The sequence below is a fragment of the Cyrtonyx montezumae genome, unplaced genomic scaffold (genome assembly GCF_038088225.1).
Source record: "Cyrtonyx montezumae isolate F1298 unplaced genomic scaffold, pur_monq_1.0 scaffold_13, whole genome shotgun sequence".
Taxonomy (NCBI): Eukaryota; Metazoa; Chordata; class Aves; order Galliformes; family Odontophoridae; genus Cyrtonyx; species Cyrtonyx montezumae.
Genome location: NW_027071859.1, coordinates 733727 through 876322, shown reverse-complemented (window position 1 = coordinate 876322; position 142596 = coordinate 733727). Strand labels below are relative to the sequence as shown.

The following is a 142596-nucleotide window of genomic DNA, read 5'->3' as shown; positions in this document are numbered from 1 at the left end:
GTTGAGTGTAGAAAGGAATGTGTTGGCTGAGGCCAAGTTTGATACAGCTCACAGTTACAGAGTGACTTCCTTTAATAGATGGTATGCACAGGCATTACCTGGTCCATAAGCAGAGGGGGCCCCTGGTGGGAGCCAGAACTCTTTAGGATTTTTTTTGGCTGATTATTTGCATCTTAGAAAGATACAGCACGTTGTGTGGTTTTACTCACATCCACTGAAAGCAGATGATATTTTCTAACAGGTTTTGATTGATGCAATGGAAAAATTATAATGTTTTCTTACCTACAGTGGGCAAATCTCTCAAGGAGGAATGGCAGAACCATTAAAAAAAATGTTTTTCATGTTCAAGTGGATGGAAAATCAGAGCCTGGAATTTGTGAGAATTGGGGGAGAAAGGAGAGATTGAGAATTATGTCATTTAACATTCTGTGCACATTCTTGTCTCAGCAAGTGAAAAAATCTGCTATTTAATTCCATTAACATATGCAGCTATTGCTTCCCTCTGAAGTGGCCAAGAAAGCATGGAAAAAGCCCACTGGCTGCTAATTCTGTGCTTCTAATTGATCGTGTCTGCTGAAATCAAGGTCCAGAGGAGCTTTTGCCAGGGTTGTTGACAGAAAATGGAGAAGACAGTATTCATACGGATATATGTAAATTTTGTTGAAATCCATTCTTTGAATCAGAACAGAATCAGAATCACACAAGTATAGAATCAATCCTGAGTTGGAAGGGACCCACACAGATTATTAAGCCCAGCCCCAGGCTGCACACAGGACCACCCAAAATACAAACAGTGTGCCGAGAGCATTATCTAAATGCTCCTTAAACTCCAGCGGCCTCAGCTCCATAACCACTGCTCTGGGGAGCAGTATCTTTCCCTGTATGTTTTCCTGTTTCATGTGGCTCTAACAGAGAACTGCTGCTCGTCTGGGCCAACAGTATCAGAACTCCCAAATTGTGAAATTGCAAGTTATTCAATCAGAGCTCTTCATCATAAAACCCAGAAGGACCTGGTGTCTGGGATGCTTAAATGCAAGATGGAGACCCACTCCTCCAGCACCCAGTGTGTGCTCACTCTGCTTTGCTAGAGCAAAACACCTCCCTCTCGTAGGATTCAAGCTTATGTCTCATGCATTTTTGGAAAGGACTTGATAAGGAATTTCCTATTGCCAGTGGAAATACAGATCTTGGGTTCCTCTCAGCAAAACTGAAAGGGATGGAGCTGGATGATAGAAGCATCGTCTCTCTGGGTGGTCAGTGGAGGGAGAAGCACAGAATAACCCAACACCATACCAAAAACAACCACCATATAAACCCCCCTGGGATAGCTATGCTGCTTTCAGAATCCTGACAGACACGTCTGAAAATGGGGAGGTTACATCTGCAAATAACACCGTGTTAAGCACTGATGGAAAGAACACAGTTCTGTGCTTTGTGAATGCACAGGCTGCTGCTTTCCGTCCCTGATGGTTTGGTTGGATCTACGGAGAGCAATGAAATGCATTGATGCAGACTTGGCGAATGCAGCTTCAGCATTTTATTTCACAACTGATCCCCAGAGAGAGAAGATACATGCACACTTATTGCAGTTAGTTGACAGATCTTTAATTAGAAAATTACTCCTTTATTTATTATAAAATATCACAAGCTTTTAAACCTTGGTAGGTTATAGAGAGATTTTTTTTAGTATGAAGCTAATATAAAAGTTAAAATAAATTAACAGCATTCATCAGAGTATCTTCCTCCCCCTGCTGTCTTACCCATTATATAAAAAGCCTGTAGACATCAACCTTTGTTTAAAAATCACAGATGAATATTGCAACCTTTATGAACTGTAGGGATGAAGGGTTTGCAGGGCTCCCTTCACGTGGGACACCGAGCTGAGTGTTCCCACAGATCTGTGCTGCACAGCATGCACCTACGTGCCAGGGGATGTGAGAAAAAACAGTAATGAAATCTCACACGAAAAAATGATTATACAGTATCTACATTAGCTTATGTTCCTTGTTAAAGTTAGGGACAGTTTATCATTTGTATCTAGCTCATTGGATGGAGTCTGAACTCTGGGGCTTCATATCTGTTTTGCATAGTGCATTTAACACCAGATATTTTTTTTTGCTTGCATGATGAGTGCCTAAGAGAACGAAATTAAATAAATAAATACACAGACATTTATACAATGTCACAGTTTATTTAAAGCATTTTGGAGCTGAGATGTGAAAAGAGGTCTGGGTGGGTTACTTGGCAAACTGCACCACGGTTTGTTACTGCACCAAGTAAGTATTGCACTGTCTAACATGGATGCTGTTTACCTGCTGGCTTTCAGGCTCTGTCTGTACACTTCTCTGTGGTTCTGCCCTCTCCCCATGCTACCAGTGCCCTCGCAGTGTTACTTCTGGGCTTTAGTGGAAGCGCTGTAGGCAATGACCCCTAGTTGCCACCCCAAGGTCAGGATCAACCCTGGATGCAGCAGTGATGCAGCACTTGCTGTAAGACACTTCACTGCTGATCCCTCTGTGTGTATCCATACCACTCCTGAGGAGCAGCTGCCAACACACTCAGGTTTCCCTCTGGGGAGGATTGTTCCACAGCCACTGGATGCTCATAAAGCACTCTTCCCATCGCTGGGCTTCAGGCAGGTCCCTCATGTGCCTGTAGTTCTCTCATGCTCTCTCGGCTGAAGCTCTTGCAGATATTTGGCCGTACCCACTGTTCTTTCTGTTGGCTCTTGTCCTCGGAGGAGATCTACTGCACAGAAATCCCTGCAGAGTCCCAGGGGATGTGCTCACCTCACCTCACCTCTGCAGCCCAGAGTTGACATCCTGTGCCCAAGCTCCCTTCCCTTCTCAGTGGCAGAAAGGTGCTTTAGGGACACTGTTCCTCTCTCCTTGATTTTCTTTTTCTTCCTTCCTTCCTTCCTTCCTTCCTCCTTCCTTCCTTCCTTCCTTCCTTCCTTCCTTCCTTCCTTCCTTCCTTCCTTCCTTCCTTCCTTTCCTTCCTTCCTTCCTTCCTCTTCTTCTTCTCCTTCCTTTCCTTCCTTCCTTCCTTCCTTCCTTCCTTCCTTCCTTCCTTCCTTCCTTCCTTCCTTCCTTCCTTCCTTCCTTCCTTCCTTCCTTCCTCTCCTTCTCTTCCTTCCTTCATTCCTTCCTTCCCTTCTTCCTTCCCCTTCCTTCCTTCCTTCCTTCCTTCTTCCCTTCCTTCCTTCCTTCCTTCCTTCCTTCCTTCCTTCCTTCCTTCCTTCCTTCCTTCCTTCCCTTCCTTCCTTCCTTCCTTCCTTCCTTCCTTCCTTCCTTCCTTCCTTCCTTCCTTCCTTCCTTCCTTCCTTCCTTCCTTCCTTCTTCCTTCCTTCCTTCCTTCCTTCCTTCCTTCCTTCCTTCCTTCCTTCCTTCCTTCCTTCCTTCCTTCCTTCCTTCCTTCCTTCCTCCTTCCTTCCTTCCTCTTCCTTCCTTCCTTCCTTCCTTCTTCCTTCCTTCCTTCCTTCCTTCCTTCCTTCCTTCCTTCCTTCCTTCTTCCTTCCTTCCTTCCTTCCTTCCTTCCTTCCTTCCTTCCTTCCTTCTTCTTCCTTCTTCCTTCCTTCCTTCCTTCCTTGCCTTCTTCCTTCCTTCCTTCCTTCCTTCCTTCCTTCCTTCCTTCCTTCCTTCTTCTTCCTTCCGTTCCTTCTCTTCCTTCCTTCCTTCCTTCCTTCCTTCCTTCCTTCCTCTTACCTTCCTTCTTCCTTCCTTTCCTTCCTTCCTTCCTTCCTTCCTTCCTTTCCTTCTTCCTCCTTCCTTCCTTCCTTCTTCCTTCCTTCCTTCCTTCCTTCCTTCCTTCCTTCCTCCTTCCTTCCTTCTTCCTTCCTTCCTTCCTTCCTTCCTTCCTTCCTTCCTTCCTTCCTTCCTTCCTTCCTTCCTTCCTTCCTTCCTTCCTTCCTTCCTTCCTTCCTTCCTTCCTTCCTTCCTTCCTTCCTTCCGCTCTTTCGCTCTTTCTCTCTTCTCTCTTTCTCTCTTCTCTCTTTCCTCTTTCTCTCTTTCTCTTTCTCTCTTTCTCTCTTTTCTCTCTCTCTTTCTCTTTTAATCTTAATTATGATACAGTAGATTGTGTCCAGAAGTTTGTGCCTGTTTCTCTCCCTTGTCTGAGAGGAGAGCCTAGGAAGGTGGGTTGATGCATAGTCTTCCTAATTTTGGGCAGAGGAATCTGATGCTGCCACGTAGGAGTCTTGGTTTGTGTTCCTGCTCTTGTTTTCAAAGTCTTAAAAGCAGTTGCCTGTTACTTGTCAGCTCTGATCAAGGTCAGACAGCATCTAACTGCAGAAGCCAGAGGGGCTGTTTGGCTCAAGCGTACAGAAAAACCTGACTTTAACTCTTCTTCTTCAGGAAACTGTCACCTTGAAATTGTATGCGAATTCCTAATTGTGTGAATTGCTGAAGAAGGAATTTGGAACTGGATATGACATTCCATCATGAAAATAGGACTTTTTAATTATTTTTTTTTGCTAATTTATCATAATCAAAAGAGCCTACTTTGTGCATGCAGGGGATTGGGCTAAACATATGGAGGCATTTCAGGCTCTGCCATCTACTTCAAAATGCTGAATGTTTCATGACTAAAAGCACCATGAGCTCAAAAGAGAAAAGAGGAAGACAAGTCTTTCATATCGAAATATTTGATGTTAACGAGACTGAAGTTTGGGTTCAAAACAATAAATCGAAGAGTTTTGAGTGGAGAATGTAACCACGTGTAATAAATGCAACATAGCCTCCCTTCATATTTCGTAATTCAAAAGATCAAGGTAAATTCAAATGGAAATAGATCAGGAAGTGTTTTCCCATTGGTCCTGAAAATACCATCAGTACCTGAAGGGATACAGGGAAAGCACAGACCCCGTGTCAGCAGACATGAGACTGAAGGAGGTGAAATTTTGCAGGGGATGCTGCTAGCGTTTGTCCATCCATCTCCCTCACGTAACAGTGAGTGGGCAGTGACACTGCAGCCCAGTGATTCCAGTGGGAAGCAGAGCTGCCCACCTCTGTGCCCTGAGGCACAACTTGGTGCAGGAGCACGCTCCAGTCCAGGGGAGCTCTCCTCGGGGAGCGTGACCTGATAGTAAAGCTGGCAGTCTGCACCAGAAAGGACTGAGGTCTGGAAAGCTTCCAGGGAACTGCTTCACTCTGTGCAGGACTCAGGCAGGGGGTGTCTGCAGGGTGTGGTGATGCTCGTGGCACTGAGCGTGCACAAACTCACCGGCGGCATTCAGCATCTCCACGGCACACCACCCTTGTGAGACTGTGTGCTACGTCATCTTCCTAAGGCTGTGGACATTTCAGTGCTCATGGGTAATTAATGAATAATGCTGGAGCAGGCAGAAGGCTTTGGGCTCCTCCTGTACATCATGAACTGCATTTGGTTTGGTTGGCACACGAGATGTCACACCTTACGGTGTATGTTCCGAGAGAGCAGAGCCCTTTGCTGACTCACTCTGCCAGAGCCCATCCTCATGGAGCATGAGCTAAACTCTGGGTCACGAGCTGGTAGGAGCTATCATTTAATGGCAAACAGCTGTTTAAATATACATGGATATAAATAAATGAATCATTTATTTACTCTTTGCAATAAAACATGAGGCTGCTCATCCATTATTTATCCCCGCGGTGGAAAATCAAGAATAGGGATGCAGCATTTCGCTGAGGCTTTTCTTGCTTGTGCTGAGCATCTCTGCTCTGAAATAGAATCCCCAGTGTCCTTCCTCCCTTAAATCTTGATCCTGAGCAATCAGCAGAACTGCTGCACAGATGGGGAACACATGGTGCTCCTGGCCTGCGCTCTCTGGCAGAGCTGAAATGGGCTCCCGCTCCCATACCGATGCGATCGCTCACTGCTCTTTTTCCCCCTCTCTCTTTCTTTCTGTTCCTGTTTTTCTGCTGAGGATAATTCCACTTTTCCACTTGTCAATAGAGAAAACTTAAGAAGGTAAGGTTGAGATATTGGGGCTGAATTGATAATATTTGTTCTCTTCAGTTTCTTTTTTTCTTTTTCTTTTTGCCAAAATAATTTCAAAGCAAATCCGTTAACTTAAAATTTGTAGAGTTATCACATAGAACAGTGTGGAGATTTCATATCTCTCGTTATTTCCTTTGCCTCACTCCACGCGTCCTTTCCCATCTGCCTTCCTGGGGCTGTAGCTTCTGCAGTGCAGTCTTCCACTGCTGAATGCATCGAGGCAGAGGAACCCAACTGGCTCCGCTGCACTCCTGGTGGTGACCCTGGTTCAGCACCAAATGCTCTGCAGTCTTCTGAAAAAGTTTTGTACCAATATTTGCTTTTTCTCTGACAAATCAGCACGAGTGACTGAACTTTGCCATTACTGTTCTTGTTTACCTTAAGTCCTGAAAAGATGGATTTAGAAATACTTAACGTTGGTGGTTTTCAGTCTAGGGATGGAGTACTTCAAATATTTCAATCTCGAAATACTTTTTTGATTTGTTGAACAGAAAATGTTTCAGTTTGTGCCCTTGGGATGCTAGACTGTTCCCATGACATAGCACAGTGCATTTTAGACACTACATTTTGAGCCAGCTGGCAGGCTCAGGGCTGGGCTCATCTTCCCAGTCACTGCCCTGAGATCCCACATTCCTGACCCCCTTCTCAGGGAGCATTATGGGCACACCTTATTGGCACCCCGTGAGTGGTTCTCTATGGCAGAGAACTAAACCAAAGCTGCTGTATTGAGAACAGCCTTGTCTCAGGCTTGGACAGACTATCAGTACTTTTCTCACTGCTCTCCAAAAGCATTAATGCAGAAACAGTGAGTGACATGCAAACAGAGAGATGTTCCCAATGAGAAGCACGTGAAAATCTTTCAGAGAGACATAATGTCTCAGAGGACAAAATCATTCAGTGTACCCTCATGGCACAACTCCTTATAACTCCTTCAAGGTGCAGCTCATGAGATTAACACACTGCAAATATCCTCTTACTCACCTGCTGTCTGCCCTCCTATTCTATTGCTATCTACTATATTTCTCTCCACCTCCTCAACACACCCCTCACTGTTATCTGGCATTTCACATGTTATCTCTTTGGCTACATCAAAGCATTGCATTTCCAGGGCTGTCAATCCACCATTTTCATAACTACTCTCAGTTCACATAAAAGAACTTAGGAAGAAGTTTCCAATATGCTCAGACCCAAAGCCTCAGATCTGGCTCTTCGAACACTCTAGAAATTTTGCCTTCTTATGTTTTGACTGGTTTTGAAGAAATTGATGTTATATGGACATCACCACCACTGGAGCAATACAGCATGGTATGTTTCCTCTCTGCCATTCCTAACAGCTCTGTGGATGCATTTATATTGTGGCCAGATTTCTCAGATCCCTGCGGATTGCATGGTCCTCTTATTTCTCTAAGGTGACAGTTACAGCACTGGTTGTGCCAGAGGTGCTTGTAGAATACATTCTTAACAGTGGCTGTTGATTTGGTGCTCTCATCTGCCTGCTTACCCTAATTAAAATGTAGGTTTCTGTTCTGCTTGTCACCGAATCTTAGATGGATTAGGTTGGAGGGGATCTTTAAGATCACCTAGTTCCAACCTCCTGTCATTTTCTTTTCTTTGATTAAACTGCATTGACTTCAAAGTTGTGTTGGAAAATGTTATCTGTTGCTTTGTCAGCTAAAAGGATCACAAGGACTTTATAGTCTTTGTTCTGCTCTTATTTATGTAGTTCTCTGATTTGGTCACCAAACGTTCGTATCTAGGTGTTCCAAAGCATGAGAAGTCACAAGCACTATTGTATGAGGGCATAGCCTGGCATCTAATCCTGAAATCCAGTGTCTGAAATCAAATCCCTGCATTCAGATGATCTCCACTGAGGAATGACCTAAATGGCAGTCTGGCTGTGATTTGTTTACCTGATAAACAACTGTGTAACGTTAAAGTGAAAGCCAAAGACTGCACCTGCATGTTGAGTGCAGTAATCAGAGAGGTCTCGGAAACCTGGGATGTGTCGGGGCAGTGGGGGCACCTGCAGAACCATGGGAGGAAAGCAGCGTGCTACCTGAACACTGGACAGTGCTGGCTTGAAGGGATGCTCTGCTTTGGCTCACCCAGGAAGGGGTTGTCTTGAATTCAGCTCCTCATCTGTGCGTGCCCCTTGCCCATGCTCCACTTATTTGCATTCCTGAAGTTATTTCATTTTGAACACTTTAACAGTGATATCGTCAGGATTAATTTTTTACTGGGAGTTGTCTTCCAGGGAATGATAAGGTTTGGGTGGCTGCCCACACAAGGGGGACAGTGTGGGCAGGGCTGTCCACCTCAGGATGACATTGGTGTGACTGTCTGGATCTGGGAGCGGGATAGAGACATCAAAGTTGAGACATCAAATGAATTCTGCCAGAACTCAAAGAAGCCTCTTCTGGTTGCTTCACCCGCACCAACAATGAAAACTACCTCACATCATTAAAAATGAATGCAGTTTTAAGGAGTCATTTTTAACTGTCTTTGCATCCCCTTCCTTTCTACCACCCGCTCTTCAAAAACGATGAAACATGCTTGCTCCATTTCAGTTTCATTTCTAAGCAAGTCCACGTTTTTTTTTGAGATCTCCTATTAACGCTGGGATGGGCAGGACACTGGCACACATCTGAGGATTTTAAGGCCTTTGATTAGATCTCCCTTACAGGGTACAAAAACACGAGCTCTGAAAAACTGACCCCCAAAGGCTGGGGAACTCTGGTAACGAGGCGCTCTCAAAGGCGTGCACCGGCGGGCTGGGCACAGGCTGCAGGGAGATAAAAGTACATGGCTGTGGGACTCTTTGCAGCTCCTAAGCAGAGAGCCTCAGTGGGAACTGGGCATCATCTTTAGTCATCTCTTCAAAAACTCGCTTTATTTCCTCAGTTCTGTAGGTGCTGGCCACCTTGGATCATTAGCGGCGGTTGCTTTTGCTTTTTTCACTATTTCAGTGGGTTTTCTGTTACACTGGGTTTTCTGTTCTAGTTCAGCTATTTTCAGCAAGTCAACAGAGGAGTCCCATTTCCAGGAACCAGCTGCCAAGGGGCTGCACGTTTGATTTTCTGAGCAGGAGATCCTTCCCACTTCTGGGGCCTTAAGAGGGCTGTTCCTCTGGAGATTCCTCAGCAGAACTAGAAATAGCAACGGGACTAATTAAGAACACGAGTGCGAAGTCATCCTGAGCAGATGAGCTATTTATAGCAGGACAGCCAGGATGACACGGAAAAACGGATCTGCTTACATGTATTTGCTGTAAAATGTCCCAGTGGGGTTCGAAAAAAAGAAGGGCTGCTTCTGTTTGCCTATCAGAGAGGGAGTCCAAGGTTTGAAAAATGAGGAAATAATAACATTCGGATGTATACAGAAGCTTCACGCTGCCAAGCTGCCTGTTGTTACCAATTATATTCTCTACGGCTTTTCTGTTGTGTCACAAAAAGTGATGAAGTCATTCTCATTGGTATTCCGTTCACATATGCACTGACTCGGGGAAGGGTTTTGATGTTACAGCACATTATCACAGAAGTAGATACCTTTTCATTTAGAAAGAGTTCTGTCGTCTCTGTGGCTGAATGTGAACGGGAAATGTGTGCCATTGTAATGGCTTTTAATGATCACAGTTATAAGTTCTGACTCACAGTGATAACCAAAGCACTGCTGATAGAAAATTTTTAATGAAAGACTAATTATTTTGCCTGATGGCTTATGTGTAGTATATCCACGAAGCAACTCTGAACTGATTGCCTGTAAATATCAAATCTTGAATTCAGCTTCATTCAGAGCTCTCAGAGGCTTCTTTCCAGTGACCTCAAAGCCAAGGGCAGTGCTGTGGCTGAGCCTACGCATCACTAGCCATGCCATGCTCTGTGGGAGATGTACTGGTGTTCCATCTTTCTTACCCTCGACTCATTTTATAACTGATCCCATAGGATAAGCCTTGGGGGAAAAGGAAAGAAAAAGGAAGCTGAGGCACTAAGATGGAAAATTGCATCTCACCTACTGTACTGGGGAGCACGAGCAACCTGTGCTCCTCCACCCAGCCCAAGCCTGGGATGCTATCAGAAGGAGGAATGTCCATGTGGGAAGGGGCATCCTCACTGTTTTGGAGTGTTGAAGTTCACTTCCCTGTACAGTATGGAAGGGCAGATAGGAGGAAGATACTGGGAGAGCAGAGATTTAAAAATAAGCAAGAGGAAGGCTGGAGTGGAAGCACAGTGGCTGTGGTCTGAACCCAAAAGAAGCACAGTGGGAAGAGCAGCTTCCTCCTCCCTTCCTCCCGCTGCTCAGGCAGACAATGCCTTTGCTTTCCTCACGCATGAGAGAGGGGGACACTGGAGGAGTACCTGATTATTTATTAATTCCTCCTGCCAGCAGGAATGAAGACAACCTCTAAAATGTGGATACTTGCCAGGAAGAAGAAGAAAAAAAAATGTTGAAGCTCTAAAAATAGATCATCTACTCTCAATTTCTATTAATCTTCTAATTCGCTGGTCACGGGCATTACGTCTGTAGAAAGGGAGTGAGATTTCCCCTTCCTTATGCATTGCAGTTACTAAAGCTCTGCAGACTGGGAACTCCTTCAAAGACATTCTCCTTAAGGACATACTCCTAGAAGATGGTTTGGGCTGCTACCTGACAGCCATCTGGGGACACATAATGTGGAGACATCTTTGAAACAAAATGCTGCATAAAATTTCTCCTGAAAACGCTGAAGCCTGGAGAAGTGTTCTAGAATGGGAGGTTTGTTTCAGAGCAGTAGCACATTACATAGAGCAGTGCTAAGAAATCAGAAGCTTAGCAGCACTTTTCAGGGACTTGTCCAAATCTACCTCTGCTAACCTCTGCTGAGACCACTCCTTTTCACATATGAATATTTTTTATCATGGCTTTGGACTGACACAAGAAAGAACTTGCTTCCCACAATCTGGTAGCATGGAAAAACTGAGCAAGCCAGGTAAAATTTGGGCAGGTCCACACACACAGACAGGGGATTCAATTTTGCCAGCTATTGAGAGCAGTCTGTACAGTACAGCAGAACAGAGGCAGAGGCATCCAAGCGATAACTCCCCAGTATGCAGATGGAAGAAATAGCAGGCTGAGGAATATAGTCGATCATAAGCCATAAGCTTCAAATTTACAGCAGTACTTTCTCAATCATTACTTCTGACATGATTTCCTGGGCAAGAAATACCCTTAGATATTAATTTTCAAGACTACCTGAAAATCAGGAGAGCCAGGCTGCAGCATCACGTGAGCTGAAGAGAGGGCACTTCAGTAAATTCTGTTTTGCTCTGAGTTATTTCCTCATTTTTATCATCTACACCCACAAAGCTTTACTCTTTCAGCGAGAAGCCCAAAAGAAACAGCAGGATGTTTATGATATGCTTTGCTATGTTTCATTTCTAGCTTTGTAGTTTTTTCCCTCAACCAAGAACAAAGCAAATCCCATTTGCAACCGGTCTTTATTACTGCCTTAGCAGGAATTAAGTATCCAGCTACTTGCAGTTCAATAAACTCCTCAAATCCTGCGTGAACAAAATGAACAAAGCCCATAAGCACATGACACAGACACCAGTGAGATGTGAGCCTGTGTCTGAAAGATATGAGCAAAACGGGGAACACTGGTGCTTGTAAAACCACACTGGGTTAAAGACACCGGTGTCAGCCGTAGAAAATCTGTGCAGAGGTACTGGATCAGCTCTGTAAATTGAATGGTTGTAGTGGCTGGTGTTACTCCTATGGTAACTTGGCCTGATTCCTGAGCAGGAGTGGTTAAGCTCCAGCACAGCTCCATGTGGATGCATCATGGCATCGTGATCCCAAATCTGCTTTGTCTTCTCCTGGCTGTGGCACTGCTCAGTGCAGAAATACTTTTTCCCCACTAGACTGTGAGTTTTTGAATTCAGTAAACATTTGGTCTGCATGCTGTAGGACAAGTCTATCTCAGCTGTGCTTCTGTGAGTAGTCAGTGATGGTTCTTCTGCTTTATGCACCAATTTGGCTACTTCCAGCTTTTGCAAAGCAGCTGGATTGATAAACAGCAAAGAGGGTTTCTCAGGACCTTGGCATTAAGATCTTCTAGTCTGGAGCTTTGAGGGCTCCTTAGGGCTCCTTAGGGCTCCAGAAAGTCCCTGAGAGGCACTATGGGAGTTACTGCAGAGCCCGGGGACCCTGCTCCACAGCCCGCTGGTAAGCGGCTCCGGCTGCCCTGCAGTGAGACCGAGCTCCTCTGAGTGCTCCTCCTGCTGAAGGCCACTGAAGGCACTCCACACAGCATTGTGGTGAAGCTCTTAAAGTGCCGTGGGATTAGAAATGGAGGATCAATACCACGAAGAACACGCAGCCTTGGATCATTCCTTCCCGCCCCTTGGTACCCTGCTACCCACTTCTCTCAGATCACACAAAGTCCAGGGAACGAAAGTTAATGAGTTGTACCATGGTTCTTGAACTCAGCATTTTTGAGTTCATCTGCCAGGAATCAGCTGGATTTCTTATCTCCTCAGCCGAAGAATAGAAGACTGCTGTGATTCGGAGTGCATTTCTTTGAAGAGGGCATGGTAGAAACCTACTATGAGCTCAACTTGCATAGTGGATAACAGCCAGCATAGAAATGACCTTCTTGTCTATCACTCACAGCTAAGAAGTGTTATGGGACTCCAATTTAATGTGACAAAATATCATCACAAACATGAAACTCTAAAGCCATCACTCAATGATTATAATTGGCCCATGGCAAGCTTCTCTGAATACCAAAGCAACTATAAAAGGTGAAAATTCTCTTAATTAGCAAAGATGCAGAAAACGTACCCGTCTGACTCACAGTTTAAAGTCTCCAATTAACCTGGCCCAGATTGAGATGATTAGGGGAGCTCAGATTGTGCAGAAGAAATAAAAATAGTGTGGCATTAAGCCTTGTGTTTTTCCATCCCTGCTCCTGCTCTTCAGAGTTGCGTTCTGGCACATCTCCTGTGAACACAACATCTCCTGACCTGCTGTAGGAAATCAAACCCAAATCCTGATGATACCCTGGAAATATTTTCAAATATTGGGAATAATTTGTATAACAAATTTCTACCTGGATACCATGCAGTCCCGTTCAAGCTGTCCAGTTCTGTCATGCTGAAGTCTAGACCAAAAGGACTGGTAAAACTGCTAACCTGACTAACAAGAGCAGGAAACTACCACTTTTAATATGGTGGCAGTTTGTCAAAGGATCTCACACTGTTCCTCTGATTATTGCATGATCACAGTTGAAAAACTGCTTCACGTGGACTGATCATACATGTGAGAAATGTGGTGAGCTCATCTCATGGCTTGGGCAAGAGAAGACTACAGCAACTCCTTGACATCCAGATTGTGTGAGCACTGCCCTGTCCTGCTGGCACTGTACAGAACCCAAGTGCTGCAGTATATGGGAACCAGAGATTAAACTGGTTTGAACAGCAGTAACACAGATAAAAGGGATGACAGAGAGTTTGGGCACCTCCCCAGCTTCTCAGAGTTGTTTGTTTTGCAGCTCTAGAACTAACATGAGTCTGCATGAGATGCAGTTATGTCCCTGCCACACATCTTAGGAAAGAGCACTGTGTAGTTGCATTTGTTTAAAAGGTTGATTGAGAAACAGTCAAAAACAGAACTGCAGCATTCCCAAGCAAAATCACAGGGTTGCAGAAACATAGCTTATATTGGAGGGGACCTTAAAGATCATGCAGCCCCAATCCTATGCCACGGCTGGGTGCCCTCAGCTCAGTTCTGCCCAGAGCCCATCCATGGCCCTGAGTGCCTCCAGGGATGGGGCACCACAGGTCTGGGCAGCAGTGCCAGGGCTTCACTGCCCTCTCAATAAAAGATTTCTTCCTTACATCTAACATATATCTCTTCTCTGTTCATTTTAAATAATCCCTCTTGACCTATCAATATCAGACTATAAAAAGTCACTCCCTCTCCTGCATTTGAGCTCCTTCAAGTGCTGGAAGGCTGCAGTGAGGTCTCCCCGCAGCCTCCCCTTCTCCAAGCCGAACAGCCCCATCTCCCTCAGCCATTCCCCACAGAGGGGTGCTCCAGCCCCCTGAGCATCCTCCTGGCCCTCCTCTGGCCCCAATCCCACAGCCCCACAGACCACTTACTGCTCAGCCTTCAGTGACCTTCTACAAACAGTGCATCCTGCAGAGAAGAGGTCAGATCTGCTGCTGAAAGGCAGAAAGATGGCATTCATGTTCATAAACTTTGATTTACACTCAAAATTTCCCAGAACAGATCTGGGTTGGAGGGAGAGAAGACTTCCATGGCCAGAGATCTAGAAGTTAAATCTGTCTGCAAAAATTATATCAAACTTGTTTCTAATTTCAGTTTTCAGAACCATTGTTTTCCATGTCACAGCTGCAATGACACTTGTGTGCAGCCCCAAGCCCTTGGGGGATCTCGGTACTGGTAAGGCATATGCTGTTCTTGTTGGAGCTCAGCACTCTAAGGACTCTCTGGTCGCAAAGAGTCTCTGTTTCAGAAACCTTCCCTACGCTTTTCTGTGTCCTTTGCCATAAAGAAAAGAGGAGCTTTTCTGGCCTCCTTTTCCTTAGTCAAACTTTGAAGTTTCTGAATTAGGCAACCCTTAGAAAACAGTGGGGAAAAGATAAGGTTAATTCTGTGAGCTACCTTTGTCAATTTGGGTCAAATTGGCAGCTCTCTGCTGCATTCCACCTGGCTTTTGTGAACACGCAGTCCCAAGAGAGGCTGCGTAAATAGCCCTGGTACCATAAAGGAAGATTATCTCTATTTGTTTCACCTTCAAAGATGTCTAATAAAATAAGAATGGCGAAATGGAGAACACTGTGTAGCTTCGATCAAAACACTTAAATAAAAGCAGAAAATGGAAGAATAAGACTGGCTTCTTGCAATTCAGCTGAAGGACTCAGTGTTATATTTCTAGCATGTGTTTCTTTCACTCACTGTTATGAAGAGTTCTGCAGCGTTTGATGGCACCAAGACCCGAAAGTTAGCACTTCCCCTCAAGAAATGAGAACTTGCAGCTTTTCTTTCAGCACGGTGAGTGACAGCACAGCAGCCAGCAGAGGCAGTTCTCCTGCAGTGTCACCCTTCACTGCCTCCTGCGACCACTGGAAGAGTCACCTGGGGAAGCATTCATTGAATGGGAAAGAAATGCCCATGGCAGAAGAGGTGAAAATAGTTATCTTTAAGATCCCTTCTACCCCAGGCTGTTTGTAGCCATTCTGTGTACCCACAGAAAGCAGCCTGACAAGGAGGGACAGGGCTATGTGTTGGGCCACATATCCACTCAACTGCTATTGTCCATTATTATCAAGAACAAGAGAAGTGATAGCACAGAGGCAGGGGCAGATGGACAGCACTGAGCACCACAGGGTCAAGTTCCCTCTGCTCCCCAGGGCTGATAAGGCTAAAACTGAGAAGGCAGTGCCCCAACATTGCCTATAATGATAGAGAGGCTGAATACTACTAGGGTTGTGGAAGGGAGAAGAGAAAGCTCAGAGAGAACTTAGTGATGTTGGTATGAGCAGCTGGGAAAGGAGGAACTGGGTCATGTCCTGTGGAGGCAATTACCTAGTCAGCTCTGGGAAACATCCAGCATGGCTTCAGGGCAGCTGTAAATAGTTTATCTGCCATGGAGTGTGAGGGCCCATATGCCAGCTCAAGGCTGCCAGTCCCATCACCCACTCATCCCAGTCTTAAGATGCCCAGCGTTCCTTCTGAGGTTTCAATTCCTGGTTGTTCCCATGCCCCAATCTCCACATTTACTCTCATAAAAAACTGCCCTGTGCACTTACTTTAAGACTAAATGTGAGGAAAGAATTTTCTTAACAAATTAGTCCTGTGATATGCATTAATACTGAGTATCTTCCCATTAAAGAAAGGGAAAATTCTAATATTAAAGAGGAATATATTTTATTGAAGAATTCAGTCTTTCAAAGACATAAATATTTGGTATAGAGTATCAAGCTCAGTATAAGTCTGTTATACAAATATGCTCATGGTATAATCTTGAAAAATATTAACAGTTTTCAGCAACAAGGGAGCTTTATGAGGGAGGAAAAAAACAATATTGACTCATGGTGTTTATTCGTAGCATAGTAAAGTTGCCCACACCTGAGAAATTTCAGTAATTAAACACCTAATGCCAAATTCATACAAGGAAAGGTTAAGCAAATTCTACAACTTAAATGGAGATAGAGAAGCTGATCGTCGTGGGCTTAAATAAAGAACAAACATTACATTTAATGAGTGTAAATGGACATAAATAACGTTTGGAAGAAATGCCCTTCATCTGATCCTGCAGCTCTTGCCTGATTCAGCCCATGTGGCATCCCTCACCCTGCTGACGTGCCGTGGTCTATCCTCCCACCTCCCGTCCCAGAGCCCCCGGGGTAGGGGGCAGAAGCCCTTCCCCAGGCAGAGCCAACACTCAAACTGATCATCACCCATCACCTGAGAAGGGTTTGTCAGCATCTTCACTGCAGTTACTATGAGCACAGGGAGGAACCTGGCACCATAACAGATGTGTTTCGCACAGATACCCACCGCTCACGCTGGGCTGCTCACCAGGAGCTGCTGCTGGGCTCCCACGTGGCCTCCCACTAAAGGAGCTCTGCAGTACCCACTTCTGGCCCTAACAGCCAGGAGGGGAGGATATGCTGTCTGTTCTGGGTGTGTCTGAGCTAGGACGGATGTAATCCACTATTGCCCTTGCTGTGTGGATGGACCCTTCCCCAACAGGTTGGCTGCAGACATCGCAGGGAAATACTTATTTCCTGAAGAGATGCTGTTTGTCATTAGTCATACATTTATGGTGCCTATATCACTACTGAGCTTGATATTTTAGGGCACAGTTTTTTAAAAGCTTTTTGTTTCTTTAGTTACACTGAACCATCTGACCAACGTGGAAGAAATACCCATTTAAGATGTTCTCAACTTAAGAGAAGAAGATCTGCTTATCTTTGTCCTCAGCCTGTAAAAGGATTGTGTGAATATCTTTATAGATCCTGATGGACTTCACTGAAGCCACAGGGATCATTCCTGATGTTTCTGGCTTGGCAGTTGCATCTGCTTTTGCAAGAATGGGGACGTGGTCTCTCTTCCTGGTATACACAGGTGTCCCTCACCCTATGCAGCCCAGAGACATGTACGGTATTACTTTCCACTTCTGTTCCATTTGTGTCACCATTCACATTTAGTTGAATTAAAAAGGAACAGATGATGGCACGACAAGTTTTACACCGAGCACAAGGCCAGTTTTCCATTTTACTGGCAAAGCTGGCTTCAATCATCAAGCAGTTCCTCTCTGATCTGTAATGGAGGCTCATCCAGCAGTTCTCCAGAATATCACTTGAAAGAAATAATGAATGACATTAAATGGAAGTTTCATTTTTTTTCTTTTAAAAATGAGCTTAAACATCATAAAACACCGTATTCTCATTCTGAGTCAAATATCTTCTTGTTATTTTTCCAAGGAAAGTGCTCAGCGAGGCTTTGTTCTTGGCTGTCTTTTATGACTGTAACAAATCACTAAAATGTCCCTGAGATGTCTCACATCAGGGAAATTGAAACCCTGAAAAATATATGTTCTTGGCATAGTCTTCCTATACATTGTGAAACTGCTGCTGTAATTGTAGGATTTAGTATGTTATGGAAAAAAAAGCCTTTTCTTTTAAGGCCTTTTTCCCACTCAGCTCGTATTTAAATTGAAGCAGAGATAAGTGCATCCTTATTGAGCTCAGTACTTAAACACATGCTTAACTCTAAAGATGACCCAGTGCATGAGACTTAAGAATTTGATTAAACGATGTTGTTTATCTGAGTGCTATGCCAGAGGAAGATCTCCAGAAGTGAAACACCAATACTGTATAGACTGCGTCCTGGCCTAAAGCCATAGCTTTGCTACTACACCAAGCGTTGTCAGGGGGTGCCTTCAGGCCCTGGAGGAGGTTGGCATGGCCTGTCAACATCAGTGCTGCTGAACTGCCTTATGATCTGAAAAATGGAAAACTGCAAACAAACAGCCCAGTGGGAGCAGGCTGTGGGACGTGGCAGCACCCAGAGCATACCTGGGAACTGCTGGGGAGAGGAGACAGCTTTCCAGGTCAGACTTCCCTGGAGACTGTACGGGCTGGAAGATGAATTCCTGTGTGATGCCATAGCCTGGAATCACCTGTAAAGGCAGCTGCCTCAGTCAAGGGATTGAACCTTAACTTCTGGGCTTCATTTCTTTCCTCACACCCAGGACCGAGGAATGGTTTTGCAGGTGTGGCTTTCTGAGGAACCAGAAGAGAGCCAGCTCTCGGTCAGACCCAGGTGCTATCACTGCTGGGGCCTGCACAGCTAGATGATCCCTCTCTGAACTTATCCAAAAGGAGCAGGCACCTTTGTCAATCTTTGCTTTTCAACCTCACGATGGGAAGTTATCTGGTTGCAGAATCAATTTTGAAAACATCGCTTTTATTTTCACAGAGAGAAAACAAAATCACAAGTCCCACAAATCCCACAGGTTTGATATCTGTGCATATACATCTCTGAATAGGAACGTGCCGACCTCTCTGCTGCCTGAAGCAGCAGCTCCTGTGGGACAGAGCTGAAAGCAGCAGGGTGTCCTCCAGAGAAAGGCTGCTTCCAGCAGACAGGACCCTGTGAAGGTGTGGATTTGTCTTCAGTACAGTAAGTGTGCAAAGTGCAGTGCTTATGGAGGAAAGGAAATAAGAACAAAGATGCATCATGCCAGAAATGCAATAGAAGCATATAAAAGTTTTATATATTTGGACCAAGATTTCTCTACTCGTGAAGACTTCTACTCTTCATACACTTGATGTTCCTATTCAAACTGTCACATAAAGAAATTATACCCATGACTGAATTTAAATTATTTCATGACCTGTTCTCGAGTGTCTCAGTGGCACACAGATGTTGCTCTTTGTCCCTCCTGGAGGAATGAGAAGCAGACCTCCAGCAGCAGGCTGCCACGCTGTCCTCTCCTGGAGTAGATCCTCCTCCAGCAGAAGCTGTGCTAATGCCTTAGGGATTTCAGAGCATAAACGGGGCAGAAGCGGATGTGTGCTTAGGAGAAGTGTGCAGGTAGAGCTGGAGTGCTGCTGTTGCAGGTAATGGTGACACCGTTATCAATCTGTGTTAGAAGCACTGCCTGCAGCACCCAGGAGCCTTAACTGAAGTTAAGCAGTGTACTGTTGAAGTACCATTAATTTATTTTCTAGTTATGGCTGCATCAGCATTTCCACTAGAAAGACTTGCTTCCAGAGGCTTGTATAATTCAGCCTGGAAAATGCACTCTGAACAGAAACTTGGCACAAAATGTTCCTAGCCGGGGCAGTATTTTCTTTTTCAGGGCACGAACAAATATCCATTTAATTGTGTTTCTGAGACAGAACCAAAGAAAAGCCAGGCCTTTTAAGATAAAGCAGTGCTGAGAAAAGAAATGCCTACAGTAAAAAGTATACAAAGAATAGAAGTTTATGAGATAAAAAGTACAGAAAAAAGAAAAATTAAGCTTAATTATTTTCTGAGCTTTCTTACAGACAATTTTCTGTCTGATGAATGTTTTGAGCTACTTGGGTACTGTTATCAATTAGCTAGCTCTGTACCAGACTCTGTGCTTTGAGGCATCCAAGCATCCTCCAGTTATTTCAACAGGGTTGAGCGGTCAGAGTTTTTGAAAAACATTAAAAAGAAAAACTTTGAAAAGGTTAAGAGTGTACACAGATGATTAAAGTACAAAATAAGTTAAGCTGCAAAGGGAAGATAGCCTGAGGGAGTGGGAGGGAGAAACTTCACTTTCTCTAATGAGGAATGGGAAGAAAATGAAAATGATGTGAGTGTGTTGGTATGGCTGAGAAGAGGCAGAGAAAGTAAGGAAAGCTGGAGTTCAAAACTGCTTCACACTTCCTTGTTTTCACCAGGATTTGACTGTGGGTCTGGGCATGGAGATCAGATCCCTGTGTTTAGTCTGAATACTCACAGCCCACACCAACCCGTGGTTACGCAGTGACATTTCACGCTGTCATAGATAGGATGAGCATCTAAGTTTTGCAACGGGTCCTTTGTTTTTAAGCAGTGAAGGACATAGAAAGAAGAAAGCCTTGTGGACTAGGAGGAAAACCTTAACAAAATCTGACTTCTACCTGACTAATGTGTCAGAAGAAGTTGCACATCGCCAGTGCCGGGCAGTTGGGATGATGTGTGGGGCTATGTCGTGAGAAATGGGGATCTCTCAGAGAAATGGGGATCTCTCAGAGAATACCACTGAAACTCTGAATTTCCTTCCCACAGGCGTGTGAAACCCAGGGCAGGATCCCTTCCTTGCTCCAAGTGGAAAATAGGTTATGGAAAGACAAATGCTTGTGGGAATACAAGAAAGTATATTTATATTCAGAGCAGAAGCTGTGGAGCAAGATAAACAACATGAGAAAGGAAGGATGAGAGCCAAGGACACTCCAGAAAAGGAAAACAAATTCAAGTAAGTTGCATGTTGGCCGCATGATGATGATCCTGATTGGAGGAAGAACACGTGGCTTGGATCCACTCATGACCCTGACTGGATAAGCACCTGCATGCATGGTTAAGGAGTGTTTGTGGAATGTTTTGTTGATGCGTAAAGGCGAGTGGGCAAGTGAAAAGGGAAAACTTGTGGATGTGTATAAGGGATGTTAGAACCTGAAAAAAAACATCTGGATCGTCCATATCTGAGTCTGTGCCTCAGGTGTTGCACATGCTGTGGTGGGCAATTTTCACTTGCTTGGCCTGTTATGTTGTTTTATTCAAAACTATGGTGCAAAGAAGCATTCTGGGTGATGGATGAGCTTCTTTCCATGTTCAGACTCCATTCCTGTTCAAAAGCTTTCTTGCTTAAGACAGTATGATCCAAGAATCCAGATACTGGCAACTGCTTAATTACTGCATCCTCCACATAACACGCTCCATTTAGTTTCCACTTCACTTTAATCCAGAAATTTCCCTCATAGCAACATACTTCTAAGATAGCCCTGACATCATTCTGTATTTGAAGCCTTGGTGGAGGACACGCTGCCCGTTCATGAAGTATCCCTTCTCTCTAACAGTAATATATCTCTTGTTCACTAACTCCTTAATTTTGCTTCCTCTTAGTGTCTCCTAGGACATCAAATGAGAGCTTGAGGTACTCAAAAGCCTAGTGTTGCAATGAAAAAGAACTTATTAAGTTTATAATTACAAAAAAATTAATCAAGGGGACTTAGCACGGTGCTTCTGTAAAGACAATAAGCCAAGCTCTTGTCATAGTGAAATATGGAATAACTCAATTGAAATAAATCTTAATTAAGCTAGAGTCACTACTCAGTGTGACTTAATTAAGAGCAGAACAGTGAGAGGCTTTTGGGGAAAAAAGAAGGAATACTGATCATACTATTATTTTAGTTCATATTTCTTCCTTCCTCTATTCTTCCCATCTTGCTGCAGTAAGACTCAAATCTAAAGTTGCTTAAGTTAGCTCAGAAAGATGCAAACGTGGCAAGTTAGATCCATCCTGCTTAGGAATCTTTTGAAATTAAAAGCTGAGGATGATAGTCTAGAAGACAATCTCTTTAAAGTACTCATGCAAAGTGCCATGCATTTATACCTATCTTGATCATAAAAATACGTTGCTTTGTTAGGCAATAAGTTGATGAAAGTTCAAGTACTGGAGTACAGAGGAGAAGCCCTAATTCTAGCAAAAAAGACAGAGGAATACTAAAACTACTGGTATGGAAAAGTGTAATGGAAAAAATTACAGAGGACACCTCCGCTTCAGCTTCCTGAATGCAGCATGCAACTATGGCTGTACAATATAGGCAGATATATCCAACAAGCATATCACAAATGAAGAGGTCCATTTGTTGTGGTTTCATTTCTTACTGGATAGAAAGCATGCGAAGCCAAATATACTGTGGCAATACGTCTGTAGATTTCAACAGTTATCTCAACAATGAATTCAGACAGTATCAAGGGAATGAAATCAAACCAAGCAGGAAAATGCACGCAGGGTCCTTACCAGCTTAGGTAGGTTATGTCTAAAAGCAGACATTAATGGAATATATGCAATATCCCAGGGGATCTGCTGTAACTGGTAGGAAGCTTATAATGAAGATTCAATACGTAGCTCGGATTAAAGTGTCAACTTGCTTGGGTATGTGCACTATGTCCTGTTGCCACAGTTAACTCATGTAGCTCCAGTTCAGCTGAACAGGTGTTGTGTGGGTAGAAAATTTTCAAAAACATTGAAAGCAAAATAAAAAGAGTGGGAAGATATTAATAAACATGGTCTCTCAGCCTCAAAATTGTTCCCGTATAATTGAACTATAGAAGAAAATTATCTCTTTTTTTTGCTCGAGAAGTATTCCTGGGTCCAGAGAGACTGCTATATCTGCAGAAGTAGCAGCAGCAACGTTCTTTCCTGCAAAAGGACTGATAAATAAAGTAACAAAAAGACATCAATGAAGGGTCTGGTTTGTTTTGTGCTTCACTTATGCATTGCCATCAAAATCAAAAAGTCATTTTTAAAGAATGTAATCTGCATATTTTGTGTCTTCTGCATCCAAGTGCTACTGCACACACACGGGATTTAGACCACTGTGTGAGCCCATTCTCAGTCTTTACATCTGATTCCTTGGCTCACCACTCCCTGCCAGGGGGATTCCAGCAGCAAATGTATAAGCTCTGTTCTTCATAAAGGGCTCATATCCAACAGCAGACTTTGAGCTGAGTTACACCAGGGAATTATCCCTAAAATAGATGCTTGGGAGGCAAGACTCTAAGGCCTTTTTCTGTTCTCTTTCACTTGATATTTGGACATGTTAAGTAGGGTTAATCTCACCAAACTTGGATGAGCTGGCATAACCGATGTGCTTGAACTAAATACCCTGAGCTTCCATTATCACCAGTGGGTGGAAACAGGCATTTTAGAGGTGTGATTCATGCACAGCTTTAAAATGGGTCAGAGCTGTCTGTCTCTCTTTTATGACCACAAAAGAAGCTCAGATATTAATATCTTCATTGTCAACATTCAAAGTTAGACAAGATGCATCCCTGCTTTGAATGTTTTGGAAGATGTTACTTCCTTCAATACAATACATGACAGAGATCCTTGGGATATACCTGTGTGGTGCCAGAGAAAGCCATCGTGTTGCATGGGGAAGGTGAGAGAAAGGACATCTCCAGAAGCAATACCCAGGGCTCTCAGATGTGCTACAAAAGTCAGGTTTTGTATGGACAGTGGAGGAAACCTTAGAAGAGCTACGGAAGACTTGACATTCAAAACCAAAAAAGGATGGATATTGCATAAAGTTTTTGAGTTGCAGATCAAAGTTGGTAAATTCTTCCCAACTAGGAACACATATGAAACATATCTCAACATTAAAACATCCCCCGCTCCTGAATCTTACCGAAATATCCAGATCTTAGTTTCCCATCTGATCTAATATCTTGGGTCAAACCAATGACTTTGATCTAGATACACCCAAAGTTTAGTTCTGGGTCCAAACTTTGGAAGCTTTGCCGATCTAGAAAATGTATCTTTCTCTAAATCTTGTTGTGCACAAAAGGTCCCTTGAACAATCGAGAACTTTGACCACTCTTATAACACAGAGGTCTTTTTTTTTCTTTTTTTTTTTTCTTTTTGAAAAATGGTAGTGGCAAAGTACAGAAAGGACAGAGAAGAGGAAAAACTGCATATCTTAAAAACAGAAACAGCTGACGAGCATTAGATCTGCAATGGCTTTTTGTGCTGCAGGTGAATTTCCTCTGGGTCTCCCTAACCACAGAACAGTAGAAAGAGGCGGGAGATGTCACAGAACGAAGAATCAACTTGCAGAGAGCTTTTTAGTGAAATATATGTACAAACCCTCATCAGCAAACTCTGCAGACTCAGTTAACCACCCACAAACAAACATGTATACACATTGTGGAAGGCAAATAGCTTCCAGACATCTTTGTATGTACCCACAAGTAACACAGAGTAGACATAAACACTCCATATAGCGATATCTTTACATAGTGTCCTCGCGGATACTATATACTCAGGAAGACATTGCTCATGTAGGTGATGCTATACCATATTCCAGAGAGTAGAAAGCAAGCCCTTTTAAAATACTGAAAGGGAAGATGGACATGGCAAGCTCCAGTGGAGGGCCGGGCCAAGAGCAAACTGAAATGGCTAGATTAGTTTTCATCCCTTCTCTTGGGTTACTAAACTCTGTAGTTTACAAAGCAGAGAAAGTCATTCATAGTTTTTTACAGTACAATTTCCATTATTACGTGGTAACTGTGGATTTACCACATTCTTTTGTGAGATTTAAACTGCCAGAACAAAGCTTTATCTTGCAGAACACCACTCAAATATTTAGGAATAATTCCTCCCTCCCGTTCCCTTCCTATGGGTGACTGATCTGTCTTTTTACAACCGGGGGAGTTTCTTCAGTCCCATGCAAACACTAAGGTGTTTCATAAACGTTGTTGTTAGTTAACTTAATGTAGCAAATATCTGATGGACATTTTGCTTAAAGAAGGGGAAAATCCCACTTCCTGCAGCATATTGCAGGGATCATCAAACATATCCCTTTGTCTGCTGGACCAAATACATAATAATAGTACTGTGCGGGTGCTCCAGAGCTGACTCAGCTGTACCACAATCACATTATGTCTGTGATATGCAATCCATCATTACATTTAAAGCATCAGCTTGATTAATATTCAGTATTTCATGTCAACACTGATAAATGAGGATTCAGAAGTGTTACACTGCAGGAACCGCAACCATTGCTGCAGTGGTAATGGCCTGGGTTGATTCTGTGGCATCTGTTGTTTCAAGGGGAATTCTGCAAATCAGAAATACCAAAGTGTAGGTATGGAGATAGCTACCATTTCTGAACTTTTGGGATAACTCTCATCTGTCAGTTTTAAAGAAACTAAACATAATAATTCTAAATGACCTATGGCAATTTTTTCTCCTATATGAGCAGGATTTCTTACCCTTGGCAGTATAGCTTTGCCATCTAACTTTAACACAATAACTTTAACTGTGGTGTTATAGATATACGTGGTATACTGAAATTGGGAAGTACTTTGGCTTAGGCTGATTTAAACACCTACTTCCCAAGTACATAGGTTTTATGTTAAACAACTTGCTCAAGAAAACGAGGAAAAATACCATGGCATTTTTAGGTCTCTCAGTTTTGTTCCCTTTTCTCGTTTGAAATGCTTTTTCTTTTGCTTTGTTTTGTTCTGTTCTGTTTCACTCTGGGCAATTTTATCAAAGTATTCTCTTTTTCCCCTACTTTTTACTTAATGGCAACTTTTTTCTTTTTTTTTTCTTCCCACCTTTGCTTCAGTCTTAAATATGACAGATCAAGTAATTCCCATTAGAGCTACAGTTTGATATTCAGAAACACTTAACAGCCAATAAACTCCTTCCTGGTGGAGAATGAGAATTCAAAGGAAATATCTGTGGTTGTTTTCACTTCCATTATCTTTCACTACTTTTGTTAAAAAAGTTTGCACCTTGATGTGTCATGAACACCCCTTCTTGATCTTCCTTTGCCTTGTCAGACCTGGCCAGCACAAGCAGCTGAGATCTTTGCTCTATTTTCCCTGCATCTCTGTGCAACGCTTTTTTAAAAAGAGAAAATATTATTATTTTTTTTTTTCTGAGCCTTTCAGACTGCTGTCACGTGATCAGGATTCTCCTGAATCTCTATGCATTCGATCTCTTCTCGTTCCTTCCTTTTGGCTCGTTTCTTTTTTTTGTGGTGCTTTTTGGAAGGTGGGAAAAAGGTTAGAAAGACGGGCAAAATAACAAAACAGTGCAGAAGTGTGCAACTGCCGGCAAGTAGCAAGCATTTGAACAGTGTGAAGGTCAAGTTTGAAGGCACAAAGAGAAGGGGGACCAACCCAATAAGAAAGGAAGAAACGTTCTGCAAAATGGCTGTCCCATGCTCTTGAAGGGAGTTCTTTATACATTGAGTTCGGGTGTGCTCAGTAGCTAGTACAAATGTATAAAGCAGGGGTGCACAGTGATCTATGGCAAAATTCAAAGTGTAGATAAGGCACAGTGTAGAAATGCAATCCATGTCTACATTCCATAAGGTCATCAAGCCAAGGACGCCCAGCTCTATTGAGGTGACACTGAGAATTAACCAGAAATTTCCCAGAGGATGGATAACCAGGAAAAAGGTCAGTATTAACACCAGCAGGACGCCAAAGCCAGAAATCAGGACGGGCATAGTTACTGATAAACCATAGTGGTCCATGAAAACAAAGGTAGGGTTGAACACTATGAACTTGATGCTCTGTATAAGAGAGAGTGGTCTCAGTTTCTCCAGTAATTCCACCGCCTCCCTCTGTGTGTTTTCACTAGTCCTGGCCACCAGGTACAAACGAGAAGCTATTATGTTATTCTCATCTCCAGCTTTAGAGAATATGATGTCATTTTTGAAGTGCTGGAATTCTGGCTTTTTTAAAAACGAGCTCTGGAGGATACTGATAAAGTCACTTTTATTAGTTGCACTGATGTTACCCACTCGGAGGAACTGATAATACTGTTCAATCCAGGACACTGTGTTGAATCCTTGGCTCAGTGTTTTTAGGTCTTCTTGCACAGTGCCATTCCAGTACTCCAGGGGTTCGTAAATATAGAATCCTATCACTGGGCTGTAGTTGCTGAAGTACTTTTGCTGAATGAGGGCATATGAGACGCTTGGAGACTCACTGGCAAGAAGATTGATAATATTGGCTCCATCATTAATCTGTAAGCACCCCATAAAGGAGAAAGAGGCATAGATGAGATACAGTATCACCACAAAAGGCTTGACATAGATGTTGGTAATCCACTCATTGTAATGCTCTCGAAGGAAGTGCTGGATAAAGTGATGCTGGTACGGGTTGGTCTCATGATGAGAAGAATGTTGATGGCCGTCGTTCATCATGGTCTGGAACCACACAGGCTTCCGGTCCAGGTATTCCGCCGAAGGGATTTTACAGCAGAAGATACTGTGATAACGGTTCTGCTCCAACTGGCCAGCAAAGACCAGGCAGGAGCCAAAGAATGAGAAGATATAGAAGTAGTTCAACAGGATGGAGACGCACATGTTCTGGCAAAAGACTTTTACAGCTTCTATGTTAGTGAAAGGGCTTGCACCCATGCCAAAGGCTATGAAATACAAGGAGCTTGTCATTGTGTAGGACACCATGACATCTGAGTAGGCATCTGCTACTCTGTCCTTGAATGGAAGATTCTCTCTTGTTCGACGCCATCCTGAAAGAAGTTCAAATACTCCTTTGGTTCCATGACCTGAAATGAGAAAACAAAGCATATACATGTGCATAGATAAAAGAGTTCCCGTATTTTTATCCTGCAGAAGTAAAAAACCAAACCAAAACAAAAAAACGTTGTCAGCTAAATTGCTAAGTTTAGTTATGATTTTATCACCACTTTACCAAATGAGAAATTGTGATATGTCTGTGTAGGATTCGTTACCAGAAATCATATGTGGATACTTAAATAAAAAGCTTCACATTCTGAAACTCCCCATGCTCACCATCCCTCCAATGAAATGGTGAAATATCAGACACACTGCTGGCTTATGTTATGTTTTTCATCTAGTATGATCCCTAAGTCCTTCTCAGCAGGACCTACTCTCAAGGAACTCATCTCCCAGTCTGTATACATACCTGGGACTACCCTGACCCAAGTGAAAAACCTTGCACTTTGCTTTGTTGAACCTCATTAAATTCACAAGGGCCCACCTTTTGAGTTCATTAAGATCCCTCTGGATGGCACCCCTTCCTTCTGCTGTATCAACTGCATCACTCATCTTGGTGTTACCAGCAAACTTGTTGAGGGTGCACTTAACCCCATCATTGTCATTGATGAAGATGTTAAAGAGCACTTGTTCCAAGATGAACCCCCTGGGAGACACTGCTTATCACTGGCCTCCACCTGGACACAAAGCCATTGACCACAAACTTCTGTTCGTGCCCAGCCAACCTATTTCTTATCCACAGAACAGTCCATTCTTCAAATCCATCTCTCTCCAATTTAGAGATAAGGATGTGATGGGGGATCACCTCAAAGGCCTTGCAGAAATCCAGCTAGATGACATCAGTCATCTTTACTTTGTCGACCAGTGTCATCACTCTACCACAGAAGGTCATCGGATTGGACAGGCATGACCTATCCTTGGTGAAGCCATGCTGCCTGTCTTGGATTATCTCTCATGTGCTTTAACATGTCTTTCAGAAGATCTATTTCATGATCTTCACAGGCACAAAGGCAAGGCTCACCAGTCTGTAGATTCTTGAATCCTCCTTCCTCCCTTTCTTCTAGATGGATTCTTCCTCAAAATTCTTTGAGATATCTTACTATATTTTCAGTGTTTAAGGAATTAATTTTTAAACATTTATTAATGCAAATAACATTTTATTCCAGAAAATGCGTTACTTGTGAAAAAAATGGGCGTGACCAAGAAAGAGACACTTTGATTAATGCTTGAAAAAAGAAATGATATTCTACCATTAAGTACAAATAACCAGAATAATCTGTAGAATGGTTCTCTACCTGCCTGAAATTGTCACTTCTCATGCAAGCATCCACCCTACACACAAGTTGACATGTTGGTAATGGTGTTGAGTTGGATTCTTGGTCTGGATTCTTGGTCCACATTTACGGTCTGGAATTTGGTCTGTAAAACTAATTCTTTGGGATTTCTTTTCATGACTACATCTCCATTTCTGTCTCTTCTTCTCTCCTGTTAAGAAGGAATTCTCTTAGTTCGTATGAGTGGGCATTCAAGAAAGAGCCTGAGCCAGTCAGTGCTCTAAAGGTTCTTATTCTGTGTCGAGTTCTGAGAACTATTTTAGAAGTAAGGCCTTTTACCAGAAATAGAGACTAAATATACATTTACTGTCATACTCATCACAGTCACATTCCAGGAATTCTACAGCAATTAAAAATTTAGGACAGAATGGTTAAGTTTGAAGGCTTACTGGAAAGCTTACTGTAAAATGTTTAACTTGCTACAAATATTCATTATATACATATACAAATTTGTGTATACTATATGTGGAATACATACATATTGTAAATATACCTACTATATTCATATTATCCTATTATACATGCATATAAATCATATTATGCTTCTGTATAGTATGCATATATTATACCTATACTATGCATTATATATATGTTCTTCTAGTTCCCAGAAGAAACTTTCAGTTTGCAGGGGAAAAATAACATAAAAAAAGTTTCAGCTAAAAGGATTTGTCTTTCAAACCATTATTTTGTTCCAGAATTTAAAACAAATATTTAAATTTAGAATTCTCTGTTCTCCAAGTCAAACCCTGACAAAATTCTGGACAAGATCAGGAAACACAGTACAGAGTAGAGAAAGAAGTAGGAGATTAGAAGTGTTTCTATCCCTTTTTTGTGCCTCCACAATCTGAGGTAGAACTTCATGCAACAAAGCAGAAGGCAATTTTCTTGCAATAAACCAGAAATGTGACAAGGATGTTTGTAAATAATGAAGTCCAAAATAGTGAACAAAAAGTCTGTTGAGTTTGTCTTCTGATTTAAATAGTCCGGACTCATGCAGCTACTTATGTCGCCCAAAACAGGCTCCTGACTGCCATTCTAGACAAGTGAAATTATGGCATAAACTGTCAAGTTCTGAGAATGTTACCTGCTTTACTGCAAATCAGCGTCCCCAGTGAAAGATAAACATACAGTAATACCGAAATGTTGCAGTTAGCAAAATGCCCGTGCAGAAATACTGCTCTCCTGTGAATCGACATCTTGATTCAGGAGGGATCTTGGATTCCCTGGTGAGTTAGACATGAGTCAATCCAAACTCCCAAAGCACAGCTGTCTTACACAGTGCCACATTTGGACTGTCAAGCAGAAAGAATGGTCTCCGCAGGCCGAGCAGAGCTGTGGAATTCAGCAATTTGGCTGTGATTTTATATTATGCTTGAAGCAAGAGTGGATGTAAGATGTGGACCAGGCTGACTGGCCATCACATCCCGTGCCCACGCTCTGGCATGGCTTAATTGAACAGTACATGAGCTGCATTTCATTCTGATTAAGAGCCCTGTAATTTAAGATGTTATGTCATAAAACATGTTCATATCCCAAATGGCCATAACATCTTTTTCCAAAACAGGTTCTTGTCCCCTCTCTTCTAGTTTTGCGGATTTCACTTTTCCCTTTTTCTTCTTTCGTGAGGGAAGCTGAGCATGAGATTTCTGCTTTTACTGCTGCTGTCGTTCCTCCCACCTTCCTGTTTCACCCAATGGGGGCAGAAGAACCACATTCAGTAGAGAAGATTTTTTACTTCATTTTCCCTTCCTGCCCCCACTCTCCCCAGCATTTAATGGGGATCTAAGACTAAGGAAAATCATGGTCTACAGAGCTCACATTGGAAGCTCTCACATCTAAATGAGATACTGATAATGTCTTTCCTCTTTATATTCCCTCTTCTTCCTTTAAAATGACAGTAGCCACTCCGTGTCAAGCCATGCATCGCTCTACCTCTGGACAGTAGATCTGACAAAGTATAGGGACAGATTTTTTAAGAAAAAGATGTTGGAAGCAGTGCTTGTATAGAGTAATTCTTTCCCAATTCAGAGTCCAAAACATTGGTATTTGGCCAAAAGGCCTGCCAATATCAGAGGCTGTATTTGCAACATCACGTTCGAAGGCATTGAAGACCCTTCATTCATGTTCCAGACCAGTTTTAAACTTCATCCTACTTCTGACCACCAAAATCTTCTGCTATAAGAAGCTTTTTAATTTCATTACTTGCTGAATAAAAAGAAGTCTTGCTTTTATTTGGATCTATCACTCACAGTATATAATTTCATGATCGAAGTCAGCAAAACGTGTGTCTGCTGTTTCACAAGCAATGGCTTTAATTGCAACTCCCATGTGATGCATGTGCCCTTTGTTCCTGGAGGCTTCTATGCAAATATTCCCAGCACCCATCCCACTCCTGACACCTTTCCTTGACCACATGCACACAGCTATGTGTGTGCTTGCTGTCTGTCTGTCCAAGATACACGTGCTAGTTTTCCAATGCAATATCAGCTGAGTTTTATCTTCCACTTTGTGACAGAAGGAACTAATCTGGGATTATTTCTTCCTTCCAGAAATCAGTTATCTCAAACGTTCTAGGAGCACAATAGTCTGTGAGATTTTCATCCTTCTACCATAGGCCTCTCCATGGGCCTTCTGGAGCCAATCTGCTGCTGGAGGGTGTGCAGAGATAACTGCAGGAGCCTTCTGTTACGAATTGGAGCTAAAAGTGATTGGTAAAAACAAAAAATCCAACAACCCAAACTGCTGGAAATATTAAAGCAGATGTTGTGATCGTTGTGAATTCTTTAAACTAGAAATTTATCAGAAGCCCTTTCACAGAAATAGTTATGATGAACTGGCACTTTTCAATGAAGCTTTAGATGAAGGAATGTTCCGATGCCTCTTTCAACAGTTTATGACAATAGTGACTTTGCTCTGCTTATTCCCAGATCTCACTTCTCTTCCCATCTGCAACGTTATGTTCACAGTTGCACCTTTACCATGTTTTTGCAGTGATAAGTTTCTGAATATCAGTATATCAGATCAGGATCCTATTTATCTCCTTAAGCCACAGGGGCACATGGCTGGCTGATAAAAATGCATGTGAAAAGAGTAATGAAGAGTGTACATTGGTGCATAAATTGTGTTACACTGAACATTTAAATATTCTAATTGAACTCCAGATTTTTTTTCCCCTAATAGAAGTAGTGTCATAAGGAAATAAAACAGTGCTATTTGTGATGTCTTTGAGGGTAAAAATTGGCAACAATTCTCTTATGATTATTACATGAATCTAAGATTCTCGGAAAACTTCAACATCAGCTGCCTCATACAGACACAGAACTGGAAACTCAATGCAGTAATTCCTTTCCCACCAGTAGAAGAAATCATTCCTGACTGGTTTTCCAACTCTGATTCCAAATCTTCCAAATAATCTCTGCTCATCTTCCCAGACAAACAGGCCTATTCCCCATTTCCCATTTTCCCTGACATTTCTGATAATTTGGGCACCACAGTGTCTCTGAAATTGTATTCCTTCATTTCCATCACTAACGTCACTGACAAAATTGACAGTGGAGTTATGTTCACTGCCCAGTTCTAGGAAGGTTAAAAAATCTTTGGCTTTGGGTCAAAACTGTCAAGCTTCTCTAGTGCTAACATGGCGTGAATGAAATACAGCAACACTTCATTTGACAGACGAGAGTCAGCCTATGACTGCCCCAGACGAGAGGAGACAAATGACAGTAAAAGTCTGTCACTTGTAGGTTAAGAGGGCAAGTGAGGGAAGCTACAGTGAAGGTAGAATGACAGAAGGCTGCTGCTGTCTAAACTTCCAAAACAAAATTATGACAAGATACATTAAATATGTTTAAGAGAATAGGGATAGAATCCAGAAGAGAAATAACATAAAGATCTTTTTTTTTTTTTCCCATTAGATTTATTTAAGCTGAAGAAACATGGAGAAATTGATCACTTACAAGCCAAGTCAAGGCAATCTCTGACCTATTACCTGTCACCATAAAGAATGAATGTAGATGATGTGATCCAAGAATAACAGACAGGACACATTATGATTTAAAAAAGAGAAAGAAAATACCTGTGGAACTTAACGTCCATCAGCTTAATTACTAGCTCAAAAGATAAATGAATAAACAATTACTACTCCTGATATGGATTTCTCAAAGCCAAATAATTTCAAGTCAGAACAATTTCTGACTTTAAAAAGAAACTGGCCTAATGAAAAGGAGACCTAGTATCTATCTTCATAAGTCTTTGAGTACCTTTCTCTTGGATTTAGTAAGCTTTTAATACTATTGCACTTACTATTCTTTCAGGACAATGAAGGGAATATTGTCTAGAAGAAGAGAAAGATATATATTTTCAAATGGCTGAAACTGTACATGTAGAGAGTTGTCTCCAACGATAAGTTCTCAGGAGAATGTTTTAAGTGTGATCATGTTAAAGATACACCTTGTGGCTATTTTCTTTTGATGAGAACACTTGCACATGAGTCTGAACGGAGGAGGATTTTGAATCCTCTGCAGAGCAAGAATATAATTTAAACTTGGAGAAATGGTCAGAAATTTCAGGACGTCAGTGTACAAAATGTAATGTAGACAAATATACAGTAATAAATGTTGTTAGGAAATCAAATGAAAGAAATTCATAACAAGGAAGAGGAGGTAAATAAGGAAAAAGAGATAGATAAATAAGATTGTTTAAGGGCTAAGAGGAACTTCAAGGTGGGTAGGGAATAAGTTGATAATATTTTTTTTACATGTAAAAAGTTTATCCTTTATTTAAGGAAATGTCATAAGATTTATGAGACAATACCTTTGTTAACTCTAATGAGATTTTTTTGATATAGAGCATGATATTAAAAAAAAAAACTTTGAAAATTGGGGTGAACACCTTGGCAGTAAAATAAATTAAAAAAACGATTTGTAGAACACAGAATGCACAAAGAAAATCTGAATTTGTTGCCTTTTCCTTCCCTGTTGACTAAAAAGTGGATAGGGACTCAATAACATTCAGCACAAAAATATTATTATAAACAGAAGAGAAATTAATTATTTGTCATTTCCAGTGGGATGAGGACAAGGAATTATTGGCTTCATTTGCAGAAAAAAACATTAGAAAAACCAATCTTTTTCCTTTAAGGTTCATTAAACACGGAACACACTGCCTAAGAAGGCCATAAAGTCTTCTTCAGTGTAAGGCTGTAAAAAAGGTTGGATTAAGAAATGTCAGTGCATTATGTCTTAGTGTGAGGTGGTTCCCGAGGTCTTTTACATCTCTGTTTTGACTCAAAATACCAAAATGCTTTGACTAAAAGGATGTTTTGGAGTACATTATCAGGAAAACTAGCCTACCTTTGGTGCTGGCTTCACCAAAGCATACAATTTCAGCATTCATCTTTTGTTCCTGCCACGACTTTGATTTAGGAATTGAATCTGAATTTATCATTCAGCATGGATTCATTAGGACCTTGGTATGAAGCCACCAGGCACTGCTGAAAGGAGGGGTGGGGTACTTCTAGTCTTCATGAACCTTCTAGCAAGAGGGTTGGCATGACTGCATGTACTGTTCTGGGTTGAGTCATAGGTAAGAGAGTTTACATTTCACAACGATATCCACATTACCTAAGCAACATTGCAAAAAATAAAACAACAACAAACCAGTCCAAATTTCAAAATTATCCAAAAGATGACTAAGACACTTCTTTATGGATAATCAATCAATCCTTGGTGCCCCTGGCGCAGATGGCAAGCAGGGTTTGAAACTTGGTCAGACAGCATTAAGATAGATGAGGAAATGTGTGCCTTAATCTAATCTGTTCCATGAACGTAAACCTCAGCACAGTGCATCTGGGCAACAAGTAGAATTCAGCCACAAAGCAGAGTAAATGAACTCCCAGTTTGCTTAAGGATAAGAACAAGATAAAGTACTTTCTGGAACTAATGTGAAGTACATGTGGAAAAAAGCATGGTTTTCTTTTTATTTCTCTACATCTATCTCTAGAATGATCATAATTGAGTTGTCTGCATAGTTGAATTATAGATCATATATTTGCTCACTTTTAAAATGTATTTTATTTCTCATGCGCTGTGTTAGTAGTCACTCGGGTAACTAAGAGGGTCTGATCTGGTGGGGGAGGTACTCAGTCACTCTCAGTCATGAGGGTCTTCCTCTCAGTACAGTGTGAAAGGTGAAGCAAGATCTCATCCTACCTTTAAGATACCTGGATGACTTAGATTTTGGAGATAAAGGATATAATTGTGGCAGCAATATCCACCATTCACTGAGATTTTCCAAGGGAAGGAGATCTCTTGAGCTATAAGGATTATCACTGCTACCATAAAAAAAAAGTGAGCGGTGCTTGCAGTGAGAGCAGGTCCCTTCTCACTGGTGACAGAATGAGGGGAAACGGCCTTCAGTTGCACCAGTGTAAGTTTAGGTTGGATATCAGGAAACAACTCTAGACAAAAAAGGTCATTCAGCACTGGGATGGGCTCTGCAGGGAGGTGGTGGAGTCACCATCCCTGGATGCGCTTAAAAACCATTTGGATGTGGTGCTCAGGGACATGATTTAGCAGAGGGTTGTTAGAGTGAGGGCACTATGCTTGGGTTGTGGTTGGACTCTACGATCTTTAAGGTCTTTTCCAACCTGAGTGATTATATAACATCGATATCTTCTGACTGTCACCAAACAAACATCATCAATATGAAGAACCGCCGATGAGTGCCCTGCAAAAGTTTTGTCTTCTCTAATTATAAGATTCTTTATCTCTTTTGGTACATGGCACTTTCTGTTATGCAAAAAAAAAAAAGCATTTAACAGAGAAGTTAAATCATTTCTAGGTACATTCTCCTTGTGAAGAAATGGCACATTTTTTCTCCTATCTGAGTTAACCAAATTTATGCAGACATGCTGACAGAGGAGCTTACACCCTGCTGTGTCTTTCCATCTCGAAAAGTATGAAAAGTAGAATTGTTCTTTTAAGTGACAGATTCCTATCAAAATAAATCGACTAATTCACAGAGTTGGATTCAATAGCAGGATTGTTTAACCAAGTGCAATGAAACCTCATCTAACTCCTCCACGCATCCTCAATAACAACAACCTCAGGGAAATCTGCAGTGCCGTACAAGGGTGCTGCTATTGCTCAGTTTTAACACCCCCAAGGCACAGCAAATGCACTCAGAAGCTATCAGTAATACCCTAAGTGGAGGTAGTTATGCCTATGACAATAGTTTTGCAAGTGAACAGCCACTTTGCAGGCGTGTACACAATAGTGGCTCCCAGTTCCTAACTGGTGATGTATCCCTGTTGTGGTGTGAACCCCATTAAAAGTGCAGTTGCAATACTGTGGTGCATCTTGAGACGCTTCTATTAAACATAAGGACCGTGGTTGATGCCGTGATGTGCACCCTGTGTGACTTCACTTCTTTCTTTCCACATAAGCACTTCTAAAAGCCTTTTAAAAATTCTAGAAATTGCTGATGAGACCAAATCATAAAAGAGCTAGTGCCCTCATGGGTATTGTAGCAGAGTCTGACAGTTATCAACCACACAAGTGTCTGAAAGTAAAAAGCAATGAGGAAAGAAGAAACACTCGATTCTGGCTGATGCTTGCAGTATATATATTGGCCTTCCAGGACAACCTACTATCAGCCTATCACTGTTCCCATAAAACAATGGAAACTTCTAAATCACAGGCAGAGCAGTACAGGATAATCTCTGCAAAGTGACTACTGCAGGAGATGATTACTGCCTTAGTCTAAGATTATATATTAGTACAGCTCTCCAAAATGAAATGTCTCTCTCTTGCAACTGGTTAAACAAGGTGCTGAGACGTCTACTTTAGAATAGGAGCCTGATTTTAGACTGCTAAAATTGTGTGTGATTAATCATAGTTCCTATCCCAGACTAGTTTCTTAAAACTTTATTGCAGAAGGAAATCTCTACAAATACATATTTTGTAGAAGAAAATACTAAGATTGTTCCATCATTCCAACAATTAGCCTTCCAAGATACTAAGAAATGCCAATCCGTAAACTACATTAACTCTATTTGGAAACACAGACGAAAATTGGTGGTTCCCTTTTGGTCTTATGTGCTCCCTTCAGCTAACAATCTCTACAGTCCTTGCCAGCCCACTCACTCAATGCTTTCCATCCACATCAAAATAAAGAGGCCCAGACTTAAACAAGAGTCAGTGGCACCCGAGCTAAAAAGCAGATGGTGATAATTTACTCAGAAATCACATTCCTTCTCTGCATCCTCTCCTGCTGGAGAATCCTCAAGGCAACCACTGTTAGACTTGTTCACACAAGGACCAGCATAACAGGACCTCGATGATGTGAAGGGTGATTAATATGCACATGAGTTTGGCAGCACTGATTTTTAAATCTTATCGAGTTCTGGATCATTCATACTGAAAAGGCCTTTGACTCAAGCAGCTCTGGGGAGAAGCCCAGTGTTGAGCACTGGAGACGAGCCCAAGACTTGCTAGTATGAACTCAAACACTTTTCTAAATGAACCCCAGTGACAACACTTTCTATTCAAGATTTCATAAGTTCCTAAGTTCATAAGGTTGGAAAGGACCTATAAGATCATCTAGTCCAACCATCTTCCTATCACTATCTCTACCCAACTACTAAATTAAATCCTTTTAGCACCTCATCTAAACGCTTCTTGAACAGCGCTAGGGATGGTGCCTCAACCACCTCCCTAGGCAGGCCATCCCAGTGCCTGACCACTCTTTCAGAAAAGAAATGCTTCCTGAGGTCTAATCTAAATCTTCCCTGGCGCAACTTGTGGCCATTCCCTCTCGTCCTGTCGTTATTTATCAGGGAGAAGAGGCCCACCCCCTCCTCACCACAACCCCCCTTCAGGAAGTGGTAGAGTGCAATAAGGTCTCCTCTGAGCCTCCTCTTCTCCAGACTGAACAATCCCAGCTCCCTCAGCCGCTCCTCATAAGACTTGTGCTCCAGACCCCTCCCCAGTTTTGTTGCCCTTCTCTGAACACGCTCCAGGGCCTCAATGTCCTTCTTGTAGTGAGGGGCCCAAAACTGAACACAGTACTCGAGGTGCGGCCGCACCAGAGCTGAGTACAGGGGGATGATCACCTCCCTGCTCCTGCTGGCTACACTATTTCTAATACAGGCCAGGATGCTGTTGGCCTTCTTGGCCACCTGGGCACACTGCCGGCTCATGTTGAGCCGAGCATCAACCAACACCCCCAGGTCCTTTTCCTCTCTACATTCTTCAAGCCATTCTGCCCCAAGCCTATAGCATTGCATGGGGTTATTGTGGCCAAAGTGCAGGACCCGGCACTTGGTCTTATTGAACCTCATCCCATTTTGCTCAGCCCAGCTGTTCAGCCTATCCAAATCCCTCTGAAGGGCCTCCCTACCCTCAGGCAGTTTGACACATCCTCCCAACTTGGTGTCATCTGCAAACTTACTGAGGGTACACTCAATTCCCTCGTCTAGGTCATCAATAAAGATATTAAACAAGATGGGCCCCAAAACTGACCCTTGGGGGACACCACTCATAACAGGAAATTTCGTTTCACACAGTTCATTTTAAGGTCAAATTTTACAATTTACAAGAAGCTCTTTTTGTATGTAAGTGAAGTATTTAATAGCAACTCCCCCATGCCATGGATTGAAACAGAGCTGAACACAGAGAAGACTGCAATAGATGTGATTAGTCATCAGACTGCAAACCTCATTAACTGAGATTTATGTTTAAGCTTACACATACTGCTTACAAACTGTCTATAAACTTGGAAGCCCACTTAGTTCTCTGCTGTGCTCAGTAATGAATTGAAATACTTTTATCTTTCTCTCATCTAAGCCTTTTAATGAACACAGTAAACAAGGATTGCACATATGGAAACAGCCATTCGTTAATGCAGTTTTATATGATGTGTGGAAGACAAGGGAATACATTTAGATCAAGTTATTAATAAATCCATTATGTTAATTTATGCTAAAAGCATGGGATGGATCTGTGACACTGACCAGTAGGAGTTTTGCTGTCAACTGAATTTTTTATGAGCAGAAACAACAGGAAAATCAGGTGAAGGAGGTGAATCAATAGAACAGAAGGTGTACTGAGCTGGTGTGGTTCTTGCATGCAGCAGAAACAATACAGTTGAATAGACACAATGAATTTGTTATTTGCTAATCTCTGACACCAAAGAGTAATTGTAGACTTCTCAAAGAAGAGTCAGGATGGGATCACCCATTTGCTCCAAGAGCTGGAAGCTGCCCTGGACAAAGTTTTGTGGGGATTACTCCCCCTTTGAAAGAGTTACAGACTGTCTGATGAGAACATCCCTGAGGCCTGATGGGGAAAGACAGTTTCAGGATGGCTGAAGGTCATTTCCTGTGGTTAGTTTGGTTCAAGATTGTGCTAAACTGCACAAGAATACCATGCTGGCTGAAATAGCTCATTTTCAGTTGCTAAACCTGGGTCAAGTTTTAGGTAAGAAATGCAGATCAAATTCATTCCTTCTGATAATTTCTGCCTGGAAATCAGTCTGTGGAGCAGCCTACAGCACACCTGCCCTTCACTCAGACGCTTCTGTTTTCCATCTAAACTGTTCATCTTGATGTAAAATACACCTCTTCTGCAATGAAGAGAGAGCTCCAGACTGAAGTGAATGAACTCATCTGCTGCCAGAGTGATATTCTTAACACTGTTCTGAGCACAGGATTTGCTGACATTTACTTCAGGACAGGGGTGGAAGGCACTGCTCACACTTTGCTTCTGTTTGCTGGGTGTGAAGGGAATGCAGGGGACTGACTCAGCAACTTGAATTAAAAGTCCCTTTCCATTCCCTAACAGCCAAACCTAGATAGCATTTCATGAGAATATGGAGGAAGCCCCGTCCATGCCCCCAACTTGTCCCTGGATTTACCCTGGGCATCGTATGGTGCAGATCCAAGATCTGTTTGTTACATATATACCAGAAATCAAACAGAACCATGGAGTGCTATGATACAGGAATTTGTTCTGATGAAATGTAAGATGGTTTTGACAGTCTCAGCATGCCACTGCTTAAGGGCTGCTAGGCAGAACAAAAGGCAAAATGAAGTAAAGAAGAAATGTCTCAACCAAATTACTGTGTTAAGACCCTTCTCTTTGTCTTACCATGTAGTTCCACTGAAAAATAAAGCTACAACATACGGATGCTATGATGGTTGCACGACTGTCAGGTAGACACTTATAAACACTGTTTAAAGCCCAGTGACACTGTGAAATAAAGGCCACTCAGGAGGTCAGGTGGACTTGCACACATTCATGGTGAAAAACTGCCTTGAGAGGGTCATTAAAGTCAGACACAACAGGTCTGGCTCTGCAAACCAGTAAGCAACTGGAGCCTGGGGAGGGTTCGCCCTTGACCTGTTGATACTCTCATTTTTAAGAGCTCACTACTGGCTACCAGCAGCAGTAGGATGTATAGCTGAATAAATCCTTTGTCTGAGCCACTCTGAAAGACTTAATGTCCCTGTATGTATTCTCAGGACAACCACATTGAAATCCAAATGCATGTGAAGAATGAATTAAAGCTGTGCAACTCTTCCTGATAATTCTGGTGCCTTCTGTCCTCTGTGTTTTCACTTTACTAATATTAATACCATATAGATTCCTGTTTTTGAGCTGATATAAGTAATTATCACCTTCGTACCCTATTTCCCACCAGAGATTACAAATTGATTCACGTGCCATGGGTTGATGCTGTGATTCATACATGACTGCCACGTGCTATGTGTATTCATGCATACTGTGACATCAGTGAGGCTGCTGCAGTTATCATCCCAATTATGTGACAGGGCAGTTGATGTAAAAAGAAATCCAGTTTTGAAATAAAGGGCTCAGTGTGTGTAAACTAAGAATCACACAGTCACAGAATATCCCAAGTTGGAAGGGACCCAAGTCCAGCCCAACCCCATGGCTGAGAGCAGTGTCCCACCAGCAGCCATCTTTTGCACCCCTTGCCCTCCAGGCCCTTCCCCATCTCTGCAGCCCACTTAGAGTCAAGTAGGCCCTGCTGCTCTCACGTATCACAGAATTTCTATTACAATTCATGTTCTTAAATCCTGATGTCAGTGTACACATATACCATTATTTAGGGATTCCTATTTCATCAAAGCCAAACACAAACTAACAGGCATCTGTTAAAACATGTAGCTTTCTCAGTATTGAAAATAGAAGACTCGTGCCTCTTCCAAAAGCCATCAGTGCCTTCCTTTGATGCTCTTCAACCTTTTTAAGAGGCAAATGTGGCACAGTCCAGTCTCAAATCACCACCCAGAGATCAAACACAAAGCTGGAATTAAAACTGCCAGCTCTTTCCCGGGTTTGTAGTGCATGTCCTTATCTTCAAGCTGCTTCCCATAAAACCTGGTGAAATGGTTGTAAACAAAGCACAAGATGAGCTTTCCTTTCATTCCAACATCTGATCCGCCTGGTGTTGGCATTACTAACATGAGTGCACTGGTTATGCAGGACTTAAACAAGCCTTTCTCAGAGGCATTTAGCTGCTCATTAATGCAGCTGAAACCCGACCTTTAGCAATCTGTCCCAGCGGGCTATAATTAAGCGTTTCACTTAAATATTACATTGGCAACACTCACTGTAGCCTCAAAGCAATATGTGCTATTTCTATCTTGGGGGGCCCTTTCTGCTCGGGATCCCAGCAGCAGTGAACCTGCTGGTTTAACCGCCCACCTTTTCCATATTATTAATTTGAATACCCACAACTACAGATCCAAAATTATTGAGCATTAAGTTGGAGTAAGTACTTTCCTATTACACCAAGGAGGAACAGAGTAGAAGGGCTGGTAAAGGAATTTGCTCTCTGATGAACTTTTTGCAGTGCATACATCCCTGCAGCAATCATTGAAGATTCCTAAACTATACCCATTCTAATAAACCAAACATTTCTAAGGTTAATTCTCAGTCACCGAGGCCAACCTATTCAGTTAAGCATCTCCATGATCTCGTGCAACTTTAGCTTCCAAAATAAGATAGTCACATCCAAATCCTGCTTCGCATCTGTGAATTATTTGGAAAAGTGCCATGTCAGGGAGCCAACAGTTGAATGCAGAATAGAAAGCTGCTGCCCTGCTCCTCTTCAGTTTTCTAGTAAAGACCTCAGTGAAAGGTGTGCAGGGAAGCAGTTCTGTCAGCTGTGCATGCTTAAGAACCACACAGATGCTGAACTCCCTGGCCCTTTTAAGATACCTAACTCCCATTTCTTTACCTATAAGTATCAATGAGATGTCTTAATTCCTTTGTGAACACGGGAAAAAGCCCAGTATGCTAATTTATGTAGCTTATTATTTCATAGGGGTGGCTGGAAGTACTTGAGAAGCTGAAAGCACTGATGGCAGGCGGAGGAATGCCTCACTTTGTACAATAACAGACATAGCAGTGCACCACCATTGCTGGCTTTAGGAACAGACCATTCTGCATCACTATCCCTACTCCATTTGTTATCACATGCATTTGTTAATTACTCTGACCAATAAGAGGCAGTTAATTGATAGCCCCCACTGAAACTCAGGCTGGACAGGGCCTTGAACAAGCTAGTCTGGAGGGAGGTGTCCCTGGGGAAGCATGCAGTTGGAACTGAATGACCTTCAGTGTCCCTTCCAACCCAAACTATTCTATGGTTCCTTGATAGGGTAAGTGACTGACAAACAGGATATAACCCCTTGGAAAAAGCCCAGTGCTGCGAAAGGATGATGCCACTGCTAGGTCCAACTCCTTCAATCATTCTGCCTTTAGTGCTTTGACCTAAAAGTGCTGCAGTGCCACTTATTACAAGTAGTTTAAGACAGGGATAGCCTGAACACAGACTACAGATTTAATTGCATGATCACTGTGATTGAGGGACTATAAATTCCAGAAAGTATCAGCTTGTTATCGTGTGAGCAAAAAAACTGCTTACTAAGCTCAGAAGAAAAAGAGAGATAATCTATACAAGAGGCATCATGCCAAGTGCTCCCAGTGAATCACGCACCTCATGGCGTGCTTCCCTCCACATTACCTCTATGTCAGCAGAGCTCTGTGAGCAGAACTTCACAATGTGCTCTCAGTGCATTGAATTTACTTAGCTGAATAACAATAAATATAAAATGAACAAACTATTTGTATAAATCATCATAATTTAAATGCAGAATAGAATGCAAATTATGATTTGTTTTAGAAAGACATTTCAAGATTTTTTGCTTCCTCCAGGAACCAATATATCAGTTGATTTTAGGTGATTGCTTCTGAGAATGCTGCCCATTCATTCCAACTATGACATTGCAAATTGCCATTTCCCTTCAGTTTTAAAGAACTAAAAGTGATTTCAGATATTGCCATGAGTTATCGCTGTAGGACTGAGCCAGAAACGCATACAGTTTTAGTCTATATCTCTTGAGCCGATAAATGATTGTTAGAATGATGTTCTCATTCATAAGGCTCCAATTGCACTGTACAAGCTCAGAAGAATGCTGAACAGAAACCAGAGCACTGGGGCAAATGTTAAATATGACAGAGTGAGGGGCGTTATTACATTAGTAATAATGTAATAGTACATTACACGTTACATTAGTATTAATTAAATATACACATTACATTAGTATATTATGTGTATTAACATACACGTTACATTAGTATTAATTAAATAGGTATGTATTTTAAACAGGAAGGTGAGGGCTTCCTGTAACCATACTCTCACTGTACTCAGAGAATGCACATTTTCTTCCCTGGGCAGTTCAGCCCATTTGGGAGCACTTCTCATGCTTCTGGAAGAACTACAGTGATCCAGAATTATCACCTTCCTAATTATAGACTCCACTGTCCTAAAAGTTATCTATGAAACGTAAAAGGTCTCTGTCCTTCAGTGTGTCTTCCTTGAATGCTGGTTAAGCAGTAAACTACCTCACCTCAGCTATGATTTCAGCCAGTAATGGCTCACAGAATCCACATAAAGAATTTATAAGGTTTATAGGGTATTAATCTCAACAGTAGGGCCTTACATCACTTTTCCTCTTCCCCCCACCCAACTCCCTTAATTCTTGCTTTCAAAATTGCCTGAAGAAGAGATGCCAGCTTTCCATGGATCTCTCATGTTCAGGAGCTGAGTAGAGGTCAGAGGTTCCCTCTCTTTCTCCTTGCAGAGCTGGCCAGACAAGAAGTTTTTCTCTTATTTCCCTTATTCCATAATGGCTGCATTCTGTCCATCAAGCCCATTCTAACCTAAAAGTCATAAGTGCATTTCCACATCAGCCACGCTTGTCATTGGTGACACGTCATATCACAGGAAGAGAAAGGGAGCTGTGGGCTAAAGATGTGTCTTGGAGCAGTGCATTTGGGGGTTATTCTGTGGATGAACAATAGAAAAAAAAACCATATTAAAACACATCAGCTGCTAATTTGGGAGCTGTACCCACTCCTGTATTGCTAGTGGCATGGGAGCTCTTGCTGGAGCAGTGACCAGCCCTGGGGTTACACTGGCCCTGGCTACAGTGGGAGAGGTCATCTCTCTGAACATGGGCTACCAGAACTGGTTGGCTCTCCTCATGAAGGGGCCTTGTTTCTGCTCCCCTCTTTTTTTCTCAGGGTAAAAGGCTTCCAAGATGCATGGAGAGGGAACAAAGTCATCACATTTCTAGAATAATACAAGAAATAAAAGTATGGCTAAAAGTGATATGTAACAGCAGCAGGACCAGCACAATTAGAAGGTGTACAAAAAGGAGGTTCACCCATCTCTTGAGATCTAGGCTCACAGAAATACTCCACAAAGGAGGGATCTCCAACAAGAGAGAATTCCCCAGTGGGGGTCAACCCTTAAATGAGGTCTAAGAGGAGGGGAGCCTGACTTCACTCCTTGCAGTCTCACAGATGAATTGCCTCCACCTGTGCTCCCAGGATTGACTAGGTCTTTTCTCCAGATGGTCTATCAGTGGTTCAGGCTGTGACTCAGCAGCTGCCATACAGTGATGGAATGGAGTAAAATGAAAGGGATGAGGAAAAGTGCTGGAGATGTCTTAATATGAGGGCATAAAGAACCTGAGAAGACTTTAGAAGGAAAAAGTGAAGTATAAAAACTACTTTGGGAGGGTGGGATGTGGGGTGAGGGGTAGGAGTATGTGGGATGAGGGGTAGGAGTATGTGGGATGAGGGGTAGGAGTATGTGGGATGAGGGGTAGGAGTATGTGGGATGAGGGGTAGGAGTATGTGGGATGAGGGGTAGGAGTATGTGGGATGAGGGGTAGGAGTATGTGGGATGAGGGGTAGGAGTATGTGGGATGAGGGGTAGGAGTATGTGGGATGAGGGGTAGGAGTATGTGGGATGAGGGGTAGGAGTATGTGGGATGAGGGGTAGGAGTACGAATACCTAGCAGGCATTCAAGACCAGGCTTTGAGCAACCTGATCTAGCTGCAGATGTCCCTGTTCACTGCAAGGGTATTGGGCCAGGTGGATTTCAAAGTTTCTTCCAGCACAAATTATTCTATGATTCCACAGTAGGAGTGTGTGGAGCTGATCTGGCAAAATGGAGGTAGGCAAAAACATATTGGGGATGTAAAGAGGGATGCAGTTCTATGCTAGTTAGCATGGTGGAGGCACAAGGACAAATCTATTGAGAAATAGACCTTACAATTGCTCATGGAAGTGTAGGATGTACCAGTGCAGAGTTCTGGGCCCTCTCTGTTGCTTACTGTTCTGATTTGAGTCTGTCCCACACTTCAGGAGGGGAGGCCAGTACTGGCACTTTGTGCAGACAGCTGCTGCTCACCATTGCCTGGCTCGGTGGGCTATTTTCTGCTTGTCTACAGGGGGCTGCAGTCACAGTAATTTCCCTCTGCTGAGATGTGGAGCTGTCCTGATGTGCCTCATATTGGGATGTCCCAGTGCAGCATTCATCAGCTCTCCTTCCTGCAAATTGCTGTATAACAGAGAACACCCTTCTGAACTAGTGTGTATCTAACCTAGCATTCCTCGCAGTAAACATCTCATTATTTGCTGTCTTGCCTTCTTCACGCTTCCAGGCTGTCTCCCTCATTTGAACCACTCAATATGACCACATCATTACTGTAAAGGGGTGAAGGCAGGGACTGTGCTGTGTTCTGGGGGCCAACATCAGGCTCCAGTCACGGCCTTAATGGTAGATACTTCTCAAACTGTTTTCCAGCTTGAAAGAGTTTCCAACTTTTGACCTCCCTGAGAAGTGGTTATGAAAATGTGACCGTGCTGGATGCTCTGTAACTGCATGGAGAAAAGGGGTGCCGTGCCCTCTCTGTCACGTGGCACTAATATATGCTGTATTAATACAGTATGCTATGCTCTACCAATACACTCATATAGTCTATCACTGGTACAGATGCATCCTGAAGGCCATCTCAAGGGCATCAGTTCCACTCAGACACTGTGAGCAGCTCACTTGTAAATGTAAGCGTATATCTGAGGTCTCTAAACACCCTATGTTCCTACTAAAACCAGAAAGACTGACAGAGCACACTAACATGACTCTGGAGATCCATGGAGGTCTGACTCCTTCCATTGGCTGATGAGAAGGTCGGAAAGACAGATCTTCAGCATAGACCACTCAGTTGTGTTAGGTGGAATGGATCCAAATCTGTGAAAGTAAAGGCTGAGACTGTTAGGAATTGGCTTCTTTGGTGAGGTATGGATTTGTACTGAAGCCAAGGAGGAGGCTTGCAAAGCTGGATTTCCACAAAATGATGGTCAGGCAAACTGTCCCATCTTGGCTGCTGTGCTGAGTTTGTTTCTGGGGAGTGTTCTGAGACCTCACAAAATATGTGCTATACAAAATGAAAGCTGTTGTGGCCTTGAGTTATTACTGTATGGAGGTCTGCCATGGCAGTACCAACAACAGCTAGAAGAGACACTCGTGTGCAGTAAAGACAGCAGTATCTGGTTAGCAGGGAATAAAAACAGTGTCAGCACATCGTACAACTGTTATGTTTGCAAACTGCCAAGGAGCCTGTCATCAATTTATTTTTCTGCAACGGAGTCTGCAGAAATCTCCTCTTTGCCTTGGCACTGGCTGGGTGTTGATGGCACATTTTATTACTTCTGGAAGAGCAGAATGGGCAGACTCGCCAGCAGCTCTGATGAAGGCAGGATATGCACTTGTGCCACTTTCTGCTTCCTGCGCTTTCAGCTATGAGCTGAGCAGAACAGAAAAGAAAATGCACAGCCATTCTCACTGTTGGCCATTTTGCTCTTTCTTTCAGCTCAAGTAACTGGGAGATCTTTCACAATTGCATTCGATGTATGTGGTTTTGTTGTTGTTGTTTTGTGCCTGCCTTGCAAATGGATAAACCAAGCGAGATAAGACAAAATGGGAAAACGACTGTCTAATTTGTGGATTATTTTACTCAGCTGGGATTGAATCTAGTGACATCTCATTTCAATCCCTGATTCAACAGATGCTGCTAGGGCAGAGTAATGGAGCCTAGATAGGCACTGCTTATACCCTCCTATTGCCTGATGATGCAGAGATTGTGATGGGCTGTGAAAGAAGAGAACACTGATGCTGTCAAGGAATTAACCCTGGATCTGGCAGATCAGTGGCAGGTGCTCTCTCCATTAATGTAGTGATAGGAAGGGGATAATCATCATTTCATAATAGAGGTGTTTTTACTTTTTTATCTTTCTTTCTTTATTCTCTTTCTTTTCTCCCTCCCAAGGGTCTGAAAAAGTGCTTTGATTCTGACTTAACTGTACATCTAGTGTCAAAGTAACTGTGTTTTCTTTTCTTTTTTCTTTTGTTTTCTCATCACTTTGCTAAGAAATGTATTGGGTATCAGATGTAAGACTTCCAGGTTGATACTCTCCATCTTAAACCTGAATTTTACAAATCCATTAAGAAATTCTCCCATAGAAATTCCTTCAAGAATTTCAAGGACTGTAACGAGAACCTTTCTTCATTACCTTAGTAAACACTGTATTTCACATGAAATTTGGAGATGTTAATACATGTGGTTCCAGCCTAACTTCTATGCTGAGCCTGTTCATGTTGTTTTTTCAGCCCATAATTAATAAAAATGGAAAACGACCCAGCCAATATTCTTTCATCTCACACTCCCAGCTGTTTTCTGTGCAAGATTGTACATGGTAAATGGTATTTCTTGTTTGCTTTTCAAAGACGCATCACTAGCTATTCTGGGAGACTAGAAATCTACAAACTTTTACAAACTGATAACATCAGGTGCAGTAACCAAGAGAACTTAAAAATGCAATTGAAAATGCATGTAGACTTCTAAATTGACTGACGTACATCATTTCTCCATCTGAATCTAACACATTTTTGAAAATCCCATTATGAGCATGTCACATATAAACATCTGAAGATTTAATAGAATCATAGAATGGTTTGGGTTGGAAGGGATGTTTAAGATCATCTCGTTCCAACCCCCTGCTCTAGACAGGGACACCTCCCTCTATCCCAGGTTGCTCACAGCCCACAGCCCCATCCAGCGTGGCCTTGAGTGCTTGCAGGTAGGGGGCATCCACAGTCTTGCTGGGCAACCTGTCCCAGTGTCCCACCATTCTCACAGTAAAGAATTTCTTCCTAACATATAGTCCAAATTATACCATCTTCCAGCTTAAAACTCATCCCCTCATCCTGTTGCCCTAATAAGCAGTCCCTCTCCAGCTTTCCTGTAGGCTCCTGAAGCCTTCTCTTCTCCAGCCTGAAAAGCCCCAGCTCTCTCAGCCTGCCTTTGTAGGGAGGTCCTCTGCTGTAATTTCCTTGGACTTAAATAGGAAGCATTGCTTCTGGAGCAACTTATGAGTATACTGAGAAAGATGTGTGCACAAGCCATTGTTTAGTATTTATACATCTTTCCAGGTGGTGAAATCATTATTGGAAACCTACTTATAATTGAGTAAATTTGTCATGTAAAAAATATTATGATTAAGGATCTACACTTAAAAGTTTTCCATGGTAGTTCTGGGGCAAAAAATAATAAAAGTTGAACACTGTAGACATTTAGATTACAGCATCTTAAGCAGAAAAGAATTAGGATTGAAGCCTTGGGCTTTCAGGAATACTAGTCAATAATTTTCATTTTAAATCTTAAAGACTTTGGACCTTCATAGATCATTATACTGAGGGCCCTTCTTTCTGCTATGAAAGGATTTTTGTGTTTGATGTTGTTTCTGTAACTCAGAGTCTAATTCTTATTTCCTCCACATCAGTGTGGTTTGATGGTGGCTGTGTTTAAGTCAAAGGCATTCTGAGTAGCCGTGTAAGGGCTGGGGAAGTCATGCTGACTGCATCCATGCAGAATGGGATTAATTGAGAAATCTTTTCCATGATAGACACAGAAGAGGAACTACGATTCAGTGGGGAATCCCCCGAGGATGTCATTAATTTCTGGTGGTGGCAATGCTTCTAACACATATTGTGGAACATTTGTGTTGTACCACACTTGCCAAGGTAAGACAATTACTGCAGACTGCCAACAAATGCCGTTGTTTTCTTTGAAAATGCACTGCACAACAAAGAGAGGAAAATACCACACGTGGGACATAAAGAGCACATGAAGAGAGATTAATGATCTCGTATCCATTATTTACAGGAAAATGAAAATAAATGCAATTATCACTAAAATTAAGTACTTTATGTTCCTTTTTCACATTATGCTTTATGTTTCTACCACAGGATGAAATCACTCATGTGTAGTGGCCTGAAACAAGGATTATTCCCAATTCATTTCTTACATAATCTCTTTTTCACTGTAACACATTCTAGAGGGAACCTGGCTGAACAGAAAGCCAAGCCTGCTCTCCCACCTAACTTACCATCCACACACAGTGTGTATGCACTCCCTGGTCCATGAAGCAAATCATTAATGAAAACATTGCTCACAGAGTGATCGTCCTGGGGCCTCACTTCAAATGTCCTCACTCCGTGGTTTTCCACCCCTCTGTTTGCCCAACCCATCACACGCAATATTTTAATCTAGGCCACATCTCCCTGGTTTACCCATGTGAACATCATCTGGGGAAGCATGGGGAACCTTGCAAAATCTCTGCATAGTGCCTGTACTTTCTCCTTTTAGTGACTTGATCCAGGAAGGATATCAGATTGGTCAGACGTGACCTGCTCCTAACAAATATATTAGCTGTTTCTTATCACCTTATTATCCAGCCAGTGTTTGCAAGATGATTGTTCAGCTATCTTTCCCTCTATCTTTGTGACTTCCACTGTTAGACTGTCTGCTCTGTGACTTTCTGGATTCTTTCTTTGCTGCTATTTAAAGATAAGTATTAAGTCTGCCCTTCTCCCATCCCCCGGTGCCTCTCCTGGCCTCCACAAGTTCTGAGGGAATAATTGCTAAATTTAACATGATCATTTCAGCCAGTTCCATGAATCTTTGGAGAATAAATCTCATCAGGTTCTGCTGACCTGGAGATAATTATCTTACTCAGCAATATATAGTTACCCAAAATCACTCAGGGATTAATTCAGTTAACTAAACATAGTTGTCCATCTTGAGTATTCAAGATATAAAAGCACAGCTGACAGGAATCATGCTCCTAGAAAATGGAATAGGGTCTTGAACGTGGGGTTTATCTGTTGATTCAGACATCCACAGGATGAGTAGGTATTCAGATCTAGATTCAAGTACTTACATTTAGGTACCACTGTAGGAATGAACCTGTGAAAGAAGTACTATTGGGTTCCTCATGATCAGTGGAGACCTTTTCAATGATCAGGGCAATTTAGAAAAAAAGCATTCATCACATCCAGGAGCAGAAAACTTACTAAAGTAGCTGGAAAGCTCTAGTGACCACACTTTACTTATGAGGGATGAGGTCCAGTTGCCAAACACAAAGGTCCAGTGCCATTTCAGGTAGAGCAGAAGGACTCCAGCAAATCCGTGTCCTTTTGTTGTGACTGGAGCTCAGACAGAACGCACCCTCAGGCATGTTACATAGCACCAGATACCTGTATTTGTGCAACTGAATCTCACATCCGACGGCTGTTAGGATAATGGGAACCAAGAAAGCTTTAGTTTGGTGCAGGTTCCCATGGGATAGGCGTCTCATTCTATTAAGGATGCCCTAGGGCAGACAGCATGGGGGATTTCTACCTACAATACCCAAAAAGCATGAGTCTCCCATAGGCCTCTAAAGTTAAGTCCCCTAGCATGACTCAAGCAGAAACAGACGCTGATATTTAGGCAACTGAATGAACTGACTTACATATCTTCTGCAACAAGGTATAGTAAATTACTTACTACTGCTAGGTATCATTCTTTTCTCCTTTTTGTTTTAAAACACTGTATTTATTGTAATACTGTTCCTCTGTAGGTTATCTCTGCAGTAGTCTCGCTGTGTCGATTCAACATATTCCTCTTTATCATCACAAGCTGTCACTCATTTTCACTATGTTATCATCGTCTCTCAGAGCTTCCATATATTTTATTGAAAGCAGAAACAAGATAGCATCATAGGATTGCATGGAGTTTTTTCATGCCATTGTCTCTACCCAAGAGTGGTCAAAGAACTGAGGCTCAAATTCTTAAAACTGTGTTATAAATGTCAGTGTGTACTCTCAGTTACTAAAGGAATCATTGCCCTTTCCCAGACACAGCAAACCCATTTGCTGCACTGCTGGTTGTCAGACCCATGACCTGCTGGGTTCTCACACTTCGGTGTGCACTGTGGGTCAGGATCCATTCTCACCAGTCAACTTGGAGATGGCTGCTCTGTTTGGAAAGCTGAGAGAGCTAAAGTATGTAGATGTTATCACCTACTGCCAGCTGGCCTCCAGGCCAAATAACAGGGCACAGTTCTGGTAACAGTTATGGGCACAAACATTGCTTCCAGCAGTTATTAGGTGCATAGATGCTTACAAGAATGGCAATCTAAGCTACACATTATTTTTTTCTCCCTTGCTACATATTGTTTTTACCTAGAATAAAACAGACCTTATTTTCTTCCTTGGGTTCTCACACATTTACCAGCCTTCTGGAGTGCAGTTCATCTGGACAGGCTGACCTCTGAGCTAACTCTGCAACAGTCCATGGCGGAGCAGTGCTGTAAAAGCACACTTCATTTCAGTCTAGGAGGGCTTCTAAAACAGGACAGATGAATTATGACCTACCTGCATATTTAATTCCACTGATTGCAAAGGGAACCTACAGTAAGTAGCTCAGGGAACCAGTTCAGACATCTGTACTGTGCATGGCTGAGGTTATGAGAGATGAAGCTGAAGTTTCATTTCTTACATTTCATTAAAGGCATGAGCTTCACACTATTTTCTTTTTAATTGCTCAGCAAGACTTAATTGGCGTTAAACCAATTAAACCAATTGAAACAGGTTCAGGAACAGGGTTTTTTTTTGTTTTGTTTTGTTTTTTTTAGTCTCAATTTTTTTTAAGATCTTCATTGATTTACTTTATTTCTTTCCTTTTTATCTAGTTTACATTTTGCACAAGGCCATCCATCTTTGCACATCTTATCTATTCCCCTCCAGATCTTTCACTCCAACTTTTCACTGTCTTCATAATTCTTTGTTTGAGATGATGCCAAAAAATTCTACTGTCTTTCCAAATTATTATTTTCTGTAGATGAAGACAAGGAGCAATATCATGCTAATAAGCTTCTCCTTGGTATAAGGAGAAATTCATCCACATGTTAATAAATTCACTCCTTGCCTTGAAGCTCTTTAATATTTCCCACTTCTTAGTCAACAGAAATTCCCAAAGTACCTCAATTCAATTGCTGGATCACTAATTCTGTGCTGCTTTTTCTTCCCATAAATTGTTGGTGGAAGTGTCTTATGAATAATAAAGCCTCTCATCTTTCCCAGATCCTCAAAGGTGCTCAGGAACTTAATCCTGACTGATATCAATGGGATAAGATATCCAAATCCCTTGAAGTTCTGGGCTTTTATCACATGTAGTTATCTTACCTGCACTGAATGACATTTTCTGTCTGATTTAAAGGCCTAGCAATATGTTTATTTTATTCACGTGTTTTGGTCTTATGCTTTTGGGTGGGCAAAGAGTAAACAGCTTTACAGGCTAAGGTAAGGTCCCCTGGTTGAAATGAAAACAAAAACATCTATAAATATGCCATTTTCTGCAGCAGATAAAATTGTCAAATATTCTCACCTAAATCTCCTCTACTACCTCATTTCACTTCAGGTTTGTCTTCCATTTCTTCCTCTTCTCCTCCCTATTTGGCCATGAAACTTCTCCAGTGCTGTGAAATAGTGTGTGTGATTGTTGCCCCAGAGGTATTATGGCCTGGAGATAACATCAGGTGCAGTTATTGCACAAGGTACCATCAGGTACTCCTCTACAGTAGGAGCCCCCATACGAAGTCCTCTCCTTCTTACACGGAACCTTCAAACCAACACATCATACATTTCAAAATCTACTGGATTGGCACTGGGAGTCCTGAAACATTTGCAGCCCCAAACTCAGAACCAGGGTGAAATACTTCTACTGGCTTTGGACTAAGTTCAAGGGGATAGTACACGGTGGCCATCAGAAAGCACTCACTGAAATAAGGGCTTTTCTCCTGGAAGGTTCTCCTTGGAATATTAGCTTCCTTATCAGGGCTACTATGAGAGATACAGCAATGGAGAGAGACTTATGTAATCTCAATGAATACATTTTATAGTTTGGGAAGGAGAAACATAAGATGAATGAATGGCAATGACTATAGGAAATGACAAGAGCTGAAGTCGATAATAAATTACTAATAATAACATGAGTGGTAATTAAGTAGATAAAACAGGCAATTGTGATTGTTTTTTTGTCTTGTCGTGCCCTGTTGTGTCCCATATTAAACAACTGGAAAGGCAAAAACATTAACGTTTGTTTCCAGAAGTCTGAAATAGCTCATGGGTTTCTGAGGACTACCTGATGGCATTTGGTAGTCACTCTCAACAGCATTTGCAGGTACCAAATCTCATGAGCAATCTTTCTTTGTCCCTTTCATTCATAGGAAGCATCCCCCATGACTGCCTGCTTTCTTCTACTGCTGCAGCTTTTCAGAACTAATAGGAAATTAATACACTGTCTTTTTTATTTAGCCAAGAAAAAATTCTCCCTCCACCTATTTTTTTTACTGGATCTTATTTTTTACCTGAATTTTCTTACTGTAGTACATTCTTAGGAAAAAGAAAAACAAACAAACAAGCAGAAAAATACAACCACAAAATAACAGAATATGGATAAGCACTTAGTGCAAGAAGCTCTTAGTGCAATGTTACAGTCTCCTGAGGTGATGGTTTTAAGGAATCTATACTCTATGAAAAAAACAGTGCCTATTGTAACTAAAAGGTCTAAAAATCAGGCATGCCCATTCACTGCTCAGCAAGAGTTTTCTGTGAGGTCAGATGTAACTGGCAGGGGCTTGTACACAACTGGAGAAAGAAAAAAAGAATAAAAATAATAGCAAATGATTAATTTAGAAAACTAAGACTTTGATTTGTAACCATGGAAAGGAAGAGATGAAAGGAAGTTATTTTTTCCCCACATTCCTATCATTCCAAATATGAGATAAGAGATATCAAAGAATTCAATTTTTACACATCTCGGGTGAACATTTTCTTTAATCTAATCCTGTACCTCAGCTTAGAGACAAATTTACAGCATCTCCTACTGTCTGTGTGCTTTACCATGAGTCAAAATCAGAAAAGGTCACAACTTTACCAGAGAGGTGGGAATTTGAGCAATGGAGAAGTGACAAAGGATGTCCTGCCAAGATGAAGGTGCGACTTGCTGGATGCATTGTGTCACAAAGGCAGGCAAAGCCAATACTTTTGCAAAAGAGGGGATATGTAAAGAAACTCTCTTCCAGATATAATCTCTTCAAAACACACTGCAAGATTTACTGTTTTCAAAATACCTCTTAGGTTTAAGCAACCTTTTATTTTACTTTAAATTTCTTTAGCAAAATAGATCTAGTTGTACTAGATGAGAAGGTGTAATATAAAAGCTAAATCTGGATATCACTCATATCAATTCACTTTTCTGTCTGATGAGGTCATGTTGCTGCAGTGAGAGGTGTCCTACAGTCAGAAGAAGCCCAAATTACCATGAGATATTGTTTTTGACATTGGACCATTAACTTTGAAAAGCCATTTGGCAATAGATGCATTTCATCCATAGACCCTTCAGGACCAGAAAGGCAATAGCGTAGGTCCTTGATGGCCTGAAGGATATAATTTATGCTATTTTAAGAATTCCAACTGCGGGGGAAGGAAGAAATTGTCTTCCACGATGCCAATCTAAACAACAAATCTAGTTGCCAAGAGTACTCAGCTGTGGTGTGGTGGTAGTGGCAGCAGTAAATGCTATCAGTGCAGAAGTGTGAAGGGGCAGAGAGCAAAGAAGGCCCGAAGCATCAAGAAGTAGCAGCCCACTTTCTTTTCTTATGCAAGACATCTAAGCAGATGGACAGGAACACAGTACATGTATTTCCACAAATTCAGCAATACACCCTCAGCAAATCATATTCAGAATAAATTTGCACAGTATTACTGGTTAAATTTTATAGTAGATATCTGCATTTCTGTACTATCTCCAGCTTCACATATCTGGAACTTTTAAGCAGTTTTAAGGGAATCACTTGATCACTAGCAATCAAAATATGCTAAAAATGTGCCTAAAACCAAGTGTCATCTGAAATGCAGTCAGCAATTCACTTCAATTCACTTCTGTGTGTGTATGTGTGTGTGTGTGTGTGTGTGTGTGTGAAAACAGCATTTCTCTGGGAGTGGATGGGGAGAGGATTGTGCTTTCCACTCAGAAATTCTTTAGCTGAGGATGATTTTAACAAGCCTTTTTGCAATCAGCTACGTTTTAGAAAGAAGGAGTGAGAAAATATAAATGCAAATCCTCACTACTTGCTTGCATAAATGCCAAATGTCCCTTTTTTTCATCTACAGCCTTGTGGTCTGAGAGCATCTAAGTGTCAAGAAATGGAGATGCTTCTACTGTGGTCCTCAGCCAAGGTGGGGTGGATGGGGGTCATTGCACGTAACTTCAGTCAGAGGGGAAGTGTCCCACATGAGCATCCCTGATCCCCCCGTGGTCACTGGGTCACTGGAAACAGAAAGACCCCTCTAAGGCCCTAAGATAGGTGCCTCACTCTCCCTGCTGAGTAATACTATGTGATTTGATGATAATAACTTTGTCCTATTAAAATGAGTATATCATGCTTGACTATCTGTAGGTACAAAAAAAAAGTTTTATTTCAAATTTTCCAAACTTATCCCTGTAATGACTGATCTTCTTCAGGAGATTAATCTGTCAGAAGAGTCCAAAACATTACGGTACTGCAACTGTAGCAATCAAGAAAAAAAATAAAGAATTAGTATACTTTTTTGAGTAAAAAAGTTTTTAAAAAGTCAAAGCAACCTCAAATGCAGAGCCACAAAGCAGCTCCACATAATAAACATTCAGGTTGTTCTAAAACATCACTACCACTTTAAGTTTCCCATTCTCATTGTTTGTGATGTGTGGCATTACCTAAATACACTGCACATCATCAAATGTGAACATCGTTCCAGACTGTGGTTCAGGGAAACATCACATGCAGGAAAATACTTAAGCATGTGCTTAAGTGATTGGATTAAACACGTCTTTAAAGCTGAACATGGGCAGAGATGAAGTCACATCTGTGCTCAAGTGCTTAACTCTCATCTTAATTATGCTGTCTTAAACCCTCGTGCAGCCGTACATCTGCTAACGCTTCTTAAATGACTTTGGAATCAATCCTGTATGAATGAGCTCTGTAGGGTTGGCTTCACCGAGTGGATCCCTATGCACCTGAGAGGTTACACCACAGGTGAGGCAGTCTTGGTTGAGCTCATGAGACGGGTGATTCCCTATTTATTTATTTATTCATTTTTGCTCAGAGCCTTTCAGGAAATGTAAATATACTGTCACCTTCAGGAAATATAAATATCCTGTCACCTCCAGTATTTCTCTGCAGAATTCTTCAAGCATGCCAATGGTGGAAACCAAACATGAAGCACTGATGAGAAACGTCCCAGGGAAGATCAAATTTCTTTCAATCACATGTAAGACAATGGGGGCTTGTTTTATTTTAAAGAGTTCTGAGAATAAAAAGAACCAGTAGATAGGCTGGCCATTGAGAAAACGGCTTATATATATTTTCTTACATCTTGGATTTAGCTTGCTTATGAAATGTTTTTTATGTTTCTTGTTCTTTTGAGCCCACAGGGATTTTTTGACCTCGTTAGAATGTGCCATCTGCCAGAGGTATCCATTATAAAATTACAACAGCTTCAGTTTACATGCCTGCTCTTTTCTTAAAGAAATAACAGTGCCTTGAAGTTTAAAGAAACTATTCTTCAGTTTATCTATATGTAAAAAAGCAGTTTCTAGTGTGAGGAGAACTCAGATCATGTGATTACTCCCAACTCAATTTCCCAATTTTCTTGTTGACGCCTCAAATCATCCAGTATGGAATAAGGGCAAAAAACCAATTACAACAACAACAACAAAACGAAACAGATAGATATTCTGAACTACTACTATAATTGTCACAGAATCACAGAATTGTAGGGTTTGGAGGGGACCTCCAGAGATCATGGAGTCCAATCCCCTGCCAAAGCAGGCGCAATGATGGGCATGGATAGTATGTCTTCTTGTTTGAAGGCTGCTGATTATTTGATAGACAAGGGGTTGTACCATTTTGTACCAAAGAAAACATTGTGCAGAAATGTTTTTTACAGGGTGACAGATGTATTAGCGTGCACTTGACCTTACTGCATTTATATGCTCTTTCAGGAGAGCGAAATAGCATGGCATTCACCACAGGGTGTTAGGGAACTCGACCTGGAAGTATTCCCGTTCTCGTCAGTCAAAAAGCTAATCCATAGACTTATTCTTTTTGGCACAAACTGGCAACAGAGAAATAGATTAAAGTGATAAATCATGGAAGTTTCCCTAGTGGTGGATGCAATTATCACAGAAGTCTATTGCAAAGCTTAAATGAGATTTTGCTCTCCTATTTGAGCCCCCCAGGCCCCAGCTTCCTTGCTTATAGTTGCACACGTGATTCAGTAATTCAAAAATATGGGAAATAAAGTTTTGGTAAGACTGAAGAATGAGAGATCAAGTTCAGCTTACCCAGAGTGATGGTGGCTCTGTCTTTTTGTAGAGGAGATAACCCTTCTCAGTCTTTTTCCCCTCCAACAGCCCTGACCGTCTCACAAAATGGCATCAGTGAAGCTCCACAGAATTATTCCTGGCTATTCTGTCCATTGTCTGTTTAACTTCTGCCTGGCACAATAGCAGACTTGGGGAACAAGGCCGTAGACTGCATCTTCAGAAGTTTTCACTCACTTTGGGGCACCATCCTGACACAGCTCCATTTGTGATTTTCACAAGGGCCTTAATCTAAGGCTCACACCAAGTTCGCTGGAGTTAAGGTAAGTAACAGCAGAAGGAAGAAAAGGGCTTTATTCCCTTGGGTCAATAGTGGCAAGTTGTACTGTTGGTCCTAGACAGGTGGTTACAACAGACAGTCACAGTGGTCTCCTTTGTCATTATGTTCTACAAAGAGTTTTGCTTGAAAAGTTCCAGTGTCAGCTTCTTTTCCTTGTGCAGAATGCACCACAGCAACGTGGCAGTAAAACCTTCACAAAAACCTGAACCCTCAGCAACCTTAAAATCATACATCATAGACTCATAGAGTCACCAAGGCTGGAAGAGACCTCTGAGATCACCCAGTCCAACTCTCTGCCTAAAATAAAGCTCTCCCACCGGTTTGAGTAGTGTGTACACCACCACTGCCGCAGGTACTCAGGTACTTCAACATAATCTGCCTAGATTATGACATTCTACTGCTTTTATCAGCTCAGATAATACGCTCCTACTTTATCAGACTTCAGATTCAGCTGCATAAAGTATAGAATCACGGGATCATCAAATCCTTAGAGTTGGAAGGGACCTTTGAGGGCCACCTAGTCCAACTCCCTGAAATGCAAAGGGACACCACGGCTAGACCAGGTTCCCCAGGGCCTGATCCAGCCTTGCCTTGAATGTGTCCAGGGATGGGGCATCAACCGAGCAAGGCTCTCACAAACAAGAACAGACTTTTAAATTCTATCCTTAGAAATACAACAATATATTTATATACTTCTATTTCAAGATCATTTTCCCACCTCATTGGAAGGAGTCACTAAATACCACCAGGGAGTTTCAGTTTTTGACATCTAGTTGCACTAAGTGTACTGACTTTATGGTAATTAGAGAGGAATTGCATTTTACACTCGAAGAGAGTTTAGGAATAGTAAAGTGTGAACTATTATTGCCAGAGGTGACTTTTGCAGTGTTTTCAAGATGTCAGAGAAATATATTTGTACCAAAAAAATAGAAAGAGGGGAGGAGCAGAGAGCAGCAGAAGATTTTATTGAAAGTAAGCCTCCTGAATCACCTATACATCTCTTATTAGATTCTGAAACGGGCATTTCTTTCTACTACCTCTGTTTTCTGCACAACTTCCCAGCACTTTCCAGCACTGCAGTAGCTAATGACACTCACCGATGTTAATTAGTGATTCCAATATGGGCATAGAGCTGTGACATATGTGCTGTGTGAAGCAGTGGGCTCCACTGACACATTACCCAGGGCTGAAAGTAATGCGCAGTGGAAAATGCTCGGGTAAAACAGCAGAGCTCTATTCCTTGTGAGCTTCATCAGTCTGAGAGTGACTTATATGAGCTCATTTGTATACTACTTTAAGATGGAAATTTTATCCCAATCAAACTGGAAATTTTAATTTCATTCCTCAAGAGCATCAGAAATCAAAATAGGAAGAACACACAAGCTTGCTGCAGAATTTTGGTTCCTAGCTTAGTGTTATGTTTTCTATGTTATGACCATTTTGGTAAGGAAAATGCTGAAATCTGTTGGGTTAAGTTCTTGCCATGATCTATCCCTATTTCATTATTTTTCTGGCAGCAAAGCAATTCAGACTGGAATCTTGAAAGTGCCTATAATTTTTGGCCTAAGGCATTTAGAAAAGAATGAAAGTTGGCAATTGACACTGCAGTTGAGCCGAGACTTTTATCATCTTGTTTTCTTTTTGTGTTATCAGATGACATTTGCCTTCTTCACACAATGCCAGGGAAACAAAGGCGGCTGGCACAATGAATCCTCATACTTTTCAAGCCTGTATTTGGAAGTTTTTTTGTCTCTTATGAATGACTGGTAACCTGGTTAACTTGGCATGGCATGAGAGGGTTATCTCATGAACACGAGCGCTACGTGGATCTCACATTACATTCAGAGAAGTCAGAGATAACAGTAGATTGTTAGGTACCTGGTTATTTAACTCACATGCTACCAGTACATATCAAAGTAAAAGCCCAGATAAAGAAACACGGGTAAAAAATACTGAGGAAGATCTCTTCATCCAAATAAGAAGGCATGGTCAGATGGGTATGACATACGGATATTATTCCAAGCACTGGAGCTGGTGCTCCTCTGCCCTCACATCTGGGGGAGATGTCCAAGCTTAGGACAATCTTGTCCTTCGCAACAGAGGGACAGCAGGTGACCCATCTCCTCCCGGAACATATGAGGACCATTTGCTCCTGTTGGAGCTGCCTCCTTCTCCCCATGGGTGTAAAAGATGGGGTGAGCAGTTCAGGCAGGTCCTTAGGATTCTATAGCAGCTTTTCTGTTCTGCTCTCTAGTGTCACTGTAAAGAACTTAGTTCAGCACAACAATTAAATATGTGCTGAACACATTCTTAAGGACTGTTTCGTCTTATTTAACATCAGCAATACTTTCATAAGCAGATATATTTCCTTGAATGACTGCTATACTGACACAAATACTCACTGAAGTTAACAGGATTTCTACTGACTTCTGTTGGTATTGAAATATGGCTTTTACGAGCTCATTCAGATTGATACTGTCTTCTAATGGCATTTATGTCTCATGTCCAACCAACAAGAAATGTAAATGTCTTGGAAATTTGTTTCTTCACAATTCCCCTTCAGCATTAGCTCAAACAGATCACCCCTGGCTTTGAATGGAGTGCAGCAGAGTGTCAGGAGTAAGAATATTCCCCTTGCCTGCCATTGCCACTTTTAAATTTATGAACACACAAAATATCATCTACTGCACAGGTGGGATTCATCTCACTAACTTTAGCAATCTGAAAGTTAAGCATCGTGTCTGAGCAAGCTGCCAAGCTCCATTTATGATCAACAGAGAAAGACAGGCATGAGACCACACCATGAAGTAAAATAGGTAGAATTTATCACCTTCTGGGATAGCTGCTTGTCTCCAGCAACTATCAGATGAGACTAGAAAACTAATTGAGATGTGCCTAACTTCTGCATAGCTCTGATGTGCATATGTACTTTTGTGTAGGCATCCAGCACTCTCTGCTGGGCCCAGTATGCCCTGGCTAATAAGGAGCTTGAACTGCTCTTCGAACTTCAATGTCATGTATGCATTTTAAACTCATCTTAGACACAAAAATTAATCAAATGAATAAATTTCAAGTGTATGAAGAAAAAGGTGTATTAAAGTCACACAGAATCACAGAATTGTAGGGTTTGGAAGGGACCTCTAGAGATCACTGAGTCCACCCCCTGCTAAAGCAGGTTCCTGCAGAAGGTAAATTGAGCATAACTGTGATGATTAACTTGAAATTCAGTGTCATTTTGTTTATCTTACTCCCAGTTTTGACATTAAAAAGAGAAACCACAGACTTCACAATTTTGTTTTTTAACAGAAACTTTTTCCTCAGCACTGTTGGTGACTCAGCACCCAAATTACCATATTTCAATATACGACCCAGCGTAATTAGGGCAATATTTTTTTATCTGGTTGTTACTTTTATGCTGTAGCTGAGTCTCCAGGACAAGTAATTTATCTGTAGTGATGAGTCTGCCCTCTTTTCAGTATTAAATATCTCATGTCTTATAGCTGTTACTTGAAGCAGCAGACATTGGAAGAATTTGGACTGTTCTTCAGAGAGCTCTTTCCTGCCAAATCTCCACATTTCTGCACTGGCAGAAGTCTGCATTTTAAGACCAAGTGTGTATCATGAGTTTTCCTATTTAATGGCACCGTTTCTGTGCTTGCACAAAGCTTACAGGTTTTTCAGAAGACCGTAAGGATGAAGTTAATGTCTCCTGGATTTAGCCATGTACAGCTTTTGTATTTAAACTACATTGGCTGCCTTGGCTCTCTGGTATCAGCACAGAGAGAACATCAAAGAGGGATTTCCAAACCTGTTTCTGACTTCCACCTCAGGGCAGGAGGAAGCACTCCCTGGGCTGCGAGGCTCAGCCTGGGGAAGTGCCTCAGCCTGGTGCCTTGCTTTCACACAGCTCGTGCTGGGAAGGATGTATAGCAAATCAGACCCTCTGCTGCACAGGACTTGGCAATTATTCACGTAAAATTGTGCAGTCTTTTTTTCCCACAGAGGGTTATGTCTTAACTCTCTCCTAATAGAGACATGAGGTGAGGAAACACAAATCACATGCTGACAGGAGGATGAGTGGATTGAAAAGGGGCACCCAATGTGAGGGGCGGAAGAGGGCTGGGAAGGAGCACCACGAAATACAGAAAGGGAACATGGTGAGAGATGGGAAGCTATGAGCTGCAGTGTCTTTGCTGCCTCCACTGTCGGCCATGGGATAATAATTTGGGGCCTTAAGTGCATCACCGGAGTGCAGCTCTGGTAATGTCCAGTACACAGAGACATAGAATCATTACTGTTGGAAAACACCTCCAAGATCCACAACCCCAGTGCCCTCGTCCCCCAGTGCCACGTATCCGCAGTCCTGGGACCCCTCTGGGGACAGTGACCCCACCACTCCCTGGGCAGCTGTGTCACTGCCCCACTGCTCCTTCTGAGAAGAAATTGCTCCTGATATCCAACAGAACTTCAAGTTCCCTGCAGGAACTTGGCAGTGAGGGCTCAAGGAACTGCCCTCCCCAGCCCACAGGCTTGTTGATCTCTGCCTTGATGTTCAAACTCTCAGTCCAACAGGAGAAGAGCACCTGAAGTTTTCATCTGCAGTCATCTTAGGTGATTTCATTGCCTTATTATAAATGGAGTGATGCAAAGCCACTCAATACTCATACCAGCTTCTATATGGATACAAAATATCATGCAAATTAGGTAATTAACTAGGTTTTGCTTCATTAATAGATAAATCAGTGCAATAAGAGTCTTCCTTAATACTAGCTATGCATTTCTCCAAAAATAGGACATCTAAAGCAATTATTTTTATTAGATCTTTTGTATGTGATCACAGAGCATAAAAAGGAATTAAGAGTTCCGTGTTTACTGCTATTAAAGAATCCCCCTAGCCTCTTTAGTTCATCCAGCTCAAAATAGAGAGCAGCGCTGCTAAAGCAGTTCATTAATTATCAGACTAGCATTTGAATTCATGTGCCAATTTGTTCTTACCTTCAGTTTGTTCCAATTAAATTGAAGTTAAGGGTATGTTGTAAGGACAGAAAGTGAAGGATTAAATTATATTAAATACTCAAGTGAGCCAAGAGGCCGAACGCTGTACTCTAATCTGTATTTTTAACTGTTCCATTTAAAGCTAACAAGGATGAGTGAATTGCAGCTTTTGAGTGTGCAGCCTTCCACAGACCTGACATGCCAAGGGATGGGAAGCCTGTGGGTATCTTCAACCCACCTCTGCTCCACTCCTTCCAGGCCTGGCTCATGTAGCACCGAATCACTTCAAAAGTTACCAAGAACACATGCAGTTCTGCACTGCGTTGTCCGAACAATGCTCGTAGAGGGTAACAGTATTTCAGCTGTGCTGTAATTGTCAAGTTGTCTCTGTATAATTATATTTCAGGCTAAAATGCTGTTTTACCACAAACTGCTTATTAAGTGCGAAAGGAACAGAGAAAAAAACAACACAATAATTACGTCATGCAGATGGGCATGAAAATATCTCAAACTTAACGGCAGTGAGGACGTGCCACATTCTCATCAGAGCTACAGTGTAATTATGGCAGTTATTTCTGAGCATATATCACTTTTCTTCCTTTAGAATAGAAATTGATCGTGTAGGAAGATATTAAAAATATTTTATCTAACACAGAGAAGGAACTTAAGTCATTCAAACTTCCCTGGAATATATAAAAGATTTAGAGTGAGAATGTTTCTTTCTGGGTGTTGTTCTTTCTTTAATATTCCCTTCCCCTGGGCCTCGCAAATCTCTTCTCCAGCAGAGATTTCCCACTGACTGACGCCCTCTCACCTAAATTATTTATCCCCACACTCTCTCCATTTCAGACAAATCTTGCACTGCTGTGCAAGAAGATGTTCTTGGCGGAAGGTACTTACTCTTGTTCTATTCCAGGCTCTATTCTCAGATTGAAAACTCAACCTTCAGAAATGTTCTGAGGTTAACCTCCTTAGCTGCTCAATCAAACACGTTTAAAGGAGAAAATCTGTTTTTAATTAATCCATATTTAAGTAGTGAGTGCAGAGCTTTTGCTTACCTAAATACATTGCAGTTCGGGAGGGCCAAATGAGATAATGCCTTATCAACAGCCCCGCAGCCGTGGCTGCTCCGTCCCGGACTGACTGGCAGCTGCTGAGAAAAAGAATACGGGCCACTCCATAAAATAGCTGTGCAACCCAGAAACAGCCACACAAACTGCCTGCCGGGGTCTGCTGGGAGTCAGGGTTTGCTATTCTGGTGTGAAAGCAAGGACACCTGAACTGAAGAGTATGTCAAACCAATAGTTCTTGGGTAACCGTGACAGCGTGCTGTTGAGCCTCATCTTATCTATGGCTTTGGAAAGATGCCCTTCTGAGATGCAAAAAACTTCCTCTTACAGTCTGGTGCTTAGGCCTTCTGTCTCACTTTTAACAGCTCTTATTCCTATAACACAACATTCCTGGCAAGATTTTCCCAGTCTCAGGTGTAACAGTATATATCAAATGTATACTGTGTGAATCTCCTCAGGACATTGCTGATCTCATACTCCAGTCAAGGTTAATTATGCTGTGACTTCAGCTAGATCCTTGAACAGAAGAATGCGGATATCAGCTGGGGATTATTGCTATTATTTGCTGTTCCTGCTGCTATATCTCATAAAGCTGATGCCCATGGCAATGCTGCTGGCACCATGACTGACACATGGTTTTTCATTTATCTTTTCTTTGAGCAATAAAGATTTTCTCCTTTAAGATGTATTTCCAGTAAGTCTCTGGTCTTCCCAACGTCATGATGGCTCTTCTAAAATATGGTAACTTCCAGATGTCTGTATGTCCTGCTGGAGGATATACCTTAGTGCAGATCAACAGCTGAGCAAGCATCTTCCCATCTCTACTCTCTTGCATCTTAAATACTAACTTGTACTAATGAGAGTGCCAGAAGCATAGCATAGACATATATCGTATTACAGAGACTGCCTCAGCCCACTTGGCAGAGTTTTGGTGATGGCTCATGGTCAAAACATGAAGCAAACAGCAATACCTGTGTGATACAACACGCCTTCACCTTTGCAGCAAGAACCTCTTTTACCAGGCAGCTGGTGGCCTGACTCCAATACCCTCCAGGTGCTCCTGCTCTCTTGTGAGCCAGAATGCTTCACTCACAAGCATCAGATTAGAAAGTAGTCTGAGTGGTTTGCTGTCCCTTATTTCTTTGTGGTGATAGCAAGCCTTGGCCAAAGAGACATCTGGCCTCCCACCCTTGTTTTATAGCAGAAGAGTGACATGCTCCAAATACAGAATGCAAGGAGGACACAGGAGGCCGTATCAACCTTCCAGAGCCAGGTCTGCTCTGTTACTTTGGCCAAATCTTTCTGCTTCAACATCTCAGCCTCTGGAGTGCATTTGTATTGCAGGGTCCTGAGTGTTTGGAATGGATCTCACACTCCAGCTATGTGCTATGTGCTCATAAGTAATAAAAGCAGAAGCCAAAAGCACAGCTGTTGCAAGCTATCCCAGACAAACTAATTTCTGAGGTAATTCCAATGAGTTTGATAAACTGGTATTATGAAATCATAGAGAGAAGGTTTGGAGAGAAGGCCTTGATACCTGTCATTTTCACACAGACTAATTGAGAAGGTTATGGGAGAGGGGGAGGGTAATGCTGACAGTGGAGAGATCCCTTCTCTGAAACACCATGTGTATATTTTTTGGTGTGTATGTATATAATCTATAATCTATATAAAATATATATAATCTACATAAAAAAGAAAAATTCCCCTTCTCTCTTTACTTGCTGCTTTGGTCCCCTGCTGCTCTGTGCAGGGAATATTAGGGCTCAGCTGCTGTCAGAATATTGTTGTGTCTGACCATTTAAAGAACAGTTCTCAAACATGAGGTGGCCACAAGGAAACTATGGATTATAGTTTGACAAAGTCACTTTGTCCAGTAGTTATCAGCATACACAGCACTACCATACAAGTGTGTTGGCATGGAATGGTTTGTAAGGATGCTGCCTCTGAGGAGGTCGTGAAAGATGGTTACACTGAGTTTTTGAGGAGCCAAAGAGGAGATAGCTCTCCAAAGTGGTTAGATGTAGAGTGTGGTCACAGGTTACACACTGATTGCAAATAGGAATCAAACAGAACAGAGCTGGATGCTGAACAGACAAGGGCATCAAGGACTGTGGGAAGAAAGGCTGAAAGAAGAACATCTGATGAAGTACATGGAGCATGGGAAGCATGGTGGTGAGGAGGCAAAAACAGCACGGTGGGGAAGTGTATTAGATGAATCTGAAGAATGGAAGATAGGATATGGTAATACCTCAGCTGTGAATTAAATTGCATATTTTGTGCAATGCTGCACTTTTAGAGCCTAGAACCTAGAAGGAGCTAGGCTCCAAATGATTTTGATACTGCTTTAGTCTGTAAAGCTGGAAATGAAATATCCAGCAATGATTTGGGGAAGGCAAGAACCCAAAAATGAAAAACTGCAATAAGAGAAACCTGTAAGTGATCTATTTTTCCTTTTGTTGCCATCTGAGTCTGGATGTGAACTTTACAACAAAACCCAGACTGTGGTTATCTGAAAACCAGCGTGTTAAGAAGCACGTGCTGCAGCTCAGACCAGGAACCTGAATTTTAACTCTTACCATTAGTTCTTCCATCACTGAAGTCCATGAGGCACAAATCCTCAGCCTTCTCATCTACTGTACCATTGTGAAGAGCAATTGGTGAATGGGAAGCAGGACATGGGCCAGCACTGTGTCCTTGCAGCCCAGAAAGCCAACTGAATCCTGAGCTACATCAAAAGCAGCATGGCCAGCAGAGAGAGGGAGGGGATCTGCCCCTCTGCTCTGTGCTGGTGAGCCCTCACCTGGAGTGCAGCATCCAGATGTGGAGTCCTCAGCACAGGAGGGACATGGAGCTGTTGAAGAGTATCAACCACAGAAATGATCCAAGGGATGAAACACCTCTCCTACCAAGACAGGCTGAGAAAACTGGGACTGTGCAGCCTGGAGAAGAGAACACTGCAAGGTGACCTGGGAGCAGCCTGTCAGTATCTATAGAGGAGCTACAGGAAAGGAGGGGACAGACTCTTTAGGAGGTTTAGGTTGGATATAAGGAAAGAGTCTTTTACAGTGAGGGCAGTGAGGCACTGAAACACGTTGCCCAGAGATGTGGTGGATGCATTGCCCTGTCAAGGTGAGGCTGGATCAGGCCCTGTGCAACCTGAGCTAGATGTGGTGCCCCTGTGCAATGCAGGGAGTTGGATGAGATGGCCCTTGGGGTCCCTTCCAACTCTAAGATTAGATGGTTCTATGAGTTATGGCTGTGACCAATCTTCGAGGAATTGCTGTCAGTTTTCATTGCAAAGATGAAAAAAGAGTTGTCAAAGGACCAAGGGGGTGAAAAACTAATCATGATGTTCATCTGAAGAGACAGAGAGCAGCAATTACTTACCACTGAAACTAGCCTTAATGTCTAGACCAAAAGAAAAAGAAGCATTACACGGGACTATCATTAACAAGACATCTGATAAGGGAACTAGGTGAAATCAATCTCTTTGCTGAGAGGCAACACATAATTTAACGGATTTATGAGCACTTCATGGGCTCTTTGCTGAGCTCCACCCGAAGCACAAGCTAATAACCACTGGATGAGTTTGTGAGAAAGAAACAGTAGGGACCAGTGTGCAGCTGGCAGTAATTGGGAAATAGATGCAAATGTAAGAGATGCAGTATGCCTTGATTTGAGGGAGTCCCTGTGAGGTACCACCTCATATATTGCTGCCATTATATGAACTCATGAAACGTGAGCCACATGAATGATGATATCCTTCCAGTACTTTTGGGGGTGCTGGACCTCAGTGAGTACAAAGACATGTAGGCCTAGGAGAGCTCTCCAGATCAGAGTCACAGCTGTGTTGAAAAGATGAAAAACTAGCAAAAACAACAACAACAACAAAACACCAGGACAACAATAAAATAAAGAGCTTAGTAACCTCTGTCTATATCCAGTTGGAGCTTGGGCTCACCAAAATGGCTGTATTAGGAAGATAGGTTTCAGGAGTGATTTTGGCTTTTCATTAAGTTGGTTGTGACAGTCCTTAAAAATACTGCTAAATAACAGAATGTTTTCCTTATAAAAGTCTTGCAAAATGGAAAGTACCTAAATAGTAATACAAACATAAGGGCACTCTGCAGGAATACTTGCAGCAGTCTGGTGAGTCAAGACAATTATCCAAAGTTCCCTAAAGGCAGCTATAAATTAGGAATAGTTAAGAAGATGAAAATTTGGGATGAATTTGGCAAGACAGTGATTTATTACACAGATAGAAGACAAAATTGCTGCTCTTCTATAACTGAAACTTCATAGGTTTCAGGTAAAACCAGGTAAAACTATTATGGCAAAGAATTGCATCCTATCATTTTTGTATCAGAATTGGTAGTTGAGGCATTGCTTGCCCCTAAAAATGCACAGCACCTTCTTCTGGCACGAACTGGCTTCCCTGCAGCTACCAGCCCGTGGCTTGGCGTGTTGGCCCCACCTGCTCCACACAAATGCTAGCACTCTAAAAGCTCTTTCTCACTGGGACCATACAGCCCTGTGAAGTGCAATATTGTCACTGCTCGAAACCATCTACAGCCTTCCACTGAGTTTGCCTGGCCCAGGACATGTCAGCATTAATCTGCCCCAGCCTTCCTTTACATTTCCCCAGCTGGGCTGTGCCTCACATAGCTGTGACACCTGTGCCTTTGGCTGACCAGAGGTCTATTGTAGGATATGGAAACAGACTTGTGACAGCAAAGACTTTGAGAAGTGGTTGTATAGGCACAGCTTGGCACTGCAGACCCTGGGCTGCAAAGAGCTCACCCACTTCTGGTACAAGGAATGCAGACCTGGAGCCAGAGGGAACTGTGCTTGGGGTAACCAAGAGAAGAAAAAAAAGTGTCTTGGGTATGGAAGGGCACTACATTAGGTAAAGTGGAGTTCAATGGGGAGCTGCAGACCACTGGAGAAAGCACAGAGGTATACAAGCGTGTTAGCAAAAACATAAAAGTGAGTCCAGTGGGATCATAGAAGTAGGAGGAAGACATGAGAGTCACTTCATCCAGTGACAGACTCCAGCATCCCAGCCTGGTTTTGGTACATAATCAAGGAAGCAATAAACACTGCCACAAAATCTCACATTCTCACTGCTGGATTAAAGGAGATCAGCTCAGCAACAGATACTGCACACAACACAAATCTACACGTGATCAAGTGAATCAAAACCGGAATGCCCATTAGCATCTTGCTAGCACTGCTCACTGAACTGCTGCCACCTTCCTCTGCCTCCTCTAACAGGTCTGCAGTGTCACCTTCCTGAGCTGACCACAGGAGCACGTTGGGAATTCCCACTCAGTGCACCCTCTGCCAAGATCCCATTGGTTTTGCTTCTGGGGATGGAATTCCTCATCCTTCACATGTAAATGCCATCTTTGTTTCTCGAGGCAGCATTGAGCACTCAGCTGTGATGAAGCACATGTCAGCAAAGAGAGACGTGCCTGATGATGTTCTTGCAATGCGTTCTCATTATTTGTCTCTGCCAAAACTTGCCTTATCTAAGAGTGCTGCTGCTATTGATTTCCTTTGCACTCGAGAACATGAGGAAGGTATTGAATAGTATAAAAGAAATCCCTTTTGGCCTGATTAACAATGTCTTCACAGGAGGAAGAGTGCATAATTATAAATTAATATTTAATGATTACATTTAATAGAAGCTACGGTGATTTAATAAAGTACAAGCCCACGAACGTATCAAAAAGATGTACAGAATAAATCAAATTGCCATTATTTGAGAATACTACAGCAGTGTAGTTTCTTTTCATATGTAAAGTGTTAGATGCATTTTTGAAAAATACAAAGTTTACCTGATAAGGCCTATTTGCAGTAATACCATGGGAGTAATATTTGCACCATTTACAAACCCATTTTACGTCATAATGTTTACTGATTTTTCCAGGTAAGTCTTGGATTGTAAGGCTAAAACTTACTATTCCCATCGTTCTATTTCATAATAAGATTTTAGGAGATAAAATTGTTGGATTATTTAAAATTAAATCTTTTATATATTAAAAGTGTTACTTTCTTTTCTGTAATTTTAAAAGAAAAAAAGAACTCCTGGAAGTTTTAATTCTTCTTTTCCTCATACACTGATTATACTTTCTTCCAATTTGTCTTTATTTTCTTTTTCTACCAGTGGAGGAGAAAGAAAAAAAAAAAAAGAAAAACAAGGGCTTTAGAGTGGAATGTAAATAACGTATGAAAACTGGAAACAGATAACTATTTCCCCCCCCCCCAGGAAAATTCAATTTTCTTACACTTGGACAAACTGTATCCCTTTTGACATTCTCTTTTCTGCAGTAATGGTGATGGAGCACTGGCAGAGTGCCTGGAGCAGTGGTGGAGTCTCCTTCTATGAAGATCACCAAGACCCATCTGGAACAAACCTTTTCTTCCTGCTGTAGGGAACTGCTCTAGCAAGGATTGGACTCAATGACCTTTTGAGGTCCCTTCCATCCCCTGCGATTCTGTGATGTGTGATTCTGTGATGAAGCTCGGGTAAATCACAGTAATTTCATGCTAGTTCAGGTACCTATAACAAGAGTCGGTTTGGATTGACTACAGACTTAATCAGGGATGACCAAACCCTGCTAAAATCTTAGGGAGAATCATACAGTCACAGAATCACCAAGGCTGGAAAAGATCATCAAGGTCATCCAATCCACCTGTGTACCTACCAACAATAGTTCCCACTAAACCACATCCCTCAGCACATCTACGTGAACTTCACCAGTGCTGGTGATTCCACCACCTCCCTGGGCAGCCCGTTCCAGCTCCTGACCAACCTTTGGGAGAAGAAGTAAGTCTAATAACCAACCTGAACCTCCCTTGGTGCAACTTGAGGCCATCCCTTCTCATTCTATCACTAATTAATGTGGGAGAAGAGGATGACCTCCACCTTGACAGTTTGTACAATTGCTCTGTGATGATAGTTCGTTGCACTTTTGGCTCTGTGGATAGCAACTTATGTTCCAGATGCATTAATAGATTACAGTGACAGTATTTGAAATCATGCATTATATTTTATGTATATTTATTCTGATTTTTTTTTTCAAATTCTATGAGAGGAATTGATAATTCTCTGTGTTGGGCAGCAAACTTTGTGCATAATCTTGGCACTATGGCTTTGAGCAGATTTATTTTTCTCTAAGCAATTAAGTCTTCAAGACAGTAACATTTCTTCATGACCTTCATATTCCTAAAAATATTTGGGTTTAACTTTTCAAGGACTTTTCAGAGAACTTGGATTCTGCCTTTATTAAAATTTCAAACCCATATATAGTGTTCTCACATGACATATTTAAGCTGAGGGCACTTCATCGCTCATATGGAGGAGAGAGTTATAAAATCATGAATAATATGGGGGAAGATCTTTATGGAAGAAATGTTTGATACATCATCCAGCACAGGAACTCTGTAATCGTGGCCATAACCCTTGAAATAACAAGCTGAAAAACCTAACGCTTCTCAGAGCTAAGATGAACTTGTGGATGTTACAAGTTTACATGGCAAAAAAAGTGACAAAATCCTAGGCTGAGAACTTCCAGCTGCAGAGTTATTATCTGTGGTTCCTCAAAGGAGAGGAATAGTCTGGGAACTGCGTGTTTGCTCTGCCTTGCTGTGTTTTCCAGTTTTACCAGCCACTGCCAGAAGCAGATTCAATTAGAGGAGTCCGTGGCCTGCCCTGACAGAGTCGTTGTTTGGTTCTGTGTCCTCATGACAGAAGAAATGACCCTTGGCTTTAGAGCAGATACCCAAATTTTGGAAGACTGAAATTATCTGGGATGATACTCATTCGCTGAGCAATAGATCTAAGATGATATCGTAAGATGAAGGTTTTCCAGTCACCAGAAGCTGGATTCAATGAGCTAGTGCTGCCCCTGAATTTCACTCATTATGCCATGAATCAAACTTGATAGAGGGGTATTAGACAAAAATTTATCATCTTGAGACATGTCTTCTTTGTTTTGTCATGTAAGGTTAGAATAAGGAATCTCCATGGGAGCACTATGAAATCATCCCTAACAAATTCAGAGTAACTTTGTTGATAAGAAACTTCTGATTTATTCAAGTGGTCAGCGGGTCAGTGACCCAGTCACAAATACCATTAAGACAAAAGCCATTGAAGAATGTGAAATGTAAGTAAAAAAAAATCTATATTTTTTGACTTTTTGTGATGCTTTCATTTTTCCATGTTAATGTCAGGTCAAGCAACGGTCTCTAAGAATGAAAGAAACTTGCACTGTGTTTCTGTAAAAGGCAATAAGTTGTGTTAGTGACTAATGAAACTAAAGAGGTTCCTATGTTTCTAAGCAAACTTTGAATAAGGCCAAAGAAAAGCTGATTACTAGTGAAAATAGAAAGCTTGGTAAGAAATGCATTGTTTGAAGTGTGCTTGGTAACAGTGTCAGGTCCCTGGGAAGTGATATGATGAGATTGGTGAAAGAGGCCACAAAAGCCAAGGTAAGGTCTCCCAAAACACTAAAAACATTCTCGAAGCTGACAAAACTTGCAAGCAGAAGTCTCAGGTGGACAAAGTTGAATGGTTTCACTGCTGTGAAAGCTGAATCACGAGTGTGTGTGGCATATACGATTATACTTTGATGGTGGTGGTACTTTGATACTGCATTTCTGGAAAGGGGACAATGTTTTTGCCTTTGTCTTTTTGTCTGGTGTTTTATGTGAGTGTATGCATCTGGGCTCGGTTGTCTCCCTGAACATCCATTACCTTTGTACCTCCCAACCGATTTCAGAGATTGTGGCAGAGAGATTTTAATCATAGCATCTTTCTACCTTTTTTTTTTTTTTAATAGTCTCAAAAGAGATTCTATTACTTCTATTACTCCTCAAGGAAAGAAGAAGTATATTAGAGGCCACTCAAGAGAGATCTTTTGAGACTTCCTGCATTGGTTTCCTTGTTCAGAGTTTGACTTCAAATCACCTATGGAAGAGATAGCACATGTAGTGTGCTATCTCAGTCAAGCCTTCTGTCCCTCAGTATCCTGCCATTCTCATTCATTTAAAAGCTGGATAATGGCTCTCACTGCTGCTTAGCTCTGGTGGGAGAGACCCCAAAAGCCCAGAGAAGGGACTGCAGAAGGCACAGAAACAAGGACTAGGTCAGCCCAGCAGCTCCTGCTCCTCAAAGCTGCACCCTGAGGCTGCCTGGCAGTGCGCTGCAAGGGGCAATCACTCTGTTTTTGTCTGATATTATCTCGTTAGCCCCAACACCACACTTTCTGGCAGTGCTTTCAGCTAGCAGTTCTCTTCTGGGGTCTTCTCTTTCAGCTGCTCCCACAAGAAGGGGCTGCACTGGAATGGTTTTGCCCTTTATGTAGTTGCTTTTTTTTTTTTTTTTCCCCAGGGCTCTCAGTCTGCTTTGAGGTTTAAATTGCCTCAGCTGAAAACTCCATGCCAGATTGTTTTAAATGTTACTGTGGCAGGACAAAAGGTTTCAGCGCTCTGCACTTGGTATGCACAACACCCCTCTGCGCTCTCCTCCTGTACCTCTGCACTCCCCCTCAAGGATAATAGTTTCTCCAAAGTAATAATAAAATTATCAATGAGAAACATAAAGAAGCAGAGAAAAATCCACCTGCTGGGGTTTGGGAGGGCGTGTAGCAATCTGCTCTTTGGTGCTCCTCATAAAGCAGTGCAAGTGCTCCCTCTAGTAGGTTGCACCTACGGTTCCCAAATTGATGTGGAGTTCATCAAATCATACAGTACTAATTGTGGCCGTGCTAGCAAAATAATGTTCTCCATACACTGCAATCGAGTTTAAATGCCAAGCTGAGATACAGCATTTAACATCTCAGCGTTTGAGTGGGGGTAGGGAAGTGCAGGTTGGGTTTGTCTACATGCATACCAAGCTGTAAGGAGATGCCTCAGTACATTGGGCTTGAGGAGCAGAATATGAGCACAAGATTCCCGACTGCTGAAATCCTGCAGCTGACTGCAGGACAGTGCAATGACCGTGTGCCAGGACGCAGCCACCTACTCTCAGGGAAGACTGATTCAAATACTGCCAAGACACAGAATGTGCTCATTGTGTTCTCCAGTGATACACAGCCATGTCTGGGTGAATGTGGCAGCTGCTGGCAGTGCTGCACGGAGCACCACCTGCATGGTGCTGTGAGCCTGGTGATGCTCACCACTACTGGACCAGCCTGCACAGCAAGGGGAACGTAAAGAAGTAAAAATGCAGTTATTCGTGCTGAAATTTGGCCAAGGCACTGATGACAGTATGCCCGTTCTGGCAGAACAACAATTAAAGGGCATTTCTAGTGAACCAAAACTGGAAAACTTGAGGTTTGTGTCTCATCCACTTGGTACCACGAGCAGTCCCATGCTGACAGCCACCACTGGTACCTCCTCCCAGAAGTGTGGGTGGAACACGGCCTGATTCAGCACATGCAGCACGATGAGCATGTGCAGAGTCCCATCTCCTCAGTCTGAAGGCCACTAACACATCATGCTGATGATACAGCAGATAGCTGCTGGATGACATCAGCTGCTTCTGTTATTTGGTTATGGTCGCAGAAGAACGAACCTGGGGCAGTCTGTCTTCAGTGTGCAGTGTGTCCCCAAAACAGTGATCCAATCAGAGACAAGAAATCACTCGGTGGGAAAAAGATGAGTGAAAACAGTGATCAGAAATGGAAGGAACTGAGTTATTAAAGCCTTGTCTAATCAGTGACTGCACAGTGAAAAATGTATACGTGATAAAAATGTGAACCAAGCTTTTTTGTGTGTGTGTTTGCAGTAGACACTTCAAGCTTTGGATTCTGTGCAGTTTTTTACACTGCAGGTGAATGTAACAGGCAATTCTGTACGTTGGCAGATGGCCCATCCTGTTCTGTGTCCTGTTCCTGACTCTTCACAGGAAAATGTTCAGACACATGAGAGCAGCTATGGGATTTTTTTTTCCACTGTGGCTGGTTTTGAACTGGGCTTTTGAACCTGGTTGTTAATTTTTATAGTTCCTCCTTACCACCAAGTCTGGGTGCTGCGTTATTATCCGCAGTAACAAAGATGCTGTAGCCAGCTGTGCAACACTCCAGTCCTTCCTGCACCAGGCTGAACTGGGACCACAGCTGTACCTTGCAGCAGTGAGTTCCAGGGGCTGACTGTGCATAGAAGATATTTCTGGAGAAGGTCAGTGCTCTGACTGCCTTTTGTTTTCACTTGAAAACCAGAGGCACAACTTTGTGCTTCCCTACGTACCTATGGAGAGCAGACAGTGTTTGACAGAGCACAGGCTCACTCTCTGTTTGCTCCTTCAGGCAGCAGATCCCACCCTTCCTGCTCAGCAGGGAAGAAAGGACAATGTGGTATTTCATTTTTCCTCCACGCACCAAACAACACAGCACATATCCTTCTGACGCTCAGCTGTCCCACTTCTGCTCTTTCCCACAGACCCACAGTGCTCCAGCAGAGATCAGGAGCCATCACAGAGTTCACAAGAAAATATGAGCAGCTGTAAAATACCCAGGAAAATTAAAAAGTGGTACAAAATTATATCCATGCTGAAGTAAGAATGGCCCCACATATAAAATATCCTAGAAGTAGATACTATGAAAAATTACACTCCACGGTCTGGCCAGACAGACTCTGAAATTATAGGCATAAACTACAGCAAGGAAAATATTAAGAAATACCTTTACAAATGTATAGCTATTTAAGCACTGGAACAAGCTGTCGAGGCTGGTTATGGAACTGCTACCAATAATGCTATTCAAGGCTGTATTTGACACTGCCCTATTAGGGATGATATACGTAGAGCTAAATCATTTCTGCCATGATGCAGCTCCTTTCCAGCCCAAATGAACCAGATGTAAATGTGATGTGCATCGATACATACTAAGTACAAGGAATGAAACTCCTGTTAAATGAGATCAACGGGCAGGAAAGGTCCATCCAATAAAGAACCTCAAATAACCTCTTCACAGAAGGGAGAATTGCCATGGAAGGGTAGAAAAATGAAAGCAAGAGGTGCTCAGACAAATGTGAGAGGCATCTGAAAAGGAAGCATTCTTTATAAACTGAACAGAGATCATGTATTAAGATTACTAAATGAACATCTTCAACTGTAAAAGAAAAACATTCCTTTCAGCCTTTGACACTGTAACTCAAATCATGCTCTCTTCCTGTACCAAACTCCTTTTTTAAAGATCTTGTAGAAATGCTTGCAGCAAATTGGAAGTAGCTCCATTTCAGTAGAAGACTGCTACCAGTCTGTCAGCTGCAGATGAAGAGCTGTGGAAATTGTTTTGATAAAATATATATATATTTAAGCCCAGAGAGAGACAACAGCGTTTTGAGTCTTCACCTTGGACAACTGGGTTACTGCAGTTCACGCTGGAATCAATAGGAAAAAGAGTTTAACTGCCTGTTCTCAAGAAGCCCAGCCAATACCTCTGTATTTCTTCTGTTGATATGAAGGACCTAGTAGCCATGTGCTGTGCTTGGGCCACGTCCAAGATCAAATCTTTTAACCTGAGCTGAGCCTCAGAGGAACTGGCCAGCAGCCTTGCAGACCTGCTGGGATGGAGCGATTGTCCTAAGGGACGACCAGCTTTTGAGCTGATAGGAGGAAAAGAGACTTTCCTCTAAGTCTCTACAAGAAAAGAAGAGCTAGACTGCAATCTGTACGTAACTGAAGTCCTTTTACACACGCATACTATATATATATATCTCTGTATATGTGTGTGTGAGAGAGTGTGTGTAAATATATGCAATATATTTGCAATATATGCAATTTCTCTGCAATGACTAGGAGAGAAATTGGGGTTGTGTTACTTCAGTTAAGTGAGGAACATCTGGGACACCTGAAAAGTTGATTTAAAACTTTATTTATCCTTCTCATTTTCTCCTTTTTGCTTTCCTGTGTTGTTGTTACTCTCATTTCCAGCTTTAAGAATCAAGAATGGACAATTTCTTATGAAGGACAAGGTATTTCAAGTTCTTGATTGGTTTGCTAAGTGGATGGGGACTTCTGTAAGATAAAACTGCAGGTTCACTGGTTTGTAAGATATTGAGTGGTGAGATTTATGGTAGCACTCCCTGCTCCTTACGTAGATCAGATGATGGCATGAAGTTCACATGCAGTTTGTTTTAGTGCTAAATCAAAAGGACAAAACCAGATTTACTCCTGAAATATTTCTATGTTGCAGCAGTAATCAGGAACTCCATCGTTCAAAGCAAGGGTTAGATGTGCTGTGGTCCTTCAAGAACACACAGACATAACATGCTCTTAGGCCCTCATGCTCTTCTTGTCAGATTTTAAAAGTACTTTCCCCATCCGTGCTACGAATACTTTTCCTGTCATTACCATTAAGGGTAATTCCATGACATCTCAGATTTACTCAAAGGTGATCATCATCCATGATTTTAACAACTGCTGTAGTCATCCTCTGAAGGAGGTTAGATGGCTTCTGCCTGAAATGTTAGCGACTGCCTGGAGCACTGCCTGCTTCTGCCTTGTCTCCTTCCGTGTGAGTTTCTCAGTCAGGGGAGGGAATTCCTGGGAATTACAGCAGAGAGGTCTGCATCCTAGCTACACCCTACACTTGTCATTTTGGGTTCTCACATTGAGAATAAGGATCCGGCCCGAGGCAGGTTTCTGCAGTTGGTTCCTCCTCACTGTGTTGCCGGAGTATCATTAGCAGTGAAACTTTCTATTGGGGAAACAGTGTTCCAAGGTGTGGCAGGGCATCCATTGAGCTTGACGCCTTGTACCAGCTCGGTGGAAGCAGCCTTTCCAGTGAAGATCTCAAGAGTGGTCACAGGATGGATCACAAAGGGCAGGAGATATTTCTTATATTGGGTCACCATGAATCCAGCCAAGAAGCACTTCAATTTTTTAAAGCAAAAACCATTTTTACACTCTATTACATCATAGCTACTTTTTTCTTTTTAGGTAAGATTTCCACTAAGATACATGGTGAGGCACTTCACTGAGTGCCAAGCAAAATTACATGTAAAATGACATAATTGATATACCTGTGTTTAAAAACATACAGTGAGATCCTCAGCTGAGTTTAATCATTATCTCCATGATAATATCAGTCTGGTTCCTGGGCATTAAAAAGGAAATCACGGGAGCAATAACTTCTCAATTATGTAGTTAACCTTCTGGTTATATTAATTAGTGATGATTAGACAAGGGGAACCATAATTATATCATATACATAACAACCCTTTGAAATTGTACTGTGTATCTAAACACAAAAGGCAGATGTGAGCATCTAAGCAGGTTCATTTCTCAGGTCTGGAAAGCCCAGAGGCTGACATGCTGTCTCTTATGTGAAGATCCTCCAGTGGTGATAGAGGTGCCAGTGCCAAACTTGAACCATTGTTTTGTATTTGTTTTCATGAAAATTAGAACTGTCCCATATTCTTATTTCATGTAGCAATTAATGAAATCTACCTGTAAAAATAATAATAATAAAAATAGAAGTCTATGCCCAGTTCAGTTCCTGAAGGAGGAAACCCTCTTCGCTACCTGCTATTATTTATCTGTTTGGCTTCAGGGAGCCCCCCCGCCTCTGTTGGAAGGAGACCCAGTCTGTGTCAGCAGTTTCTGCACAGGGTCTCTCCTAAGAGCCATGACTCAACAAAGCAGGGCAGATGCTGTAATGGGGAGACTGGTTCTCCTGGGGCATCTGAGAAAGAGATGTTAGGAAGGAGGACTCAGAACAAGTAGAGTTCCCTAGCACTGTCCTCTTGTCTTATTAAAGGCTGAAGTTTCTCACCATGAAGACCATGAAGTAAAGCCAACCTAAGCTCGTGCTCCTACCCCAGTATCTCAGAGATATCTCTGAGGTATCTCACAGGTAAGACCTCAGTAAATAGTCACTGTGTAGGTCATTCAGTTTAAATTTAGAAATAAATACATAAATAAATATTTCAGATGAGACTTGGGATAGGAATTATGGACCTAACTATCTGTACAAGTCCAGGTAATATTCTCATGTAACACATGTTAGGACATGAGGAAGCAGTCTCCAATTCTACTATGGGAGGTTGAGGTTGGGTGTTAACAACGTCTTTGTAGAGGGAGTGATGAAGAATAAGGAAGAGCTTCCTGGGGAATTGGTAGAGTTACCATCCCTGGAGGCATTCAGGAGACGTGTGGAAGTGGCATTAAGGGATATAGTTTAATGATGGGCCCTGGTAGGTCAGGCTGATGGTTGTACTTCATGGTACTGAAAGTCTTCTCCAGCCTACATGATTCTATGGTTCTATTCCTGTCATCCAGATGGCAGCATCTTGCTCTGCATGGGAAGAGCAAGTGTAGATGAGTAACACAGGATTTCCATTAAAATCATTCGTTTAAAGGTGAATGCCAAAAAGACATTTTACAACAATCAAATATACTTTAAATGAACATTTTACAAACGTCAGGCTGAATCTTCCTAAAGCTGTCAGCATTCAGGTATGTGAATATTCTGGTTTGCACTGCCAGGTACTTAGTGGCTGTAACCCAGGTTAATTGTTATTATTGCTACTATCATCTCATTATCATTATTATGTAAGTAACTTGGGTTTGAAAACCTGACTTGTAAGTCTGACATTCGTAATTCTGGGAAACTTCACAAACCGTTTCATTTAGATTCACAGAATTATTATTTGATGTGTTTTTAACTCTGTGGTTCTGTCAGCGATGGATACTGGTACAACATGGACCACTGTTATGTACTGTCCTGTAGAATTAATAGCATTGGGATCTTCAGTGGATCTTCTCTAAGGTATCAGATCACTTCACAGTAAAGCAGACTCAGCAGAAAACTGTCTTGGGAGGAACACAGTTCTGTGGGGCCCTGGGCACACCATGGGCTTTGCAAGATGTCACTAGCTGGCTTTAATTCAAGGCACCAAAGGCACCTGTATCTTTGCAGGATGTACTGTAGGACTTCAATAAGTCATGACCCCATATTTTAGCTGGTCAGACTGTAGAACTCTTCCATAATATTTTCAAACAGCAGTTGGTAAGCAACTGTTTCCTAATATATTTCCAATTCAGTCTGCCTTTCAGAATGAAATTTCTGTAGAAAGTTTCTTAAGTGTATTCTTTTTCAACTTGAAGTTTGTTCAATATAATGCTATAGAAGCAATCCTTGCAAATAATTCATTTCAAGAGAGTTGTTGTTTTTCTTTTGCTCTCGGCAACGGTTGTGACAAGAGTGACAGCACAAAACACAATAGAAAGTTGTAAACATTTTTTTCCTTAGACAGAGAACTCCTAAATTTCCACCTAAATGGGAAACCAAGCCAGTCTGCTTTCAGAAGGTCCTCGCTTAATCCCAGGCTGAAAAAAAATGCACAAATTAAGCACAATGCTACTGCTACTCCAGCCAATGCACTTGGGGTCTAGGAGCTCTGATGCTTTTGAGATGTATCAGTAGAATGGGGCTGTGCTGTTCCTGCTGTACCAGGCAACGGGAAGGAAAGGGGCAATGAGCTCAAACTGAAACACAGAAAGTTGCATCTGTGCATGGAAAAACGTCACTGTTAGGTGACAGGACGCTGGAACAGGCTGCCCAGAGGGGCTGTGGAGTCTCCTTCTATGGAGAGATTCAGAACCTGCTTGGATGTGGTCCTGAGCAATGTGCTTCAGGTGACTCTGCTCAAAGCACAGGGGTTGGTCTAAATGAGCCCAAATGATGCCTCCCAACCTTAACCATTCTGTGACTGTCACCCAGTTAGGTCAGCCTGAAGAAGAGCTTCACCTGCAGGCTCTGTTTGGTACTCCACAGGAGTGACAACCTGGGGGTCTGTCAAGCAAAGATCCCCCAGATCATGTGTCCCGATCACTACAGCCACCTGAAGAGACACCAGCAGAAGAATAAATAACTGAGGGAAGATGCTTTTCATTACTTCACAGTTCTTTTTTGGCCTTCAGTTCCATTTGTTGCACAAACAAGGCAGCACCATTTGGCTCTGTTATCTGATACTCACCTCCTGACAGCAGCACAAAGGTGCTCTGTTCTGCTAACAAACATGAGTCTTCCCTTTGCCACCTTTTCCCCTTCCTGGCATACAAATCTCTTTTTTCCACCCTTCACTCAGGTCAGAAACAAGGAACAGATAGAGCAGTTACAGCTCCCTCTCTCCAGTCTTGAAGACAATAAACACGATCTAGATCAATCCACACTCCATAAACTCTATTTTCCCAAAAAAACCCAGAAGTTGCATCCAAACCACACCATCTCAGCAAACCAACAGAACATGCCTAGAATATATGCATGAAAGAGTGAGAATTGGCACAGATCAAACTTCCTGGAGCCATTAACAGTACAGATGACTGAATGAGAGGCTTTAGCACGGCTTTGTATATCTGCATTGATGAGGCTGAACCAATCATACAACTCCTCGGTGCCTTTTGCCTTATTCTTCCCTTTTGCAGCTGGTCGGCCACTGCATCCTACTCCCTCCTACCTTGGCCAGCTGCACCTACCTTGAGTGCAGCACAGAAGGCAGCAGCCTGTTCTCCTGTCCTGTAAGGGACAGGGATGCATTAAATGGTTAAAGAAAAGGCAGAAGGTGAGGGATACACATACCTAAAGGGATTTTCTTTAGAGAAAGAGCAAGAGTAGTCTATTTTTGTTGTTAAGTGTGCTTTTTAAGAAAAATATAGGACACTCCAAACCTTGACTCCAGCTTTGCGCGCTTTGTTACCTCTCAGTGTAGCAGAGGGCTGTTCTTGAGTACTACAAGTATGAACAGACTTGAAAAATTAACTGAAAGGAAGCAGAGCTATTCCCACAGATAAGATTTTCGGACATCCAAAAGCCAGCAGGAAGCTCTGGGGGTCTCTGCTGAGACTGCTCCCAGTGCCATAACTGGGGTTCAGCCTCGTGGTGTGGAGCACCCCTGGCAGACACGGCTGTGGTTGCACTGAGCACTGCTGCCTCCGTGAGCCATCTGTGGCACGCTGCCTCTGCTTGCCAGCATCCCTTCCTAGCAAACTCATTAACCACACAGATGCGCTCAATGTGCTGGAACAGAAATGAGAATGAGAGTAATGAGAACAATTCTCCTGCTAAAAGAACTGGTTTCTACATCTGTTCTTTGACTGCACCTTCCCCTGCCTGGGTGCAGCACTGAGGAAATATCTGCAACTGATCTTGAACTTCACAGACCGAGGGATTATGCACTACAGACACCGACAGACACTTTGCTTACAGCCTGGCAAACACCACAGCTTTCACCTTCTCTCTGCAATAAGGTACATCAGTCTTATTCATACACCAAGCCATTCCCCTCTGCCCCTCAGACACTGCTGGAAGAGAAACCTTCCTTGGGAAGGATGCTAAAATCTTTCCTCCTCCTTGTCCTCCCATTTCAACCGACTCTTTTGGCTGGCCTCCCATCAAAGTCAGGTCAGCACACATCTGCTTGCTGTGCTGAGCTGACTAGTTTTCAATAACAATTTCTCCTTTGTTTTGTAACCGAGATCAATAAAACTACCCCTCTCTCATATTGGCCAAGATTCCAGCAACGTCATTCACTCCTTCTTGTTGCTACTGCTTCATTTTGTTTTCCTTTTCTTTCTATTTTTTTTTTTTTGGCATGGCACAGATCAATTTAACAAGATGAAAACGACTTAGAGTTTCACTCAAGGTAAAATCTGCACTTTATAACCCAGGATGTAATTTACAATCCTGTCATTAAGCTCTGTTAATCCTATTATTATGAAGATAAATAATTACCCATAGCGAAGAAAGGGATTCCCAACAGAGTAGAATTATATTTTCCATCAGTAATGAAAAATATCCCTGCCGCAGTGACACTGGAAATACAGATAGTGAGTACTCCCAAGAGTCCCAGGAAAGGTTTGCTACGCAGGCAGTCCTTCATGGAGCTCGAGAGGGTAGCAGTCAGGAGGATCAGCATCAGGCTCACCAAAATCTTGCCCCTGGCCAAGAGACTGGTCTGGTGGAAGTCCTTCCAGAGGCTGAAGGACGCCAGCGAGTAGAGCTGCAGATCTTGGTGATCCAGCTGCATCTTGTGCATCAGTTTACAGAATTCACTCTCCCACTTCTCCCCAATGAGGTCCTGGGTGACAGAGCCATACGTTTGGAGGTAGTAAGTGATTTGGATGGCTCTGGCTGATTTGACTCTCTGGTCCTTGCTGTTGGGCACTTCCATGACCCCTCCAAGCTGGTGGCCAATAAAACTGCTCCTTCCATCCTGGGAGGGAAAGTAAAAAGATGAGCATGTGGTTATCCTGCACAAGATGTATCACAGCGATACTGATCGGCTCTGCCTTTCTATCACAGGCAGGCTGAGAGCTTGACACAAAGGCCACTGCAGTCAATAGGAGCCATGCCTTTCACTTCAGTGGGCTTTTGGTCACATCCCTGCCCCTGCCCTGTCCCCTCTCTCTCTCTGTTTCTCACTGGTTACAGTCTCATTTGCAATTCTGTGCTGCAGTTCAGGGACTGCCCAGATACTCGCTGCAGTCCCAGATGCTCGGGGACCAAAATGTTGCATGCAAGCTCCTCTGCCCAAGGGAGAAAACCATTTTTCCACATTTTAACTGTGACAGAAAACAACAGAAGTTTGCTATAAAGATCAGTTTCTGGAAGACTTGCGATTTCCTGACTCTCGGAGAACTGTCTTAACAAGTTGGAAATGTACAGAAAATGAGGCTGTAGTTCCTTGGTACACAGATGAAAATGAAGATCAATCCACAGAGTTTAAATCCACATCAATCCACAGTTACTCTGGCTCTAAAACAATATCGTTAAAATCCGACTCTTTGATTTACGTTTGAGATTTCATGGAGAAACAAAAACGGCCTTAATCCTTGATTTAGCTTTATTTGTATACATTTATCTTTCAAGAGCACAAAACATATCTGGTCTTACTTATTTCAGTGTATGCTAGGACATAGAGATTCCATGAAAATCAATAAAGCACACGTGTGGTGTACTCAGGATCGGCCCCATCTATCTGCCAGACCAGACCATTCTTTTGTAGACCTGTCTGGTCCCATTCCATTGTTGTTGTAACGTTTTTCTGTTTGGTTGGTTTTGTTTTAGGAACACTTTATCAGTCTAGTTAACCACTGGTTATTCTAGTTCTCTAGAATAACTGTGATCTGCCCCTTTCAAGTCAGGGGAAACTCGTGTGCATTTAGACTATCAGACCTTATTGCAAACTGAGGAAGAGGACTCAGTAGATTGGATAAAAATGTCCTAGCACAAGTAGTCTCTTTGAGCAAAATAACCCTAAAGACAGGGATTAAATGCCTGCTGCACACCAAATAACAACATTTCATGTTTTTTTCTCCCTCTAAATTGGATTAGAAGTTTTCTTTACATTCGTACCTAATGAAAATATGCCCGAAATTCTCAAAATACACCAAACATCACGCAGCAGTGAGGTCACGTGCCTATGGCAATGAGCTCCAACCTGGGAAATGCTCCACCCTATACACACACGAAAGCAATCACCAGCAAAAGTCCACAAGCATTTGGGAAGGTGTTTCACATCGCCTGTTAACCATTTCTAGAGACACCTGACTGCACGGGCCGCCTCCTCTCCTTGCTGTGTTTTTCATCCCAAGGAAAAAGCAATGAAGCAAGGTACCAGGTTTTGTGAAGCACAGTTGTCTTCTGGTACACCTGCTCACAGAGCCCATAAATATCAGAAACTGAGAGACAGTGCTCAAAATGCATAACGACTCGCCTTGTCTTGTCTCTGGTATGCAAGGGAGGCAATTCTCCCCCTGAATTTCCTCACTACACCTGCTCGAGGGCAGGAGCTGATGCTGCTTCCAATGTTTGCCCAGGGAACGTGACAAAGTGCTTTTCAGAAGTTCATTTTTTCCCTGTTCCCAGTTGTTATTTCCCACTGAAATAATGGCTTCTGGCGAGGTATCCTGGCACCAGCTGACACACAAGGTGATTTGCAGTCTGATGCCAGCTTCTCAAATCACCTGAAGCCTCATTAAAATCATCATCTAGGCAGAAGCTGCTAGTGCAGAGGGGCAGCTGCCGCTCTCTGGGCTCAAAAAATCCTCCACTCTGGCATTTTGTACTATAAACCTACTTTAATTCACTATTCCTATTTTTCCTTTCTTTTTCCTAAGGAACGTCGTACCTGACACTCACACTCACAAGAGGCTTCTTTCCAAGCTGACAATCCAGGTTTGAGCAATGCAGTCCCTGCTTCATTGGATGCAGCCCCACGGCTACAACTCCCCTTTGGCACCGCTTAGAAATGTTAGGAAGCACTGCTGTATTTCCTCAGCATAAATGCAGTGTCGACATTCAGATGATTTCAGCCACTGCAGGGAGGCTTCAGCAGCACAGTCCCCTTCTCACGCAACGGACTGCAAGTCAGATCTCACTGACTCGCTATGCAGCACGCGCCGCAAGGTTATGGGACACTTTGCACTGACCATCTGCCTTCCTCTGTGAAAAGTGCACTGAATGACGGCAGCATTTCGAAGGAGGCATCAGAGCAGGCACAAATAAATCACGTTCTGCTGTATCTCCCACGAGGCAGAAGATAACTGCTATTTGTTATACTGATGTGCAATAGGGCACCTGGCTTGTAAGGCAGCAAAATAGAGAGGGGTTTCAGAGGGAGCCAAGGAAATGGCAGATGCTGAATTGCTTTGAGGTCATTTTGCCCGTCTCCTTCATTCCAAAGGTGTCCTAACTATGTGAGTGTTTTGCCTTTGATACTTTTACAGCATGTAGACACGTGTCTAACACCATGGCATTTGGAAAACAGACCCTTTTCTAACACAGCTCACTTGCTGGCTTTCTCAAAAGCTCCTAGAGAAATAAAGGCTTGGACAGCGCTGGCAATCAGCGTCGACAAGCCCAGCAAGAAAGAAAGCTGTGAAAAAATACTGTCATCCATCCCATTTTGCAGAAGAGTAGGAAAATAATGACCCAGGATGGGTACCGTGACCTTCGGGGTTCCCTGGCAGCCCCAAGGGCAGGACCCTAACCTGCCCTCTGTGACTCATTGCCACTTTGCACCAGTTATCCCCTGACTTCTCTGCCCAAGTTCCCAGCTGCTCTCCAGGAGCACACAGAGGGAGACACTGATGGTTGTGCTGGGCTGGGCTAAGGCATGGGGAGTGTTCTGAGGCCATGGGGACCTGTCTGTGAGGGACAGACAGGTACTGAACAGGTGGATACCCCAAAGCCATTCGATAGGATTTAGCAGGTTGAGCACAGCTACTATTACTGAGCTAGATATCTTTTATGAATGCTACAACGGGAACAGATCTCCTGTGAATTCATCCCAGAGGGCACCAGCCCAGGTTCCCCCCTACTGAATTGTAATGGAGCTCATTTCCCAGACTCCCATCCCTGATCCTACATTGTCCCTGCCCACTGTTGTGCCTGTCCTGGGCCAGACAACTATCCTGAGGGACACTGGCCTCTACCTGCTTCTCTCTTACAGGGAAAAATGGGAGATTTCAGATATTTTTAATTGGTGCAAACATAGTGTTATTTCCTGCCCTCTCACCACCCTGCTTAGTGGAGCCCAGGGCTGGAGAAAGGTTCAGAATTTGTTCCAGACTCCTGGCGAGGTGAGAGCAATCCTCACACCCTACTGCCAGGTCACTCCCATTCTGAGCATCTTCGCAGGGCCTTGGTCAGCCAGTGTCTCACTATGCTTACTATTTTCTGCTTTAACTGGTACATCTCATCATATAGCAATAGCTAATTATCAAGCTACATTACAGCAGACTTGACTATTATGGCCACAGTTTGTTGGTGGACTTGAGAGTGTTATGCTGACTCCAGTGTGAACAATTCTATGACTGTGATCCAGAGTAATGCTGGTGTAGACCATGCAAATTCACTTAAACTCTGTTTGACCTCAAAATGTAAAAATGCTCAGCAGAGGGCAACCAGGGATGTCTGTTGAAGCACATTGTGTGATAAACTTCCTAATAGGATCAATGCAGCAGTTGCTTGCTGTGATAAGGACATTCCTACTCCACCATAGAAAATATTATACCAGAACCCACTTGTCTAAGGATGAAGTTGGTTACTGTAGTTCAGCTCAGGTTTTCAAAGCAAAACCAAAGCAAACAACCAAACAAAACGCCAACAACATAAAGAGAAACACAAAATCCTTTCTTTGAAATATGATTTAAGGTACTGGGCTGTTTCTGCCTCCCTCTAGACTTACTGTAAAGCTTTGGAGGCATTTCTTTCTCCTTCACCAAATGGATTTCTCTGCCTCTGTCCCTATTAGGGTCACCTAAGCAGACCTTATACTAGCTGATCTCAGTTGTAAAGCCACCAATTGCCACCAATTCCTGAAGCATTCCAGTGTAGCAGCTTTCCTTCCCTCGGAGCTGTCAGTGCTCTTGCACACCCATGTGACTGCTTGCTGTGCTTGTCCTTGAGTGCTCATGGAAAATCTGCAGCTCCTCCAAACCACTTAGCTGTGGGCAGAGCATTCAGAACTAGTGATCTCCAAAGGCAACGCATACGAGGCTGCACCCAGATGAGTGGGAACAGGAGCGCAGCAACAGCCATGTCAGCTTAGCAAAAAAAAATGTAGCAGTGATCAAGAGAAGATCTCTGGGAAAGGATATATACATTCATTCAGCAACCATGGCATTCAGCTCATTAGCTAGTCAATCAGATTAATCCTGAAAGCATCAGGAAGAGGCACGCACATTCAGAGGATTATCTGCCCCACTCTAAGGTATGAATTGAGAACAAACTTTCCCTGTGCTGACCTCTCTCCATTTCCAGCAGAGCCACAAGTGAAGAAGGCAGTGGGGGACAAAGCACCTTAGCTGACCTGTACTGTCAGCCCCAGTTTATGTTGGCCCCTTCACTGGCGTGTCCTGCAGGCTGACACACACACACAGAGCTTGAGTGCCCTACAGGGGACATTAAGGACCACCTTTGTGCTTTTTACTAGCAGGACATGTACCCAAAAGAGATCCAGGAATGCCTGCACCTTTCTCTAGGTGGGGAGTCTAGGTTCTTGCTACTTTCTTTTACTGCTTTGGGTTTTCTAGCTTTCAGTTATAATTTCAAAAGAGACAAGAACAGAAGAAAAGTGTTTCAAGAGATTGATGTATCTTAGGATTAATAACAGAGAATGAGAAGTGATCCTAACCCAGATCCTTTCCTTTCAAGTAAATCAGATTATGGATGAATTCATAAGGGTGTAATAAGAAGTGTGATTGTTATTAGAGATCTTCTTTTATGTGGAGGAGGTTCAAAACTGCTTTACTCTCAAGGTTAAACTCCTGCTTGTTCCATGTCAGATCCCACTCAATTCCTCTTGGAATTACTGCCCATCTCAATCCTGGCTTATTTCTGTCCCCCATTGCCTCAACCTGTGCTAAGCACACAGCAGTGTCCTTGCAGTAATATCCATGTTGTCTGTGACTATCTGCCACCCCACATGGGGAGGGGCATTGCTGGAACACAAGGCTTACAGGTAGCACAAAGAGGACTGCATGCACTGGCAAATAATTCTGGGGCACAGCTGACCTATCTGTCTTATAGTTCTCCTCTCCACCAGGAGCAGTCACAGGAGGAAAACAGCCGTGGCACTGCCAGGGCAGGCAGCAGGAGGGGAGCTGATGGCTGTATCACAGCCCTGTGGGATGTAGGAAGGGATGCAAGTCAGGTGCTGGCTTTGGGTGTGCAATGGTTTGCTCTCGAGGAGGGGAAGGGCCTGCACAACTTGCTGGCAGTGACACAAGCTCACCTGCCCCAGGGGCTTTGTGTTAGAAAGACCTCTCAAATCATTCCTGAATGTGTGTAAATAGAGCAGATCAGTCTTAAAGTGCTGCTATCCTCCTGACTCCAGCAGGAGCAGTGCCACAGCTGGTCTATTGTCCTTTGAGTATGTGCTCTGTTCTGTTCTGGTGGCAAGTCCTGAAAGCAGTCACCCCAGGCTCAGCACTCTGTTTAACAGCCTTTACCTATCAGTGCAGCTTCTCTGCTAAAAAGAGCAAAAAGTTGGGCTACATCCCAGCTCTCTGGCTCCTAAATCCCACATGATGAAGGATGATGGAAAAAAGAACCACTACAGCTCAGCAGTTTCCTCAGCCCATCTGTGAACAGACTCATTACCTAGGGATGGCTTTATGTGTGGACCTGCACAGGGAGGTTTCCAACCCCATGGCCATTTCTAGTGGTCCCCTCGCTGATCTGGAACAGATGCAGGAATTTCCTTCCAAACTTCTACCTGAAGACCTCCATGCTTCTTCATATCAGTAAATGGGTCGATATTCGTGTTTTACATGTATTCAAACTCTATGACAGAGTTGTGCAAGGAGGTGCCATTAGCTTTAGGAGTTCTGCATTTCACAGCACAGTCGTGGCCCTCCAGTTGTGCAAACTGGGACCATTTCTATGCTTCTGTCAGGTGCTAAGCCTTGAAGAACTTGGCTAGGCTGATCTAATTTAAAAAGTTGAGCCTTTTTCCCCTGTCTTGCACATAGCTACTGCTCATTCCAAAGGATTGTCTTTCTATCAAGAGAAATGCAGGAATGAGTCACAAGGGAGGGAGCACTGGCCCAAGGGAGATGTGCAAAACAACAGTGTTTGGATATATACCACTAACTTATCACACATATGCAGGCATGTCTAGGAAGAACAGATTTTTCATCTTCTATATTTGGCAAACTCAAGGAATCTGGAGAACGAATATTTTATATTAAAGAATACTTCATATAAATTCTGGTTTCATCTGCAGCTTGAAGTCAATGCTAAAAATATTCAAAGGAAACCAAGAAATTTGCAAATTGTATGAGGAGACAAGGAATGCTTTTTTTTTTTTGTGGTGCAGGCCAATGGTCCATCCAATCCAATGCTCATGTTTAAGGCATGATACACCAAGACGGAGTCTTCTATAATAGGACTGGAAGATGCCCTTGAGGACCCCATGGATCTCCTCCTCCACTTAAACAGAAGTGTGAAATGAGCTACAGGAAGGGAGAGAAGGAGCAGAGCTGTCTGATTTTTAACAAACTGGTCTTTCTCCCAGATGCAGGGATTTGAATGGAATTGCCAACCAAGCATTAGCAAGATTAATGAATTAAAGGCATCCTGTCCACAGTAACATCCAAGATAATTTTGTTATGCCAAGGGTGTTGTGGCTTTCTCCACATGGATGTAAAAGGGACAACATTCCACCAGAATGCTCTCTGCTTCTGATGTTGGCTTAATCTTAAAGCTTTCCTGAAGTCCATAGGGTCAGAGTCTAAACAAGAAATTAATTCCTGAAGTAGAAAAGCAAAAAGACAACAGAAAACACCAAAAATCAATAAAACCTCCTTTCCTTCCTCCTACAACAAAGGCAGAAAGGAACAAAACTGTACAAATACACCATACACACTTATAGCCAAGCAGAAGGGTTTCTGGGGGACAATAGCTGTCCCAAAAGGAAACACAAGAAGAGGACACACGTTTTACTGGAAGGTTTGTGGGTGCCCGGGCTTTGTGAGCATCCCACTGTGAACCTCTCCTAGCTGTTCTCCCCATACTGCATTGCCCAACACACACAAGAAGCAGGGAGAAAATCTGACAGGGAACAACAGGATTTGGGGCTGCCCGGTTTTATTTCTTCATCTGATGGAAATACTAAAAAATAAACAGTGGAGAATAAGGAGTGAGGAGTAAAGTAGATCTGCAGGAATCTCTTAAGCTCTTACAATCTGAAGATTCAATAATGACTCAGAAAAGAGTCCTTTTTTTCTCTTTAAATTACGTTTTATGTTGGCAAACATCTCTTTAATTTTCTCTTGTCTCTGCTCTTCCCCATTCCTCCGGGGACCGGCAGCCAAAGTACTGAAAGTCTGCGATAATGTTTTATCAAAGGCGAGGCCAAAAGAAGTGCTGGAAATCACAGAGCTAAGTGCGAGGCAGCAAGATCTGGGGGCTAGCATGACTCTGAGGTTAGCTGCCAGCTGCAGCGTGCCCTCAGCTCAGCCCCAGCTCTGAGACAGTGCACAGCTTGCTCCCATCCCGTTCAGCAGCCGCCACTCATGCAGCACTGTATGGCACAGCAACACACTGTACAAAACATCTCTGCTCAGGTGCATCATGCTCTGCTGAAAGATCTTCCCTTTTACGTAACATATCATCAGCTTTAACTCCTTTTTAAAGACTTGTGTTGTCTCCAATTTGTGATGGTGAACCATTGCTTTACCTGAAGCATTCCCCCTTCCCTCCAGCACACAGATTCTCAATGAATTTGGACATTTGGAAGCTGGATAGAGCCAAAAAATGTCTCATTTCACACAGCTTTGTGTCTTTCTTTTCCAAAGGTTGGGCCAGTATCTGGAAAGGGACAGTGGGCAGGAGGCTTTCAGTAGGCTGGTACCCATGCAATAAAATACAACTTTTGCTCTGATTCTGGATCTGTATAGGAGATAGCTGACTCCCACCCAATGTATTTTAGAATTCAGTACATTCAAGATTCTTCACTCCTCCATAGAAATATCAGCAGGTAGTTCTTACATTTGCAAAATCTTCCTCAAGATCACCTTAAAAATGTTCCCTTCCTGATAAAATCTTTTGTTCATAGCATTCCACAAAACTGAAAGTGGTGTCCTATGATTCTGTAATATGTTTTCCTTAATTCTTATTCCTATACAAAAAAGAAAACAAGCTCATGGCATGACCTGCCATTTGGGTTTCTCCTTTTCTCCTTTTTCCTGATCTAGCTGTGGTGTCCCTGTTCATTGCAGGGGAGTTGGACTAGATGACCTCTGTATGTCCCTTCCAACTCTAAGGATTCTATGACTCTAAAATAACAAATCATTTTCCCAGCATAGACCTCAAAGACATTTTAAAGTTAATACAATACATGTTAAAAGAAAATGTCCCTGGAGTGCAAAGTGATTTTGCAATTTATATTAATATAATCTATTTGAAAAGATTTGGGTTCTGGCAAGAAATGTTGAGTTGGCCTTGTAATTTAAAAGAAAAAAGCTTCAGATGATGAGACTTTGTGCTGATCTCACCACCTTTTTGTGTGGTAATCTTGACACCGTTGGATTTTAATGAAATAAATATTTAGGGGAAAATCTAATAAAGTAAACTGTAAACAAAGTATAATCTGAGGGAAAAGCACTTCCAGTGAACGGAGTCTCAACTTTTGTCTCCGGAGCACTCTACAACATCATAGTCTCATGCAATAAGTCACCAGTATAAGGCAACATATTATGCAAGAAGCTGGCAATTAACTCCAGTTCTTTGTGTGGAAGTGAATTCCTTACTCAGATTTTAGATCTCTTGCGTGAGACAAAGCTGCAACGGGCACAAAAAAGACCTTGAATTTCTCCATGAAATGATGCTGGGAACTCTTCTCTCAAATCAATGAAAATGTACATTACTCCCTTGGCCATTCAGAAACACTTCACCTGACATGAGTCCTTGCTGTAGTGTTCTCCAGATTTAGTAAATTCACATACTTATGGAAATTTGAGGTGACTTTTTTATTTCAAATGATCATATAGTGGAATCCAGCTATGTAATTTTCACCAGATGAAAGGTAAATGCATAATTGAAACATTCACTCTCATCTATGATGTCTTCAGAGAGCAAGTTCATTTCCTCCCAATGTAGTGGTTAAAAAAGTGAAACGTGTTTCTTCTGGAGATTCACCATTCCCTTCTCTGTCTAAATATGGGGGACAATTAAGATTAGATGGTGAACAATAAAGGACTCAAAGTAGAAGTTCCTGTCTTTGGTATTTATTATCCTGTATTTAGTATTTATTCCCTACCATGGGTCTTCATATGTGTCTGCCACCCAACAGCCACATCATGCACTCTTAGTGTTAGGGCATGGTTCCAACTCACTGTGTAGACTTGACCATCCACTGTAGCAAAAGTCATAAAGCTATGGACATTTGTGAAGAGGAGAAGTGCTCTGACTCCACAACCTATTTCACCAGCACTACCAATGTACTCCTGGAGACTCGTGGCACTTCTGGTCTGCAGTCACACTCAGTTTGGTCAAAAAGCAGCAGAAGGGATCCAGTTCTGGACAGATCTGGACTCTCCTGTTCAGATGAGTTTTGAGACTGTCTGCTACACAAACTTTTCTCTGGCACAACCAGGATCTCATTAGTGAAGGACAAAGCTCAACAGGGACAACATAGAGTAAATTTGTAACATCAGAGTTACAAAGGTTTTTTATTTAAGAGGTGGGCAAAAATGCATGACATGGCAAAACATCTACAAGGCTGTCCCACCAAAAAAAATCAACAGTCAGCAGAAAAATCCAGAAGAAACCTGTTTTCTTTAAGAAAATAAAATAGCAAAAGACTCAAGACAGAACAAAAATTTATCAAGGCTTCTTTGAGTATTAAGCACCTCAGTTATAGCCTCTAAAGCACTGTTCAAAGTATGGAGTGAAATTTGTCCTGCAGAGCTTGGTCTATAATAAGATGAATGAAGAATGACAACACTGAGCAGTGAAATTTCCATACTTTCTAAGAAGTCTCAGAATCATAAATAAAACCACGTGCCCTTTCTGTATGGGCTGCAAAATCCTGACTTTAATATCAACTGTCTTTGACCTTGGTCGTTTCACTTGAGCATTGCATCTTCAGTACAACACTTGTGTATGTCAGCTAATAGGATTCTGTTTCAAGGGACAAACACAGGTTGCCCTGTGGGGACTGGAACATAACTAAAACTCTTCAGAATCTTTTTTTATTTTCTGATCAGGTCCAGAACCGCTCCAGTTCTGTTTGTGGAAATTCAGCAGCTACAGACAACTCTTCGTTTAATATTATCAATGAATTCCATTTCCATGCAATTCAATTGTACTTCTCAGTAATTAATAGAGATGTTAGATGAGACCAGATCTAACAAGAATTCTCAGGACACCCTGGCACGATACCTTCCATAAACTTGTTCTATTTTCATTTATCATGATTCTCCATCTGCAGCCTTTCAGTTTCCAGCTCACATAACTGATTTCCCATCTAAGCCAATCTGAAGTAATTTTTCTATTAGCATTTCCCACACTAACCAGGACATGGGCCTGTCTGACCTTATACCCCTTTTACACCTTTGACCTCCTGTTGTTGCACAGAAGAATTGAATTGCCCAAAAAGCTCTAACATCTCTGACTGAATTTCTCCAGATGCACTCCTCTGCGATGGGAAAATCTATGTGAGGGTGAGGAGGACCTGAGATGCAGCATAATATGAATTCTTGGATATGTGGTCCCACACCATAATCACCACTGGTGATCCATCACTCTTCAAAGGGTTCCTTTACAAAACAGTGGCTGAAGTGCTGTCCCTTCTGTGCTCTATTTCCTGCTCGAAGATACTATGAGAAAGACCCAGTTCAGACTGGTCCTGTAGTTTAATGATTTCTTTGATTCGTCGAGTTTTATCCTGTGCTATTCTCTATTCTTGTTGCCTTTTACTTGCTTTTAAAGCAAGGGGAAAAAGAAGCCAATATCTTCCACTCTGCCTTTATTTTTTTCCAGTCATTTTTACTATTGTAAAGATTATCTGTGTTTTCCACAAAAAAAAAAAAAAGCATCATAATCATTCCTAATTGAGCTTCCTTAAGATCTGTTAAGCAGTGACAAATGACCCCATTTGTAACTTTCCATTTGAGATGAGTATTCTGATGAAAAGATCACTGAACATATGCTATTAGAGTATTTGCATTTATATAACCCATTTTCCTTCAAGAATGAACTCCTCTTGCACCAGAGCCACAAAAGCAGTAAAATTTGCAGTGATAAAAGTAAATTCCATTCGATGGAAAACAAACAACAACAAAAAAAAACAACAAAAGAAGCCCAACTTTTTCTCTAAAATTAAATCAAAAAAATTAAATCTGAAAACAAAACATCATAAAAAATGTCAAGAGAGCAGGAAGATCTTCAGCTTTTCAAGCTTTTGAATTTATTTTTGGGTATATACCTAAAGTCTAACACCTGTGTTAGTCTTGAAGCCTGGGAAAAACGTGGGCTGGAGAAACATACCCATTTGTGCTTCTCTACTGCTGTCTCAGCTTTCTTTGCAATTTACAATGATAATCACATGTGCATGAACTGGGTGACCTGCAGGTTTTATGTGCAGATGGAAAACAAGTCAGAGCATCTAATGCCACACATTCCAACTGCTCCTGAGAAGTGAACTTGTCAATTGGACCCAAAAGGTGCGTGGTACTGACTCTTTAGGGAGAAGTTTTGCACTGATCTGTGAATAAAACCTCACTCGGTGGATCAAGAGTCAATGACAAGAAAAGCAAACATGGATTTTAAGGAGAAAAAATGTGTATGAATATTCTCATGTCGTGTCTGCTCATCACTGAAGTTGTTCACGTACTTTGTGGACGAATCAAAATCTCCTCTGAGAAACCATTTTAGAAATTGGCTAGGAAACAGGATTTGTATCTAAGTTTCAGGTCCTGAAGTACTGCTCATGGCATCTTTCTTCTTAACAAACTGCAAATTATTTTACAAACTAAATCCTCTTGGAAAGCTGGGAGTGGAGATCCCTTGGCCCATCCAGCATAACTGTCTTGGTCTCTGATAAAATCCAGAGTGTCTTGTTGGGGACACATCTATGTCCATAGGCAGTTAGCTGTGTCCTTGGCCGTGCAGCAAATCCCTGGGGCTGTGTTGGAGGGACATTTCTTCTCTCTACAGTCTTCAAAGCAGAGCAACAATCTCCTCCTCACAGTTTGAAATTCCACACTGAGAATTATCTTATTTCAAAACGAGGGAAAACATTTCATTTTAAAATAATACTTTTTAATCCTCTGTTTTCTAATGTGCAGAATAATGTGAGAGCAAACGATCTTTTGAGAATTTTTGAAATAGCTCTTTGAAAGAGCCATTGTAACACAAGAAATGAAAGTAATTTGTCACAGACATATCAAAGCAAAAATGCTGGGACCTGTTCTTCTCTTTCCTCCCTCCTATACAGAAGGTAAGGAGAAGGTAGGCACTGTTTCACAGAAGTTTCTATTTTCATAAGTGCTATAACTTCTCGTACAAAAAGGTTCAGTTGAAACGTTACGGGCTCATCCTACAAGCAGCACAGATGACACAGGGTTTAGCACAGGATTAGCAAAGCAGTCCGTGGCTATTTCTGAATTGTAGTGCATTTCTATAGCTGTTCACACACCATGTGTGAGGAAAGAATGACACTTCCCAATCAGAATGACAACACTTGTGTAACACTGCTGGGAACGGCTATACAAGGTGCAAGAAAAGTGGGATCCTGTCTTACACGTAAGCAAATTTCTGTCTTGCTTAGGCTCCTGTCTTGTGCACAGGTGTTAGGCACCCTCTGAACTGGTTCTATAGATGACCTTTATGTTCCCTGTATATTGTGCTAGAATAAGTGCTAGGTGCTTCATCTTTCTTTTGAAGATATTCACTGACCCCTCCCAGGTCTCCCAACAACAGCACAAGGAACTTAATTCAGGTTCACTGACTTATTTGCTGTTTAAACTTTGATCTAAAATTGTGTACCCTAGCTAGGTTCACTTGATTACACTTGATTTACACTTTTCAGGTTGGATATTAGGAAAAATTTCTTCTCCAAAAGAGTGGTCAGGCACTGGGACAGGCTGCCCAGGGAGGTGGTGCCACCATCCGTGGAGGTGTCCCAGAACCACGGAGATGTGGCACTGGGGGACTCGAGCAGTGGGCATGGTGGGATGTGTTGGCAGTTGGATTAGATGACCTTGGAGGCCTTTTTCAACATTAATGATTCTGTTTCTAACTGCCCATTATTGTGTGAGTGGGTTCAAGGAAAAGGAAATCTGCATCGAGACGTCTGTGTCATACCAGAGCTGCCCACTAACAAACCACTCCCTTTGTCCTTGAGCTGGCCCCTCAGAAGTTCCTTGTGTCCTGTCCCTCCTGCCACCACCAGATCCCACTTGCCAGCGTACCAAAGGTCTCGAAGCACAACACCTAGAGCTCCTGCTCTTCTGTGGTCCAACCAGTGTAAAACTGGGACTGGTGCAGACTGGGGCCAGGGTCAGGGCATTGATGTGTGCCACTGCACGTGATGATCTCTGCAGTACCCAGGGGTGCTTTCTCTTCTCTCCCCCTTTGCAGGATGCCTCACAGCCCCTCTACCAAGCAATTCCTTTGCTATCTGTTCTCCACATGAAACTCTTGTTCCTCAGTAGGCAGGAAAATAGGGAGCACGACTAAAGCAGTGAACAACAGAGTTATAAAGGTTTTATAGCGTGCCCTTTCTGCCTCTTGTCTTCTCCTCTCCTTCCCTTCTCACACAGCACCTGCTTTATGAAGCAGTCAAAGGTTTTGTTTCATTTCTATTTAGAGCTGCTCTCCACCTGCAGCCCCAGCCACGCACAGCATGCAGGACTGAGCAATGGACGTGGGGTCTGCAACAGTTAAAAGCTGTCTGTACAAATGCATGACCACGGTTTTAAAAACCTCTCCCATCTCAGAAAACCAGTCTGCAGGCGTTTTACTTCTGTAATCACTGTAAAGAACTTTTTTTCCTCTCATAATATCTGACAATGTTTAACACACTTTTTGTTGCTAGAGGAGTATTTTCAAAACATCCAGCACAACCTTACCTACATCATGTTCTTGCTTACTAAGGAAGATACGTATGTGACATGCATATGCACATATACTTAAGGAGTGTTAAATAATGTAATAACTTTTAGGACGTATTCTCCTTACAGTGTTCCTCACACTTTTACCACAGAGCATATATTTATTTATCAGTTATTTATTAGCTAATTTTAAAGATTTCCTCTCCTCACCAAGGTCATTTGGAAAAAGTAAAATAAAAGGCACAGGGATGGCTGAGGATAGAAGTTTTTCTGTCAGTGTAGAAGCACTGGTTGAGATTCCTCGACAAAATGAGGTGTTTTTAGAGTGCTGCACATGATAAAACTAAGCAATGAGTTTCACTAGGAATATTTAGCAAATATTAAAAATGATGACATGTTAATTATCATTATTATTTATTTAATTTATTTATTTATATATAATGTTTATATGTCCAATCCACATCTATCAATATCTAAGGAGTGTGAAGCAAAGGGACGAGGCCATGCTCTTCTCAGCAGTGTGTGGTGATAGGACGAGGGGAAATGGCCACACACTGAAGCATAGGAAGTTCTGCACAATGTGTGTGGGAACTCCTTCCCAGTGCAGTGATGCAGCACTGGAGCTGCACACAGAGGTGGTGGATCTCCTGGAGACGTTCAGGACCCACCTGGACACCGAGCTGTGCACCCTGGGCTGGGAGCTGCTTTGGCAGGGGGTTGGACTCCATGATCTCTGCAGGTCCCTTCCAACCCCTACAACTCTGTGATATTTATAACAGCTTTCTATCCACAGAGGAGCAGCTTTTGTAGAAAGTCAGCAAAGTGGTGCTGGACTTTCTGTCTGTGGCAATTGGTTCTCATTCTCCACAGTCCCAGAGAGGTGAGCCTACAACCAAATTAACTTGGATATATGTCTCCTTTTTCTGTCCACCCAAACAAACCTTCAAATGCTTCTTCGTAGTTGATCCTATCATGGCAAGGTCTCCCAAGGGCCTGGCATTGCATGAAAGGCAGTCCCTCTCCACAAATGGTGACAAAATTGAAGAGTGTAATGGCTCAGGAGGAAAGGGACGAAGAGGCTGATGAGGGTCATCCCTGAGATCAAGGGCAAAGCTCAAAATAAAATCAGCATCTGCCATGATAGAGGGGACCATGTCCTTTGTCTGCTACCCTGCCTGTTTCACTGTGCACCTCACAGTGCCTGATTCTGTCTTTTGCCTCTCTGTAGGTCAGCATAACGTGCAGACTATCCACAGCCCTGAAGGGATGAAGGTGGAATGTGTTGTGGAGGCTGATGAGGCAACATCAATTTGTGATTTTTGCCCTGGAGAACAGCAGAGCAAAGAGAGCACGCTAAACCCCACCACTGATGTTATACATTTCTTCTCTGTTCTTGCTGCTTGTTTACCACGGGACAACTTGTCCTGGTACAAGTTCATTCAGTTTCATGTCCCTGGCCCTGTCAGGGAAGATGGTCTGCTTTTCCTTTTTGGTAAACTGTCTCTAAAGCTGGTCTCACAGAGCTAGGGAAGAGAACTTCCTCAACGTATTAAGTGCAGAAAGGAGTGGAGAATGTTCTTAAATATGCAAGAAATGCTTCATTTCTTGTCCATAGTGGATAAGCAACCAGTCTGACCTTGTCCTTTGAAGCTGAAAGCTGCAGGGACATCCTGCACCAAGGACACAGCTCCAGGAGCAGGCACCAGGTGAGGAGTTCTGCCCCGTCCTGAGGGTGTGTAAGCACAGGTGTGAGAGCAAGGGGGTCCTGGTTTGGTTTGGTTTGTTTCCAAGGAGGTTCTCATCTGAGCCAGGAGAAGCTACTTGCCTTCATGCATTTGCTGCCTTGCTTTCATGTCACCGAGCAGCTGCTCCGAGCTCAGCCTGCCCAATCCTGCCTTGATCCGAGAGGCTCAAATGAAAACTATCTGCTGCCTCCAGCCTTCCTCTTCTGATCCTCTCCCTGCTCACATTTTATTAGTCTGATTGGGCTTCACTGCTATTGCCAGCCACAGAGCACTTAACAGAGTCCTGAGCCACGGGCTTGGCTTGGGCTGGATGGGATTATGGGTGGTACAGAGGTGCACTGCCTCCAAGGAACCCTCTAGAGAACACTTGGCCACTAGCAAACCTTCAATTACAGGTTTCAAGATGCAAAGCAATTGTGTGTAACTTTTCTGCTTAAGCAACAGAACATTCCATATCCCGTGGACGCGCTCATCACGGCTGTGGAAATAGAGATGTCTCTGTTACTGGCTGCTGTCTAGTGCAGTGCTCTTAAGTGACTGATCATTAATGGGAGGCAGATTACAAAAAGCAATCTGCTCACAAAGACTCCTTCTAACCTGCAGTTGTCGTATTTGTTGTGGTCTCAAAGAAAGAAGTTCTAAATTATTGTCTTTTCTCAGGCAAACTAGCAAATAAACATGAAAAGAAACAGTGAAAGTGAAATACTCGGAACAAAATGCTTTGGTGTATGTATGCTTTTCCAGGTTAGAACTGCATTTAGAAATAATTCCTAGTAGCGTTTGTTTGTTTGTTTGTTTAAACCTGATAAAGACAGCAGATTTGCTGGCATAGTGACAGTGAGAGGACAGAAGACCATCTCCTCTCCCATATCTGTTACTACACAAGAAATAACCCCAAGTAATCAATAGATCTGTCCACATTAAGTAACAATATGAACCTCAGCCTGTACTGCAGCCACGGGGCAGGGGCACAACATGTCCAAGCAGATACACAACGCTGTCCCCAGAAGGAAGGCGATACACCTACTGGGAATGGACTGACTCGTGCTATCTCTGAAGCCATGCTCTGGCAGTGTTTTGGAAAATGAGCAGATAAAAATCATACCTGGGAACACACTTGTGAGTTAACAGCTTTGTGCAAGTCTGTGCTCCTTGTAACCTTGCCTGCTCTGTGTGACGGGGGTTCAATCCAGACCCCCATGTACAGGAACGTCACTCTGTGGTCTGTGACAGTGAGGGCGTGAGCAATCTTGCTCCATGACTTATCCCAAAAGTCTCCATCCAGACTTCATTCATCCAGCTCTGGTTTCCTGCTCTGCCACGGTCTATCTGCATGACCTTGGGCAAGTCACTTTCTGGCTGGGCTGCAGACTGCAGCGTGGTGAAGCAGCAGCTGTAACTGTGCTGACCACGGTCTCTAAAGTGATGGGAGCAGGGATACAGCTCGTTTCACCTAGCACCTCAGAAAAGCAAACTACAGTGATCCCTGCATTGCCAGAGTGGATTTTTAATGCATTTTAAGCATTTAAAACAATGCTGCAATCTGCACTCTGCCATCTTTCTGCTCCTCCTCTGTCAAATAGGGAAACCAAGACTCCCCTCCTTAGGAGAGGGCAGTGAAAATAAATGTATTCAAGACTCTAATCTCTTCCAACTCTGAATAATGAGAAGTCATTACCTCGCACAGACAGATTTTCTTAGAAAAGGACAGGTTTGTTGGACTCGATGGCCCCATCCAGCCCTTCTGAGATCAGAGCAGTTTGCTGACATGTGGCACACAGAATGCTCCTATGAAAGACCTGGTAATAGCATACCCACAGCCGAGCTTCAGCCCGTCCTACCTAACCAGGAAACAGGAATGGAGACAGAGTGAGGGCTGCTCACAGGGTTTCAGGGAAGGGAAAACTACAAGTGGTTCTTGCAGGTCACAGGTTGAGCAGGAGAGGGGACTGGAGTGGCTCAAGATTGCCACTGCGGATCCTGAGAAGTACAGGTCAATATTTGTCCTTTGTCAGCTGCAGACTGAACACAGCTGGGACTCCTTCGTGGTTTGTAAACCCGAAGTGTGGTTCACAGAAGAATTTTATTCAACCTATGGTCAGTCTTAATGGAGGATGACAAACTCTATTGGTATTAACCAAGCAACAATTCATTTGAGAGAGAGGCAACCTCAGAAGATCCTGGTGGGTCCCTGTGGCTGCAGGGAAGTTTTGCTAAGAAAGCTGCCGAGGACATGGACGACTCAATGTGGCCAACACTGGTCCTCACCAGGTAAATCTGGGGGATTTTTCCCCCTGTTTTATCCCCTTCTCACCAGGTAGTGCTGGCAGCCTTGGCTGTCTGGTTTGCATTCCTGTTAGGTCCATGTTGCAACTGCTCTTTCATGTCACGGCCCAAGTGAAAAAGAAATTAGGAACCTCATAGCTACAATCACAGGAGTGGTTCCCTTTGCTGAACATCCAGATGATGATGTGCTCTTGTGGTATAACATCCAGGATACACAGCTAAATACACCTGGACAAGCCTGGAGCATGTGGCACAGACCTGGGCTTCCACAGCTTTTGTTCAGAGGTCAGAGACAGGGAAGCCAATAAATAAACCCAGAAACTTGTACTAAACTGCAATTTTGGCCATTCCTTGTGGAACCAGAAAAAGAAAGCCTCTCTTTCCCAGCAGTACCAGGGACTCTTCCTTTCCACAGATACGGGTTGCCATTTTTAGCCTTTCTCTGAAGTACGGCCACAGCTTTTGTTGGCTTTACATCCCTCTGATGAGAGGTAGGTGGAAGGCACCCAGCTTTGTCCCATGTTAAAACTCAGTACTGGAGGTACTGAAGGGCATCTGTTCCTCCACCTGCATGATGATACACAAGTAACGTGGGGCTGGAGGTGCTGGGCTGATATCTGGCAACGCTTTGAACCGTGCTTTGAGAAAAAACTTTGCCTATGAGTTAACTACCCATCACTGTTATTCTGTTAAATCTCCAATCCCAGTCAACTTTTCTTCACTTTTTCTTTACAGAAGAAGTAGAAATGGTTAAAAACACATTGTAAATGAGCCCATCCTGACTGTGACAGGTTCAATTAGGCTACTTATGTGTGAGGAAATTCAGGCTATTTAGGTTTATTAGGTTTATTTAGGTCAATTAGGCTATTCAGGTGTGAGTCTGGACTGATAGAGTAGAACCAGTATTTCTGTACGAGGACGGCTGATAGCGATGTTCACCTGGATTCTCAGTGCCTCCACTAAATTAGTTCAATTTCAATTTTAAAAATAAGCAAAATAGAAAGAAAACATTCTTATTCTGCATTACAGCAGGAGTGCCTTTGTGATGAACTGAACAATAAAAATTGTTCAGGAGTATTTAATCCAGAGTCGCTCCTAGTGTTCCCTAGCACCGCTTGCACTCGGGACTTTCCAACAGCAGCAAGGACACCTTCCCATCTCCAGGGCCTCAAACAGCCACAACTGTGCATGAAGCAATTACTGTAGCATCTACAGCAGTGGGACCAAATCCCATGTGTCCCATCTGCCCTTTACTGAAGGAAAAAAACAGCAAAAAACAAAAACAAAACCAATCAATATTTCTGCTCTAGTTTTTTGGGTAGCGACTGGCTTTGCATTTTTTTCCTGGTAAATGAGCAGTAACAAAGATAACTTCAGGACCTGGCCAGGATTTGCAATGGCACTCATCTGTGAGGGGCAACAGGAAGGACTGTGCTCTTTTCCCTATGACCTGAGTCCCGAGGAAAGAGCAACCTAGGGACTCTGTTCAACTGTTAAGTAATCCCTGCCTCTGGTGCAATGCCTGGGGAGCATGCAGATGTGCCACAATTTGCAGAAACTTCTTCCACCATCCGCCTGCAAACTTTACAGCTTACGTGCTCATAGCAGGTTAGTGAGCCAGAGTGCTCCTTGCAAGAAGGAAAAAGGTGCAAGTGTGCCAGGGGAATATTCCTGACTTGTTTGTGCCAAAATGTTTATTCTTTTAATTGGAAGGACTGAAGCTTCTGTCCCCTTTTACCTTGTTTCGCCTTTGCTGGAAGCCTCCAGCTGATGAGATCTGTCCCAAAACTCCAGCCCATCCATCAGCCCATCAACACCAGAGATAATTATTTTCATACTGAGACAAAAAAAAAAAAAAATCCACCTCCCTTCCCCTTCTGTGCATGCAGGTAAAGAAAAAGCAGGCAGAACACCTGAAATCACTCCTCACCCAAACCTCCCGCTTCTACGGCACTCACGGGGGCAGGGAGACACAGCAGCTCGTTGTGCCTTAGGGGAAAGCCTTTTTCTGGCCATAGCAGAGATCAATTACCCTACCACGTCCCTGGGGCTGGAATAGGGGACAGCGAAACCCAGCGAGACCCCAGCGAGACCCCAGCTGTCCTCCCCACACCCGGTTCCGACCTCCTGTCCCTTGTCCCGATGCATTAACCCCTCGAGGCACCGCAAGGTCTCCCGGTCTCCAGGCTGCTCTCCGCTCCTTGCTCCTCCTGGCTCGGTACCGTGCGTCCCCCCACCCTCCCTCCTCGCACAGAACAATAGCAAAGCATCGGCTTCAGCTGCTTCCCGAGGAAAGCCCAGATCACACATATTTAGACAGAAGGAGAGAGATAAGGTTATATTTCTCTCGCTGTTTAGGACAAGAAATGAAGTGCTGCCTCTTTAATTGGCAAAAGCATGCAGTAAGAGCATACCTTTAATTTAGTGTTGGGATAGCTCACTTGCACCCTGGCTGTTGTCTTATTGGAGAGGGCAGCCTGCCTCAGATCCTCTAGCACTGAAATAATATCATCCAGCACGCATTTCTTATCCTGATTTCTCAACACACACAGATGGGAAAAAGTATAATTATAGCCTTTGTAGTTCACCTTCATTTCCAGCACGGCTCGGTGGATCTGCAGGATCACATCAGCCTGATGCAAAATATTGCCTCCGGGTTTGGAGAGGAGAATCACCCTGCCATACCTCCCCGGGGTGTGCAAGTCCGAATACAGCTGGCTTTTGGATTGATCGAGGGAGAACAGGCTGCTGGCTAAGCTCCTCTCGATCTTGGCCAGGCTGTGGCTGGGGGCTACCAGGCTCTCCAGGTCAGTGTCAGGCTGGAAGCGGTTGAGCAGGCTGAAGCCGAAGATGATGGTCAGGACTGCGGGCACAGTGAGGAAAAACACCGGATGCCTGCTCACGAATAAGCCCAGCTTGTAGAAAAACGACTGGAGCCCTCTGTGTATCACCTGCCGCAGCATCCTCCACCAGATCCAGCCTGCAGATGCTCCTGGCCGTCTTAGAAAGCACATGTGACATGTGTAGCTCCTTACCCCTTCCTGTCAGTTTCCTTTTCTCTCTCCCTCTCTCTCTCTACTACTCCTTTAAAAGACTGCAGCAAGTTGCAGCAAGACAGCCAAATATTGATCAATGGGGTGTGTGTGTGCGAGTGTGTGTGGAAAGGACCTGGCAGAGCAGGGAGGGGGGGGGGGGGGGGGGGGGTCCTTGCTTTTTTCCTTTTTTTTCCCCTCGCTCTTTTTCCCCTCCTCCCTCCCCCTAGCCAACGAGCGGCTCCCCCCTCTCGCTGGGTGCCCCCCTCTCGCCGCCGCTGCTCGGGCATTGCACCGGGAGCGCTGCCGGCTCTGCAGTGCCCGCTCCGCGCCGAGCCCCGCTTCCCCGGGCGGGCGGAGAGCGGCCCCCCCCACCTCACCCTCCCCCCCATCCCCACCCCGCTGCAAAGAGCCGCTGCCCTCCTCCCTCCCTTCCCTCCCTCCGCGCACACACACGCGTGGGGAATTGGCTGGGGCGGGAGGATGATGCTGCATTTTAACATCCCCCGATCCCTCCTTCGTCCCCCACCCCCCTCCCCCTCGGTCCATCCACACCTGCCGCCCCGGGCAGCCCCCGCTCCCCTCCCCCGCGGGAAGGCTTTGCGTGGAGACTTTGCGGAGCAGCAGCTCCCCGAGCCCCGGTCCCACGGCTGCTGCATCCCTCCCCCCCCTCCCCCGCTCCCCCCTCCGAGATGCACAGCCCCACGTATCCTCCTCTCCCTTCCATCCCTCGTTTGCAGTCCGAGGTCGCCCCGTGGGTCCTGGGAGGGGGACAGGGACTCCTGGGGAGGTGTGGGGTTAAGGGCACGAGGTGCCCAGCTGCTCCACTCTGCAGCCCGACCGCCTGGAACTTCTGCCCTGGCCGGCAGCCCTGTGAGCAGTGACCTAGCAGCTCCAGGGCAGGGTTCCCGACCCTCCCTTCCAGCTGGAAAAGACGTTTCTCAAGCAAAGCCACCAGCAGTCCATTACATAAGAGCAGAGAAATTCTGCAGCTCCCAGGACTGAGGGAGAGCAGCAGAGAAATGCACGCGTTTTGCAGGAGGAGGGCTGCCCACCAACTCTCCAGGCAGGAAATTCTGCTTCCCCGGGAGCTTTGGCCAGGGCTGGCTGGCACAGCAGATCCAGCCCTGGCAATCCTGGCAGCCCAGCAGGCAAGGCAGGAGAAGAGGCAGGACTGTGTGCAGGAGCTTTACATTCAAATTGTAATTCTAAATTGTAGGAATATAATCCGAAACAGCCGCCTTCAATACGGAATCTCTGTTTGGTGCACCCCCCCATCCAACTCCTTCTGTATTTTAGGTAGTATAATCAAGCAAGAATTGATTTCTTTTGGAGATGAGACCAAGGACGCTGTGCGAATCCTGAGAGAGCAAGGTTCTGCCATAATAAACCCGTGTTGAAATAAGGACAGGAAGAGTGGAAACTGGGGAGCTAGAGCTTGTCACAGCACACTCTGCCCAAGAAAAGGGCAGGCTGCGCTCAGCTTGAAGTAATTATCAGTGTTTTGGAGAAAAAGAGCTTATTTCAGCAACCCCTTTCATCCTGACACCTCCCACCTCCACCTCCCTCACTTGTGTGCAAATGGACATGCACAGGAGCCGGGGCTGTAGGGTTGCATTCAGTCAGAGCCAACAATTCAGTCACACTGGGAGCCTGAGGTCCTGCTCACGTCTGGGATGGCGACATTCTTCCCCGTGATGCAACGGTGAGGTCAGGAGCAATGGTTTGGAATCCCTCCTCACTCAAATTGGTGATTAGATCCACAACTGCCTTGGTAAAACTGGCTTAATTTTGTTAAGATTTGAATGGTTTCTGCAAGCACATCATACCTTTCCAATTCAAACCTCTTTTTTCTCGTGGCCTAGATACTGCTGATCCGGAGGTTCTTGCTGGTGTTCTTACACAGAGCAGGAAGGAGAAGCTGGAGGAGGGAAAATCTGTACAAAAGACCCTATCAGCATCCTGCTTCCTCAGCTTGAGGCTTTGCCCATGATGGAAATCTGCCCCAGGAAATGCTAAGCTCCATTGGTACAAATTACAGCTCTCTGTCTATTTTATGATGCACTTATGCCAATGGTTGAGTGCTCCCAGTGAATAAAGTCAGAATGTAAAGGCTTTATTGAGCCTTTGTACTTACACACATGAGCGAGACCTTGAGTGGGAACTTGGAACCTGATTCCTCATTGCTACACATGCAGGTTTACAAGAGCCTTTGGCAGAGTATGTCATCACATCACAGCATATCCCGAGCTGGAAGAGACCCCCAAAGATCACCGATCAACTCCTGGCCTCACACAGCCTCCCCAGACCCCAACCCACTTCAGAGCTCTGGCAGCTCGGGGCCGTGCCCTCTGCAGATGCATTCAGTCCTTGTAAAACTGTGGGGCTCAAATCCACACCCAGTGCTCGAGGTGAGGCCGTGCAGCACAGAGCAGAGTGGGATAACTCCTTTCTTTGACCAGCTAGCGATGCTTAAATGTTTCTAAAATATGCATATCTACAAATGTCTTCATAGGGATGTTACTGGAGGGAAATCCTCCTGATGAGGGCTTCGGCAGAGGCTGCACAATCTCTGCTCAGAGCCTTGGTATTCTTTGCTTGTGACCTATGTGGTGTTGGCTCCTGGCTCAGCAGAGAGAAAGCTGCAATCACATCTGATTTCCACAGCCTTGCCTGGTGTGCTCTCCCCAGCACTCATTATTCCTTGGGATGTTTGCCAGATCTTCCTGTTAATCACAGGAGGAGTTCAGGAGCCCAACACAAGCAATCCAGATCACCATGGGAGGAGAAGGGCCTTCTGGTGTCTAAATAAGACATCACAAAGACTTTTATTCCTCTGTAGCTTCTTGGGGTGCTGGACAACTTCTGCCTGCCAGAACACTGCTCTCCAGGAACACCCCGACATGACACCGTTGGGTCACTGATCATGCAAAGGGTGGAAAAGGAAGATGTGTGGTGAGAGCAGTGACTGAGCACATACTGATTCCTTCTTGGGCAGGAAAGCAAAGTGCTATTGCCCAGCACTCACAATTGATCTTACCTGTGCCTTGGACAGCAACAAAGTGTGATCTGGAATCTGTACCCCGCAGGTAATATGGGCGATGAAGTGACCAGTGCATTGTGCTGCTCATCTTAAATGGCAAAATCCATAGAGGATCTAAAAAGTCCATTTGAAATATGTCTCAGAAAGAAGTAGGGCATCAACTCCTATTCTGAGAGCAGCATTGGGATACGCTGATATTTATACCTACCCAATGTCATCCTACGAATCCTCTGTAAATGAGGAAAACCTGACATGTCAGGATGCTAGCTGTGGGAGCTGAATGTTGAGCAGAGCCTGGAGCCCAGAGAAACAAAGAGCCATCGAGGTTGGAAAGGACCTCCAGGATCATCCAGTCCAACTGAACACCCTCCATCAATATTTCCCCACTAAGCCATGGCCCTTAGCACTGCATTTACACGGCTCTGGAACACCTCCAGGGACGATGACCCCACCACCTCCCTGCAGAGCCTACTCCAGTTCCTGACCACTCTTTGGAAGAAGAAATGTTTCCTAACATCCAGCGTGAATACTCTCAGAAATATTTGAAACAAGGCTCAGCTTGGAAAGATGCAGTTATCGCTAGGGAAAATAATTGGAGATGCCTACTCACAGAAAGGATGCAACTGTGGGAACAGATCGCTCTGTACAAATAATAACAATAATAATAAAAAGATGTTACTGTACAGGGAAAGAAAGACATGAGTTGGGAAAAACGTTATGTAGCAGGAAGACAACGCAATTCAAATTTACTTGCAAATTGACTCATGGCATAGCTGCGCTGATAGATACAGAAGAAGGAAGAGTCAGGTGGCAGGATGAATGCTGATTCACAAGCAAGGCAATACACAAACAGCCCTATTGACATCGTGATTTTAAGTTGCCGTGGTTTGATTGCAGGGTGGATGCAGTAACAGCTAAAGGTACTAAAAGACATTAAACAGTGTCATTAATTACAATAACACAAAGGCTATCTATATGAGCATAGGTAAAGGAGGCTCAGGACAGACTGGTAGTTTGTGTCCTTTCACATACAAGATTTTCTACGTTGAAGTAGGAAAATAACCAGTGTGACTGTAAATATAGGTTTTGGAATGTGGATTTTAATAAACCCCTTGTTCGTCATTCTCAGTGAAGTTCTGACTTTCCTCGCAGTGCAGGACCTGCACTACACGAAGCAGGGCAGAGGGGGGGAAGAGGGAAACAAAATGACAGGGGGTATAAGCACTGGGGTAACCCCAGGGAAAAAATAAACATTCAAACAAATAAAAACAAGAAAGCAAAAGAATAAAGAATCCTTGAGCGTACTGCAGTTCGGGTTTTCTTTTGTGCCCTTATGAAAACAGCTGAGAAACGCCTGACAGCCTCTGAAATGGTGAAAGCACTGAGGTGTCTCTTCTGGGGAGATGGTCAGGTCTGTAGGACCCAGAAACTTTCAGCTTCAGAGATGTTATATAGGAACAGCCAATATTAACAAAGAGCAAGGTGTGTCAGCACAGGGGCAGGGCACAGAAGGCTGTGGTGTGTCTTTAAATTCCTTGTATATGGGGGAAGCACATTTCAGGCTCTTTCTGCCACGATATATTTTCAATTATTCATCTCTATTACAAAAGCTCTATTCCTCGTGTCAGGTACAGTTTCCTTAGGCTGGCAGCTACAGGGCATTGGTGATACTGCTAAAACAACAACAGCATCCTCATGTAGGTAAAGGTGCCAGCCCAGGGATTTCAGGTGTTAATATTGACTGAATAAAGTTAGACTGCGTTTTCACCAATGAAAAACAGATTTCGAAAAGTACTGTGCTTAACACTGCTTCATTCTGTATTTAGATTGGATTCTTTTGTCTCTCCTGCAGTATATTTATAGTTTTGCAAAGCAAAAGCAGTCCGTTCCAAGATCAAGCTTTTGGGAAGAGAGCTTAAATGCTGTTTTTGATGACAAATTATCCGAAGATTTTTTGTTTCAGCTGCAAAACTGGAAACTTTCTTGGAAATTTATTAGAAGATTGTATGGGTTTGTGTGTGTGTGTGTTTGTGTGCAGCAGAGAGTTAAATAATATCTTCATGTGGGGTTCTTAAGCTGCGGTTTGCTGTGGTTTTGTTTCCTTTTGTGAGAGAAAAAACATTGATTCAGTGGGGGAAAATGGAAATGACTGAGGAAGCAACCTCGGATGAGTGAAAAATCAAAGCCATTCCTACGCACGCTTCTCCTTATCACGACTGCAAGAATTGAAACTCGTATTTTCAGCTCTTGTTACTGCGCTTCCTGCGATCATAAAAGCTAACAATGAATATTCATTTCTTCAGGCACCATATGTCTTTATTTTCATGTTCCTGCCTATTTGGAAAAGTACTTTGAAAACAAAGGTGTCTCTTACAATCCATCTCCAGAAGGAGATCTACGGAAGAGTAAATTATAGCTGCTATCAGTGTCCTCCTTGAGGGCTCTATGAAGAGATGATATCTATCCTGTGGGTTTTTGAGTTGACCCATTGAAGCTCCAGCAATCTGTTTTTAATGCAGGATCTGAAGGAAGCAGGAAAAGACACTCCTAAGTACAGTAAGAAAATAGATGTTATTAATTCTTCTTTTGACGTTGGTTCCATACCTTGCATTACTGTTATTTAGCCCCAAATCAGAGGGTGGTGCCAGATGCCAGTGTTGTTTTCTGTTTGCAAAGGTGCATTTAAAAAGGAAAGGCAGTACTAATGGTCTTGTAGAAGAGACCGTCTTCATAAAGTCTCCTCCTAAGAGATTCCAGTGGTTTATTACAGCTACCTCTGCTAATTTTGCCAGCCCAGCTCTCTCTTGCCTGTGATGGCCTTTGTAGTGAGGGCTGTGAGGACATGCAGTTAGAGAAGCTGAAGTAGAAAACAATGTAAAGGAGGAAAGGTACCATTTGAGTGCAGCTAGCTTCAGGAATCTAGTCATCTAGTCTGACATGAAATCAGCATATATGCAATAAATCTGATTTAATGCTGTTGATTGCTGCTTTGTTGTATGAAGGGCACTTTCAACAAAAGGTAAAAACGAGCATCAAGACTAATGATTGCAAAAGATTCTCAAGATGAAGCATTTTACTATTACCAAAAATGGTATTCCCTTCAGTTATTTATGATCTGTAAAGAGGGAACCTACGTGGCCACGAATCCATGTAGAATATCTAAGTCTAGCTTTTTTATTTCTGTTTATTTTTCTTATAAGAGTAATGTAGAATTCACAACAAAACAAAAAGGTACTGAAAGAGGCTTGGGGAATGTGCAGCAATTGAGTAGTGCTTGGAGGAGATCTGGTCCTGTTCCTGCCACACAGTTCCTATGGGATGCTACTGAATGGCCCAGATCCAGTGAGGCTGTAAGCACCAGCTTGGGATCACTGCGTCTATTTGGGCCAAACTCCCCCAGTCACAGTTGTGATGGGTGCTGAGTGGAGGATATGACTGTCCTAGTAACTGAAGCAGTGCCAGAGCCCATTTTCCATCCCCGGGCCAGTTGGCACAGCAATGCCATGTCTGGAACATTGAATTATCTCAGCATCTGGAACAGGCTGAGCTGCATCCAAACTGACAGCTCAGAATGGTGCTGAACCTTGAACCACGCTCTTGACTGGGTTATGAAAGCACTGATTGTTCAGGACCAAAATCACTCCTGCGACCATTCTACAAATTGAAGAATGTAGATGATGGAGTTCCAGTGGTAGAAAATGTTCTTTGGCTCTGTTTGATTTACTAACAGAGGCAACAGCAGGGTGAGATTTGCTTAATCAAACATGAATGCCCACACATGACATGGTTTTCTGGGCCTACCTTGTTATCTCCTGAAGAAGCACTTGAGCATAATTTCTCTCACCGTGAGAAATGTATTCATTGTTGTAAGTGCCTAATAATGGCCACGTGCATTGCACTACAAAAACTGCATCAGGTAACAGAGACTATGAGAGGAGTCCAGAGATGCTGGGTCACCATGTTTAGATCAATGTAGATCTCCCAGAGTAAATATATTCCAAATCTAGGTATTGTAGTCATGGGTAGAAACAAAACTGGGCAAAAGTCTGTAGCAGAACAAAATATTCAGTCTTAAACTTGTAAACAGCCCTGGGACCATCCTTTCTTATACTCCACTGCATTTCTGTTTTCCTGGCACTTCCTCAGCATTTATCTTCTGTCCACTTTCACATGGTGTGACGCAGTCTGTGCATCCCTGAGTGTAGCAGGGCCTGATTCTGCCCGTGGCTCCCTTGGCAGCGGTGTAACAGCTCTCGTAACCATTTGCATTTATACACTTCCTTCCAGCTGATAGCTTCTGAGTGCTTTACAAATACTGATTGATTATGTTTCACATTACTCCTGCAGGATAGACATAAAATAGAAAAATAGAAGGGTGGATTTAGAATTACTGGAACTGAGAGACAGACAAAGAGAAAAGAAAAGCTTACCATTAAAAAAAGGAAGGATCATTACTTCTCCATAAAACCAGTAACTCAGTGATCTTGTCTAATTTTAAGTCAGCTAGAAATTCAGTTTTAATGGCCCAAATTCCTAGCAAAGCAAGAATTTGATTTGGGGGTACATCTTGACCTTAATGGAAACTGAGTGCTTGTAGCTTTTGCCACAGAATATGCACTATATGCACCAGGAAGGACAATTTTCTTCTGGGGCATGAGGTTTTTGTTGCACTGGACTCATTTAATGGACTCAATGCTGAGAAAAGCTGCTTAATCAATAGCTGTGAGTGAACAATGCGGAATCCCCTATCCACAGAGACAATATATCTTTATATAGGTCAATAGGAGCCATTAGGAGGCCAAAATAAAAAAGAAGTAGGTGTTTCTTCATGAGTCAAACCAAGCAAAGTAGACCTCTTCCAAAGAAAAGATTAATTAGAAAAAAATCACATGCAAACAAAGGGGTGGCAGTGAAAGGAGAAAAGCGTGTCCCTTCAGCCAAGTGTCACTTCCCTGCCCTATTTTCTGCTGTCTACTGAGGTTGCTTTCTGGGGCCACCACTGCTCATGTGAAACAGTTCACATGATAAGCTGAGGAGCTTCTTCCCCACCTCTGCTCACCATTAGCTGCATAACCTTGTCTGGGATCAGCTCTCAGGGTGATGTGCATCGCTGTGCACTGTTGCTCCATTCCCTGTATTATTTAGCATGCTGACAGTCTTTCTGTTATCTGCAAATATTACTAACAGTGATTGCAAACTGCCTTCTGGAAATATGGGATAGCAACAGAGCTAGCACCAGTCTGTGCGGAGCCCTACTAAGAGCATCCTCTGGCCATCATGACTTCCCATTGACAAACCCTTTTTCGAGTTCATGGACTACTTATTAGACATATGATTTATTGATACTATGTGGTGCTAATTTTTTAATCAAAATGTTGTGCAGCAAAAAGTCAAACACTGCATGGAAGTCTAAATATATGACATATTTGTTGTTACCGTAATGAGGCAGACTTGGAAAATCATCAAATATTTAAATTGCATTTGTTTTATGAGACATGTTTTCTGTAAAAATGTGGAGGCAAGCATTAATTAATTATATTCCCTATTAATTATTTACACGTTATTAATTCTGTTTTAATTGTGTCTTTTATTTTTTTCCCCTCTTTTGGTTCTGTGATTGATGTGACATTGGCTTTCACAGGAGACCTCATTCATCACTTGTTATTACTGATGTACATCAGCAGATTTCCCACACTTTGGAAGGTCCCCTAAATTCTGTCTTGAAAAATGCTTTTCTAGAAACTCTTGGACACGAAAGTTGCCTCAGCCTCTGAATTCTCCCTTGTTTCCACACACAGCCTCTCTAGTTTTCCATGACTGTGTTGAGTAACTGTATCAGAACCAGAGGTGTCATTTCAGAGAACTCCTACGGGAGATGAGGAACCAATTCAAAGGAAGAAAGAGAGGAACCAATGTCAGGAAAGAAGTCCACTCCAAAATTAGAAGTTTTGGAATATGGGAATTAGTGCAGAGAGCTGGAACAGGGGAAAGACTGATGGACTGTTAAGTCCTGACATGACTACACCCCTCCACACAAAAAGTTCAGTATTAGCACATCAGTCACAACCTACCCAGCTACACAAATACTGTGTCCCTCCATTTCATCCTCTCTCTTTTGCATATGCACATATTGCTTTCCTAAAGCCACCTACTTTAAGAATTCATTCTGTCTTTGATGGATTACGGCCTTCACTGTCCTTTCTGGATCCCAGCTTTCACCAAAGACTTCAGGTTTCTGCACGTGGTTGTACACAGCTATGTACACAACTTGCTATGTTCAAGTTTTAGGTCGTTGCTCCTTGTCCTATTTCTACACAGCACCAAGAAGAGCCTGGCCTCATGCATTTTTCTTTCTCCTCTCTTTATATATCTATAAACATTAATCAGATCCCCCCTTGGTCTTCCTTTCCCCAGGCTGAACAGTCCCAGGTTACTGAAGCTTTTCTCGTATGGGAGATGCTCCAGGCCCTTAAACATCTTTGTTGCCCTCTGATGGATTTTGGATATTGCAAGAGTCTACTTCTATTCTGTGCTAACAGAAGGAAATCTCTGCTGATTTATATCATCCCATGAGGGAATGGACACTGCTGTGCCCCAAACTCTTAAACATTTTCTTAGCTTGGGTCTTTTTGATCCTTAAGCAAGATGGGTGTTTTAAGAAGCAGCTTTTCCTCCTTACTTGCCTGAAGTCTTAGGAAGGTTTAAATAACTGATACCTTTTCAGCAAGAAGGTCAACTGCAATCCTATCAGATGGCTAAAACGTGAATGTCAGAAATAAAGGTCTGAAAATCAAAGTGGCCCAAAAATAGAAGAGATTGTAGAGAACTCTGAGATGCATTCAAATCGTATTCTTCCATATTTTATGGAAAAATACCTGTGTTACTGTCAGACATCCATGAAGTCAGATGGGATTCCATTAGATAAAGCAAAGGTAGTGAGCGCTGTTGAAAGGGAAAAGAGGAAGAAAAATACAAAGAATATGAGCAGCCAGTTGAACTTCATTTGGAAAAGAAAAACAAGAGAAATAAAACAAAACCAGGTAAAACTGAGCAACTGCATGAAGAGATACAGGGAGAAATGAGAAGTAACGTGCTATTGTGAGAAAAACTTGTCCTGTGAACTTAATTTCCTTTTACAGCAGGTTTCAAAATAGGGAAGTTGAGGTAGTGAGATACATAACTTCAGGATGTCTCATGACAGTGTTCTATATTATTCTTTTCACAAAAGGACTGCAGAGACATGGAGCAGGCAAAGCCAAAACAAGACAAGTGAAAAACTGGTTGCAAAATGACAGCCTGAGAGTAATCAGGATTGCTTCATTTTCCAAATGGATGGACTATGAAAGGTTTCTCAGAACTCTTTCTTTGGTCAGCTATTAGTGAAAATCTTGAATGATGCAAATAGAACCAAATGGAGTGGGAGCTGAAAGGAATGGAGAGGGGGATCGAGATCGAAACAGGGTGGAGGAAATGCATTCGGCTTAACATTTGTATGCTCAAACAACATTCAGGATAGGATAGAGAATATCTGAATTAGCAGGTGTTTTTGAATAAAGGGTTGCTTGTTTTCTTTCTTACTGCTTCACAATCTGAATGCATTTCAACAGAGCTGAAAATTTGCAGATACGTTGTATGGGATTAGTCTCCATGGTACGTCACTTGTGCTTATGCTTTAAGGCGTGATATGGCTTAGCCCTGATGTTGTAAGTCACAAAGAGATGAAATGAAAGTCTATTTCCTTTGACCAGAGTGTAGGTGAGCGCAGGATTCGACTTCAGGTCTGAGGACACTCAGAGCTCAAGGACCAGCTCCTGCTTGAAAAATCCTGTCTTAGTGCTGCTCGTGATGGCCTGTCAGCTCTGAGCTGTGATTCCTTCCTACTGACCACAACAGGCCATCTCTGACACATTTGTTGAAACACTTTTTCTGTTGCTTATACATAAGGAACCCTAAGAAGAGAAACTAAGTTGAGCCTTGTGGCTGCTCCCCTCCTCCCTTTCTGAAGAGGACAAACAGTGTCCCTGTTTGTCTCAAGCTGCTGAAATCCCCAGTGCTGCAGTACTGACCTCCTCCTCCTTCCCTTGCAAATTATTGTCTTTGTGATAGGAAGCTTCAGGAACTTGCACTCACTTCTGTCATATCTTTTAACCAAGGAACAGTCACAATATGCATCAGATTAACTTCCCTGCAAAGAGGTTCCACTGCAATACGTGAGATGTTTTAGCTCCTGCAAAAACATGAATTGGTGCTTCAGTCAATATTTTTGCTCCGATGTTCTCAGCTGAATTTAATTATTGGGTTTGACGTTAAGATTCTGTCATCATCAGCATGAAAATGATCTCCAGAGCAACTACTGCGGCAGAAACTCCATCATTTGATGTCAATGGCTTTAAGTAAATTGCAATAAAAGATAAACAAAACTTTTCAAAAGCAATTTCATTTCTGTTGAAATATTTCTCATTCTATCCCTTACGAGGTCAAGTTGCCCAGCTGGAACCTGTAAACATGAACGGTGTTGGGTGCTTGTCCTACCTTTGCTCTGCTGGTTCCAGTTACACTGTGTGTGCTGAGGCGAAGGACTCCGACACAGAGCTTCAGCAAACAATTAGCACACGACTCCACGATGAGATAAACTAGTTGCCTTCTATTATATGTGAGCATCTCCATCTCGCCAAAAAGAGAATTGAGGTTGTCTTACAGGAATGCCATGCCGAGATCACGAAGTGCTTTGCCAACATATCAAATACGATGTGATACTGGAAAATATCACAGCTGTTACTCATCCAAAGACTTCAGGAATTTCTTCCTGAACCTTCTTCCTGCAGAACTCTGTTTTTCGTGCTTTGCTTCTTCACTTTCACCCCGAGACTGTGCTGCAGTCTCTGAAAAAGTATTCCTTGCAGTTTGCATTTGCTAAGGTAAAGAACAAGGGAGGCCAGAGAATCTTATTTTTCCACTCAAATATGTGGAAATTAGATATAAAAGAAAAAATGATAATAATTAATGTTTTGTGTCCTTGGTAAATAGAATAACACACAATAAACTTCAGCAAGAAGGCTGTTAGATATTGCACCAGACTCTTCTAACAAGAACCTCTAACATGAGGGATGGATAAGCATAGCACTGACTGTGCAGAGAAGGACTGCGTTCTCCAGCACTGAAAGACTTCATGAGGCTGCTATGAGTTTCCAAGTGGTGTCTGACTTGGAGTTTCTTCTAGTGGAAGAGTACTCCTCGTGGAATTCATCATCCATGAAGCAGAGCTTATTTCTTCAGTCTCACTCTCCTTAAGAAGATGCAAATGACAGCACTGAAGCAAATAAATAAATCTGCATTGTATTTCTTTTTTCTTTATCACAATAAGAACATGAAAAAAGAAGTAATATGTATGTTCTTATGCATACATTCAGTGGTTGGCAGAATCTGGGACACTCGTTTGCAAATATTGCACCTGCCTATGCATTTACTTAAGCAAATATACAGAATAACCCAGAATAACCTACATTCATGTTACTTATTTTTTCATTTCTATTTTATTACAGTAGTGTGAATGAGAAATTGCTTATTTAAGAAAGAGTTAATTAACTTCCCCTTCCCCAATAGTAAGTGCCAAGTAGCTTTCGCATGGATCCTGGAATTCAATTAAAGTACAGAAACCAAGCATTTTAAAAATCATTTGTATTAGTTAAATAAAATTATCTTGAATGTCCTATATGAACAAGCAAGGAAGGAGAGATTTTAAAGACATTTTGCATCTGGATTGAATTTAAATCATAATTTGTAGAAATAATTTGCACTGATTGCTTCAGAACTCCTTATTATCGAACATTCTGCCACAGCAGATCTCATCCTTCCAGATTGTAATAAGGGATATTCCAACCTCTTTGGATCCCACTTGGTTTCCTTACTTGAAATGAACTAGCATCTAAAAAGTTGATTGTATCGTTGGAATAAATACTCTGTGTTGAGACAGAGTTTAATACCACTTACATCAATTTGCTCTTAATTTCTCCTTCCTTCTACTTGCTCCATGCTTTTCATGGGTTCAGTGGTTTCATGCTTTTATCACTTCAGAAAGAACTCTGAAGGGCTCGAAGTTGTTTTAGTTTACATGATTTATATAAATGGCAGTAACTATACATCTCATTTCCAGACTTTCAAAGTAGATTAACAAAGGTGTTGTAATTTCAAATTAAATATTAAGGATATTTATTGTTGAAGCAAAAGCATAACAGAAAAATCCATAATTTTATATTGTATAACTGATATTTAGCATTTTATTAGCTATCAGTTTTATCTATTTTTTCAATGTACACAGTATATTTTGTATTGCAATGTTGAATTATTATGCAATAAGTAGTCATGAAATTCATTTACGGCATGTGATACTCTCGCAGGTATAATGTACCTGCTCACAGCTCGTTAGGTGACTGTCAGTGATCAACAAAACCTTCACCAGCTGGTTCCTCTTAGGCTTATATTAGATCTTCTTCTTGTCATGGCATGAAATTGCCTTTAGATATGATTGTTTGTTTCTAGGGACTATTGAAGCCCCCTGGATAGTGAGTTCAGACCATACACCTAACCTTCATGAGGCTGGGTGGTAAAATGAGCTTACTTTTAGAGACTGAAGTGGTCTCAGTGTTGTCAGCTACCATCATTCATCCAAGTGGTCTACCAAATAATTCACTTATTGCAATGGGGATTAAGTACTCTGTCAGGAAGAGCACGAAAGTTTCCCTTTGGGTAGAAATTGGGGAATATTTCAGTAAGTCTATCTCCCTTCTGTATTACTGTCAACACGGATCTATGGGCAGATATGATTACAGATACAAAGGATTGCACTTATTTATCATGAGATAATCCTGAAATGGCCTCATCATGACAGGCTGGTGCTTATTCTTGGTGACCACATCCATTTTCTCCCTGGAAATAAATTTTTTCACACACTGGCCATCAGATATTTGGGCATTACATTTGCTAGAGCCTAGGCTGCTGGCCAAAGAAGATTAGGGCTCATCCTCAGATGATCACTTCTCTGTGGAGGGCTTTTATCCTGGGTGTTTTTCTTTCAGTAAGAAAGAACGAAAGAATGTTAAGAAAATAAAAAAGATAATGCAATGCCATTCTCCTGAGGGAGAAGGAGGAGCAGCCTGAGGAAAACCAGCAAAGGCACAGGAACGGACCAGCAGGAAGTCTGAAGGTTAATGCCATGCCCTTGATGTTCTCTGCATAGGAAATCTGCCAAGAGTTTCCTTTGTCAAGCTGCTTATTCTGGAGGCCATTTTGCTCCACTTAATAGGGGAACGGAAAGCTGCACATGAAATAAATGATATCTGTGAGTGCAAACACCACCACCACTTTCTTCTTACATACTGCTCTTTCCTTCTTGTGTATTCTGCTTTGGAGATACACCTTTTGCCCCATTTCATATACTCTTACTTTATTTCCTTTGGATGCATTCTGCAAACCTGTGCTGGCACGGCCTGCTCATGGTACCTTGCCCACTGTGGGAGCTCCATGTTTTATTTGTTATGTGCAGCAGCAAATAAAAACAGACAGCTCCTACTTCCCTTCCCTTTTGTTCCTGTTGAGATGACAATGGATTTACTAAAGCCATCTCTATGAGCAATACAGACATAAAATACCTGGTATCTAGAAACTTCTGGTCATTGAACCTACACAAATACTGACCATGGCCATCATCTAACATCTCCAAACATCTGTTTAATGTTCACCCTTTCTAAGCTCATAGACCTGCAGTAGTGTGATGAGAAACATTTGCTCCTTGGTTGCTCCATGTGTGCTCCTCTACTCTGAAATGCCAAAGGTTTAACTGCACGGAGAACATTTTTGTTGACAGGTGAACATCTCATGGAAGAAACAAAAGAATTTCTGTCTCTGAAGCTCTTGTCTGCAATTCAGAGCCATATAACTCCTCAACAGAGACGTGTGTTGACGTGAGGTAATGCCATGCTGGAGCTGTCAAGCTAAACTGTCTTGTGATTGGCCCACAGGGCATCTCATTCCTTACTGTTCCTTATTCATTTAGCATAATGGAAATAAAGAAATTGAAACAGGAGGGTCTGACAGAATAATAGGCTTGTGATGCTCTGAAAATAAACATCTACCTCTGTCTTGACATTTATTATCTACAAACGGCTTGGCTTCTTTTTGGCAGTTTTATTGTGTCAGGAGACCATTATCCTGTCACAACACTGCATTGCGCTGACATTATCTCTTAAGTAAATTTTGGCATTGAATTTACAGTTCTGTGTTTATTTCCAGCCCTACAGTGCCAAAGGCAGAAAGCAAGGCAGGGCAAGGCCCTGAACACGTGGGTAGTGGAACCTCACCAAGTTACATGGGGTACACCAGATCAGGCAGTGAGGGATGGCTGCCAATGGGGAAGCTCCTGGGAATGGGATGGATAGGGAATGGGAATGGGATGAATGCTGTTCCCTTCCTTGCACCACAGAAAGGCCTGAAATACTGTATCTCTGTGCATGAGCAGCTTGGGACAAGCTTTCACTGTAGAATCAAACATCTCAGTGAAAGCTAGTAATACTTATGTTGTGCTTGGTACCCAATGAGGGGAACGCACAGCTAATATCATTCATCTTAGGGGGCATTATCATTCTAAGCATATGTCCAGTAATTACATATTAAATAGTATGTAATCAAAACTCAGAGTTAATTAGCAACCATTTACTTCTGTGTGAAGATAGAGGATTCTGAGATCAGCTAGGCACAGTTACTGGCCAAACCAGCCCAATCTAACATGAAAATTATTTTCATCCTGCCATAGGCTTTTGTAGTGATTCAGTGCCAAGCAAACAAAACCCTTAGGATGAGCACATTAAGATATGAATCCTGTGAAAAACCAGTGTTTACAGTTTGCTAATGCCTCAAGAAAAATCTGCTTCCTGAAAGAAACTGCAGAGACAGATTCTCAATATCCCGAAGATGTATTGTTTTAGGGGAACTGATACTCCTCTGTCCCATAAGATCTATCCTTCTTATATTAGCCTAACTAATGATTTCTCATGCTGTAATAAAACAAAATCCATGAAAACCACTCCCCATGGACTTTTTCAGCCAACTAATAAAATTCAGAGACTTAGCTCACTGGCTAGAGAACTAAGGAAACTTCTCCCATGCAGTGTATCGACCATCTAGTTCAATTTCATTTATGAAATGGACTGTAGCTCCTAGACAATGACTCCTACCCCCTTTCTAATTCTACATGTAGCTTTGAAAAGCTGTTCCTGCTTGCATTTTGACATTTTTATTTATGCTTTATCTTCAACCTAAGTTTCTTATTTCCATCGCCCTTCGTAATCCATGCACTGAGGCCAGCTATGAACCTTCATTCAGGGAATATAAATCCTACCAGCTAGATATTGATGTTTGTTAGAAGTAGAGGCAGTATTTTGTCGTTGTTTCATTAAGAAGGCTTCTTTTTCTGCTGAGGAACAGAATTTTAAATGTGTGACATGCAACCGTAGTAAAGAGGCTATGGGTTTTATTTTGACAGATTTACTCTCTCTTCTCTTTAGAGTTTCATGCTCTTTTCTACTTGCTAAGATGGCAATCTTGTCATGCTTGCCTCCATCATTTTGTAGTTTTCAGTGCCTTGTTCAGGCTCCTCAAAACTGCTGCTTCAGAAATTGATAGTTTGTCACCAAGTTCTTTGCAGTGCCATTTAACTGTGACAAATGTGCACAGTTCTTGGCATAACCCTAAAACACAGCCCTAATAATAGACATAGAAGTTGTCCTCTCTTTCAGTAGCAATATAAGAATTTTCTGATTTCCCTTGTTTGCCTTACCTTCAGTTGGTAGAAAATAACATTTCTGCACAAGTAGGTATCATTCCCTAAGTTTGGTATTGGAAGAGTTTGTGAATGTTAGGTTCATGGAAATACCTTCCCACAAACAGCCATTAATCATAAGAATGTTCTCTCTTTCCAGCTTTAGTACCTTATTTTTAGTAACTTTCCTATATTTTAAGACAGTATTTCTTCTGTTTCCAGCCATCTTCACTTCTCAAGAACACTAAGGAGTCATTCTTATTTGGATGTCAGGTGTTCAAAAGAAGTCCTGTGCCAAGGGAGAAAAATCCTTGAGAACTTAATGATAGCAAACATGAAAAAAAACATGTTTCTTGGGAGATGGTACAGTGCTATGAAGCCAACTGCTTGAGGTTGGTACACACATTCACATATATTTAATACAAACAAATATCAAGCATTCTATTAATATAAAGGTTTCAATGCCAGTGATATCTTTTCTACCAGCCAGAAAGTTTGTGTCCATCAATTGCCCCAGCACCACCCTCTGTCTGCCAAGAAGCTACTGAAATATAATATCATGTTTGTGGTAATTTGGGATTAATTTCATCAACTGTGGCAATTTTTTGCAAGTGCCTTCCTGCCTCAGGATATTTTTATTTTGCACAAGAAACCAGAGTTTTGTCTTGATTGGTCATCTGGGCTGACCTTGTGCTCAGTCCAGACAAAAATGTTCCCTGAGGGAGCATGGTGTGCCTTGTTTCAGAGCTGGAGGGGAACATTTCCCCCAAAGGTACCACTGTCCTCCCAGTGATGGAATTTCATTGTGGCATTTAGTGCAGCATAAGCTGAACCACTTTGCAGGCTGCTTGGCAGTACTGCCTAGGTTCCCACCAAGCATAAGTGTAATCTAAACACCTTCATGGTTTCAACATGGATTTCAACACAGAGATGTATGAAGCTGAAGCTGGCTCCCGGGCTGCATGGGTAAGCGTAAAGAAGAGGCCAAGTTTTGAAAAAGCAAAGGTTGGGTGAGGCTAATCACACTCTGCACAGCTTACCCTGCTTGACTTGGTATTGGAGCTTTTTCAGGCAAAGATGCTTTTTTTGTTGTTTTTGTTTGTTTGTTTTCCATTGGGCTGCAGGACATTATGCAATCCCTCAACGTTTAATTGATTGCTCTTTGTCCAAATTAACATCTGCAATTGCTACCATCAGCCAAAATCCTCCAGGATCAGAGAGTTTGCAAAAGCAAAAACAAACAAAAAAAATTTTCCTCATTGAAGCAAGTTGAGGTTTTGCCAGTCCAGTTCCTACTTCTGAAAGTAGTGGCACTTTTCTGTATTCAATATTCGCTGAGGCAACCTCTTTGTTTATTTATTTATCCATCAGTAAGCTTCTATCTTCAAAAGAATCTTCTGAAATCTTCACTCTTCCCTGCCAAAAAATTTGTCAGCCATCCAAAGTTGAACCACATTCCCTTTTCTTCCTCTTTAACTTTCCAGTGACATTAAATATCATCTGCATTAAAAAAAATAATTAAAAAAAAAGCCTATTATGTAATTCAAAGCAGAGCTGGTGGAGCAGGGTGTGGAAGAAGGCAATTTAGCTGTAGACCACCCATCCCCTCTTACTTCTAAATAATTTTTTGGTATGAGAGTGGCATTAACAACAAGACTGGGACCTGAACTGGGTAGGGATAGTGATAGGAGGATGGTTGGACTAGATGATCTTGTAGGTCCTTTCCAACCTTATGAACCTATGAACCTATAAAACTGAGAGATCAGTACATATCAAAAATCATCAAGTGCAAAAAATACGTGGGTATTTTAACCCCAAAATGCAAACCACAGCATGTTACAGTATGGTAATGATTTCTTTTATGTGCTCTATCCTTTCATAGTTTTGAGGGACACAGGTGCTTCTCTAAAATCTTGTATTGAAGTAGTAGGAAGGATGAAGAACATATCCAGAAAGGCAGCCAGAAGCTAAATGACAGTAGATTTCTCTGCCTAGTGCCAAAGCTGGGTAACAATCTTTTTCACTGGCCATATTTTTTCCTCTGAAATGTGTGCTTTTGTTCAAATCAACATACAATCAAATGCAATCAGTGTTTGTATAGACTGCCACAGGAATCCATTTAATTGAGGAAACTAATTCTTTACTGAAGATTGTGCTCTCTTGAAAAACTCACATGGCTTCAAAGTTTCTAAGGAAAACAGAAGTTTCCTCTCTAGGAGGAATCCCAGACAGACATCTCTACAGATTCATTCCTAAAAATGAACTCTCCTAATATGGGAGAAAACCACAGAGCTTACAGACAGCAGCAGTGGAAAATAATAGCTTTGCTGATGAAGAGGACAATGTATAAAACCTCGGGACATCCCAAAATAAAGCTAGATGGACCATGAGTTTCTCACTTGCAGCAGTTCTGTAGCTCCAATCTTCATTGAAAGTTCTCTCTGAAACACCAGAAGAACACAGTTTTCTCATCTTTAACCTCCACAGTCAGGATGAAACCACGCCAAAAACACATGCCAAGGTTAGGATTTAATGATCAGAAGTAACCTCATTACTGGCTCACAGAATGAATTGTTGGGTGAAGGACACTGCCTTTGCAAACATTTAAACATAGCATTTGTCAAGTCTGCAGCTTAAATGAAATCTTAAGGTTCCATCTGGAGGGAAATACTGAGAATTCTACATCTAGAAAGCATTTTCCAGAAGGTTTTTATCCTAAACTGAGATGAAAATTGGAAGCAAAATGTCATGTAACTCATTACATTTTCAAATTGGGAATCGTTACTTCATTGAGAAATGTCAAACCTAAATTGCTTTCTCCTTTTTTTTCTTTTTAAACTTTCATGAACTGTAAGTTTCATTTCTGTTTCCACAGAACCATGTACCGCTACAGCTCCGTCTTTGATCGATTTTTTGTTCTTTTAATGTTATTAACAATACCTTGTGCTGGTGAAGATGAAGGAAACTTGAGTCCTATAGAAGCATATTATGAATGTAAATGTCATCAAGCAGAGGCTCAGTCACCATTTGTAGCTATCTTAATGTGTTGTCATGATAAAATATTAAGGAATAATGGTAATATATATATGCTAATGCATTCAAATAAAGTTCATATTAAATCCTACTGTAATCAAGGATAATCAAGGGCAAACTTTCTAAGCATCCCAAGTCCACCCTCTTGCATGTCCTGTGCCTGCATGAAGAACTTCAACAATCATGTTTTTTGCCTCCTGCAGGGCCAAAGTTCAGGTCAGTTGTGCTCTGGGACTGGCCAAGGCTGTCATAGAATCACAGAGACATTGAATCTTTGGAGCTGGAAGCGACCTCTGGGGGCCAACTAGTCCAAATCCCCTGCAATGCACAGGGAAAAACAGCTAGACCAGGTTGCCCAGGGTCTGATCCAGCCTAACCTTGAAAGTCGCCAGGAATGGGGCACAACACTAGGTAACCTGTTCCAGAGCCTCGACACATTCACTGTAAAAGATTTTTTCCTTACGTCTAAGCTAAATGTACCCTTTTTAAGCTTGAAACCATTTCCTCTTATTCTATCAAGCTCAAAGCTATTTCAGGCTCAAAGAGGGTGGATTCATTGATGAAGACATTAAAGAGAATCGACCCCAGCACCAACCCCTGGGGGACACCACTCATCACCAATCTCCATCCAGACACGGAGACACTGACCACCACTCTGGACTCAGTTCTGCGGCCAATTCTCCATCCATTGAACAGTCCACCCATCAAATTTGTATCTTTCTAATTTGGAGAGAAGGATGTTGTGGGGTACTGTGTCAAAGGCCTCATTGAAGTCCAAATAGATGACATCAGTGGCTCTTCCTTTGCCCATTAATGATGTTCTTCTGTAGCCTATCAAAGAATGGTGTTTGTATGACTGAGGTTGAAATGACTGCACTCCTGTTTCTGAGGATGAGTGATGATGGAGAACAACATGCTCCAACATCTTCTGCATGAACATGTGAGCTGACTCTGCTCGTGCTTCAAGACGACAAGAAGCTGCAGTCACCATCAGTGCGACACCGCTCCTGATGCTATACTGAGAAATGTGATATTGTATTTCAAAGTCAGTTTCATGCTGCCATTATTAATAGCTTTTAGCTTTTAAATGTTTTGAACTGAATTAATTCATACCAGCTTGCAATAGGCCATGAAATCTGCTACAAAACAGACAAATCAAAATCATGTTAATTGGGTATATCTCCAATCCAATCTATTTAAAGTAAAGCTCCTAGCAACTGCAGTGGTATTTGAATTTATCCCCGAAGTGTGTATTACTTTTTGATGGTGGTTACTGAGAATATTTCAGATGAAAAACTTGGAACCTAGCATTTGGAGTATGATGGGCTATTTAAAGTAGATGGGCCCTGACATATTAAGATATGAATTCCAGTCTGATACAAAAAGTCTCAATAATCTCAACAAATCCAGGCATCATCTTTCAATCGTGCTTTGCCCTGGAGCACAGATCCCCTTGAGGCTGTTGATTTGAACACAGCATCTTCTGTTTCTGAAATGTGCCTGAGAACCAAGCTTTGCATACCAAATTCAATTCAAAGGCAAATAAAGTCATCAGGAATATTTCAACTGCGGCCACTGGGTGACATGAAGAGTCAACTAGTAACGTTGAGCTCAATTTCTGGTTTCATTTTTTCTCAAACTCTTTCAGACAAATGTTGGATCGAACAAGCTTTGTGGCAGAAATTGTTTTGGAGAAATGTTCTTGAACAGAAAACAGAAAATATTTGCAACAGCAAATTCACAAACCTGTAAACGTGCAAATTTACTCAACAAATTCTTCTCAAATACCATGTGGAGGATCCATTTCAGCTGTTACCTAATGAGTATAAAATATCCACTCTACATTATGCTGGCTGAACTCCTGTCCAAGACAAAAAATATAGAGTATCATTCAATTTTGCAAAGCCAAAATTTTATTAAAAAAACCCCAAACAAACAAAAAGAGACACCACATTTCCATATTAACAGGTATTAGTAGTATAAAATATCAAAGAAGAAAATAAAAGTCTACTATTCGTTTTTTTGACCAAGCACTAGAAATGTGATAAAACCAAGTAATGAACAACGTAACAGTGCAGAAAAAACACTTTATGTCAAACTAAGAAACTGATAAACCAACCTGTGAAAAAAGCTGTGAAAAGCTTTTTGAATACCAGAATTCAAAGCAAATCCACAGTGACTCAAAAGACTTGAATTTCTTGATTCACAAAAAAAAATATATATATATTTATATATATATAAAGGGTATTTGCTGGAGTCCTCAGGAAAAGTGAGATTGTCAAACTTGCTGTATTTATTGTGAGATTTTTCAGAGTAAGGAGAAATAAAGGACCTTGTTCTGCCAACAGCCCCCAAAACCCACTGAATGGTCTTATCCTATGTTTCTCCCCTTTCCTCCAGCCCCTTGAAATCTCCTCCCAGGTCTCTAAACTCACTCCAGGTCTTTGGATACCCATAAAGCTCTTCCTGAATCTAATCTCAGCCCTTGCAAACCCTTACTGGTTACTTGCAGATCCTCCTGCCTTCACCAGGAGCACCACGTTGCTTACAGGAAGCCCAAAGCAAGCCAGGCATTAGCTTGAACTGTTATCCAAGAAGTCTTTTAACTTCCTCCTTCCATCTCTTCTTCTTTTTTTATTTTTATTTTTATTTTTATTTTTATTTTTATTTTTATTTTTATTTTTATTTTTATTTTTATTTTTATTTTTATTTTTATTTTTATTTTTTATTTTTTTTGTGTGTGCGTGTCCTGAAACGAATAGATTTTGTCAGGGAAACAAGAAATGAAAACTGTCTCTACTCTGCCATGTGTACTCATTGGAATCAGCTGGAGGGCTGAGAAGGACTGGAAAGAGTGGTTGTCATTACTTTCATGAGGGAAGACAGTTTGGGAATAATGTGAGGAATATACAAAAAAAACCAAACAACACATAAGTCTGCTTATGGGGAGTTAGTTATGGAATAATGTAAAGCAGTATCTGAGTAAATGAATTCTGCAATGAAATTAATTGCACGACGGAGAAGTCATTGCAGCAAGAAAACCCAACAGTCAAAAAATATGAAGATTCTGGGAAAACAAAGGGAGCTTGCAAAAAAAGAGCTTTCAGTTCAGTTAGTGCCCTGTGACTAAACTACATTCTGTACTTAGGCGGCCTTGATATTAAACTTTTACAGTATTTTTTGTCTTCGTTTCCTTCAGATCATTTCCTAACAACAGGTGAAGTGGAAACATCATTCGACTTTCTCGCTTGTTGTGGTTTGAAGATAAACACTTGTCTTCAAATAGATGCTAACGTTTTGAAACAAAACCTGCTCTTCAAGTGGTTCAAACCTTGAAATAGTTCTGGAGCCTTTCTTCAGGGAGTCTACAGGTCACTGAAAAATATCGTCTAGTTCTATGGTGCCAACAAACGACGCTGAGAGCCAGCAGTGCGTTGGAGGTAACAGGCAGAAGAAAACAGCAAACACCCAGCACTCAACTGCAGGGGGTGGGTGGCTACCACAGCCCAGAAATGCCTGTTACAAAAGATCCAGTCTGAGAACCTCTACCAGTCAATCAAATATCCTGCCACATCACTCTGGATAAGCAGCAGAAGAGAAAGCCCTGTTCACTGTAGAAATGAGGAAAAGGAAGTCAGTGCAGCACTGAAGGAGACCCCCCCCTGCCCCCAGTGCAACCCTTCATCCTTGTACTGAACACGTCTCACAGTGCTCGGATTCAGTCCAGTTTTGGCACACCAAGGCTGCCTTCAAATCCTGCTGATCCCTGCCTTCCAGAAGCCTTTCCTACCAAATTACCTGCCCGCCACACAAAAGTACCAACAGCTTCAAAGAGACGTGAACATAATTCTGTTCTGCAGCACCTATGCAATCCCTAATGATATCAGTGGAGTAGAAATAGAGGTAATTGGAAACACGATGCAGCCAATTATCTTCACAATTTCAAATCATAAAGTGAATAATGGAAAAAAAACACCATCCCTGAGTTTGTCTCCACCACATGGTAATTTTACACAATTTCTTTGAGATTTGTTTTACTGACTTAAGAAAAAAAATGCATAGAAACCTGGAGAGGAACTGTAACTGTGTCTCTGAAAAGAAAGATCTCTAGTGAGGGAAGGGAATCAGCAACACTTCAAACCTTCCGCCTGAGGCGTAGCTCTAATTGGAAAGTGACATTGGTGCTTTTGAATGTGACCTTGTACATTGATTAGGTGACTTCCCCAGCAGCTGAATCTCACAATTTGTCCTGGCCGTTTCCTGAGAACGCTCTGCATGATGTGGAACATCCAGGTGCATACAGGAATGCTGCTGGAAGGAGCAGTGGGAAAAATACAGGGGCTGAGGTATTGTTTCTTGTAAAAGCAATAGTCAGAGTACCTCAGAGAGGCAGCTTTCTGTGTTATCTAGGGGGAAAATCATAGCTACAATTCAATCCCTATGGAAAAGAATGGCTGCACACAGCAGTGCATGCTAGAGACGCTGTGCAAACCGTGCCCCAGCACAAGGGGCTCACCCTATAGCAACAGAGCACATGGGAACTACGTAGATAAGTCAGCAGAAAAGCTGATGAAGATGCTCTTTGCGTTTAGCTAGAAACATACCAAGACCTGATTTAGTGCTCAGCCAGGCAATAAAGGGTACAAGCTGTGAGGCACAGAGGAGCTTTAACACCACCAGGCCTGCCACCTTGACTGCTGATGTTATGTGGATTTCCTTCACGTCACTGGGGAGGAGCTTCAGCAGGTTTTACATGCAGCACAGCAGCCATAGTAAGCACTGGGGAGTGTTGCTCCTGATTTAAACTCAGGGGTGTGATAAACTGTGTGTAATCAAACATCGGCTCTGCGTGTTGAATGTGATCTCAGCTAAAGGAAGTAATGCAGAACGGAACGTTTTGCATGCAAGGAAAATTAGAGTGAGCACGCTGATGGATCAGTCCTCTTTAGCATCCTCTCTTCTCTCTGAGAATTGTGACAGATCTAATTTCTTCCCCACACACATTCCCTGTGTGAGCTGAAACTGGAAACCTAATTGTTCACTTCCTAGATATTGTGACAATTTTGTTCATTGCTAGGAAGCAGCACTGTGAAGTCCATTGATTTGAGGGAAGCATCGACTAAAACCTGGACGAGTCATTACAGTCCTTCTAGAGAAGAGGAGCTGTGTTTAATGGGATGAGATCCCAGCAGCCAGCTGGGAGGAGCTGAGGATCTGGAGTGCCACCAGCTTCCAGCCAGAGTGCCCGGTGGATGCAGATATAAGAAACTGTAAGGATGTTTTAAAGCAGCCTGTTTTACAAACTGCCTGAGATGATGTTAGAAATAACTTGAGGTGGAGTAGAACCTGGGAAAAGCTCCCACATGATATTCAGTGTGTCTATGAATCCACAACTGTCCCACCAGTGTTTGGCAACTCACAGTTTAATTAGCAAAAAGCCTTGAAAAATTATTAAGTACAATCCCTTCACCCCCATGATTCTCACCTCAAATCAATGCCACTAATTAAGCTAATTTAAACCTGAGAAATAAAGCTGAATGCAAATGAAGTAGTGTTGTACAGGGTACTGGGAAAAAGCTGTCAAGAAAGGTAAAAGAAAAGAGGAACTTTTTTCTTTCTTAAGACAGGATCATGCACCACACTGAGCTGAGCAGAAAGTGTGCTGAGGGAAAGCTCGCGGCTCTGGATCCATCATTACCCATCACCTCCCGGCTCTAGCTAGGTACTTTAAGTGGAGCTGCAGGCTTTTGTTTAGCTCTGCCTCAATTTCTGCTGAGAGTTTCTATGTACAGGCTGTGGGTCATCCAGTCTGACAGTGAGTGTCATGTGATGGGTATCTGCATCTCCTCCATCTCTTTTTTTACCCCCACTCTGTCCTGTAGAGGGACAGGAACGAGAGGGCACTTTGCTGCCTATCTGTTAAACCACAGCTTCTGCTCAACTAGACACAAAAGTCTTCAGGGAACGTCCAAAGATCATTTAATTTCAGACCCTGTGTCTTAAGAGGAGCTGATTCATTTTCAGGGAGTGCCTTTCTTCCTGCTGCCTGCCAGTCAGTGCATGTTAACATCTCACCTACACACGGACGCCTTCATGTTACAGATGTATTCAGGACCCTGGGACTCAGCTCAGCAGTTAACACATCAGGTTTTAACTGCTTTAGTGATGTGATACAGCACCAGAAACATCCACTGAGCACTGCAGATGTGACAGAGGTCCTATGGACACCAATGCATCCTTGCACCTCTGTTCTGGGAGGGCTCCAGAGGGACTGCTCATCCTGCTGGGTCCCTGCCTGTGTGTTTCTGGTGAAGGATCACAATGGCACAACTTGGAGGAGCAGTGAGGCTGCAGATGTTTTCTCCTACCACAACTCTATTACTGACAATTGAATTCCAGCTAATACAGCTTGCCACTAGACTGCAGCTGAAGGCAAAGCCAAAAAAAATCCTGACATTTGCTAGAGCAACCTGTGAAAATTCTCACTGCTTGTATGCTACGTCCTTTCAAACCATGAAGTCGCAATTCAGCAAGTAATGATAAATATTTCACAGCCAGCCACCATTACTTTACTTATTCATTTATGTAAAATTCATGCAAACATGTCCAAGCAGCAGAGCATCCTGTGCCAGCTGATATTAGGAGGCATTAGTGTCGTTTTGTAGAGTAACCAAGCTGGATTAAAGCAAATGATCAGTTCAGTAAAGATGAGAGGTAAACACCGATCCCATTTAAAATGTGTGTACTGGAGTCTTGCAGGGAAAGAAGACTCCAAGTGTTTTCAGATTTACCTTTATTTGAAGGTCATTATCTTCAAATAAAGATGGGAACTGCTTTCACAAGATTGCTGTGATATTTGGCTAGAACTGAGCCAGATGTTTAAAAGCATTTTTACAAAGGTGTTCACTTTCAGAAACAGCTCAAGTAATTGGTTTTAAATATAGAAAGTACAATTTTTTTAAAATCTTACTGTAGTTCCTGTGGCTACTGTACCAACATAAAGGAGATAACGATTCCTTTCTAAAATCCTGAAACAGGTCATTTCTAATAGAGAAATGAATAAGGCTCTCATAAAAACCCTGATATAATAAGTGGTAGTTTGCAGAACACAACTGATCTGAATGCTATCAAGTTTAATAGATATCTGAGCAAAAAAAAAAGACAGTCGAGAAGCAATGGGAACAAGGCAGAAAACACAACCTTGTAAATCACTGGCAGATGTTGCTGCTTGGGTATGTTATTTTAGATTCTATACTCACTAGCAAATAGTGTTATGTTGTAAGCAAAGTTATGCTAAGGGGTCAGATTAACTTTCCCATAGCATTGTACCATAATCAGGCAGATGAACATTACTGAGCAATGCTTTTCATTGCATTGCAGACCTGCAGCCTGAATGCCCCTTACTCTCGCGTATTTTACTTTTGTTCTTAACATAAATAGATGGAGAATGGATCACTCCTCTGAATTCAATGCCATAAATGATAAAAAAAAATATTTCCACCCAAGACCATGCATTAAATGGATGTTTGCTTTCACTCACTGCAGCACGTGCCAGAACATTCATCTCTGCCACTAATTGGTCACATTCTTCCCAGTATTGGTCAGTAAACTCACTGACTTGCATCAGATTGGATTTCTGGATGTTTATGTGTATCCAGGTTCATGTTAAACTGAAGGTTGTTTGTGGGGAGCTTTCTCCAACCACTTGGGATGAGTTGAGGGGAAAATATAATGTTAGAAGTTGACATGGTTTGAAGCAGAGGCAGGAAATAGATCTTTCATTGTTTAGTGAGAGGGAATGAATTAAGATAAAGGGAGGTAAGCAACACCATGAAAAAAGAAGAGAACTTTCTTACACTTGGTGCAACAGCAAAGATAGAGCATATTCAAAGAAGCACAGAGAAATAAACTATTCACTCAAAACAATGTAGTAGAAAAATTACATTTGCACCCAAATTCTGGATAGATATTAAGTAAACAAAGCTATCGAGGCTTGAGATATCAGATGCTCAGAGCCTGCATGCAATTTAGCTGGCTGGCTGGATGAGCAGAAGTATTTCTTTTTCAGGAAATGTCTGTGAGATTTAGAAACAGCTTCATGTGATGGAAAGAAAAGCCTGAGAGAATATCATGCCCAAATGATAAGCCTGATTGACAAGAATGATGGTGCTATATTTCAGAATGACTGAGAAAGAGAGAAGGATACAAATACAGGGAAGGGGTGGTGATTACAAAAGTTGTTCTAGCAATGTTGAGTCTGAACGGAGACATGTCAGACTAGAGACAGACTAACATCTTAATTAGACATGGGAGTTAGATTATAACTCTGTTATGGAAGAGTTTGTTTCATTTTTCTTTGCCTTGCATGAAGAGAATTGTTTCTCTATTGAAAGTCACTAAAGGTCTTACATTTCTGAAAGAGTCTCTGTTTTTCGGGCTTGCCAAAAAATGTATCATGACCAAAAGGAGACAGAGGACAAGGCTATGGGATGTCAGGAATTGTTCTAGATGAGAACTGCTTAGAAAACTGGACCCACCAAAATGGCCAGACTCCTCTGGATACGTAGGCCATGTTATTCTTCCATTGCGTTGGTGTCTGGTAGAGCTTGTAATACATACCAGGAACATTTTTCATTCATACATTTTTCCTTCTGTGCTTTTCTATGACAGTTTTCATGAAAAAGATCTCCGAAGTCTTCTTGGAAATAGGAAAGCAACACGTTCATTAAGGGATAAAACTTTGAGAAGGAAAATTTATTATTATTATTTTTTTTGCTTTATATTTATTTCACTGCAGAATTTCTCCATTTTTATACAGATAAAACAGCAAAGGAAACATTCCTCTAATACTGATGACTTTGTAGGATTCTTAGGGTCAAAAACACGAGTTGTTTGTTGCAGCTCTTTTACTTAAATGACCCATTTCAAAGAGTACAAGATGTCCCCCTTCCAGCCAGCTCAGAAAGCAGCCATCCACTGCAGAGTTTGGATTCACTGTCAGAAGTTCCAGCATTTGCTAAATATGATTAGAAATAAGAAAAATGTGCTTTTCACCAAGTCTGCTATATGGAATGAAAGAAAGAATGTGAAGAAATTTCCACAGTCAGCAGAGGAAGGAACAAGGTAAACACTGACTTAGAATACTTTACTCATTTACCCCTATCAGCAGTAGTAAATTCTGACAAAATACAGCACACATCTTTCCTCTCTATCTAATCACAAAAGAGACAGACTCTATTTTTCATGTAATGCAATAGAGCACACTGCAACTACCAGACAACAAATGAAGATACCATAATGGTTAAGCTGTTAAGAGCACACATTTTTGTTGTTGTCAGGCACTGTTCGTATGGGAATAAATTGAATATAGCTGAAGACAATACATAATACCAAAGCATCACCTAGCAAGCAGCACAAAGGGACACTGGCTTTGGGAAATACTGGAGAATTGTAACTGAATTAGCCCTATATGTCCACCTCCCTCAGATCCAATGAAATGTTTCAGTCAGGATTCTTGAATTCATCACAGGAACTTTTTTCCTGGTCTCTCCTGTAGGTGACATTTATGTGGAATATACTTTCCAGTTCCAAATCATTTGGTACTAGCATTACCATTTGTATAACGAATTTCACATGGCATACGTGAAATAGAGCCAACATCTCAAGGAAAATTCTGGGTATGGGGAAATACATAGGAACACAGACTACATGAACTATCTTAATAGTTCATTCTATATACAGCAAGTAGGATTTCCTCTGCTAGGCTATTTATGTCTAATTTTAAGAATGAGAGTTGGAAAAAGTCAGATCTATACATACCTGGGGGAAGGGTGCAGAGAGCATGCTGCCTGTGCAGTGGTGTCCAGTGTCAGGAGAAGAGGTAATAGATACAGACTGGAGCAGATGAGGTTCCCTCTGAACATCAGGAAGCACTTCTGCATTGAGCAGGTGATGAAGCACTGGCACAGGTACTCAGAGAGCCTGTAGGATCTCCTCCTTGGAGACCTCCAAGAGCTGAGTGGGCACGGTGCTGGGCACTGCTCTGGGTGGCACTGCTGGAGCAGGGTGGGACCACCTGGAGCTGGGGGGCCCTGACTGCCTCGGCCATGCTGACTCTGAGAGCAGCTGTCATTCATAGGGACGAAAGAACTGAGAGCAGCCCTGTGGGGAAGCACTCAGGATTACTGGCGGATGAAACTTTCAGCATGAGCCCACAGTGTGTGCTTACATCCCAGAAAGTCAGTTGTATCCTGGGCCACAACAAAAGGACCATGGCAAGCAGGTCAAGTGAGGTGATCTCTCCTCGGAGGCAGTTAAATCTAGAAGGTGACATTTAGGCATCTAGTGGATTAGGAAATCAATTCATTTCCTGGCACATGAGCCAGATATTACACTAAGATACTAGCACAGGGCTGAGAGATATCTCTTTGGATGTGCAAGAAGACTGCACTCATCCTGGTCAGCAATGATAGGCCAGTCAGGGTATCTCAGGACATCCCATTCAGCATCAGGCTCTCCTGTCATGCAACTGAATCAGATTTGTGTTTGAGTGATGCTGTGTTTTGCCCAGTCTGTGTCTCATATCCTATGGTAGTCCTGTCTCTTTCTAAGCATTCATCCTTGAGTGCTTTAATTCTTTCCACTCAGAAGATTTTCTAAGCTGTGTTGGATGTGTCTTTCCCCTGGTATGTGGAATACCAGCTTGCAGACAGCTCATCAAACAGGTAAGGGAGGACAGATCCTGCACTCACTTGTTCATCCTTCTAGATAGCCTGGTCAGCACTTTGTAGAAGCAAGACTTCAATTTCCTCTTAAAATATGGATCCAGTAGTGCTGCCAACTTACATTTATCTCTGTCAGTGAGTTTGATGGCCGTGGCAGCCGAGGACATGATTCAAGAGCTACTCCTCCTCACTGACACCGGAGCCACAGATCTCTGCATTTTAACACAGTGCTCTTGTTTATTCCAGTGAAAGGTAACAAGGTTTGAGGAGAGACATTTAACTAAATGCAGCAGTGCTACCTATTTCCTCCTCAGTGGAAGACTTAACCCAATAGTTAAGTATTTATATCTGTTCAGAGATTTTTCTTAGTTTCTGTACTGCAGAAAGTCTTGGTGAGGCTTCAGACAGGACATAGTCCTCATCATGGGATAAGAATCTATTAGGGACAATAAAAAAAAGAAAAAAAAAGTGACACAAAGTTGGGGGATAAGAAGTGCTAAATGCCCAAATGGTCAACAAAAATCATTTTAATGTGATCTCTGGAAAAGGTAAGCATCACAGACACAAGGAGGAGAGACTTTTCCTTGGACACTGCTTTGCCGTGGTGATGTGAGTGTATGACAGCTGAGGCTATATTCCCTGAATCAGGGCAGAAGTCATGACTCAGTCATATCTTTCACAGAGCTCCAGAGTCCTCTATCCTCTACTGTTGTGCGTGGTCTGTGTGTGTCAAGGCCACCCTGAGCACAAAGCTTTCAAGGTCGTACACAAAATCAGTGCTATTCCCACATCAGAGGCCAAGTCAACAGTGTACTGTACATGTTGTGTGACCTGATATAAACCACATATCCTTACCTAGGAAGGATAAGGGCAACACATCAGGTAAGGGAAACAAGTGGTAGAAAGAAGAGGTGGGATGCATCCATCTCACAAAGAGTATTGCTGCCTTCCTTATGCTCAGAGAGGAGACACAGGTATTTAGAGTACGATTCACCAGGCCGGTTTTAAACACCAATATTAGGATAAGAAACTGCAAACCAGACAACAGTGTGTCAGCAAAACCTTCCCTGGGAAGATATGAAGGAAATTAAGTAAATTAGATGCAACATGTTTCTTTGTGGGATAAGTAGTGTGAGTTTGCAAGATTTTACTTTGCTAATGTTAGGCTTATGTCTCTAGATCAGAAAGCCTGGCTGAGATTTAGTCAGAACGATCTGTATCTAATGAATCACAGAATCACAGAACTAGAGGGGTTGGAAAAGACCTCCAGAGATCACCCAGTCCAACCCCCCTGCCAAAGCAGCTCCCAGACCAGGTTGCCAGGTAGTCCTTTGGAGAACAGTCCTAGTTGTGAGGTATCTGGTCAGTCTTGATTTCACTAGAAAATAGTTAGTTTGTTATATAAATATGAGTTCATTTCAAGGTTGGTGGGTACAAGTAATTGTATTTTATGGAGATAACAGATTAAACTTTCAACGCCCATATCCAGTCAGCTGCAATGTAAGAGCTAATAATAACTGTCCTTGGGAAGATTCAAAGTAGCATCCAGAGAACTCAGAAAAGGCCAGGGCTGACATTCCTGAAATAGCCAAGAAAAAATAATTGCAATGGATAAACAAACAGAAAGAAAGAATATCTTTGTACTCCAGAAAGAGACGAAGTAGAAGTCCAATGAGAAAAAAAAACAACAACAAAAAGAATCCTTTGTGAGTCACCTTTGAAAGAAATAAACCCCAGTCATCAGGAAAATAGAAGATACAGTAAGGATGAAAAAAGTTTGAAAGGAAAACAGCATGAAGTACAAACAAAAGTGGCCGAGATAGAAGCAGAGCTGTGACTGCTTTACGTCAGCTCCTGGGCTCAGCATCCAGAAGAGGGGATGTAATGATGGCAAGAACTGACAAGAGAACACGGATCTCTTGTATATGTCTGAAGCTGAACATCTAAAATGACTGAGAATTTTCTGGTGTACCATTTAAACAAAGAAATTAATGACACTGACAACAGTACACCGTTGAAAAATGCCCTTACCAGAGATGAAGATCACTGGGAGAGAGCAAAGAAAGCTGTGAGAGATTGTTTATATGTTAAAAACACACACACGCACACAAACAGAAAACCTAAACCCAACCAGAAGTTGTGCTTGCTGACGTCCTTGACATAGGACCCCTAACAGCCACAGATTCATGGATTCTCCTCTTGGGACAGAAGTACAAACTGCACAAATTTATTCAGCAATCACATCTCAAGGAGACTGTCTCACCTGAAGCAAAACTAGCCCCAGATGCAGTTCAGTTTTCTGATGGCTGAGTGGCTCCCAGACATCACACTTCTGTGACCTTCCTAGTGCTCTGGAGGGAAAATAAAGGGTGTGACTTTGATATGTGGGACAGAAGGTTACTGCACAGACCTCCACACCTCAGTTACCTGCAGCAGCCGAACCAACAGTGGAGGAAGACCAAGCACTTTCAAGAAATGAGGTGTGCAATGTCTATGTCGGGACAAAATGTATTTCATTGTTCAGGTGACTAATCCTTTGTCCCTTATTAGAGAGGGAATTTAGGCATCCACGTCACAGGTAAAAATGACCATTGCAGCCTGAACAACCTGCCTGTGGTCTGACTGCAGAGCTGCACACATCACCACGACTGGGTGCAAGAAGCCTCTTGCTCTTCCCTCTCCCACTCGGACACAAAGGGGAACACACCGTGTCCTGCAGCTGGGAAGGGTGATGAGCACACCGAATCCAGGGCAGCGTAGCACATGAAACTGCCTGGCAGATAAAGGTGCCTGAGACTCTAATGAGCGTTCCTATTTGAAGCAGTATCAGCTCAGGGTGGGAAATTAGCTCATCACGCTGCACTGACACTTTATTTGCTCTTTGTATTACCACCAAGACATGTTTCAGGGCTCTGACATGGTGGTCTATCAGTAATTAAAATTAAGGCAAATTCTTTGTTGACAATTTGCTGATGAATTAACTTGTCCCTGCATTCAGCCCCGTGTCTGGAGCTTGCTTCTTTCCTTAGCTGGGACAGAATCCTTGTTATGATTTATTGCAATCCTTATTATGATTAATAGAGCTCTGCAGTGCTCATCTCCTGGGGAACAGCTGCAGGATGCCAGTTCTGCCCAAGCAAGATCACATGGTCCCATTTTTGCAGAGTAGACTGGGGGTCTGTCTGATCACCCAGCTTGGCTGCAGGTGGGGTATTGTGAAGCCCATTTTTCACTGAAGGCGACCTGATAACTAACTTGGTCCCCTTTTTTTGTTTCTGTACTCTTAAGTTGCTCCTAGCTGTATGTCATGGGACAACTTCTGTTGATTTTGTGATGTGTGTGCAATGCATCATCCTATTTTTTAGCATCGTTCAGTAAGTATACTTCAATATTTTAGCAGAACACATCAGAAATAAGATAATAGGGAAACAGCTTGATAAGACATCAATGAAATCTGCTATTTTAGTAGGAAATAAGAGGATAAGAAGACGTGTGCAGTAAGAATACACAATAACACAGGATGCACTGGGGTTTTCCCACCCAGCTTGCTCGAGATACATTAGTTTACTATTCTTAGAATATCAATTCCTGCAGTTATTCATTTGATACACACTAAAATAATTTGATGTACAAAATACCTGGCAATCCTAAAGTCAGATAACTTCATATTGCAAGGTGCTGATAGAAGAAGGCTCCCAATCCAATCCAATCCAATCCAATCCAATCCAATCCAATCCAATCCAATCCCTGGGACTCAGCACATCACCAGATGGAGGTTCTGACATCCAGATCCCCTGAAATCTTTGTGCAGCAGATGCTGAACTCAAGGTACCAAAGATTTCTTCCCAGTGCACTGAACGTTTACTTGTATTAAACTGGAATTTTGGAAGTAAATTACCTACTAATTTTTCCTATTATTTTATAATGGAAAGTCTCTGCACAGCCTTAAAAGCTGCACTAGCCTTCTTGCTGTTACAGTAGCTATACATAACGAATATTTCCTAGTGCAATAGCTGCTTACTTTTTGGCAGTGAAACCACACTGTACGTTTACAACAGTACTTGTTAATCCCTGAGGTACACCTCCCAGGTGCTGCATGAACAGCAAATGAGGCAACCAGCATCGCTCACCTCAGTCTCCAGAGCTGTGTCCCACCCTGAGCTGAAAAGTGATTCTCAATTGACTCGAGCAAGGTGTGGACTGAACAATCTGTCAGGCTTTTCCTTATAAAACCTGTTTCACAGTGTGCTGAGATGGATTTAGGACTGCACTAATGATCAATTATCACACCTCAGTTAGATTAGGTAACAGAGAGCTTGAGGGTCAGTGACCTCTTAAACAGTTATTGGATCCAAAACAGAATGCCTGATTCCACATCAAGCTCCTCCTGTCCAAGGGGTTACTGCTGTAATTATGTGACCTCCAGAACCTGAACTGGGATAACTGCCTTTGCTGCAGTGGTGGCACGGGCTCTGTACTGCTGCACATCCAGTGTTGCAAGCATTTCTTTCAGCAGTTACTTAGTGAGTCTGCTAAGAGGAAGAAAGCCTAATTACAGTGCAGTACATCTACTGGGGTCGTGATTAACAGTTCTTGATGTGATTCATTTTTGTCTGCACTGCTGGGATATTTATAATGTAATGTCTAAGTTTAAAAAGACTAGTTTAAGGGTATTGTGTTCCCATTCATTTTACTTCTTCATCATGGCAGTTTTTCCTGTCCTTTTTATAGTTTTAGTAAACACTGCTGCTATCCTATCATCATATCCAAAAATGCATGCCAAAGTGTAATGAAAAGGACTTTTATTTTGAGACTTCAGTAGGAGCAGAAAAGACCTGCAGAAGTTGCAGAGAGGATATCTATCTTTTCAGAGACAGGATGAGCACCACAGAGATTGTTGGAAATGGAAGGGACAGAGAGAAAAAAAATGAAAGCCATAAAGATCAGCATAGACTAACTGAAGAATTGAGAAAGCTTGCTTTTAGACTCTCAAAGGTTTTTGGATGCCTAGGATCTTTTAAAACTATGATGCCTCCTGGATTTCAGTGGGCATTTAAATACCTTTAGATACGAAATGCTTTAAACAGCTTTTGTGGGTGTCCAATCCAGACCTTCCAAGAGAAAAGATGAAAGGTATGAAAACAGCCACCTCTGCCAGAGATGGAGTGGAAATATTCAAGGTCAAATGAGAACAGTCATAAGCAGGACCAGTGGTGGGAGCAGTGCTCCTGGGGACTTTGTGTAGAAGAAGTAACCAGACACAACTTCAATCATTGAAAACCATGTTTCTGGATTTCATGCTGAAGCATTCAGGCCCAGTGCAGGTACTTACTGCTGGTAAGGGTTAGGCTTCTGAAGAGATGAGGATACACATTACTGCAGGTGACAGTAGTTATGTTGACTGTGTTCATATGATGGATAGTACTAAAGAAATGAGATTATTTTACCTACTACGGAATGAGGATCCAAAAAAAACCCTACAGCTCAACAGGATTCTTGTGCAAAACTGAGGTGAACACGAGGTCCATGGCTTCCTCACCCACAAACAGAAACCTCCCAAAGCCTGGATGATAAATTCTCTAGTCAAAGGCTATCAAAGGATTGTGCAGTTTCAGACTCAAAGCAGCCTAAAGAACAGCACTCATTTGTGCCATTGCAATACTATTCTGTCCTTCCATCAAAGCTGTCGGTTCACATTTTCACTATCTTGGCAGAAACGTCTCCTTGCCTCTTTAAAATGTTCCCAAATCAGCCAAAGCCCTAGCCTGGATTCATGTTGAGGAAGAAAACAGAAACCTATCTCCTTCACACAACACCTTGGAGTGCCAGTATGGTTTGGCCGTGCTGTCCGAAATATAATAGATAATGCATTTTAATGGGACAAAACCTCACCTGAAGAGTTTAGTGGTATAAATAAATCTTTTTCCAGCTCTACTGTGTTTGACATAGGCTCAATTCTAATCTCATTTCCAGAAGTCTGACCACAGCTAACTGTATTGAAATCGACCGAATTTTCCTAGTGTGAAAATAGGACCAGGCTCCATAGCCACATTTATGAATAATAATGGTTGTGCAAAATAAGGCTTGTGGTTGAAGGGAATCTCCCTGACAGAATGAGGCACAATAACCCTTCTTATGTCAAAAAGAAAAGGGAAAGACAAAAAAGGAAAAAGGGAAGAAGAAGGGTATGATATTTAACAAGAAGAAATAAATAGTAGCAAATCTCCTTGCTTGCTTTGTGCTTTTCATGAGCATCAAGTTTCATAATGCATCTGGGAGGTGAGAAGGAGATGCTCCTTCCAGAGCAAAAACCTCTGTGATGCCTCTGACCAGCTGGGCAGCTTTGTTCGCCGAGTATCCCTGTGGCCTTCTCTGACAGTTATCAAACAGTGCTCATCTTTCCACCCCGACACCTCAGCCATTTCCCACTGTTTATGGTTTTATCTTGTCGTGATGATTTGAACATGGCCTTCTTTCACAGACAGCTGCCAAATTCAGCTGTTAATTTTCCCACAGTTTGACATGCCTTTGTACCTTCCTCAATTCAGAGCAGTCACATACATTAAACATTCTCTATAATTCATGATATATTTCATTTTCATTGCCAAAGTGGGTTTCTGCAGCAGAATTGACTCTTCTGCAAAATTTACCGTGTTCTATTTTTCCTTCTCTCTTTGGTTGTGAGAATTATCCATTTTATCTCTGTTTCTTCTTGTGGAGCGTAACTGTTGTGCAATTCATTAATAATTCAATTAAAGACCTCTTGTTTGATTCTTCTTCTCTTTCAAGCTTTCTGATGCTACACAACATCACTGCTACTCTTTTGCCACCAGCACAATGCAGGTGCAGCCCCGTTCCTTGCTAACGGGGAAATCCTTATGCAGGCTGGTTGGGTCTGTATTGAACTTAGCTATGGTGGGGTAGAGTACTTGCCAAGTACTCATTAGGTCTCTTGACTTTTTCTGCTTGCTGAATGTTCTGTGACACAGCATTATCTGGCCAACAGCTCCAGTAAGTGCTTTGGAGCATTTCATGAGCTGACATCAGCTCTGCTCCCAACAAATTGGGGCCCAGGTCCTCAAAGTTGTGCAGAAATGTAGAGGTTTATGTCAATATGGGCAAAAAATTTAAAAAAAATGCAAAAATATGTGTTTATTATGGACAAAGAGTCCATGA

At 42.4% G+C, this 142596-nt stretch overlaps 1 protein-coding gene across 3 annotated transcripts; it reads right to left on the bottom strand.

Annotated features, from left to right (window-relative positions):
- Positions 1 to 25351: 25351 nt before the first annotated feature.
- On the bottom strand, positions 25352 to 105125 carry PTCHD4 (patched domain containing 4). Of its 3 annotated transcripts, XM_065730417.1 has the most exons (4): positions 105115 to 105125; positions 104190 to 104739; positions 82911 to 83391; positions 25352 to 27319 (listed from the first exon to the last, which is right to left on the bottom strand). In XM_065730417.1, the coding sequence occupies exons 2-4, from the start codon at positions 104736 to 104738 to the stop codon at positions 25686 to 25688; spliced, it is 2664 nt and encodes an 887-aa protein (XP_065586489.1). In that variant the 5' UTR covers position 104739; positions 105115 to 105125; the 3' UTR covers positions 25352 to 25685. The 3 variants fall into 3 exon arrangements, with proteins under 3 accessions (XP_065586489.1, XP_065586486.1, XP_065586487.1); XM_065730414.1 differs by lacking the exon at positions 105115 to 105125 and having other exon boundaries at positions 104190 to 104867; XM_065730415.1 differs by lacking the exon at positions 105115 to 105125 and having other exon boundaries at positions 104364 to 104867.
- Positions 105126 to 142596: the final 37471 nt, after the last annotated feature.

What these genes read in the sequence shown, in the direction of transcription:
- PTCHD4 (XM_065730414.1), bottom strand. Translation starts at nt 104,789, where the DNA reads ATGTGCTTTCTAAGACGGCCAGGAGCATCTGCAGGCTGGATCTGGTGG. An exon ending in ATCCCAACACTAAATTAAAG is followed by an intron (nt 83,392 to 104,189) that starts GTATGCTCTTAC and finishes TTTCCCTCCCAG; the next exon opens with GATGGAAGGAGCAGTTTTAT. An exon ending in AATCCCTTTCTTCGCTATGG is followed by an intron (nt 27,320 to 82,910) that starts GTAATTATTTAT and finishes TTCTCATTTCAG; the next exon opens with GTCATGGAACCAAAGGAGTA.